The sequence below is a fragment of the Ranitomeya variabilis genome, chromosome 3, assembly GCF_051348905.1.
Source record: "Ranitomeya variabilis isolate aRanVar5 chromosome 3, aRanVar5.hap1, whole genome shotgun sequence".
Taxonomy (NCBI): domain Eukaryota; kingdom Metazoa; phylum Chordata; class Amphibia; order Anura; family Dendrobatidae; genus Ranitomeya; species Ranitomeya variabilis.
The window spans coordinates 398413788-398557966 of record NC_135234.1 but is presented as its reverse complement, the minus strand read 5'-3'; the positions used below and the strand labels follow the sequence as shown (position 1 = coordinate 398557966).

Below are 144179 nucleotides of genomic sequence, written 5' to 3'. Positions count from 1 at the left end.
TTATCTGGGTTGTGTGTGACCGCTTTTCTAAGATGGTTCATTTGGTGCCCTTGCCTAAGTTGCCTTCCTCCTCTGAGTTGGTCCCTTTATTTTTTCAGAACGTGGTTCGTTTGCATGGGATTCCGGAGAATATCGTTTCTGACAGGGGATCCCAGTTTGTGTCTAGATTTTGGCGGACGTTTTGTGCCAAGATGGGCATTGATTTGTCTTTCTCGTCTGCATTCCATCCTCAGACGAATGGCCAGACGGAGCGAACTAATCAGACCTTGGAAACTTATTTGAGGTGTTTTGTTTCTGCTGATCAAGATGACTGGGTTGCTTTTTTGCCACTGGCCGAGTTTGCTCTTAATAATCGGGCTAGTTCTGCCACGTTGGTCTCTCCTTTTTTTTGTAATTCGGGGTTTCATCCTCGTTTTTCCTCTGGTCAGGTGGAGTCTTCGGATTGTCCTGGAGTGGACGTGGTGGTGGACAGGCTGCATCGGATTTGGAACCAGGTGGTGGACAATTTGAAGTTATCTCAGGAGAAGACTCAGCAGTTTGCTAATCGCCGTCGCCGCGTGGGTCCCCGACTTCTTGTTGGGGATTTGGTGTGGTTGTCTTCTCGTTTTGTCCCTATGAAGGTCTCTTCTCCTAAGTTCAAGCCTCGGTTCATCGGTCCTTATAGGATCTCGGAGAATCTTAACCCTGTATCTTTTCGTTTGGATCTCCCAGCATCGTTTGCTATTCATAATGTGTTCCATCGGTCGTTGTTGCGGAGGTATGAGGTGCCCGTTGTTCCTTCGGTTGAGCCTCCTGCTCCGGTGCTGGTGGAGGGAGAATTGGAGTATGTTGTTGAGAAGATCTTGGATTCTCGTGTTTCCAGACGCAAACTCCAGTATTTGGTTAAGTGGAAGGGTTATGGTCAGGAGGATAATTCCTGGGTGGTCGCCTCCGATGTTCATGCGACTGATTTGGTCCGCGCCTTCCATAGAGCTCACCCTGATCGCCCTGGGGGTTCTCGTGAGGGTTCGGTGACCCCTCCTCAAGGGGGGGGTACTGTTGTGGATTCTGTTTGTGGGCTCCCTCTGGTGGTTACTGCTGGTACTGGGTGACTTTGGTGGGTTGCGGCCTTTGGTTTCCACCTGTCCATCAGAGGCTGGGTGTTTCCTATTTTACCTGGCCTTTCTGTCATTCCCTTGCCGGCTATCAATGTATTCAGATGTGCTCTGTTTGGTTCCTGCCTACCTGCTCCCAGATCTTTCAGGATAAGCTAAGTGCTGATTTTCAGTTGTTTGGTTTTTTTGTCCAGCTTGCTTATTATGTCTCTATGCTAGCTGGTAGCTCTAGTGGACTGAGGTTCTCCCCATGTGCCATGAGTTGGCACATGGGTTCTTGTAATCTCAGGATGGTTTTTTGATTAGGGTTTTTTGCTGACCGCTCAGACCCCTTTTGTATCGTTCTTTCTAGTTTACAGCGGGCCTCAATTTGCTGAACCTATATATATCATCTCTATGTGTGTGCCTTCCTCTCATTTCACCGTCAATACATGTGGGGGGCAACTATACCTTTTGGGGTTCATTCCTCTGGAGGCAAGTGAGGTATTATTTTCTCTGCAGTACTAGTTAGCTCTTAGGCTGGTGCGTGGCGTCTAGAACCAACGTAGGCACGCTCCCTGGCTATCTCTAGTTGCGTTTGTCAGGCGTAGGGCAGCGGTCAGCCCAGGTTCCATCACCCTAGAGCTCGTCCGATATTTTGTATTACTTTGCTTGTCCCTTGCTATCCCTAGCCATTGGGATTCATGACACTCTGATGCAGGTGGCAATTTTATGGATATCGCATTTGCCAAGGAAAATGGTATTGAAATTCAGCAAAGAGCCTCTCCAATTACCATGGAAACAGTGGATAGGTCACCTTTAATCTCCGGGCTTGTGGATCACGAGACCACACCCCTTGAGATTTTGTTGGAGCCTAATCATCAAGAGCAACTCTCTTTCTTGTTAATTTCTTCTCCTCACAGGGTTAGGCTTGTGGTTAGGGTTATCGTTAGGGTTGGGATTAGGGTTAGGGGTGTGTTGAGGTTAGGGTTGTGGTTAGGGGTATGTTGGGGTTAGGGATGTGATTAGGGTTATGGCTAGAGTTGGGATTAGGGTAGGGGTGCGTTGGGGTTAGTGTTGGAGTTAGAATTGAGGGGTTTCCAATCAGGACCGGCTCCAGGTTTTCATGGGCCCTGGGCGAAAGAGTCTCGGTGGGCCCCTTTAACACATACCACAATTCATAATGCACCGATACGGCAGAGAAATATAGGTATAGCACAATGCCAAAGATTTCACTTAAGTCTTACATTACATGAGTGATATCTATTGTACATTCTACATTAGCTCAGAAACCGGACAGTATAGTCCTCTATACAGAATAATGAGCCCCATATATTGCTCCAAACAGAATAATGAGCCCCATATATTGCCCCATACAGTATAATGGCCCCATATAGTGCTCCATACAGTATAATTGGCACCACATAGTCCTCTATACAGAATAATGAGCCCCATATATTGCTCCAAACAGAATAATTAGTCCAATATTATGCTTCATACAGAATAATGAGCCTCATATAAGGCTCCATACAGTATAATGGGCACCACAGAGTGCTCCATACAGAATGAGCCGCATATATTGCTCCATACAGAATTGACCCCATATAATGTTCCATACAGTATAGTGAGCCCCATATAATTCTCCATACAGTATATGATGGGCCCCATACAGTATACTGAGTCCCATATATTGCTCCATACAGAATGAGCCCCATATGATGCTCCATACAGAATGGGCCCCATATAATACTCCTTACAGAATGGGTCCCATATAATGCTCCAAAAGTAATTGGCCCCATAAGATGCTCCATGTATAATGGGCCCCATATAATGCTCCATATATAATTGGCCATATAAAATGCTCCATATATAATTAGTCCCATAAGATGCTTCATATATTATTGGCCCCATATACTGCTCCATATTGAATTGGCCCCATAAGATACTCCATATTAAATTGGCCCCATATAATGCTCCCTATAGAATTGGCTTCATAAGATGCTCCCTATATTGTTGGCCCCATAAGATACTCCATATAGAATTAGCCCCATATAATGCTCCATATATGGGCCCCTTCTGATGGTCCCCATATATTGCTCCAAATATTAAAAAAACAAAATGAAATACTCACCTCTCGCTGCTTGACGCTGCTCTGCTCTGGACTCCTCACCGTTGGCGTCTTCCTGCTCTATGTGCTGCGACTGCTCAGGCAGAGGGCGTGAACTGGTGACGTCATCACGCCCTCTGACCTGAACATCACAGTCAGAGGATGAAAGACGCTGCAGCGCTGGAACCGGGAGAGGTAAGAATCGCAAGTGCCGGGGCCTGGAGCAGGCGGGGGGGCCCCCTGCCTGCTCAGGGCCCCGGCACTTGCCCGGGTGCGCCGGGTGCTGACGCCGGCCCTGTTTCCACTGTTTAGACACATCAGGGGTATCCAAACGCGACATGGTGCCACCATTGATTCCAGCCAATCTTGCGTTCAAAAAGTCAAATGGTGCTCCCTCCTTTTCGAGCTCTCCCATGCGCCCAAACAGTGGTTTACCCAAACATATTGGGAATAAGCATACTCAGGAAAAATTGCACAACAACTTTAGGGGTCTAATTTCTCCTGTTACCCTTGGGAAAATAAAAAATTGCAGGCTAAAAACTTATTTTTGTGGGAAAAAAAAAGGATTTTTTATTTTCACGGCTCTGCGTTATAAATTTTTGTGAAGCACTTGGGGGTTCAAAGTGCTCACCACACATCTAGATAAGTTCCTTGGGGGGTCTAGTTTCCAAAATGGGGTCACTTGTGGGGTGTTTCTACTGTTTAGGCACATAAGGGGCTCTGCAAACGCAACGTGACGCGCGCAGACCATTCCATCAAAGTCTGCATTTCAAAACGTCACTACTTCCCTTCCGAGCCCTGACTTGTACCCACATATGGGGTATCAGCGTACTCAGGACGAACTGGACAACAACTTTTGGGGTCCAATTGCTCCTGTTACCCTTGTGAAAATAAAAAATGACGGGCTAAAAAACTATTTTTGAGGAAAGAAAAATGATTTTCTATTTTCACGGCTGTGCGTTATAAACTTCTGTGAAAGCACTTGGGGGTTTAAAGCGGTCACCGCACATCTAGATTAGTTCCTTGGGAGGTCTAGTTTCCAAAATGGGGTCACTTGTGGGGGAGCTCCAATGTTTAGGCACACAGGGGCTCTCCAAACGCTACATGGTGTCCGCTAACGATTGGAGATATTTTTCATTCAAAAGTCAAATGGTGCTCCTTCCCTTCCGAGCCTTGCCGTGTGCCCAAACAGTGGTTTACCCCCACATGTGAGGATCGGTATACTCAGGAGAAATTGCCCAACAAATTTTAGGATCCATTTTATCCTGTTGCCCATGTGAAAATGAAAAAAAAAGGCTAAATTAAATTTTTTGTGAACAAAAAAATACTTTTTCATTTTTACGGATCAATTTGTGAAGCACCTGGGGGTTGAACGTGCTCACTATGCATCTAGATAAGTTCCTTGGGGGGTCTAGTTTCCAAAATGGGGTCACTTGTGGGGGAGTTCCAGTGTTTAGGCACACAGGGGCTCTCCAAACGCGACATGGTGTCCGCTAACGATTGGAGCTAATTTTTCATTCAAAAGTCAAATGGCGCTCGTTCCCTTCCGAGCCTTGCCGTGTGCCCAAACAGTGGTTTACCCCCACATGTGAGATATTGGTATACTCAGGAGAAATTGCCCAAGAAATTTTAGGATCTATTTTATCCCATTGCCCATGTGAAAATGAAAAAATTGAGGCTAAAATATTTTTTTTGTGAAAAAAAGTACTTTTTCATTTTTACGGATAAATTTGTGAAGCACCTGGGGGTTCAAAGTGCTCACTATGGATCTAGATAAGTTCCTTGGGGGGTCTAGTTTCCAAAATAGGGTCACTGGTGGGGGAGCTTCAATATTTAGGCACACAGGGGGTCTCTAAACGCGACATGGTGTCCGATAAAGATTGGAGCCAATATTTCATTCAAAAAGTCAAATGGCGCTCCTTCCCTTCCGAGCCCTGTCGTGCGCCCAAACAGTGGTTCCCCCCCACATATGGGGTATCGGCGTACTCAGGACAAATTGTACAGTTTCTCCTTTTACCCTTGGGAAAATAAAAAAATTGTTGCTAAAAGATCATTTTTGTGACTAAAAGGTGAAATGTTCATTTTTTCCTTCCATGTTTCTTCTGCTGCTGTGAAGCACCTGAAGGGTTAATAAACTTCTTATATGTGGTTTTGAACACCTTGAGGGGTGCAGTTTTTAAGAATGGTGTCACTTTTGGGTATTTTCAGCCATATAGACCCCTCAAGCTAACTTCAAATGTGAGGTGGTCCCTACAAAAATGCTTTTGTAAATTTTGTTGTAAAAATGAGAAATCGCTGGTCAAATTTTAACCCTTATAACTTCCTAGCAAAAAAAAATGTTGTTTCCAAAATTGTGCTGATGTAAAGTAGACATGTGGGTAATGTTATTTATTAACTATTTTGTGTCACATAACTCTCTGATTTAACAGAATAAAAATTCAAAATTTGAAAATTGCGAAATTTTCAAAATTTTCGCCAAATTTCTGATTTTTCACAAATAAACGCAAAAGTTATCGACCTAAATTCACTACTAACAAAAAGCCCAATATGTCACGAAAAAACAGTCTCAGCATCGCTAGGATCCGTTGAAGCGTTCCTGAGTTATTACCTCATAAAGGGACACTGGTCAGAATTGCAAAAAATGGCCAGGTCATTATTTATTATTATTATTATTATTATTTATTTATATAGCACCATTAATTCCATGGTGCTGTACATGAGAAAGGGGTTACATACAGAGTTATAGATATCATTTACAGTAAACAGGTTTACAGTGACACACTGGTACAGAGGGGAGAGGACCCTGTCCTTGCAGACTTACATTCTATGGGAATTAAGGTCAAAATAGGCTGGGTCATGAAGGGGTTAACAGTATAACTGTGACCGCAAAAAAAAAAGTCAGAGTCTCCATTTAATTTCTCTCTCATCTGATGTGATCGCACATTAGGGTTGGGATTAGGGTTAGGGGTGTGTTGGGATAGGATTGGGATTAGGGTTAGGGGTGTGTTTGGGTTGTAGTTAGGGTTGGGATTAGGGTTAGGGGTGTGTTGGTGTTAGGGTTGGGTTAGAATTGGGGAGTTTCCACTGTTAACCCCTTTCTGACATTAGACGTACTATCCTGTCGAGGTGGGGTGGGCCCGTATGACCGACGGGATAGTACGTCATATGCGATCGGCCACACTCACGGGAGGAGCGCGGTCGGGTGTCAGCTGACTATCGCCGCTGACATCCGGCACTATGTGCCAGGTGCGGTCACGGACCGCCCCGACACATTAACCCCCGATACACTGCGATCAAACATGATCGCAGTGTTCCGGCGGTATAGGGAAGCATCGCTCAGGGAGGGGGCTCCCTGCGTGCTTCCCTGAGACCCCCGGAGCAACGCGATGTGATCGCATTGCTCCGAGGGTCTCTTACCTCCTCCCTGCAGCAGGCCCGGATCCAAAATGGCCGCGGGGCTGCATCCGGGTCCTGGGAGGTGGCTTCACAGCGCCTGCTCAGAGCAAGCGCCGGGAAGCCTCCAGGAGTGCACGTCAGATCGCTAATCTGACACAGTGCACAGCAAAGTGTCAGATCAGCGATCTTACACCATAACATGATGCTCTCCCCTGGGGCAATGTTATAGTGTAAAAAAAAAATATTCACATGTGTAAAAAAATTTTTTAAAAAATTCCCCCCAAAAAAAATATATATATATATTGTTCCAATAAATACATTTCTTTATCTAAATAAAAAAAAACCAATAAAAGTACACATATTTAGTATCGCCACTTCTGTAATGACCCAACCTATAAAACTGTCCCACTAGTTAACCCCTTCAGTGAGCACGGTAAAAAAAAAACGAGGCAAAAAACGCTTTATTATCATACCGCCAAACAAAAAGTGGAATAACACGCGATCAAAAAGACATAAATAGATATATATAGATAGATATAAATAACCATGGTACCACTGAAAATGTCATCTTGACCCTCAAAAAACGAGCCGCCATACAGCGTCATCAAAGAAAAAATAAAAAAGCTATAGTCCTCAGAATAAAGCGATGCAAAAATAATTATTTTTTCTATAAAATACTTTTTATCGTATAAAAGCGCCAAAACCTAAAAAAATGATATAAATGAGGTATCGCTGTAATCGTACTGACCCGAAGAATAAAACTGCTCTATCCATTTTACCAAACGCAGAACGGTATAAATGCCCCCCCCCCAAAAAAAAAAGAAATTCATGAATAGCTGTTTCTTGGTCATTCTGCCTCACAAAAATCGGAATAAATAGCGATCAAAAAATGTCACTTTTATAGCGGGTTTTTTAGCGGATTTTTATGATTGGCAGCCGTCACACACTGAAAGACGCTTTTTATTGCAAAAAATATTTTTTGCGTTACCACATTTTGAGAGCTATAATTTTGCCATATTTTCGTCCACAGAGTCATGTGAGGTCTTGTTTTTTGTGGGACGAGTTGACATTTTTATTGGTAACATTTTCGGGCACGTGACATTTTTTGATCGCTTTTTATTCTGATTTTTTCTGAGGCAGAATGACCAAAAACCAGCTATTCATGAATTTCTTTTGGGGGGGGGGAGGCATTTATACCGTTCTGCGTTTGGTAAAATGGATAGAGCAGTTTCATTCTTCGGGTCAGTACGATTACAGTGATACCTCATTTATATAATTTTTTTAGGTTTTGGCGCTTTTATACGATAAAAACTATTTTATAGAAAAAATAATTATTTTTGCATCGCTTTATTCTGAGGACTATAGCTTTTTTATTTTTTCTTTGCTGGTCAACTTTTAACCCTTATAACTCCCTAACAAAAAAAAATGTTGGTTCCAAAATTGTGCTGATGTAAAGTAGACACGTGGGAAATGTTACTTATTAAGTATTTTGTGTGACATATCTCTGTAATTTTCCGTTTTTTTTCACAAATAAACTCAGGTAATATCAAAGAAATTTTACCACTATCATGAAGTACAATATGTCACGAGAAAACAGTCTCAGAATCACCGGGATCCGTTGAAGCGTTCCAGAGTTATAACCTCATAAAGGGACAGTGGTCAGAATTGTAAAAATTGGCCTGGTCATTAACGTGCAAACCACCCTTGGGGGTAAAGAGGTTAAGGTACATCAGGGGGTCTCCAAACGCGACATGGCACCACCATTGATTCCAGCCAATTTTGCGTTAAAAATGTCAAATGAAGCTCCCTCCCTTCTGAGCCCTGCCATGTGCCCAAACAGTGGCTTTCCCCCACATACAGGGTATTAGCGTACTCAGGAGAAATTGCACAACAAATTTTGTGGCTAATTTTCTCCCGATACCCTTGTGAAAATAAAAAAATTAGTTCCAAATTTAATTTTTTTTTTTTTAGGTAAATATATTTTTATTAAAGAGAAGAGAATTTTACAAGAAAAACAGTAGTTGAAAACTACGACAATGATCAAAGTACTTTTTCTTATAATATACAATTCGAGAAGAGTAACACAAAAAACACTCGTTCACAAACCTTGCATAAATCTTACATAAAAGAAAAAAATAAAAATTAGAGGGAGTAAACCCTCTAGAATGACTACGGTAAATTTAACATATAAGCAATAACTCCTTGCCCCCGCAACAGGCGAGGACTTTCATTACCGTGAATAAAAGAAAGCATACCTAAAATTAGTTCGCCCATGTCCCCTAGAGCGAGACATGCACGCAAATAGTATCATTATATAAGTAACTGGTAAATCATGGTACAGACCTATCACACCGAGCTGGTGGAAGGTGAACAGCTCACCCAGGGGGGAGATAGAAAGAGGAGGAAATAGAGGGGGGAGCCCAAGTAGGTGGGGCTCAAGAAAAGAAATATAAAATGAGAACACGAAAAGAAGAGTAGCTTAGTAATCGACTGTAGAATAGACAGGTGTATTCAGGTAAACAGGTCAGGGACAAATTAAATTTTTTGTGAAAAAAGTAAAATCATTTTTCCTTCCACATTGCTTTAGTTCTCGTGAAGCACCTGAAGGGTTAATAAACTTCTTGAGGCTGTGTGCCCACGTTGCGTTTTTTATGCGTTTCTGCCGCCTTTTTTGCCGCAGTGGAAACCCTTAAAAACGCATTCCCATGGAATCCTCATAGCGGTAAAATCCGCAGCATGTTCATGATTTCTGTGGAATCGCGGTGATTCCGCCGCCATAGGATTGCATTGAAACGCTCACTATGCCCACCATGCGTAAAGTGAGCGCTTCATGTGCGGATGGTACCCAGGATCTGGAGGAGTGGAGACTCTCCCCCAGGCCCTGGGTACCATATGCCTGTTAAAAAAAAAATTAAAATAAAAAATTAGGATATACTTACCTTCCGATGGCCCCCGGAGTCCTCCCGCCTCTCAGCGGTGCACGCGGCAGCTTAGGTTCCCAGGGATGCATTGCGTGAATCACCTGAGATGAGCTGTTGTGAATTCCGTTCTCGGGCTCCCTCCTGTGGTCATGAGTGGTACTGTGTGAGTTTGTTCTTGGGCTCCCTCTGGTGGCATTTAGCGATATGGCTGGGCTCAGCTGCTTCATTTCCTTCTATGCTGGGCCTATTTAACTCACCTGGACCTTCATTTGTTGCCTGCTGTCGGTGTATTCAGTCCTGTTTCTGAGAGCTCCTGAATATTCCTTGTGACCAGTCTCCTGCTGGAGAAGTTAAGTTTGTTTGTTCATTTTGCTCATTATTTCCTTGAAAACATTTCTCTGTGTATGATGAGTTCAGTCCAGCTTGCTTATATGTGATTTTTTGCTTGCTGGTTAGTTCTGGGGTGCAGAGTGCGCCCCTCACATCGTGAGTCGGTGTGGGGGTTCTTGTGTTCTCTGCGTGGTTTATTTTTGATAGTTTTGTACTGACCGCACAGACTCCTATCTATTTTCAGTCTATCTAGTGTTAGCGGGCCTCATTTGCTGAACCTGTTTCATTTCTACGTTTGTCTTTTCCCCTTAACTCACCGTTATTATTTGTGGGGGGCTGACTATAACTTTGGGGTTATTTCTCTGAGGCAAGTGAGGTCTTTGCTTTCTCTCTAGGGGTAGTCAGTTTCTCAGGCTGTGAACGAGGCGTCTAGGATTTTAGGAACGCTCCACAGCTGCCTTTAGTGTTTGTGGATAGGATCAGGATTGCGGTCAGTATAGCTTCCACATCCCCAGAACTTGTCCTATATTCTGGTCATATGTGTCAGGTCAGTTTTGAGATCCTACCACCGGATCATAACAGTACAGCAGGCCCAAAAGTGTTAATGCAGCAGAAGAGGGAGAAGAGAAATCCTGAAGTCATTTTTTTTTTTTTTCCTCTGCACTGTGTTTAGTTTCTCTCCTCCCCTTAATCTCTGGGTGGTTCTGAACTCAGCTGCAGATATGGACATTCAGAGTCTGTCTTCTAGTGTGGATCATCTCACTGCAAGGGTACAGGGCATTCAGGATTATGTAGTCCGTAGTCCTATGTCAGAGCCTAAAATACCAATTCCTGAGCTGTTTTCCGGAGATAGATCTAGGTTTTTGAACTTCAAGAATAATTGTAAGTTATTCCTTTCTCTGAGACCTCGCTCCTCTGGTGATTCTGTTCAGCAAGTTAAAATTGTTATTTCTTTGTTACGCGGTGACCCTCAAGATTGGGCATTCTCTCTGGCGCCAGGAGATCCTGCATTGCTAAATGTGGATGCGTTTTTTCTGGCGCTTGGAGTGCTTTATGAGGAACCTAATCTGGTAGACCAAGCAGAGGTTTTGCTGGCTCTCTCTCAGGGTCAAGATGAAGCAGAGGTTTACTGTCAGAAGTTTAGGAAGTGGTCTGTGCTCACTCAATGGAATGAGTGCGCCCTGGCGGCGATTTTCAGAAAGGGTCTTTCGGAAGCCCTTAAAGATGTTATGGTGGGGTTCCCCACGCCTGTGGGTCTGAGTGGGCCATTCAGATAGATCGGCGTCTGCGGGAGCGCAAACCTGTGCACCATCTGGCGGTATTTTCTGAGCAGAAACCTGAGCCTATGCAATGCGACAGGATTCTGACCAGAGTTGAACGGCAAAACCACAGACATCAGAATGGGTTGTGCTTTTACTGTGGTGATTCTACTCATGTTATCTCAGAGTGTTCTAAGCGCACAAAAAGGTTCGCCAAGTCTGTCACCATTGGTACTGTACAACCTAAATTCATTTTGTCTGTTACTTTGATTTGCTCTCTGTCATCCTACTCAGTTATGGCTTTTGTGGATTCAGGTGCCGCCCTGAATTTGATGGATTTGTCATTTGCCAGGCGCTGTGATTTTATCTTGGAGCCTTTACAGTTCCCTATCCCACTAAAGGGAATTGATGCTACGCCATTGGCCAAGAATAAGCCTCAGTACTGGACCCACGTGACCATGTGCATGGCTCCTGCACATCAGGAGGTGATTCGCTTTCTTGTGCTACATAATTTGCATGATGTTGTCGTGTTGGGTCTGCCATGGCTGCAGGCTCATAATCCAGTCCGGGATTGGAAAGCTATGTCTGTGTCAAGTTGGGGTTGCCAGGGAATTCATGGCGATGCTCCTTTGGTGTCAATTGCTTCTTCTACTCCTTCTGAAGTCCCTGAATTTTTGTCGGACTACCAGGATGTATTTGATGAGCCCAAATCTAGTGCTCTACCTCCTCATAGGGATTGTGATTGTGCTATAAATCTGATTCCTGGTAGTAAGTTCCCTAAGGGACGACTTTTAATTTATCTGTACCAGAACATGCCGCTATGCGGAGTTATATAAAGGAGTCCTTGGAGAAGGGGCATATTCGCCCGTCCTCGTCCCCTTTAGGTGCGGGGTTCTTTTTTGTGGCCAAGAAGGATGGTTCTCTGAGACCCTGTATAGATTATCGCCTTCTAAATAACATCACGGCCAAATTTCAGTACCCCTTGCCACTGTTGTCCGATCTGTTTGCCCGGATTAGGGGGGCCAGTTGGTTCACCAAGATAGATCTTCGAGGAGCGTATAATCTTGTGCGCATAAAGCAGGGCGATGAATGGAAAACAGCATTTAATACGCCCGAAGGCCATTTTGAGTACTTGGTGATGCCTTTTGGGCTTTCTAATGCCCCCTCTGTGTTTCAGTCCTTCATGCACGACATCTTCCGAGAGTATCTGGATAGATTTATGATTGTGTACCTGGATGATATTTTGGTCTTTTCTGATGATTGGGAGTCTCATGTGAAGCAGGTCAGGATGGTATTTCAGGTCCTGCGTGCCAATGCCTTGTTTGTGAAGGGCTCTAAATGTCTCTTCGGAGTCCAGAAAATTTCCTTTTTGGGCTTTATTTTTTCTCCTTCTACTATTGAGATGGATCCAGTTAAGGTCCAGGCTATTCATGACTGGACTCAACCTACATCTGTGAAGAGTCTTCAGAAGTTCTTGGGTTTTGCTAATTTTTACCGTCGCTTCATCAAAAATTTTTCTGGAGTGGTTAAGCCTTTGACGGATTTGACCAAGAAGGGTTCTGATGTGACGAATTGGTCTCCTGCGGCCGTGGAGGCCTTTCAGGAGCTGAAACGTCGGTTTTCTTCGGCTCCTGTCTTGCGCCAGCCCGATGTCTCTCTTCCCTTTCAGGTCGAGGTTGATGCTTCTGAGATTGGAGCAGGGGCTGTCTTGTCGCAGAGAAGCTCTGATGGCTCTGTGATGAGACCATGTGCTTTCTTTTCAAGAAAGTTTTCGCCTGCCGAGCGGAATTATGATGTCGGTAATCGTGAGTTGTTGGCAATGAAGTGGGCATTTGAGGAGTGGCGTCATTGGCTTGAGGGAGCCAAGCATCGTGTGGTGGTCTTGACTGATCACAAGAATTTGACTTATCTCGAGTCTGCCAAACGGTTGAATCCGAGACAGGCTCGATGGTCGCTGTTTTTCTCTCGTTTCGATTTCGTGGTTTCATATCTTCCGGGTTCGAAAAACGTGAAGGCTGATGCCCTTTCTAGGAGTTTTGTACCTGACTCCCCGGAGGTTTCTGAACCGACTGGTGTCCTCAAAGAGGGGGTGATTTTGTCTGCCATCTCTCCTGATCTGCGACGGGTGTTGCAGGAGTTTCAAGCCAATAGACCTGACCGTTGTCCTCTGGAGAGACTGTTTGTCCCGGACAGATGGACCAGTAGAGTTATTTCCGAGGTTCATTCTTCAGTGTTGGCGGGTCATCCTGGGATTTTTGGTACCAGGGATTTGGTGGTGAGGTCCTTTTGGTGGCCTTCCTTGTCGCGGGATGTGCGTTCCTTGGTGCAGTCCTGTGGGATTTGTGCTCGGGCTAAGCCTTGCTGTTCTCGTGCCAGTGGATTGCTTTTGCCTTTGCCTGTCCCGAAGATGCCTTGGACGCATATTTCCATGGATTTTATTTCGGATCTTCCTGTCTCTCAGAGGATGTCTGTCATCTGGGTGGTTTGTGATCGTTTTTCTAAAATGGTCCATTTGGTACCCTTGCCTAAGCTGCCTTCCTCTTCCGATTTGGTGCCACTGTTTTTTCAGAATGTGGTTCGTTTACATGGTATTCCGGAGAACATTGTGTCTGACAGAGGATCCCAGTTTGTGTCCAGATTTTGGCGGTCCTTTTGTGCTAAGATGGGCATTGAATTGTCTTTTTCATCGGCCTTCCATCCTCAGACGAATGGCCAAACCGAACGAACTAATCAGACCTTGGAAACTTATTTGAGATGTTTTGTTTCTGCTGGTCAGGATGATTGGGTGACTTTTCTGCCATTGGCTGAGTTCGCCCTCAATAATCGGGCTAGTTCTGCTACTTTGGTTTCACCGTTCTTTTGCAATTCTGGGTTTCATCCTCGTTTTTCCTCGGGTCAGGTTGAGCCCTCTGACTGTCCTGGGGTGGATTCTGCGGTGGATAGGTTGCAGCAGATTTGGAACCATGTGGTGGACAATTTGACGTTGTCCCAGGAGAAGGCTCAGCGCTTTTCTAACCGCCGTCGCTGTGTGGGTCCCCGACTTCGTGTGGGGGATTTGGTATGGTTGTCTTCTCGTTATGTCCCGATGAAGGTTTCCTCTCCTAAGTTCAAGCCTCGTTTCATCGGTCCTTATAAGATTTTGGAAATCCTCAACCCTGTGTCATTTCGGTTGGACCTCCCAACATCGTTTGCCATTCATAATGTGTTCCATAGGTCATTGTTGCGGAGATACGTGGTGCCTGTGGTCCCTTCTGTTGATCCTCCTGCTCCGGTCTTGGTCGAGGGGGAGTTGGAGTATGTGGTGGAGAAGATCTTGGATTCTCGTATTTCGAGACGGAAGCTTCAGTACTTAGTTAAATGGAAGGGCTATGGTCAGGAGGATAATTCCTGGGTTGTCGCCTCCGATGTCCATGCGGCCGATTTGGTTCGTGCCTTTCATTCGGCTCGTCCTGATCGGCCTGGGAGCTCTGGTGAGGGTTCGGTGACCCCTTCTCAAGGGGGGGGGGTACTGTTGTGAATTCCGTTCTCGGGCTCCCTCCTGTGGTCATGAGTGGTACTGTGTGAGTTTGTTCTTGGGCTCCCTCTGGTGGCCTTTAGCGATATGGCTGGGCTCAGCTGCTTCATTTCCTTCTATGCTGGGCCTATTTAACTCACCTGGACCTTCATTTGTTGCCTGCTGTCGGTGTATTCAGTCCTGTTTCTGAGAGCTCCTGAATATTCCTTGTGACCAGTCTCCTGCTGGAGAAGTTAAGTTTGTTTGTTAATTTTGCTCATTATTTCCTTGAAAACGTTTCTCTGTATATGATGAGTTCAGTCCAGCTTGCTTATATGTGATTTTTCGCTTGCTGGTTAGTTCTGGGGTGCAGAGTGCGCCCCTCACATCGTGAGTCGATGTACTGACCGCACAGACTCCTATCTATTTTCAGTCTATCTAGTGTTAGCGGGCCTCATTTGCTGAACCTGTTTCATTTCTACGTTTGTCTTTTCCCCTTAACTCACCGTTATTATTTGTGGGGGGCTGACTATAACTTTGGGGTTATTTCTCTGAGGCAAGTGAGGTCTTTGCTTTCTCTCTAGGGGTAGTCAGTTTCTCAGGCTGTGAACGAGGCGTCTAGGATTTTAGGAACGCTCCACAGCTGCCTTTAGTGTTTGTGGATAGGATCAGGATTGCGGTCAGTATAGCTTCCACATCCCCAGAACTTGTCCTATATTCTGGTCATATGTGTCAGGTCAGTTTTGAGATCCTACCATCGGATCATAACAATGAGCGCCGCTGAGGAGATCGGGGGCCATTGAAAGGTGAGAGTAAGCATATTTTTTATTTTTTCATTATTTTTAACATTATATCTTTTTACTATTGATGCTGCATAGGCAGCATCAATAGTAAAATGTTGGTCACACTTGTCAAACACTATGCTTGATAAGTGTGACCAACCTGTCAATCACTTTTCCAAGCGATGCTTCAAATCGGTTGGAAAAGCGCAAGCATTCTGCAAGCTAAAAATGCTTGCAACACGCTTGTGTTTTGCGGGAAAATGCATGTGAATTTTGCATGCGTTTTACCCGCGGCAGATAGTTGCCGCAGCATTTCTGCAACGTGGGCACATAGCCTGAATGTGGTTTTGAGCACCTTGAGGGGTGCAGTTTTTAGAATGGAGTCACTTTTGGGTAATTTTTGTTATATTGACTCCCCAAACTCACTTCAAATATGAGGAGGTCCCTAAAAAAAATGGTTTTGTAAATTTTGTTGGAAATATGAGAAATAGTTGGTCAACTTTTAACCCTTATACCTTCCTAACAAAAAAAAAATTTGTTTCCAAAATTGTGCTGATGTACAGTAGACATGTGGGAAATTTATTTATTAACTATTTTGTGTGACATAACTCTCTGATTTAAGGGCATAAAATTTCAAACTTTGAAAATTGCAAAATTTTCAAAATTTTCGCTACATTTCCGTTTTTCTTTTCATAAATAAACACAAGTCATATCGAAGAAATTGTACCACTAACATGAAGTACAATATGTCACGAAGAAACATTCTCAGAATCAGTGGGATCCGTTGAAGCGTTCCAGAGCTATAACCAGGGCCGGCGTTAGCAGCAGGCACACCAGGCAGCTACCTAGGGCTCCCGCTCCCCAAGGGGCCCACAGCCAGTGGCGTGCCGCTAATAAAGGCACATCACGCAGCCGCTATGGGGCCCGTGAGTCGGGGGGCCTGCCTGCCGACAGCACCGACTCCCCCCGCCGCCACATTGAACTATACCGGCGTCATGACGCCGGTAGAGTTCTAAGCAATGATGGAGGAGAGAGAGTCAGATGTCGCTCCCTCTCCCATCATTCCCCTCTGCCTCTGACACTGCGAGTGCGCGATGACGTCACATCATCGCGCACCTGCTGTGTGCCGGTCCCGGGCAGTGCAGCATCTGAGACCGGAGGAGAGCCTGGAGCAGTGCGGGGCACAAGGAGAGGTGAAGATTGTGGATTTTTTTAAATATATCATTGAGTACTGGACTGTGGGGCCATTCTGGGGGGGACGCTACATTATATTCTATGGGGAGGTGGGCTGTATTATATTCTATGGGGGGCTACATTATATTCTATGGGGAGGTGGGCTGTATTATATTCTATGAGGGGCTACATTATATTCTATGGGGAGGTGGGCTATTATATTCTATGGGGGCTACATTATATTTTATGGGGAGGTGGGCTGTATTATATTCCATGGGGGGCTACATTATATTCTATGTTGAGGTGGGCTGTATTATATTCTATGGGGAGGTGGGCTGTATTATATTATATGGGGGGGCTACATTATATTCTATGGGGAGGTGGGCTGTATTATATTCTATGGGGGGGCTACATTATATTCTATGGGGAGGTGGGCTGTATTATATTCTACGGGGGCTACATTATATTCTATGGGGAGGTGGGCTGTATTATATTCTATGGGGGGGCTACATTATATTCTATGGGGAGGTGGGCTGTATTATATTCTGCGGGGGCTACGTTATATTCTATGGGGAGGTGGGCTGTATTATATTCTATGGGGGCTACATTATATTCTATGTGGAGGTGGGCTGTATTATATTCTATGAGGGGCTACATTATATTCTATGGGGAGGTGGGCTATTATATTCTATGGGGGCTACATTATATTTTATGGGGAGGTGGGCTGTATTATATTCTATGGGGGGCTACATTATATTCTATGGGGAGGTGGGCTGTATTATATTCTATGGGGGGCTACATTATATTCTATGGGGGGCTGTATTATATTCTATGGGGGGCTAGATTATATTCTATGGGGGCTTCATTATACTCTATGAGGAGGCTACATTATATTCTATGAGGGGCGGCATTGTATTCTATGGAGGAGTTACATTATCTACTATATAATTGTCTAAGGGTACTTCCGTCTGTCTGTCCTTCTGTCTGTCTGTCGCGGTTATTCGTTCGCTGATTGGTCTCGCCAGCTGCCTGTCATGGCTGCCGCGACCAATCAGCGACGCGCACAGTCCGGTAAAAAATGGCCGCTCCTTACTCCCCGCACTCACTGCCCGGTGCCCGCATACACCCCTTCGGTCACCGCTCACACAGGGTTAATGCCGGTGGTAACGGACCGCGTTATGCCGTGGGTAACGCACTCCGTTACCGCCGCTATTAACTCTGTGTGTCCCCAACTTTGTACTATTGACGCTGCCTATGCGGCATCAATAGTACAAAATGTAATGTTAAAAATAATAAATAAAAAAAAACCTGCTATACTCACCCTCATACTACGTGGCTCTGTGCTGTATACTACGTGGCTCTGTGCTGTATACTACGTCACTGGGCAATATACTATGTGGCTGGGCAATATACTACGTCGCTCGGCAATATACTACGTGACTTGGCAAAATACTACGTGGCTGGGCAATATACTATGTGGCTGGGCAATATACTATGTGGACATGCATATTCTAGAATACCCAATGCCTTAGAATTGGGCCACCATCTAGTACTATATAAGGGTGCTACCATATATTCTATGGAGGGGCTGCATTATACTATGAGGGGGGTTGCATTACATTCTTTGGGGGCTACATTATATTCTATGGGGAGATGGGCTGTATTATATTCTATGGGGGGCTACATTGTATTCTGTGGAGTCTGCATTATATTCTATAGGGGGCTAGATTAGATTGTGTGGTGGCTTCATTATACTCTATGAGGAGGCTACATTATATTCTATGAGGGGCGGCATTGTATTCTATGGAGGAGTTACATTATACTCTATAAGGGGGCTACCATATATTCTATGGAGGGGCTGCATTATACTATGAGGGGGGGTTGCATTATATACTATGGGGGTTACATAATCATGTCTCATTTGCAGTGCAAGTTACAGAAGGGTGGGGATGCAGCATTTGTGAAAACAGCTGTTAGTCAAAGGCTATGTACATTTTTTTATTGTTGCGATAAATCTAAAATGAAAAATGCTGAAAATGTCCTGCAAGTATTATGTCTCCAGCGGCTATGCAGAGATATGCATCACCATGGTAACAGACCACTGTGTCGGCCGTTACCCTGCTTCCTGCTAACATGCCTGACCTCTGTAGGAGCCGGTGAGTGTGACAATGATATCACGTCTGTTCAGTCAGAATTCTAATGCACACCCAGTCAGCTGTGCTGCCCATAGCTACAAGTCTCTCCCAGCTCTCCGGTCAAGTCATTGAAGTCAACCTAAAACCTCTGTTTAGTGTGTGTACTACCGCCTCCAGCTTACTCACTGTACTGCGCATGACTGTGGAAAATCACGTGATCGGGGAACCTACGTAAGAGCGCGTCCAGGAGACGGCGGCGTCACTACCTCTCGCCGTATATAAGGAGAAAACGGAAGTCTCGCGATCTCTTCCAATCTCCCAACATGGCGGTGAGTGCGAGCTGAGGGCGCGATTCCTTGCTGATGAATCCCTAGCCATCCTCTCCATGTTGCGGTGTGGCGGGTGCGGGCTCTCGGCTGCGGGCAGCCCCCGCTGTGTGGCGGCCGTTAGAGCGGGTATGGAATGGTTGCACGTTGTGGAGCCGGCGGCCTGCTGTGTCCCTATGGCGGAGTGGAGGCTTCTCTGTCGGCTTCATGTGTATGGTGGCAGCGGTAGAGCCGTGTTATAGCGCCCCGCTCTATTAGTGGCTAGTGCCGCGGCTGTGCTGTATGTGGGCGGCTGTGCTGTATGTGGGCGGCTCTGTGCTCACATCCTGTGCTGGGCTGCAGGCTGAGCTGGTGCGGGGACATGACTGGGCATGCCCTATGGGGCAGCTGGTGAGTGGCCCAGTGGGGGCAGGCTGTAGCGGGATGGGGGGCCCGGTGTGGGATGGTGAGGGCAGACTGGCGTGGAAGGGCCCGGAGGGGGCAGGCTGTGAGTGGCTGGCTGTGGCCCTATGGGGGGCCTGGTGGGGGTAGGCTGATGTGGGTTGGGGCGGCCTGGTCGGGGGTAGTGTGTGTGTGTGTGTGTGTGTGTGTGTGTGTGTGTGTGTGTGTGTACATGAGACCCTAGAGGAAACCCATACAAACACGGGGAGAACATACAAACCCTTTGCAGATGTTGTCCTTCTTAGGTTTTTCGCCCTGGACACAATAGCTGGCAGGCTGTCCACTGAGCTGCTGTGCTGTTCCAGCCTGTGTGAGGAGTGCAGTGAATGGAGTGACTGTTCTGCTAAATGCTGAACTTCATCTTCCTGATCCTGCTATTCCCGGGTCCTGGAGAGATCTGTGCTTGGGGACAGTGGGGTTATACTGCCCAGTTAAGGGAGAGGATGACATGCTAGTTGGCAATACTGGTACTTCAGTAGCTACTTCTGTAAATGTACAGAGTTTGAGAAGCTTTTATGAAAGCTCACTGGTTTTGCGTTTGAGCTGTGTACTTTATAGCACTTTTTTCTAGTTAATAAACCATGCACTAAAATGCTTTTTCTCTTCTAGGACAAATCTGAGAAGGAAAACCCCATGCGTGAGCTGAGAATCCGCAAGCTCTGCCTCAATATCTGTGTTGGTGAGAGTGGTGACAGACTGACCCGAGCAGCCAAAGTGCTGGAGCAGCTCACTGGGCAGACCCCTGTGTTTTCTAAAGGTTAGTCTGGTGGACCGATTGAGCTGGAAGCATGTTTGCCCACTTTTGGTTGGTGGCACACTGCAAACATGCTGGCATCATGGGCTGTACTTGCTGGTATCTGCAATAACATGACGTTGGTTTGAGCTTGTGCTGCCTCTTGGCTGACCATTTTACATCTGTGATGGTGTTGCAGAGCCAAATGTGTCAACTAGTCTGTGTTGTCCCAATGCACAATACTTTAGTATGCTGAATGTCTAGTGTTATGCAGTAAGACTTCTTGCAATCTTTCCTTTTTTTAGCTCGCTACACCGTGCGGTCTTTTGGAATCAGGAGAAATGAAAAGATTGCAGTTCACTGTACAGTCCGTGGAGCTAAAGCAGAAGAAATTCTTGAGAAAGGCCTAAAGGTACATGGCATTACGGTCGTTGGCTCTACTAATGCTGAGCTCTAATTTTTCATGTTTCACTACAAACAGTACATCAAAAGTTAAAAGGTTTTAACCAAACCGGTAATCTGCATTGCTTTTTGTGATATATACCATAATGGGTGGTTTTGGCAGAAGCCTGATAACCATGGAGGTCTAATGCTAGGCAGCTGTCCCCATAAATGAGTACAGGATTGTCCGTTTCAAATCAGCAAGGCTGCAATTTCCTCCAGCGCACAGTACTTGTCTGGGGAAATCACAAATCTGCAGTCAGACTGTGGACTTACTGATTCGGACTGGACACCCCTTTAACCAATGCATATAGGGCTTTGTTATACCATTCTGAACCCAAGATTCCTAGAAACCAAAACTAGTGACATCTGCCTCAAGCTGTTGCCACACTACCATCTGTATGCGGGTATACTGTGATTAGTTGGTTTTGCATCATAAAGCTGTCATAGGGGTGTAGCCACTGCTTGGTTCCTAAAAAGTGAAAATTTTCGTGCTCGCCTACATTAACCCTGTGACTCCAGTGCAGTCTCCTTCAGGTGTAAGGGCCGGAAGAGATGTTGTCCATGATAGTGCAGTGGTCATCAGGTGCTAAAACCTGTAATGTGTACTGTGTATGCATATCCAAGTGTTTCCTCTGGCATCTTATCGCTACTGATGGAGGATGGCTGGAACGCTTTCTGTGAAGGCTAAATGAGCCCTTTTGACTATGGTGAATATTAAGGGAACTGCATTAGCTATTCAAAATGGCTGGTCGGTCTCCTTCACACACAGCACCAACAGGCTGACTCAAATGCTGTCCTGTACTGGAAGTAGCACTTCAACTAGTAGAAATGTGCGGATAATCAGTAAGCTGTATAACCTGCTCTTATAAACTTGCTAGCTGATAACTATATATATATTAGAGCTACAAAAATGCTCCTGAGCAATTAAGACTTGTATTATGTTTTAGAAGTGTTTAATAATGAAACATAATATCTGGAAATGGGTGCACAACAGAACAGGTCTTTCACTGGAGTTGGATATTAGACCTATGAATGTTTTTAACTTTAAATTTGTGTGGTATGTCAATGGTTTTGATGCAGTCTTCTCTGGTTCTAATCTAAGTGACGTCACTGCTCTTCAGACTATCTGGTTCACACTGACCTGATGCACTACAGCTTTTATGCCAGTATCCTAGGTGGTACAGGGGCATGGTGACCGCTGCTTGTTAAATTCAGGACAGGCGGTAGGATGCATTATGCCACAAAGGGGCTGGAGTAGAATTTGATGATTTCTTGGCCAGTGCTCCTGATGAATGAATATGCCCATTCATGAATTGGTATGTCTGACTCAACAACAATCTTGATAAAGATATGGGCTGAATGCTAGTCTTGATGAATTGGACCCTTGGTGTCACCCTGAACTCTCAACAATGTAAGCCAATGCAGCCTCGTTCTAACGTTCCATAGACTTGCACTGTAAGGCACGTCAGATCAGAGCGCATTGAGTAGAGTTGTGTGAATTTGATCAGGGCCCTGCTGATTCGGCAAGCTGTAGTGCCTGCTGAATAAGCTGCAGAGGGAACCCGGCTTCCTGGATCACGCTGGCTGTTCAGCTCCACAGCTGCATGTGTCGCGGCTGTTTCACTGTCACAGCACATGCATGGAGAGCCATGCTGTGACAGTAATGCAGCTGTGGCGCTGGACAGCTGATCAGCTGGTGCATTCTAGGTAGCCAGGTTCCCTCTACTGCTTATTCAGGAAGCGCTACAGCTTCCTGAATAATCAGGGCCCTGATCAAATTTGATCAACGCTGAATTGACTAGTCTAAAAAGCAGTAATCACTTGGAAGACCAGAACAGTGCAGAGTTTAACACTAGATACTGATTTAGATTAAAGTTCATGGGAGGGCTTTAAATTGCTTTTATGGTTAATGCCAATTCTGACTTATTTCTTCTTACCTTCTAGGTCAGAGAATATGAACTGAGGAAGAACAACTTTTCTGACACAGGAAACTTTGGTTTTGGTATCCAGGAGCACATTGATCTGGGAATTAAATATGACCCAAGCATTGGAATTTATGGGCTGGATTTTTATGTGGTATGTATATGAGAGGCAGCTTCCTCAATGTAGGCCTGGCATCAGATAATTGCCCCATCGGTAATTGAGGCAGGACTGTAGTACTGTCGTTTAGGAGCTTGTATTAAAGGGGACAGTTGCCAGCTGACTTATCTGCCCTGATCCCTTTTGCCTGGTAGGCCTCTCCCAAAGTACTTGCGGAGAGACCTGTTGGTCTACTGAGGCACAGGGAAGCTTTCAGGACATGCTTAATCAGTGTCTAGCTTTTCTGTCTCAAGGTACACTTGCTCTGAACCACTGCAGTACCTGTCTTCAGTCATGCAACCAGGTCAATTCATGTTGCCAATGGCTCAGGCATCCTTAAAGTGAATAGTTCCTGTTAAAGTTTCTGAATTGACTAATGTCAAAATCCTAACTTGTACAGTAGAACACAAAAGGTCCATGTCCTAAAACCTTTCTGTAGCATGTTTCAGGGGTGTTGAGCTTCTGCATGAGCATGTGTGCACAGCAGTACATGGACTCAATATGAAGTCTGAGCCTGTACAGAAAGGAGTTTGGGCCCATACACTGTTCAAAAACTCAAAACTCCCTCATCTGTATATGTGACAAATGGATTGGATGTTAATCACTTCGGTCATCCATAACGTCTCGGTGATACAATTAGTGATGGCAAACATGTAGATTGTGTGGTAAGAAACAATCTTGTTAAAAAAAAACTACTCGCTTATGATAGTAATACAGCCATTAGTATATTTCTTTTCCTCCCTTATATAGTGCCATTAATGCACTTCACATACATTATAATCCCTGTCCCCATTTGGGCTCACAATCTAGATTCTCAGTCTGTCTTTGAAGTGTGGGAGGACACCCGAGAACCCGGAGGAAACCTATGCAAACACGGGGAGAACATACAATCTCCTTGCAGATGTTGTCCTTGGTGGGATTTGAATTCAGGATCCCAGAGCTGCAAGGCTGCCATCTTAACCACTGAGCCACCGTGCTGCCCACTATAGATTGGTTAAATAAAACAATATCGTTTAAAGGGAACCTGTCGCCCCCAAAATCAAAGATTAACTAAGCCCACCAGCATCAGGGGCTTATCTACAGCATTCTGTAATGCTGTAGATAAGCCCCCGATGAAACCTGAAAGATGAGAAAGAGGTTAGATTATACTCACCCAGGGGCGGTCCCACTGCAGTTCGGGTCCGATCCGGGGCCTCCTATCTTCATAAAATGATGTCCTCATCTGCTGTAGATAAGCCCCTGATGCTGGTGGACTTGGCTCATCTTTGATTTTGGGGGTGACAGGTTCCCTTGAAATGTTCCCAACAAGTCCTAATTCACTTGGTGAGAGATACAGGCTAGATTAAATTCCTGATCAGTCCTTCTTTGAATTGTGAGCTTTAGTGTGGGAGGAATCCAGAGTACCTTGAGAACCCACACAGGAACATGCAGATGTTGTCCTTGGTGAGGCTTGAACCCCATGGTGGACTGCTATAGTGCAAACTGCTGATGCCATGAGGCTGAGAACAACCAAGGTTGCAATTAGGAGTTTGATTGGAGAAGCATTGTGCTTGTCTGTGTACAGACCTAATTGAACTGCAATAAAATGCTCATGCCATGATGGTTTACTAGATGTATCAGTCTGGAGTCGATGCTGTCTGGCTGTAGACTATCTAGACCAGTTCAACTCAAGCAAACTAGCTGTTGTACAAGAGGTCTGGATGATGTATGTGGTTTTCCACTTTAAAGCACTTATACCTAAGGCCTCATTCACAAGTCAATGTTGCATCTGTGAAAGAAACGGCTAGAACATGTAACTGGTACTATTCAGATGTCTGCAAAATTCAGGCTTGTCCATTTGGTGTTTAAAACAAGACAAAAAAAAACTGTGTTGACAATCTTCTGTGTGCCCCTGCTGTGTACTGTTTAATGGCTGTCTGATTGTTCATGGACCCCAAAATAAAGACTTGAGAAACTTCAAATCCCCTAGTAACACATTTGAGAAAATTAATTGAAATAAAATTTGTAAAATATACACCAGTTTGGCCAGTAAATGCAGCTTTTGTAAAACCAAAAGTGCATTAATTCCATGTCTGAAAACTCTTGAGTGGAAATTTATTGGTATAACTATGGGGTATGTGCACAAGGTCAGAAACTGCGTATATCAAACCTCACTTGTGCAATAGAGAACGGCCAAGGGGCTGCAGCATAGAAAACAAGTCCCAGCTGGGGCTATTACTTGTAGCAGGATGGCACAGTCTGTGGTGGTGTCACCACCACACCACAGACACCACAGACGGCGCCATCCTGCTACAATAGCCCCAGCTGGGACTTCTGTTTTCTATGCTGCAGCCCCTTGGCTGTTCTCTATTGCACAAGTGAGGTTTGATAAAGACCCGGATCAGGGTCGAAACATTACTGCATTTTTGTTCTGTGGTTTACTGTAAATAAATTTGAGCACTGTACTGCATATATTTATGCAGTGTCAAACCAGCAGTGGTCAGACGTTACAGCATAGTGAATGGGATATCAAGTAATCCCATGTCCAGATGCCTGCAGATCACCCACAAAGACAGATATGTGGAGTCGTTCCAGACTGCAGCATGTCAATTTCTCTCGCAGAGAAATTTCACCCGTGGAATGTACTGGATGTGGTGACTCTGCGCGGTTCAGTGAATACATGTGGATTCACCTGCGTTCAATAGACGGCAGCACTCTGGACACAGCAAACATGCACTGTGTAAAAAGCGCTGCTCCTTCAGATTGTGTGCACCCTGGCCTTTTGGAACTTCTGACAGACAAAAACCAAGTTCCTACACAGATCCTTCTATCACATATAGGGGCTTTCCACATTACTGTTATATCAAACCTCTGGAAGCACAAAATGGCTCACCCTCCCTCTCAAAATAAAATCTGAGCACCAAAATTCAGATTCAACCCATCCCTGCTGATCCCCAGTTGGCATCCACATGTGTGGCAATACTGTAGTGGGAACAACCCACTTTCTTGCAATGTATTGGGCACAAGCTGGGATCACCTAATACATTTTTATTAAATATACAACAAGCCAAATAAAGCCATGGGCTTTAATTGCTTTTAATCTAACACTTTTTTTTTTTTTTTTTTTTTTGGCTTGTATATCTAACAATTTCTGGTGAATCCCATTCTTGTGCATACTTTTTTTTTTTCCGGTTTAGATATCATTTTTTTAGTATGGAATAGGTAGATTCCTGTAATATAGGGTGGTGCCTGCCATTTTATTTCTATGGTTAGACACTAAGCTGGGACCAAAATGGACACTACATGCGTATGAATTCATTGAGGTGGGTGGTCTAGTTCCCAAATTGGCATTACCTTTGGCAGTTACGGTTCTGGCACTTCGGTGGTTCTGCAAAGTATTCCAAAAATATAATGGTACACTCAGCCAAACTATTTTCCAACGTAATCACTGTGGAGTAATACAACATGGACCAGTTGTGAAAATTAGACATTTTCAACTAGTATAATATCTTGGTTGTAAAAATGCTTACATTCAATCTTATAAAAGTGAGCATGGTGGCTCAGTGGTTAGCACTGTTGCTCTCCGGCGCTGGAGTCTTGGGTTTAAATCTCACAAATGACAACATTTGCGAGGAGTTTGTATGTTCTCCCTGAGTTTGCGTGAGTTTCCTCCCACACTCCAAAGACCTACTAATAGGGAATTTAGAATGAGCCCCAATGGGGGACAGTGATGTATGTAAAGTTCTGTGGAATTAATGTTGCTATACAAGTAAAATAAACAAATATTAAGGCAAATAGAACACTTTGTTGGACGGAGGGGTGTAACTTTTATCACTTGTATAAAGTGGAGAATCTACTATATAATTGTCTAAGGGTCACTTCCGTCTGTCTGTCCTTCTGTCACGGATATTCATTGGTCACGGCCTCTGTCTGTCATGGAATCCAAGTCGCTGATTGGTCGTGGCAAAATGCCCACGACCATGCCCACGACCATTGCCACGACCAATCAGCAACGCGCACAGTCCAGAAGAAAATGGCCGCTCCTTACTCCCCGCACTCACTGCCCGGCGCCCGCATATGCTGTTCAGTCATCGCTCACACAGGGTTAATGCTGGCGGTAACGGACCGCGTTATGCTGCGGGTACCGCACCCGTAACCGCTGCATTAACCCTGTGTCCCCAATTTTTTACTATTGATGCAGCCTATGCGGCATCAATAGTAAAAAAAAAAAAAAAAATGTAATGTTAAAAATAATAAAAAAAAAACCCCTGCTATACTCACCCTCCGTAGTTCGCTGAACCGCTGGCACCGGCCGCCATCTTCCGTTCCCAGTGATGTATTGCAAAATTACCCAGAAGACTTGGTGGTCTCGCGAGACCGCGAAGTCATCTGGGTAATTTCGCAATGCATCCTGGGAAAGGAAGATGGCGGCCGGGGCAAGTGGCTCGGCGGAGCTTCGGTGGATTCCAAGCGTCAGTAACCGCTTCCTGGATCCAGGTGCCAACGGAAGGTGAGTACCATATATACTCGAGTATAAGCCGAGATTTTCAGCACATTTTTTGGGGGGCTGGAAGTCCCCCTCTCGGCTTATACTCGAGTCATACCTGAGGGTCGGCAGGTGAGGGGGGGGCGGGGGCTGTGTAATTATACTTGCCTACTGCTGGCGCGGTCCCTGCTTCTTCCAGCGCTGCAGCTTCTTCCGGTACTGAGCGGTCACATGGTCCCGCTCATTACAGAAATGAATATGCGGCTCCACCTCCCATAGAGGTGGAGCCGCATATTCATTAATGTATGAGCGGTAACGGTGACCGCTCAATACAGGAAGAAGATGCAGGGACACAGCACCAGGAGCAGGTAAGTATACGGGGAGGGGGAGCGCAGCGCGATATTTACCCCTCCTCGTTCCAGTGCGGCTCTGTCTTCATCGTCCTCTGGCAGTGACGCTTAGGTCAGAGGGCGCGGTGACGTAGTCAGTGCGCGCCCTCTGCTGAACGTCAGTGCCGAAGACGGAGCCGCACGAGGAGCAGGTAAAAGTGCCAGGGTCCTGAGCGACGGAGAGGTGAGTATGTGATTTTTTTTTTTTTTTTTTTTTTTTTTTTTTTATGGCAGCAAAAGCAAATGGGGCACGTGGCTGTGCGGAGCATCTGTATGGGGCCATAACACTTGTGCAGCACTATATGGGGCAAGTGGCTGTGCAGAGCATCTGTATGGGGCCATAACACTTGTGCAGCACTATATGGGGCAAGTGGCTGTGCGGAGCATTTTATGGGGCCATAACGCTTGTGCAACACTATTAAGGAGCAACAAAGAGAATACTTACAAAAACGGTCAGCATGGCAAAAATGTCAATATAAAGATGATAATTCAACTATCAACTATAATAAATGGCCAGCTGCATGAGAAGGACTACTTAATATGGACTGGTCGCTATATAGAACACAGAAAAAACACATGGCTAACAAGCCAAAAGACGACCAAAACAGTCCGTGTACATATAAGTGAAAATACTTTATTGATGCATAATAAAGACAAACGGTAATCTGGCCAAGAAATGGCATGCAATAAAGGTAACCAAAAATAACAACGGTAAACAGGTGTGCGGTGTGCACACATACCGGAACCACTCAAAAAATAAGGAAATAATACCAATTAATCTCCCCGTCAAAATATGGCGGTGTAGGAGAAAGTGCCTATACAAATCAGCTCACAAAGTGAATGGTGCTCTGAGGCTGTATGGAGCATCTTATGGGGCCATAACGCTTGTGCAGCACTATAAGGGGCAAGTGGCTGTATGGAGCATCTTATGGGGCCCTTATTACCCTTTATGCAGGATTATATGGGGCATATTTTAATATGGAGCATCTAATCGGGCCCATCAAACTTTATGGAGCATTATATGGGCCTCCTGATTCAATATGGATATTCAAAAACACTTAACCTACTGATGTCTCAATTAATTTTACTTTTATTGGTATCTATTTTTACTTTTGAAATTTACCAGTAGCTGCTGCATTTTTCACCCTAGACTTGTACTCGAGTCATTAAGTTTTTCCAGTTTTTTGTGGCAAAATTAGGGGGACGGCTTATACTCGGGTCAGCTTATACTCGAGTATATACTGTATATAACTATTTTTTATTTTAATTCTTTTTTTTTTTTTTTTTAACAGGGATATCATGCCCACATTGCTATATGCGTGGGCTGCGCGATGTACTGCGTGGGCTGCGCTATACACTACGCATACATATTCTAGAATACCCGATGCGTTAGAATCGGGCCACCATCTAGTAGTGACATATAAACTTGACCACTTTCTACTCTAGCTTCACTGATTTGGCAAAACCAGAATAGGCAGTATGACATTGCATGCCCTGCTGTAGCTGGGTAAAGTGGCACCACATCTAACCTCAAGTGTTGGAATCCAAAATTAGCTTTGAACGTGTCAGATATCTAGTAAATAGGTTTGTGTTAAGCTTATCTCAAAAAGTAGGCCTGCTTTAGACACCCAAACACTTACCAATATATTTTAGCCAAAGTGTCAAGTTATCCAGTAGTGATACACTTATTCTTGATCTATTTTGCTCTACCAAAAACAGTCCTTTTTATAAGTGGTATAACTTCCCTACAGGTTCTTGGGCGCCCTGGATTCAGCATTGCTGACAAAAAGCATAAGGCTGCAACCATTGGTGCCAAGCACCGAATTGGCAAAGAGGAGGCCATGCGCTGGTTCCAACAGAAGGTGAGCATGAATGCATTTAGGTCCACCTGGGCTATATGCTGATGTTCTTGGTAATGTTATCACATGAGTTATTTTTTTTTTTTTTTGGATCATGAAAAGCAATATGCCATCTTAAGAGGTTAAATGTGACTTCATGAAAACATGTCTAAGTGTTTAGACGGATTTGTAGGTTTTCCCTTATCATTTTTCAGGCTCCCCATAGAAACCTATTGGGTCTAAATGTAGTATTTCTGCATGAAACACTTTAAAAGCTACACCCCAAAAAAATAATGCAGCAAGAACCGTTTGCTATTGCATATTTTTGTGCAGAAAAGCATATTTGCATATGGGATCATGCCCTAATAAAAGTATTAAAGAATGGTATTGCAAACATTTACCTAAAGATATATTAATAATCTGCAGGTAAATGTTTAAGTTCTGTTGGGCCAGTTAACCGGATCAGCAGATGCTGAACAAATGAAATTGTATCTTCTCTGCAGCTGCTTGCTTCCAGTCATGGGGGTGGAGCAGGAAGTGATTAAGTCACGGTATAGTGGGAGTATGAAGTGCTCCACAGCATGTGATGTGAAGGCTAGAGTTCTGGGGAATGATCAGTGCCACTGACGGTACCTGCTCCCTGCACAGCCCTGACTGGAAGTGACCAGCTGCAGGGATAGTAAAGCTTCTCTAGTAAGCTAGCCAAACATACTGTAACCTTGAATGCAATATATCTGCAGCTAAATGGCATTTCTGGACATGACCAGTTCAAATTTTAAGACTGGGTATTATAAACCAATTACTTGGATAATCTAGCAGGCCTGTGTAGCCTAGCTCTCCCAAACGGTTTAGATCTTTCTAGCTTGTCAAACATCCCCAACAATCGTGAACAAACACAAAGCAAACTAGTTGCAGAAATTGATTGAATATTTGCTCAATGCATAGAAATGGGATTTCTGCAAATTCCTTTTAGATGGTAAAATTGCAGGTTTCTGCAGTGATTCTCACCATGTAAAACTACCCTAGTCAAGCCCACAGGTATTAAACTGCACTCTTACACTGTACAGAACTAATAGAATAAAGTGCAGTATGCTGTGGTACTGGTAAGGCTGCTTTCACACATCAGTTTTTTGCCGTCGGGCTAAATCCAGTGAATTTTGAGAAGTATCCTGCAAAATTTGCTGCTGAAACGTGTTTTTTTTTTTTCTCATAGACTTGTATTAGCGACTGATTGCCTTTCATCCATTTTTTGCCGGATCCGTCAAATTTGTTTCCCGGCGGCCGGAGAAAACTGACCTAGTAACACTTTTTTTTTTTTTTTTTTTTTTTTTTTTTTTCCCCCTCTGTTGGAAAAACATAAAGCTAAGGATTCGGCAGCATCTGGCATTTGCTATAATGGAAGCCTATGGTGCCAGATCTGTAAATTGACTGAATCCGGCAACACTGTTTTTTTTTTTTAAACTGTGCATGGGTTAAAACCCTCTCCCTCCCCCCAGATATCAGCTAGTTGGATCTGGCAAAAAAAGGATCCATCGCATCTGTTTATTAAAAAAAAAAAAAAAGCCAGTTTTTGCCTGACAGCAAAAAACAGATTTGTGAAAGCAGCCTAACTATATTTTGATATTGGGCAAGGTTACATGGAAAGGTGGCCATGCAAGGGCAATATACTATATAGTTCTTCTGGATTTCCATAGCTATTCTGTTGCCTGTAAGGTTAATGGCATGGCTAATCTGTTGCCTTGACCTACATGGATTTATAGCCTTTCTAAGCACAGGACTTGTGTTGTGGTATCTCATTACATTATCAGTCTTACAATGTTGCAGAGCTGTTAGCATTTTTTTTTCCTGCACCTGGAAATTAATACCAGTTTACTTTTGATTGTTGACAGTACTGACTGCATCTGTGGTAGTGGCAGACTATAGGCAATTCCTTGTAGGTAAACAGTGGGGTTAATGGTTCCTAATAGGAAAAGTGTATAAATACAGCATTGTCTGATACTGTCGTACTGCTAAAATACATGGTATGATTTATAAACTTGACATAAAGGATGAATATTTCCTAAAGTGTTTGCAACATTTCAAGGTGCACTAAGCCTTAAAGTGAGACAGTGAGCCTGTCAGCAGGGTTTTTCTCAGTAAATTTAGCAGTTACATTGATTAAAATGATACCCTTATGTGGTGGTCTGATTTATATATTAATCCTTATGGGCTTATGATGGGTCACTGATCCTTGGTGACATGCCCCCTATTTTACATCTACATATACTATTGTGGGCATAGAAGAAAGTCTTCATCAAAATGGTGTCTACCATGGATGGATGCTACTGCACAAGCGCTGGCACCATTTTGCTCGAGAAGAAAATTTGGCTCCATGAAAATGGTGGTGGTGCCTTTTTGCTAGACAACTTTTTTTTTTCTTTCTCTCTAGCGAAATAGCAGTGGCTGTGTTTGCACATTAGCATCTATCAGAATGCGGTTGATGCTACTGCCATTTTGATGAAGAGGATTTTTTTTTTGTAACTCCACAATAGTATATGCAGCATGTACAATAGGGGGCAGGTCACAGATCAGTAACCTGTCATACTGATGGATACCTAAGCAGAGAACCACATGAGGACCTATCCCAGAGCACCATAATCTCATTACCTTTAAACTGCAATTACAGATTAAACAACCACAAGACTACTTCACCAACCAGGGTATCATTGTAATCAGTGTAACAGCACCAACCTGACTCTGTAGGCTACTGAGCACAATCCTGCTGACAGGCTCCCTCTAAACTCTCCTAATATTGGCACGTTAGACTGCTCTAAAACTTCCAACAAACTGGGGAGTGCTGCAACAGATACATGGAAACTGCTGCTTGTCAAATTCATGAGCTGCGCTTTTTCTTGTACTACAAATACTACTCTCTTGTCAACGACAGACTTGCAGCATGGTGCATGCCACTGTACTGACTTCTGATTCATGAAGAGCTGTGCACCTCAATGAATCAGGAGTGTCTGATACCAGCACTCAAGACAAGTGTGTTTAAAAAAAAATATATATATATATATATATATATATATAAAAAATATGCTGGTCTTAATGGGGCCTGAATACATATTGCATGTGTGTTCTGCTGTCAACATGTACAGTGGGGTTTGGATTTTTTTTTTAGCCCTGGTGTTAATTCTATTTTGTGACATACTTTCTTTTCTCTTTCAGTATGATGGAATCATCCTCCCTGGAAAATGAGCTGCTTCAGTTTATACTACACCAATAAAATTTCCACTGAAACCCCCTTGTATTTTGTCTTTATTTTTTTACTTGTCATAAAGCAATGGTTAACATCATGCCAAAAGTCAGTCTTATGAAAACCTGGCCGGGCCTGGGTGTGGATCACAGCACCAGTACTAAATGGCTAACTGCCTGGACATCTACTCCACACTGAAGGACTTGGTTTATGGCCCTAGACTGAGATATACATCCTCACCCATACCGGTGATATTGACTTTGTCCATGCCAATGAATCGGTGAAGGCTGGCATTCTGTAAGATGGGAAGACGTGCAGACATGTAAACATTCATAAGTTACTGAATGGCAGCATCGCCCACAGTATACACCAGCAGACCTGTCTCTGCCACGCCATGTGTTTGGAGACTTTGCACCACTGCCCTCTCCCAGTGGGTGGGCTTCATACTCTAGGTGTTGTATACTATGCACATAGGCTAATAAACAGCTGTTATATGCGTTAAAGGGAACCTGTCGCTTTGTACATGCTGTGATCTGCAAATGTCGTATAATGGGGAAGCGCAGCAGCATGATATGTTTGTTATAGGTTCAGATGACCTGTAGGTGCTGGCATCGTGCCCAGTGGGCAATGGCTGGCATACATGGGGCTGCCTGCTGCACTCCGGTATATACAGACAGCAGGGATCTCTATGAATAAAGGCAAGGCTGAGAGAGCGGCTGCCCAGCTTCTGCTGTCACATCATACACTGGCAGGTTCTGGTTACAAGACATTACACTGGTGGCAGCTTAGAGGGTCGCACTGGTGGTCTCATCCAGCACTGTACACAAGGGCTGTGGCCGTCTGCTCCGCTGCCTTCCTCTAGTGCTTCATTCTGACCTGTGCCTGGGGAGCGGTACCGCACGCTCAGCTGCTCCCGCCATAGTAACCCCCTTCCCTGCAGGGGCTCTGGGAGCCGGTAATTGCGGGGCTCGCTGCCGGCTGCTGTCACTAGGGCAGGCAGCCTGTGTACTGGGAGCCAGCGCAGCTGAGCAGCAGCCACCACCGTGCAGCAGGGGCTTGGTGACGTGCGTAGGGGTTTGCCAATACTTAACATGGCGGCGTGGGCACGTCACTCTCAGTATCCGCTTCCTGCAGCCCGGATTAGCCATGGCGAGCGCTCTGTAAGGAATGTAAAGAAACGAGTCTTCCGGTCTCGCTCTTGCCAGTGCTAAAGATGGCAGACCCCGTGGTGGTGGAAGTTGTGGAGAAGCTGCAATCGAGACTGTCGCCTAGGGCCGAGCCCAAGAAGGTAAGGTGGCGGCCGGCAGCCTGTGAACCGGGGGCTCGGGCCGGTACGGGCCGTCCTGCTGGACGCTCCCTGCGCCGTGGTGCGGCACGTAGGCGACCTCCGCCATATGCCTGCTGCAGGCTCGCCATGGCTGCCCTGTCCTGGCTGCGTCTCCTGCTCACACTGGGGGCTGCAAGCAGAGGCACAGCCTGTGCCCACGTAGCGCTGGCGTCACCCTCCCGGGATGGGCACTTCTCACCACTTGGTGGTCTCTGTACAGGGGGCCGCCACATCAGAGCTCCACAGATGGAGGAGAGGAACTGTACAGACTTCCATCTCCAGAGCTGAGGTTTTCCACCTGTTAAGAGACATTTTTATTTTCTAAAATACATCTAAATGGGACTAAAAATCATTTTTGCAATTGTTTTTCATAAAAAGGTTTCCCCATTGACCTTCTCCAGCCGCTGTGCTGCACTGTCTATGGCTGGCTGCAGAATGAGGTAACTGAGAATCTGTTAGCGAGCCCGCTGTGCCTATCTGACGGAAACTCTGTCACTGCTGTTTTCTGGGCTCCGAGACCACTGATGACGAGTGCAGAACAGCCTTAGGCCAGGACGTACTGCATGGGCCGGATACTGACGAGCGCACGTACCGGCCTCTGCTCCCCTGACCCGAACTTACGGCCTCATAGGCGAAAATTGGGCTGTAAGTGTGGCCGGTCCCTACATTGCCATCTGTATGCAGGCCGTGAAATACGGGGCCTGGCCTAAAGCTGGATGAGGACATAGGATAGTAGATGGATCCTAACCAACCATTATGGGGTACTCGTCCCAGCAATCCATTGTGTGGGAGAAGTGACTGGTGCCCCCGAGTCTCCTGGCAAGCCGCAGCCAGCTTGAATTTACCTCTATTTAGCTCTGTTCATGGGTGGAAGGGGTCCATGTAATATTCAGTCTAAGGCCGGGGTCAGACCGAGCGTATCAAAATATGGTCCATTTTTTACGGCCGAAATACACAGAAAATTTCCGGAACAGTGATCCGTATTCAATCCAGAAAGTATCCGTGTGTCATCCGCATGGCATCCTTATGGCATCAGCACGGTGAGATTTTCTCGCCGGTTTGCAAAATGGACATAGAATGGATCCATGGGCTCAAATATTCGTGAAAACATATATACAGTGTATATATATATCAGTGAGAGACATATATATTTATATATAATAAGGGGTTACTGTCACCTTGCTATTGTAAGGTGACATTAAGCCTTGTTAATAATGGAGAGATATCAATAAGGCACCTATCCATTATTAATCCAATATTAATAAAGGGTTAAAAAAAACACATTATGAATAAAGTATTTTAATGAAATAAACACATGGGGTTTTAATATCTTTATTGTACACTCAATCCAACTGACGACCCTCGTTCTGAAAAAAAAAGGAAAAATAAAAAAACAACAATATCCCATACCTGTCAGCCGTACAGTCATGTCCAACGATATAAATCCATCTGAAGTCACTAGTTCGACCACACTTAGAATACTGTGCACAGTTCTGGTCTCCGGTGTATAAGAAAGACATAGCTGAACTGGAGCGGGTGCAGAGAAGAGCGACCAAGGTTATTAGAGGACTGGGGGGTCTGCAATACCAAGATAGGTTATTACACTTGGGGCTATTTAGTTTGGAAAAACGAAGGCTAAGGGGTGATCTTATGTTAATGTATAAATATATGAGGGGACAGTACAAAGACCTTTCTGATGAGCTTTTTAATCATAGACAGGGACAAGGGGGCATCCGCTACGTCTGGAGGAAAGAAGGTTTAAGCATAATAACAGACGCGGATTCTTTACTGTAAGAGCAGTGAGACTATGGAACTCTCTGCCGTATGATGTTGTAATGAGTGACTCATTGCTTCAATTTAAGAGGGGACTGGATACCTTTCTGGAAAAGTATAATGTTACAGGGTATATACACTAGATTCCTTGATAAGGCGTTGATCCAGGGAACTAGTCTGATTGCCGTATGTGGGGTCGGGAAGGAATTTTTTCCCCCAATGTGGAGCTTACTCTTTGCCACATGGGGTTTTTTTTGCCTTCCTCTGGATCAACATGTTAGGGCATGTTAGGTTAGGATATGGGTTGAACTAGATGGACTTAAAGTCTTCCTTCAACCTTAATAACTATGTAAATAAATTTACAACCAGGAGCTCTGCTAATGCTGCCGCTCCCAGCTGTAAAAACTGGGGAATGAACAACAATATGGGATATTGTTGTTTTTTTATTTTCCTTTTTTTTTTTCAGAAGACAAGGGTTGTCAGTTGGGTTGAGCGTACAATAAGGCTACTTTCACACTAGCGTTTTTTTGCATACGTCGCAATACGTCGTTTGGCGAAAAAACGCATCCTGCAAAGTAGTTTGCAGGATGCGTTTTTTCCCCATAGACTAACATTAGCGACGCATTGCGACGTATTGACACACGTCGCAATCGTCGTGCGACGGTTGCGTCGTGTTGTGGCGGACCGCCGGCAGCAAAAAACGCATGTAACTTTTTTTGTGCCGACGGTCCGCCATTTCCGACCGCGCATGCGCGGCCGGAACTCCGCCCCCACACCTCACAATGGGGCAGCGGATGCGTGGAAAAACAGCATCCGCTGCCCCCGTTGTGCAGCGCTTGCACAGTATGCGTCGGTACGTCGGGCCGACGCAGCGCGACGGCCCCGTACCGACGCTAGTGTGAAAGTAGCCTAAAGATATTAAAACCCCATGTGTTTATTTCATTAAAATACTTTATTCATAATATGTGTGTGGTTTTTTTTTTAACCCTTTATTAATATTGGATTAATAATGGATAGGTGTCTTATTGACATCTCTCCATTATTAACCAGGCTTAATGTCACCTTACATTAGCAAGGTGACAGTAACCCCTTATTATCCCATATCCCACCGCTACAGGGGAGTGGGAAGAAAGAGGCTAAGTGCCAGAATAGGTGCATCTTATGCTACGTTCACATTTGCGTTGTGCAGCGCGGCACAACGCATACACAACGCATGCAAAACACATGCATAACGCTGCATTTTGCGACGCATGCGTTGTAAATTTGGACGCCAAAAAAATGCAACTTGCTGCGTCCTCTGCGCCCTGACGCTTGCGTCAAAAAACGCAAGACAACGCATGTCCATGCGCCCCCATGTTAAATATAGGGGCGCATGACGCATGCGTCGCCGCAGCTGCGCCCGACGCTGCGCTGCAAAACGCAAATGTGAACGTAGCATTACAGATGTGCCTTTTCTGGGGTGGCTGGGGGCAGATGTTTTTAGCCAGGGGGGGCCAATAACCATGGACCCTCTCTAGGCTATTAATATCTGCCCTCAGTCACTGGCTTTCCCACTCTGGCGGAGAAAATTACGCGGGAGCCCACTCCAGTTTTTTTCCGTGATTTAACCCTTTATTTTAACACCTAGAGCTCCAAAATTTTGCACACAGACACTACTAACATTATTAGTGAGGAACATGTAAAAAATATAACGGATATGAAATGGTTTACTGTATGTAACCATGTCTCATATCCTGTCGGGTTTGGGAAGGAGAGAGCAAAAGCCGGCAATTGAATTACCAGCTTTTCTGCTATCTAGCTCTGTATGAAATGTACATATATATGTGTTTGTGTGTGTCAATGACATATATATATATATATATATATATATATATATATATATATATATATATATATATATATATATATATATATATATATATATATATATATATATGTATGTGTGTGTGTGTGTATATATATATATATATACCTATTCTATGTGTACGCATTTATTCTACCTATTCTATTCTATTCTGTCAGTGTGATTTTACTGTACACCGCACTGAATTCCCGGCTTTTCTATAGAACACTGGTGCATATTTCTCGCAAGTCACACTGATGGTCCGTGTGCAATCCGTATTTTTTTCGCCCCCATAGACTTTCATTGGCGTTTTTGTTTTGCTCAATACGCTGACAATCTCAGCATGCTGCGATTTTCTCAGCCCGTAAAATACGGCCGAGAAATATACGGCAGATAGGAGCTGCCCCATAGAGAATCATTGGTCCGTGTGCAATGCGTTGATTTTGCGCCTATCTCTTGTCTGTATTCCTCTCTAGTGTGACCCTGGCCTCAGGGCCATACATTTTTGTTTTCTATTTTTCTTATTGCGTATAAGGGCTTCTTGTTGCTTATTTATTTTTTTAATAGGTTATAATTTTTAATTTGCTATAAAAAATGTCACCATTTTTTGGGGGGTTTCATTTTACGGGGTTCACGGTACAGTAAAAGTGACGCTACTTTATTCCTTCTTCAGGTGTAAGGAGAGAGCTCAGGAGCTGGCGCCAATGAATTCCTGGCATATGCCGGCTGTGTTACATAGTCTGCATCTGTATCTAACAGCAGCAGCTGCCAGAGCTACGGCCAATCCCTACCGTTAACCGGTCAGATGTTACTGTCAATCATTGGCACGACATGTAAATGGCTATCACATGGAGCTGCTGTATTAGTTTTCCTGAGTCTTACAGGAGAACCACAATCTATACTATATACTGCAATACTGTAGTATTAGGCTGCCGTCACACTAGCAGTATTTGGTCAGTATTTTCCATCAGTATTTGTAAGCCAAAACCAGGAGTGGCTGATAAATGCAGAAGTGGTGCATATGTTTCTATTAGACTTTTCCTCTATTTGTTCCACTCCTGGTTTTACCTTACAAATACTGATGTAAAATACTGACCAAATACTGCTAGTGTGACGGCAGCATAAGAGGGACTAGAAACTAGAGTAACAAAAAAATGTTCCTAAACATATATGGGGTGTGTATGTACAGTATGTATGTATATATATATATCACTTTGACTCGCCTTCCTTTTCCACATTAAAAAGTTAAATAATAAAGAATAATCAGAGTTGCTACTGTTGTGTTTGAAAAAGTCTGATCTATCAAACTATAAAATGATTTAAATCATATGTTAAACACCAGAAGGAAAATCGAAACAGAGGAATTGTCATTTCTTGGTTCCCACAATATATTTCCCTAATTATAATAATAAACGATGAAAACAAGTCCTCCCACGTTTCCATAAAGAGTATAATAAAAATGATATGGGTTTAAGAACATTTGTTTAAAGAAGCATTTTTTTTAAATTTTAAGCAAGGTTCCTAATTTTTTTTTTTAAAGAGAACTTGTCAGGTCCCCCATGCCCTTCAACCCACCTATGTGTGAGTAAACCAGCCCTGTATAACCTCCGTTTCCTATGCTATTGAGGGCTTTGACCAGTCGATGGGGCGTTCGTTCCTCAGCCCTCTTTCCACATTATCACGCTCCTGTGAGCATGATAACATAAGTTGCACAAGGGGCGTCATCGCCACTCATGCAAGTCTAGTGAATGGGCGCCTCTCATTCCGTCAGCATCATAGCGTCTGAGGTCAGGTGTGCGCTTCCCGGCTTTAGAGGTGTGCTGCACATGCCCGGAAGCCATCTTCTAAACTTCCGGACACGCGCAGTTTGTGTCTCTGAAGCCGGGAAGCGCACACTTGACCTCAGAGACGCAGTGACACTACCGGAATGAGCGGCTCACGCGTGCAGATTTGCATTACGCCCAGCGTCAGAGGTGTGCACCTCGCATATCCGGAAGTCCCCCCCAAAAAAAAAAACAAAACAAAACAAAAAAAACAAACAAAACAATGTTGCATTTTTTTTTATTCTGCGCAGTTTCACTGCACTGCTAGTCTGTTTCCCAATTTTCCAGTACATTGTACAGTGACATTACTGGTGTCATTCATAACTACAGTGTATCCAGCAAGACGAACAAGCATTCATACGGCTATGTCAATGGAAAAATATTTATTTTTATTTAGTCTCCGCAACAGAAATGACATCAATAGAATGTATTGGATGCTGTAAATCCGCACGGTTTAGTGATCACATGCGGATTCACCTGTGCTCAATAGATGGCTGCACTCTGAACATACAGTGCATCCAAAGTGCTGCTAGTTCTGGATCATGGGCACCTTGAGTCCTCACACGGCAGCCATGGTCGTCTTCAGTAGGCCTTTCTGGCATCTCAGTAGTTAAACAGCAGCAACTGCTTCTGGCTCTGGTCAATGCTGTTACTGCCAGATGTCAGCCATGAAACATTACAGTACAGACGAAGCTCGGTTCCTGAGCCTCATCATTAACACTCCGATGCCAATATGACGTAAATTTATATTATATGATCGCATATATATATATACTAGATGGTGGCGCGATTCTAACGCATCGGGTATTCTAGAATATGTATGCGTAGTGTATAGCACAGCCCACGTAGTATATTGCGCAGCCCACGTTGTATACGCAGCCCACGTAGTACATTGCGCAGCCCACGTTGTACATTGCGCAGCCCACGTTGTACAATGCGCAGCCCACGTAGTACATTGCGCAGCCCACGTTGTACATTGCGCAGCCCACGTAGTATATTGCGCAGCCCACGTAGTATATTGCGCAGCCCACGTAGTAGTTTGCGCAGCCCACGTTGTACATTGCGCGGCCCACATAGTATATTGCGCAGCCCACGTAGTATATTGCGCAACCTATGTAGTATATTGCGCAGCCCACGTTGTACATTGCGCAGCCCGCGTTGTATATTGCGCAGCCCACGTTGTGTATTGCGCAGCCCACGTTGTATATTGCGCAGCCCACGTTGTATATTGCGCAGCCCACGTAGTATATTGCCCAGCCACGTAGTATATAGCACAGCCCATGTAGTATATTGCCCATCCCATGTAGTATATTGCCCAGCCACGTAGTATATATAGCACAGCCCATGTAGTATATTGCGCAGCCCAAGTAGTATATTGCGCAGCCCACGTAGTATATTGCGCAGCCCACGTTGTATGCGCAGCCCACATTGTATATTGCGCAGCCCACGTAGTATATTGCGCAGCCCACGTAGTATATTGCGCAGCCCACGTAGTATATTGCGCAGCCCACGTAGTATATTGCGCAGCCCACGTAGTATATTGCGCAGCCCACGTAGTATATTGCGCAGCCCACGTAGTATATTACACAGCCCACATTGTACATTGCGCAGCCCACATTGTATATTGCGCAGCCCACGTTGTGTATTGCGCAGCCCACGTTGTATATTGCGCAGCCCACGTAGTATATTGCCCAGCCACGTAGTATATAGCACAGCCCATGTAGTATATTGCCCAGCCCATGTAGTATATTGCCCAGCCACGTAGTATATATAGCACAGCCCATGTAGCATATTGCCCAGCCACGTAGTATATTGCCCAGCCACGTAGTATATTGCCCAGCCCATGTAGTTTATTGCCCAGCCCATGTAGTATATTGCACAGCCACGTAGTATATTGCACAGCCCATGTAGTATATTGCCCAGCCACGTAGTATATTGCCCAGCCATGTAGTATATTGCCCAGCCACGTAGTATATAGCACAGCCCATGTAGTATATTGCCCAGCCCATGTAGTATATTGCACAGCCCACGTAGTATATAGATATGTGGGCATCATATCCCTGTTAAAAAAAAGAAATAAAATAAAAAATAGTTATATACTCACTTTCCGGAGCCCCCGGATCCAAGCGAAGCGGTTACCGACGCTGCTCGTGCGCTCCGGTCTCAAGAGTGCATTGTGGTCCCGCGAGATGATGACGTAGCGGTCTCACGAGACCGCTACGTCATCATCTCGCGAGATTGCAGCATGGACCGGTTACCGGAGCGTCGCGAGCGGGAAAGGCCTGTTGTCGATCTGGGGCCGACGGACGGTGAGTATATAACGATTTTTTATTTTTTTTATTATTTTTAACATTAGATCGTTTTACTATTCATGCTGCATAGGCAGCATGAATAGTAAAAAGTTGGTCACACAGGGTTAATAGCAGCGGTAACGGAGTGCATTACACCGCGGCATAACGCGGTCTGTTACCGCTGCCATTAACCCTGTGCGAGGGCAGACTGGAGGGGAGTACGGAGTGGGCACTGACTGCTGGGAGGAAGGAGCGGCCATTTTTCTGCCGGACTGTGCCCGTCGCTGATTGGTCGTGGCTGTTTTGCCACGACCAATCAGCGATTTGGGTTCTATGACAGACAGAGGCCGCAACCAATGAATATCCGTGACAGAAAGAAAGACAGAAGGACAACTATATAGTAGATATATATATATAGATATATATAGATATATATAGATATATGTGTGTATGTATATATATATATATATATGCACTGCTCCAAAAAATAAAGGCAACAGATATCACTGAATGAAATATTCCAGTTGTAAATCTTTATTCATTGCATACTGGAATGTGTTGAGAACAATAAAACCTAAAAATGATCAACGTAAATCACAACTAATATTCCCACGGAGGTCTGGAGTTGGAATGATGCTCAAAATCAAAGTAGGAAATGAAGTTACAGGCTGATCCAACTTCAGTGGAAATGCTTCAAGACAAGGAAATGATGCTCAGTAGTGTGTGTGGCCTCCACGTGCCTGTATGACCTCCCTACTGTACAACGCCTGGGCATGCTCCTGATGAGGCGGCGGATGGTCTCCTGAGGGATCTCCTCCCAGACCTAGACTAAAGCATCCGTCAACTCCTGGACAGTCTGGTGCAACGTGACGTTGGTGGATGGTGCGAGATATGATGTCCCAGATTTGTTCAATCGGATTCAGTTCAGGGGAACAGGCGGGCCAGTCCATAGCTTCAATGCCTTCATCTTGCAGGAACTGCTGACACACTCCAGCCACATGAGGTCTGGCATTGTCCTGCATTAGGAGGAACCCAGGGCCAACCGCACCAGCATATGGTCTCACAAGGGGTCTGAGGATCTCATCTCGGTACCTAATGGCAGTCAGGCTACCTCTGGCGAGCACATGGAGGGCTATGCGGCCTTCCAAAGAAATCCACCCCACACCATTACTGACCCACTGCCAAACCGGTCATACTGAAGGATGTTGCAGGCAGCAGATCGCTCTCCACGGCGTCTCAAGACTCTGTCACCTCTGTCACATGTGCTCAGTGTGAACCTGCTTTCCTCTGAAGAGCACAGGGTGCCAGTGGCAAATTTGCCAATCCTGGTGTTCTGTGGAAAATGCCAAGCGTCCTGCACTGTGTTTGGCTGTGAGCACAACCCCCATCGGTGGACGTCGGGCACTGAGACCATCCTCATGGAGTCGGTTTCTAACCTATTGTGCAGACACATGCACATTTGTGGCCTGCTGGAGGTAATTTTGCAGGGCTCTGGCAGTGCTCCTCCTGTTTCTCCTTGTGCAAAGGCTGAGGTAGTGGTCTTGCTGCTGGGTTGTTGGCCTCCTCCACGTCTCCTGGTGTACTGGCCTGTCTCCTGGTAGCGCCTCCAACCTCTGGACACTATGCTGACAGACACAGCAAACCTTCTTGCCTCAGCTCGCATTGATGTACCATCCAGGATGAGCTGCACTACCTGAGCCACTTTTGTGGGTTGTAGAGTCCCTCTCATGCTACCACGAGTGTGAAAGCACAACCAACATTCAAAAGTGACCAAAACATCAGCCAGAAAGCATTGGTACTGAGATGTGGTCTGTGGTCCCCACCTGCAGAACCACTCCTTTATTGAGTGTGTCTTGATAATTGCCAATAATCTCCATCTGTTGTCTATTCCATTTGCTGCACAACAGCATGTGAAATTGATTGTCAAACAGAGTTGCTTCCTAAGTGGACAGTTTGATTTCACAGAAGTTTGATTTACTTGGAGTTATATTCTGTTGTTTAAGTGTTCCCTTTATTTTTTAAGCAGTATATATATATATATATATATATATATATATATATATATATATATATATATATATATATATATATATATATATATACACACATATCCATATTGAGAAAGATTCACACTGTCAACCGAAACGTTATCAAAACAGCCTATTAAACTCCACTATTTTACATATTTTTTGGTGTGCTGCATCCAACTACTTTTTGTATGTTGATGGTTTCGTCGCTGCCTGTGAGGCTTGGTACCCATACTATTCTCTGGTGCCGCTCCAGTTTTTCTGACATATATATTATAAGTTATATATAGCATGGATACCTAAGCTGCTGCAATGCCTTAACCATGGGGTAAGTGACATAGCGAATCAGAAAAACTATACTACATTTCTAATTGGAGGTAATATTATTATTATTACACCTACTACATTTTATGATTGGATCTTGGAGATGGGAATACCCCTATGTTTCTGACAAGGGATTCTGCACCAGACACAGGATGCAGTAGAGGAAACCCCCTTCTTTCCCTGTGTGTAGGATGCCTGCTATTATATTCTCTTACACAACCTGCAGATATGCCCCCATAATGGCCCCCATATATGAGTATATGTGTAACCAGTGTATCAATTTTTTTTTATAAAAGTCTTCATATTAAGATATTACATAGTGAGACCTATAGCCATACAATGTGATTGATGACCCTAGCTAAGGGTACTGTCACACAGTGCAACTTTCCAACGATCACGACCAGCGATACGACCTGGCCGTGATCGTTGGAAAGTCGTTGTGTGGTCGCTGGGGAGCTGTCACACAGACCGCTCTCCAGCGACCAACGATGCCGAAGTCCCCGGGTAACCAGGGTAAACATCGGGTTACTAAGCGCAGGGCCGCGCTTAGTAACCCGATGCGGGAAGCAGACTGCAAGGGACCAGAAGGACACCGGAATGTAAGTATGTACTGTTTGTTTTTTTTAACTTTTACGCTGGTAACCAGGGTAAACATCGGGTTACTAAGCGCGGCCCTGCGCTTAGTAACCCAATGTTTACCCTGGTTACAAGCGAACGCATCGTTGGATCGGTGTCACACACAACGATCCAGCGATGACAGCGGGAGATCCAGCGACGAAAGAAAGTTCCAAACGATCTACTACGACGTACGATTCTCAGCAGGGTCCCTGATCGCTGCTGCGTGTCAGACACAGCGATATCGTATGGATATCGCTGGAACGTCACAGATCGTACCGTCGTAGCGACAAAAGTGCCACTGTGTGACAGTACCCTAAGTGTTATATCTTTTTTTCTTTTACAGCTTTTGAAGACATTGAAGAGATTGGCTGATTTGCCCATTACTGTTGACATCTTGGTGGTAAGTTTCTGATTTCCTATCACATTACACCTAATAAAAGGTAGTCTAGATAAGGTCCCCCTACACATAAGACTAATATTGGCCAAACCCGGCAATATCAGGGGACTTACAGTCTAATATATGGAGCCCCTGATATTATGGGGGATAAGGATCTGGCATCCTGCTGCTAGCAGCTCTCTCATAGAGAACGCTCGGCAGAGGAGTCGGGCTATTGTTTTATGACAACTGTGTAAAGTGAATGTGGGGGCATTAGGCTCCTTTCACATTTGCCCCTCTAGATCTGTTGCACGATGGATTAAAACAGCACTGATTGAACCTCAATGTCTAATAACGGATTTGTCCAGGATTAACGTATTTATGATCTATTGATAGGATAGTCATTAATATACGATTGGTGGGGGTTCGACACCTGGCACTGCCACCAGTCATCTGATATCTGCTCTGTCAGTGGCCACATCTGAGCAATGTATGAATAAAGAGATTGTATCTGCATACATTGTTTAGTAGCTGATCACTATAGGCCCCGTCACACATAGCGAGATCGCTGCTGAGTCACTAGTTTTTTTGACGTAACAGCGACCTCAGTAGCGATCTCGCTATGTGTGACACGTACCAGCGACCAGGCCCCTGCTGTGAGATCTCTGGTCGTGTCGGAATGGCCTGGACCTTTTTTTGATCGTTGAGGTCCCGCTGACATCGCTGAATCGGTGTGTGTGACACGGATTCAGCGATGTCTTCACTGGTAACCAGGGCCGCGCTTAGTAACCCGATGTTTACCCTGGTTACCATCGTAAATGTAAAAAAAAAACAAACACTACATACTCACATTCCGGTGTCCGTCAGATCCCTTGCCGTCTGCTTCCCGCACTGACTGACTGCCGGCCGTAAAGTGAAAGCACAGCACAGCGGTGACGTCACCGCTCTGCTGTTAGGGCCGGCGCTCAGTCAGTGCAGGGAAGCGGACGCCGGGGGACGCGAAGGTGAGTATGTACTGTTTGTTATTTTACATTTTACACTGGTAACCAGGGTAAACATCGGGTTACTAAGCGCGGCCCTGCGCTTAGCAACCCGATGTTTACCCTGGTTACCCGGGGACCTCGGCATCGTTGGTCGCTGGAGAGCTGTCTGTGTGACAGCTCTCCAGCGACCACACAGCGACTAAACAGCGACGCTGCAGCGATCGGCATCGTTGTCTGTATCGCTGCGTCGCTAAGTGTGACGGGGCCTTATGGGTGCAGGTTACCAGACCCCCACCGATTTTGTGATCTATAGATACGTCATCAATATCAAATTAGTGGACAACCCTACATTGTTTTGGATTACATTACGCAGCCCCTTTAATCCATGAATATTACAAAAAAAAAAAGTTTGTATATTTGTAGAAAGTGAAAGTAATGTGTATATCTGGTTACTTAACTGGAAATTCTATGGTGCCTTATATAGGACACTAGGGTCGGAAAGACTGTCAATGGACTACGAAAGCATGAACTAGTGGGAGATCTTGCCAGGAACTTGGTAGCCCAGTGGAAAAAACTTGTACCACAGGAGATTCCAAGGTAAAAGTTGTTTTGCAATGATTTACTTAGTTAATCCTAACCCTATGAGGGCTTGTTTTTTCAAGGCGAGGTGTTTTGAATGCCACGATCCACTTTTACTATATAATGTATTGAACAACAGAAATAAATCCAAGTGCGGTGAAATGGTGACAGACAGGAAATTCCTCTATGAATTTTTGGGTTCTGTTTTTACGGCATCCGGATTTGGTAAAAATGACCTGGCAAAATGATTCTCCAGATCGGTATTATTATGACAATACCAAACTTATAAGGTTTTTTTTTTGTTTTTTTTCTTCATATTTTAGTGGTTAAAAAAATTCACACTTCTGTAGAAAACAAAAATTGGTTAATTTCACCATTTTCTGAGACCTATGACGTTTTCATTTTTCCGTCGACGGAGTTGTATAAGGAGCTGAAGTTTTCATTGATACTATTATAGAGTGTTTTGATAGCTTTTTACAATGTTTTGTTCCCTTTTTCTTTAATATTTTTTTGGGGTGGGTTAATAAGGTGTTATTAAGGGGTTAATATCTTAAAGACTCTTTATGTACAAATCTGTTTATTTAATATACTCTTTAATCTAAAAACCCTTATGTAGAACTGCAGAACATGAAGAACGTGAACACAGTAAAAGCAGCTCACGAAAGAGGCCACGATCTCCATCACCTGTAGAAGAAGATGAGGAGTATGAGGAGGAAAATGATGAAAGTTATATCTCTCTCAGTGGATCAGGAAAGGATGACCCATGGCAACAGTATTCAGACCATGAAGATTTTGACGATGGTAGGGGATATTCCCCTGAACTCACCTACAGTCCTCCAAGTATGTCCAGAGACAAAACCTTCCACAAGGAAAATCAAGAGCACAGATCTCACAAAGAAAAATACAGACCAGAGGTGAAGACTCTTCACCCAGAAAAAAAGAAGGAGAAATTGGCCTCAAAAGAGCCACAAAGGGACTTTCCATCCCATGCTGGAAGTAGTCGGGAGAAGTTGCCATCTCCAGAGAGCAAAGATCGTACTCCTAAAAAGGAAAAGAACAGGCAGAGTGTATCAAAGAGTCAAACTGATGATGTATTAAATGCTAAAATAATGAAACATTCGGAGAAATCAAAGTCTGATAAACATAAAATAGGCTTGGATCCTGTTGAGAAGGGAAAGGTATCTGAAAAAAATCTGGTAACCAAGGACAAATCAGAAAAAGTCAAGAGCAAAACTCATTCAAATGACTCAGGAACACAAGATAAGAAATCTATTAAGATCTCTCTGCCACCTCCAGAACCTGATGAAGATGACTTTGAGCAGCCAACAATGTCTTTTGAATCCTATCTCAGCTATGACCAGCCCCAGAACCATAAGAAAAAGAAGAAACCTACTGTAAAGCCGACATCTACATCAACTTTTACACCAGAAAAGAGCAACAAGAAACAGAGTGAGAGTAAAATAGATCGTAAAGAGAAAAGCAAATCGAAACAGCAAATGCCGGAAAAAAAGGAAAAGAAAGAGTCCAAGGTCAGACATTAACATTAAATACTTCCCACTGTTTTACTCCTTGGTTTAATGTAAGGTTCCATTTACACCAATGTTTTGCCAAGTTTTCAGGTACTTTTGATGCCAAAAATAATACAAAATGTGTATGAGTCATACCAGGTCCTACTACAGTGTATAGTCGGTCTTTGTCCATTAGGATTCATCATAAAATTGATCAATATTTCACTTGTTTAAGCTCTACAGGTTTTTTCACTGTATATAGCTGGCTGCAGGATTAGTTAGTGTTCACAATATTTTTTATTTTAACCCCAGAGCTTTTTTCGGTTTTGCATTTTCGTTTTTCGCTCCCCTCCTTCCCAGAGCCATAACGTTTTTATTTTTCCGTCAATATGGCCATGTGAGGGCTTGGTTTTTGCGGGACGAGTCGTACTTTTGAATGACAACATTGGTTTTACCATGTCATGTACTAGAAAATGGGGAAAAAAATTCCAAGTGCTGTGAAATTGCAAAAAAAAAGTGCAATCCTACACTGTTTTTTGGTTTGGCTTTTTTGCTAGGTTCACTAAATGCTAAAACTGACTTGCCACTATGATTCTCCAGGTCACTACACGTTTATAGACACCAAATATGACTAGGCTATTTTTTATCTAAGTGGTGAAAAAAATTCCTAACTTTGAAAAAAAAAAATTGCACAATTTTCCAAGACCCATAGCGTCTCCATTTTTCGGGATCTCTGGTCGGGTGAGGGCTAATTTTTTGCGTGCCGAGCTGACATTTTTAATTATACCATTTTGGTGCAGATACGTTCTTTTGATAGCCCGTTACTGCATTTTAATGCAATGTCGCGGCATCCAAAAATAAGTAATTCTGGCGTTTTGATTTTTTTTTCTCGCTACGCCGTTTAGCGATCATGTTAATTCTTTTTTTTTTATTGATAAATCGGGCGATTCTGAACACGGCGATACCAAATATGTGTAGGTTTGAAAAAAATTTTATTGATTTATTTTGAATGGGGCGAAAGGGGGGTGATTTGAACTTTTATATATTTTTTATCTTTTTCATATTTTTAAAACATTTTTTTTTAACTTTTGCCATGCTTCATAAGCCTCCATGGGAGGCTAGAAGCTGGCATAGCCTGATCGGCTCTGCTACATAGGAGCAATGCTCAGATCGTGAATTATAGCATTGCTATGAGCGCCGACCACAGGGTGGCGCTCACATCAATCTGGCATCAACAACCATAGAGGTCTCAAGGAGACCTGTGGTTGTCATGCCAACGCACCACTGACCCCCCCGTGTCGGGGGTCAGCGGTGCGCGCATTTCCGGCCCGATGGCCGGAAGCGCTTGTTAAATGCCGCTGTCAGAGATTCCGCCCGCGCCTATTGCAGGCACATGTCAGCTGTTCAAAACAGCTGACATGTTGCAGCTTTGAGGTGGGCTCACCTCCGGAGCCCACCTCAAAGCGGGGGTACTGACCTCGGACGTACTATTCCGTCCAAGGTCAGTAAGGGGTTAAACTCTTTATATCACTAAGTAGAAGCAATGGGACTGATTACAGTTATGAGATTCCGAAGTTTAGGGCACCCAATGTGCAATTTTCCTCTTCAACTAAGGGAGCGTTAACAGAGATTGTTCTCTGGCAGCGTTTACTTTTCCCTCTCTATGATAGTGCCAAATCATAAGAAGCAAGAGTCATATAAGGCAGGGCTCCCCAACCTGTAGCTCGGGAGCTACATGTGGCTCGTGGCCCCATGAATTGTGGCTTGCGACTGTCTGCCAACTTGTTGGATTAGGTCCAGGTCTAGCAAACAGGTATGAAGAGTACATCTCAAAATGGTGAATTTTGTGAGTAGCCCTGCACAGGAGTACAAATCTGGATGCATATTTACTGGTCTTTGGGGTTTAAAGATGTTTTAGGTATGGTATGCTGGAGTATGGTACTACCTGTTAGAGGAGGTGCTCAAAGCTGGATGTGACAGTGTGTTGAGAGTCCTTGCTGGGAAAATACTGAATGGGGGCATTGTGGGAACCCCTGGATCTCAGTCTACTGCTTTGGAGTGATTTCTGTGAAAAAGCTTTGGTTGTCATTATACCTGTTATCATTATACCTGTAATCGGGGCTTTGGTTGACCCTACTTTGAAGGGGGTGGGAGCTGGATGTGGCTCACGACCCTCTCTCAGTGCTGAATGTGGCTCGCGACCCTCTTACTAAGCTGAATGTCGCTCTCAAGGTCAGAAAGGTTGGGGACCACTGATATAAGGGATAATGATGAGCATTAGGGTGCTTGGGTACGCTCGATATTCGATCGAGTATGGCGGATGCACGAGTCCCAGCCCTGCTATCAAACAGCCAATAAACATGTGGGGATTGCCTTCCATACATGGTAATGCCGTAGCCATGTCTATCTAAACAAATAATAAAACAAAATGGCTTGGGGACTCTCAATTTTTTTTATAACCAGCCATGGTAAAGCAGACAGCTGGAAGCTGATATTATCAGGCTTTGAAGGTTCATGGTTATTTGGCCCTTCCCAGCCTAAAAATACAAGCCTAAAAACTTTTTTTTATTTCAAAATACTTTGAAAGTGCATTTAATCTTAACATGAAACAAATGCCCCACCCCCACCCCCTTGAGGTTTTTTTCCTCAACCAGTGTTTATGTACTTTTCCTTAATGTTCTGAATCCAGTTATCTGTTCCCACCAATTACATTGACCACCTCCCCTTAAGGCCCCGTCTCACTAAGCGACGCTAAAGCGATCCCGACAACGATACGACCTGTCAGGGATCGTTGCTGCGTCGCTATGTGGTCGCTGGTGAGATGTCAAACAGTGAGATCTTCCAACGATCGCAGCTGCGATCTCACTGTTTGACATCTCACCAGCGACCTGTAGCGACCTGTACAACGATGTCACATGGGAGTTATTATGACGATTCAGTGTCTGAGTCGTCAACGAGGTCGTTGGTAAGGTGTCAAACACAGCGATGTGTGCTACCCAGCGGGACCTCAACGATCAAAAAAAGGTCCAGACCATTCCGACACGACCAGCGATCTCACAGCAGGGGCCTGGTCGCTGCTACGTGTCACACATAGCGAGATCGCTACTGAGGTCGCTGTTGCGTCACAAAACTTGTGACTCAGCAGCGATCTCGCTAGCGATCTCGCTTAGTGAGACGGGGCCTTTAGTTCCTCCAGCTCTTCCTCCATCTCCAGGGGAATGGGCAGTGACCCTGAGATAAAGGACACAAGACTGGTCTGATGGTATAAAGTTTATTGTGATGCCCTATATACTTTTGTGGAATCTGATTGGTATAAAGATCGTGAACCATATTGTCGTGTAAAAGGTTGATTAGCTGGCTGACTCCAAGCACGAAGGAGACCTCGCTCTGGCCGGCTGAGTCATTCAGCGTAGCAGTACTATTTGCCTTGCCTGGTTTGTAGACAGACTACTTCTTACCACGCATGCTAACATCAGCATCTGGAACTTACCATCCACCTACCGCTGTTGTTCTGTACCCACACTGCACATGAAGCTGGTGTTCTGGAGCGCAGTGTACTGAATGTTGACCGAAACGGTCATCTTCAAAATAGAGCCACATTGAAAAATTAAGATCCTGATTCATCAAGACCAATGATATTCTCACCTGTCTTGATGAGGGGGCATGGTGGAGTCAGACACTCCTGATTCATTGAGCGTTAAACACCTCTTCATGATCCTGGAGTGTCTGTCCAGTGGCATGCACCTATGTCAGCTACTCCAGAAAGATATCTGCCCTGCAGAACGCCAAAGCGTGTCATGAATTTGATGAGGTAGAGCGTCTTGCCACCATCCTACCTCGGCTCTGACCATTTCGGCGAGCTGGAAGAAACTGGCGTTAAAATCTGCAAAAATTGCCAAATTTTTGCGACCTTTGAAAGCATTTCTGACTTTTTTTTTCTGTATAAAAGCTTTGTTGAATCTGGGCCAGAGGGTATTGTTAAGTTGTTTTAAATCAGAATGACTATTCATGCAAGTGTGCTCACCATTAGTAATGTACCTTAACTATATAATGTTGTGTATGTATTATACCACTTTATCTGGTCACTCGACGTGACTCTATTCGATCGCCCATTGCTGTCCTGCGCTCATGACATTACCTCCATTTGTAAACGGTAGCAAATCAAGTAGTAGTCACTTATTACAAATGGCTGCTGGTGCAGTTCTCTGCATTGTCATATTTTTACCTGTAATCGTAACTGGTATTTTTGTGTCACTGTTGTGCAGATAGACCAAGTTCCTGTTCTACCTGATATACCATTGCCAACTATCCAGCCAAATTATCGACCTCTTCCATCTATTGACACTGTTCCCTCCATGCCTCATAAGAGGAAAGGTAATATACCATGACAATTGAGTTGGTTAGACTCGGTTTGCCGGACAGATCAGTAATCTCTGGCGACCTAATGGGAATATTTTTTTTTTTAATTGATCCCTAGCTCCACTTTACTCTCAAGAGGAGGATGAAGGTAACGGATTTACTGGACGCAGATTAAACTCCAAGATGCAGGTGTATTCTGGATCTAAATCCGCTTACTTGCCAAAGATGATGTCTCTCTACGAGCAGTGCATCCGAGTCCTGGCTAACAACATAGACTGTGAGTACAATGTGTCCTGTGGAGTCAAGTGCTTGCTCATATTTGTGCTTAGAAATATTGAAATATTCATTCACTTAGGGTATGTCTAACAGATGTGGTATAAAAAAAACACTCAAAATTCTCACAAAAAACGGAAAAAAGCACCATTTACACCATTGGGGTGTGTGCACACCGATTGCTTTAGACACAGGCGTACCCCCATGGTTTTTGAAGCAGAAGACTCTTCAGGAAAACCCCAGTGGAGTTTTTCTTGAAGCCTCCTCTTTGGCCATGTCTCCAAAGCACCTGAGGGATGTCCATGTCACTTTTTTCAGCTGCTTCTTGGCATTGAAAGCCTATAGCAGCAAAAAGAAGTAAAAAAACGATGGAACATGTGCACCACAAGTCTTCTTGATATTGGTGTTCATTATTTTTAAAGTGTATTGAGCGCTTTATCAGGCATGTTCCAGGTGGAATCCGCTTGAAAACAACGGCAGGTGCATATACCCTAAGGGCTCATTCCCACTTGCGATGAAACGGACGAATGCAATCCTATAAAAAATCTGATTGAATTCGGACCAATGTTATTCTATGATTGTGTCTTCATCTGCATTTTGTTTTCCAGATCGGATCACGATCGGACTGGAAAAAAAGTTGCAGCATGCTGTGATTGTAATTGGAATTCGGATCGCATCCTGCAATAGAAGTCAAAGACTGTGAGAAAAAAATCACACAGCACTCAAATCATGCGAGTGCTGTCTGATTTTTACACACCGATCTCCTTGTAAAAGCCTGTAATTCATATGCGGGCACAGTAAAATCACACTGACAGGGTAGACTAGAATAGATATATAGACACAGAATATATATGTGTGTATATATATGTATATATATAGATGTCAGTGACAAACACATGTATATATATATGTACACTGCTCAAAAAAATAAAGGAAACACTAAAATACCACACTATGAATACCAGGAAGACAAAAGCAGACAGCACTGCCAAAAACTACTGGGCTACTCAATGTGATCACAGGTGTATAATACAACCTAAATGGTTGTTTGCCATATTTCTCAATCTTGGGTGCTCTTCCAGAAAAAAACGTAATGGCCCACTTATGCATGTAAGAAAAAGGAGAAGGCACTCACCGATCTGAAATTCCTTGCTTTATTTAATCTTCATTTAAAAATTCATGGCCGGGAGAGTGAGGAACGGAGCTGTGTGTGAGCTGGAACAGACGACGGCCGTTTTGCACTGTGCTTGACCCGTAGAAGCACAAGCACAGCGCGAAATGGCTGTCGTCTGTTCCTGCTCACACACAGCTCCGTTCCTCACTCTCCCGGCCATGAATTTTTAAATGAAGATTAAATAAAGCAAGGAATTTCAGATCGGTGAGTGCCTTCTCCTTTTTCTTACATGCATAACTAAAATACCACATCCTAGTTATCTCTGAATGAAATTTTCCGGTTGAAAATTTTTATTCATTGCATAGTGGAATGTGTTCAGAACAATGAAACATAGAAATTATCAATGTAAATCAAAATGAATATCCCATGGAGGTTTGGATTTGGAATGATACTCAAAATCAAAGTGGAAAATCAAATTACAGGCTGATCCAACTTCAGTGGAAATGCCTCATGACAAGGAAAAGATGCTCAGTATTGTGTGTGGCCTCCACGTTCCTGTATGACCTCCCTACTGTACAATGCCTGGGCATGCTCCTGATGAGGCGGTGGATGGTCTCCTGTAGGATCTCCTCCCAGGCCTGGACTAAAGCATCCACCAACTCCTAGACAGTCTGTGGTGCAACGTGACGTTGGTGGATGGAGCGAGACATGATGTCCCAGATGTGCTCAGTCGGATTTAGGTCTGGGGAACGGGCGGACCAGTCCATAGCTTCAATGCCTTCATCTTGCAGGAACTGCTGACACACTCCAGCCACATGAGGTCTGGCATTGTTCTGCATTAAGAGGAACCCAGAGCCAACCGCACCAGCATATGGTCTCAAAAGGGGTCTGAGGATCTCAACTCGGTACCTAATGGCAGTCAGGCTACCTCTGGCGATGCGGCCCTCCAAAGAAATGCCACCCCACACCATTACTGACCCGCTGCCAAACCGGTCATGCTGAAGGAGGTTGCAGGCAGCAGATCGCTCTCGACGGCATCTCCAGACTCTGTCACATGTGCTCAGTGTGAACCTGCTTTCATCTGTGAAGAGCATAGGGCGCCAGTGGCGAATATGCCAATCCTGGTATTCTGTGGCAAATGCCAAGTGTCCTGTACGGTGTTGGGCTGTGAGCACAACCCCCATAGGTGGATGTCGGGCACTCAGACAATCCTCATGGAGTCGGTTTCTAACCGTTTGTGCAGACACATGCACATTTGTGGCCTGCTGGAGGTCATTTTGCAGGGCTCTGGCAGTGCTCTGTTGTGAACTCTGTTTTCAGGCTCCCTCTTGTGGTCACTGGTTGTATGGTGTGACTTTTGCTTTGGGCTCCCCCTGGTGGCTTTGTTTGTTATCCTGCTGGTCTCTGGCTATCAGCTGGTTCGTTATCCTCTGGGAGGTTCCTATATAGCTCTGTTTTACTTCCATTTGTTGCCGGCTGTCGATGTAATCAGTGCTACTCAGATTCCTTCTGACTACCTTGCTCCCAGTCCATCCAGGACAAGCTAAGTTTTCTTTGCTCATTTTTTGATCAGCAGTGTTTATCATGTTTTCTTGTCCAGCTTGCTAAAATGTGATTCCCTCGCTTGCTGGATGCTCTAGTGGACTGAGTTTCTCCCCACACACCATTAGTTGGTGCGTGGGTTCTTGAAATCTCAGGATGGATATTTTGTAAGGGTTTTTTATTGATCGCATAGACCCCTGCTCTATTTTCTGCTTTCTAGTACTAGTGGGCCTCTTTTGCTGAATCTGATTTCATCCCTACGTATGTGCCTTCTTCTTACTTCACCGTTAATATTTGTTGGGGGCTTCTATATCTTTGGGGATTATTTCTCTGGAGGCAAGCGAGGTCTTTCTTTCTCTTTAGGGGTAGCTAGTTCCTCAGGCTGGCTCGAGACGTCCAGGAATTTTTTAGGCACGTTCACCGGCTACCTCTAGTTGTGTTGGATAGGTTCAGATTTGCGATCAGTCCAGTTACCATCTCCCTAGAGCTTGTCCTTAGTTTATTCACTTGCTGGTCTATTCGTGATCCTCAGCCACTAAGGATCATAACAGTACAGCCGGCCCATAAAGTGTTAATTGCATGGCAGAAGCAGGAGAAAAGAAGCCTTGAGAATTTTTTTTTTTATTGTTGTTGTTGCCGTGTGTCTAGCTGCTGTGGCTAGCTTCTCTCCTCCTCTTAATCTTGGTGTGGCTCTGAGTTCAGCTGCTGACATGGATGTCCAGAGCTTGGCTTCCAGTCTGGATCATCTTGCTGCTAAGGTTCAAAGTATTCAGGATTTTGTTGTTCACAGTCCTATGTCAGAGCCTAGAATACCTATTCCAGAGTTGTTTTCTGGAGATAGATCTAGGTTCCTGAATTTTAGGAACAATTGTAAGTTGTTTCTTTCTTTGAAACCTCGTTCCTCTGGTGATGCCGTTCAGCAAGTTAAGATTATCATTTCCTTTTTGCGCGGTGACCCTCAAGATTGGGCCTTCGCATTGGCGCCTGTTATGGTTCTCAATGGCAAGAGAACATAGCCCAGAAAACATAAGTACTAGCTCTTGGAAGGATGGAAACTAAACTGACCATGAACTAAACCTGCCGCACAACTAACAGTAGCCGGGTAGCGTTGCCTACGTTTTTTATCCCTAGACGCCCAGCGCCGGCCGGAGGACTAACTAATCCTGACAGAGGAAAATATAGTCCTGGCTCACCTCTAGAGAAGTTTCCCCGATAGGCAGACAGAGGCCCCCACATATATTGGCGGTGATCTTAGATGAAATGACAAACGTAGTATGAAAATAGGTTTAGCAAAATTGAGGTCCGCTTACTAGATAGCAGGAAGACAGAAAGGGCACTTTCATGGTCAGCTGAAAACCCTATCAAAATACCATCCTGAAATTACTTTAAGACTCTAGTATTAACTCATAACATCAGAGTGGCAATTTCAGATCACAAGAGCTTTCCAGACACAGAAACGAAACTACAGCAGTGAACTGGAACAAAATGCAAAAACAAACGAGGACTAAAGTCCAACTTAGCTGGGAGTTGTCTAGCAGCAGGAACATGCACAGAAAGGCTTCTGATTACAATGTTGACCGGCATGGAAGTGACAGAGGAGCAAGGTTAAATAGCGACTCCCACATCCTGATGGAAACAGGTGAACAGAGGGGATGATGCACACCAGTTCAATTCCACCAGTGGCCACCGGGGGAGCCCAAAATCCAATTTCACAACAGTACCCCCCCCTCAAGGAGGGGGCACCGAACCCTCACCAGAACCACCAGGGCGATCAGGATGAGCCCTATGAAAGGCACGGACCAGATCGGAGGCATGAACATCAGAGGCAGTCACCCAAGAATTATCCTCCTGACCGTATCCCTTCCATTTGACCAGATACTGGAGTTTCCGTCTGGAAACACGGGAGTCCAAGATTTTTTCCACAACGTACTCCAACTCGCCCTCAACCAACACCGGAGCAGGAGGCTCAACGGAAGGCACAACCGGTACCTCATACCTGCGCAACAATGACCGATGAAAAACATTATGAATAGAAAAAGATGCAGGGAGGTCCAAACGGAAGGACACAGGGTTAAGAATCTCCAATATCTTGTACGGGCCGATGAACCGAGGCTTAAACTTAGGAGAAGAAACCCTCATAGGGACAAAACGAGAAGACAACCACACCAAGTCCCCAACACAAAGCCGAGGACCAACCCGACGCCGGCGGTTGGCAAAAAGCTGAGTCTTCTCCTGGGACAACTTCAAATTGTCCACTACCTGCCCCCAAATCTGATGCAACCTCTCCACCACAGCATCCACTCCAGGACAATCCGAAGATTCCACCTGACCAGAAGAAAATCGAGGATGAAACCCCGAATTACAGAAAAAAGGAGACACCAAGGTGGCAGAGCTGGCCCGATTATTGAGGGCAAACTCCGCTAAAGGCAAAAAAGCAACCCAATCATCCTGATCTGCAGACACTAAACACCTCAAATATGTCTCCAAGGTCTGATTCGTCCGCTCGGTCTGGCCATTAGTCTGAGGATGGAAAGCAGACGAGAAAGACAAATCTATGCCCATCCTAGCACAGAATGCTCGCCAAAATCTAGACACGAATTGGGTTCCTCTGTCAGAAACGATATTCTCCGGAATACCATGCAAACGGACCACATTTTGAAAAAACAGAGGAACCAACTCGGAAGAAGAAGGCAACTTAGGCAGGGGAACCAAATGGACCATCTTAGAGAAACGGTCACACACCACCCAGATGACAGACATCTTCTGAGAAACAGGAAGATCCGAAATAAAATCCATCGAGATGTGCGTCCAGGGCCTCTTCGGGATAGGCAAGGGCAACAACAATCCACTAGCCCGAGAACAACAAGGCTTGGCCCGAGCACAAACGTCACAAGACTGCACAAAGCCTCGCACATCTCGAGACAGGGAAGGCCACCAGAAGGACCTTGCCACCAAATCCCTGGTACCAAAGATTCCAGGATGACCTGTCAACGCAGAAGAATGAACCTCAGAAATGACTTTACTGGTCCAATCATCAGGAACAAACAGTCTACCAGGTGGGCAACGATCAGGTCTATCCGCCTGAAACTCCTGCAAGACCCGCCGCAGGTCTGGAGAAACGGCAGACAATATCACTCCATCCTTAAGGATACCTGTAGGTTCAGAGTTACCAGGGGAGTCAGGCTCAAAACTCCTAGAAAGGGCATCCGCCTTAACATTCTTAGAACCCGGCAGGTAGGACACCACAAAATTAAACCGAGAGAAAAACAACGACCAGCGCGCCTGTCTAGGATTCAGGCGTCTGGCGGACTCAAGATAAATTAGATTTTTGTGGTCAGTCAATACCACCACCTGATGTCTAGCCCCCTCAAGCCAATGACGCCACTCCTCAAAAGCCCACTTCATGGCCAAAAGCTCCCGATTCCCAACATCATAATTCCGCTCGGTGGGCGAAAATTTACGCGAGAAAAAGGCACAAGGTCTCATCACGGAACAATCGGAACTTCTCTGCGACAAAACTGCCCCAGCTCCGATTTCAGAAGCGTCGACCTCAACCTGAAAAGGAAGAGCAACATCAGGCTGACGCAACACAGGGGCGGAAGAAAAGCGGTGCTTAAGCTCCCGAAAGGCCTCCACAGCAGCAGGGGACCAATCAGCAACATCAGCACCCTTCTTAGTCAAATCAGTCAATGGTTTAACAACATCAGAAAAACCAGCAATAAATCGACGATAAAAGTTAGCAAAGCCCAAAAATTTCTGAAGACTCTTAAGAGAAGAGGGTTGCGTCCAATCACAAATAGCCTGAACCTTGACAGGATCCATCTCGATGGAAACCACAGGTACGTCCCCATGCTTCCCCTTACATCCCCAGCTTAACACAGACATAGCTTTCCAGTCAAGGACTGGGTTATGAGATTGCAGCCATGGCAATCCAAGCACCAACACATCATGTAGGTTATACAGCACAAGAAAGCGAATAATCTCCTGATGATCCGGATTAATCCGCATAGTTACTTGTGTCCAGTATTGTGGTTTATTACTAGCCAATGGGGTGGAGTCAATCCCCTTCAGGGGTATAGGAGTTTCAAGAGGCTCCAAATCATACCCACAGCGTTTGGCAAAGGACCAATCCATAAGACTCAAAGCGGCGCCAGAGTCGACATAGGCATCCGCGGTAATAGATGATAAAGAACAAATCAGGGTCACAGATAGAATAAACTTAGACTGTAAAGTGCCAATTGAAACAGACTTATCAAGCTTCTTAGTACGCTTAGAGCATGCTGATATAACATGAGTTGAATCACCGCAATAGAAGCACAACCCATTTTTTCGTCTTAAATTCTGCCGTTCACTTCTGGACAGAATTCTATCACATTGCATATTCTCTGGCGTCTTCTCAGTAGACACCGCCAAATGGTGCACAGGTTTGCGCTCCCGCAGACGCCTATCGATCTGGATAGCCATTGTCATGGACTCATTCAGACCCGCAGGCACAGGGAACCCCACCATAACATCCTTAATGGCATCAGAGAGACCCTCTCTGAAATTCGCCGCCAGGGCGCACTCATTCCACTGAGTAAGCACAGCCCATTTACGGAATTTCTGGCAGTATATTTCAGCTTCGTCTTGCCCCTGAGATAGGGACATCAAGGCCTTTTCCGCCTGAAGCTCTAACTGAGGTTCCTCATAAAGCAACCCCAAGGCCAGAAAAAACGCATCCACATTGAGCAACGCAGGATCCCCTGGAGCCAATGCAAAAGCCCAATCCTGAGGGTCGCCCCGGAGCAAAGAAATCACAATCCTGACCTGCTGAGCAGGATCTCCAGCAAAGCGAGATTTCAGGGACAAAAACAACTTGCAATTATTTTTGAAATTTTGAAAGCAAGATCTATTCCCCGAGAAAAATTCAGGCAAAGGAATTCTAGGTTCAGATATAGGAACATGAACAACAAAATCTTGTAAATTTTGAACTTTCGTGGTGAGATTATTCAAACCTGCAGCTAAACTCTGAATATCCATTTTAAACAGGTGAACACAGAGCCATTCCAGGATTAGAAGGAGAGAGAGAGAGAGAGAAAGGCTGCAATATAGGCAGACTTGCAAGAGATTCAATACAAGCACACTCAGAACTGAAGGGAAGGGGGAAAAAAAAAAAAAAAAAAAATCTTCAGCAGACTTCTCTTTTCTCTCCTTTCTCTGTCAATTAATTTAACCCTTTTTTGGGCCGGTCAAACTGTTATGGTTCTCAATGGCAAGAGAACATAGCCCAGAAAACATAAGTACTAGCTCTTGGAAGGATGGAAACTAAACTGACCATGAACTAAACCTGCCGCACAACTAACAGTAGCCGGGTAGCGTTGCCTACGTTTTTTATCCCTAGACGCCCAGCGCCGGCCGGAGGACTAACTAATCCTGACAGAGGAAAATATAGTCCTGGCTCACCTCTAGAGAAGTTTCCCCGATAGGCAGACAGAGGCCCCCACATATATTGGCGGTGATCTTAGATGAAATGACAAACGTAGTATGAAAATAGGTTTAGCAAAATTGAGGTCCGCTTACTAGATAGCAGGAAGACAGAAAGGGCACTTTCATGGTCAGCTGAAAACCCTATCAAAATACCATCCTGAAATTACTTTAAGACTCTAGTATTAACTCATAACATCAGAGTGGCAATTTCAGATCACAAGAGCTTTCCAGACACAGAAACGAAACTACAGCAGTGAACTGGAACAAAATGCAAAAACAAACGAGGACTAAAGTCCAACTTAGCTGGGAGTTGTCTAGCAGCAGGAACATGCACAGAAACCCTTCTGATTACAATGTTGACCGGCATGGAAGTGACAGAGGAGCAAGGTTAAATAGCGACTCCCACATCCTGATGGAAACAGGTGAACAGAGGGGATGATGCACACCAGTTCAATTCCACCAGTGGCCACCGGGGGAGCCCAAAATCCAATTTCACAACAGGCGCCAGGGGATCCTGCATTGCTTAGTGTAGATGCGTTTTTTCTAGCCCTTGGATTGCTCTATGAGGAACCTAATCTTGAGAACCAGGCTGAAAAAACGTTATTGGCCCTCTCGCAGGGGCAAGATGAAGCAGAGGTGTACTGCCAGAAATTTCGGAAATGGTCGGTGCTTACTCAGTGGAATGAGTGTGCCCTGGCTGCAAATTTCAGAGAAGGTCTTTCTGAAGTCATTAAGAATGTCATGGTGGGGTTCCCTACGCCTGCAGGTCTGAATGAGTCAATGACTCTGGCCATTCAGATTGATCGGCGTTTGCGGGAGCGCAAACCTGTGCACCATTTGGCGGTGTCTTCTGAACAGACACCTGAATCTATGCAATGTGACAGAATTCTGACCAGAAGTGAACGGCAAAATTATAGACGGCAAAATGGGTTGTGCTTTTACTGTGGTGACTCAGCTCATGTTATCTCAGCATGCTCTAAGCGCAAAAAAAAGGTTGATAAATCTGTCACCATTGGTACTTTACAGCCTAAGTTCATTTTGTCTGTTACCCTGATTTGTTCCCTGTCATCTTACCCGGTTAATGCTTTTGTAGATTCAGGTGCCGCCCTGAGTCTGATGGATTGGTCATTTGCCAGGCGCTGTGGTTTTGATTTGGAGCCTTTAAAATTCCCTATTCCACTAAGGGGAATTGATTCTACACCATTGGCTCCGAATAGACCTCAGTACTGGACACAAGTGACCATGTGCATGACTCCTGTTCATCAGGAGGTGATTCGCTTTCTTGTACTGCATAATTTGCATGATGTCGTCGTGTTGGGTCTACCATGGTTGCAGACTCATAATCCAGTCCTGGATTGGAAAGCTATGTCGGTGTCAAGTTGGGGTTGTCAGGGAATTCATGGTGACGCTCCTGTGGTGTCAATTGCTTCGTCCACTCCTTCTGAAATCCCTACGTTTTTGTCAGACTACCAGGATGTATTTGAGGAGCCTAAACTCAATTCTCTACCTCCTCATAGGGACTGTGATTGTGCTATAAATTTGATTCCTGGTAGTAAGTTTCCTAAGGGACGACTTTTCAATTTATCTGTGCCGGAGCATGCTGCCATGCGGAGTTATATAAAGGAGTCTTTAGAAAAGGGACATATTCGCCCGTCCTCATCCCCTCTTGGTGCAGGATTCTTTTTTGTGGCTAAAAAGGATGGTTCCCTGAGACCCTGTATTGATTATCGCCTTTTGAATAAAATCACGGTCAAATTTCAGTATCCTTTGCCATTGTTAACTGATGTGTTTGCTCGCATTAGGGGGTCTAGTTGGTTCACCAAGATAGATCTTCGTGGTGCGTATAACCTTGTGCGTATAAAACAGGGTGATGAATGGAAAACTGCATTTAATACGCCTGAAGGCCATTTTGAGTACTTGGTGATGCCTTTTGGACTTTCTAATGCTCCTTCAGTCTTTCAGTCCTTTATTCATGACATCTTCCGTGAATATCTGGATAAGTTTATGATTGTGTATCTGGATGATATTCTGTTTTTTTCGGATGATTGGGAGTCTCATGTTAAGCAGGTCAGGATGGTCTTTCAGGTCCTGCGTGACAATGCTTTATTTGTGAAGGGCTCAAAATGTCTTTTTGGAGTCCAGAAGATTTCTTTTTTGGGTTTCATTTTTTCTCCTTCTACTATTGAGATGGACCCAGTCAAGGTTCAGGCTATTCATGACTGGACGCAGCCTACATCTGTTAAGAGTCTTCAGAAGTTCTTGGGTTTTGCTAATTTTTACCGTCGCTTCATAGCTAATTTTTCTGGCGTTGTTAAGCCTTTGACGGATTTGACCAAGAAGGGTTCTGATGTGACTAATTGGTCTTCTGCGGCTGTGGAGGCCTTTCGGGAGCTGAAGCGTCGGTTTTCTTCGGCTCCGGTCTTATGTCAGCCAGATGTCTCACTTCCCTTCCAGGTGGAGGTTGATGCTTCCGAGATTGGAGCGGGGGCTGTTTTGTCGCAGAGAAGCCCCGATGGCTCTGTGATGAAGCCATGTGCTTTCTTTTCAAGAAAGTTTTCGCCTGCCGAGCGGAATTATGATGTCGGTAATCGGGAGCTGTTGGCTATGAAGTGGGCATTTGAGGAGTGGCGACATTGGCTCGAGGGAGCTAAACATCGTGTGGTGGTCTTGACTGATCACAAGAATTTGATTTATCTCGAGTCGGCAAAGCGGCTGAATCCCAGACAGGCTCGTTGGTCGTTGTTTTTCTCTCGTTTTGATTTCATGGTCTCGTACCTGCCGGGTTCGAAGAATGTGAAGGCTGATGCTCTTTCTAGGAGTTTTGTGCCTGACTCTCCTGGAGATTCAGAGCCGGCTGGTATCCTTAGAGAAGGGGTGATTTTGTCTGCCATCTCCCCAGATTTGCGACGTGTGCTGCAAAAGTTTCAGGCGGATAGACCTGACCGCTGTCCACCGGAGAGACTGTTTGTCCCGGATAGATGGACCAACAGAGTCATCTCCGAGGTTCATTCTTCGGTGTTGGCGGGCCATCCTGGAATATTTGGTACCAGAGACTTGGTGGCCAGGTCTTTTTGGTGGCCTTCCTTGTCGCGGGATGTGCGTTCCTTTGTGCAGTCTTGTGGAATTTGTGCTCGGGCGAAGCCTTGCTGTTCTCGTGCCAGTGGTTTGCTGTTACCTTTGCCTGTCCCGAAGAGGCCTTGGACGCACATTTCCATTGATTTTATTTCAGATCTCCCTGTCTCTCAGAGAATGTCTGTCATCTGGGTGGTGTGTGATCGTTTTTCTAAGATGGTCCATTTGGTGCCCTTGCCTAAGTTGCCTTCCTCCTCCGAGTTGGTTCCACTGTTTTTTCAAAATGTGGTTCGTTTGCACGGGATTCCTGAGAACATTGTTTCTGACAGAGGATCCCAGTTTGTGTCTAGATTTTGGCGGACCTTTTGTGCTAAGTTGGGCATTGAATTGTCTTTTTCGTCGGCCTTCCATCCTCAGACGAATGGCCAAACCGAGCGGACTAATCAGACCTTGGAGACTTATTTAAGATGTTTTGTTTCTGCTGACCAGGACGACTGGGTTACTTTTTTGCCGTTGGCCGAGTTTGCCCTTAATAATCGGGCTAGTTCTGCTACTTTGGTTTCTCCTTTTTTTTGTAATTCGGGGTTTCATCCTCGTTTTTCCTCGGGTCAGGTGGAGCCTTCCGACTGTCCTGGAATGGATGTTGTGGTGGATAGGTTGCATCAGATTTGGAATCATGTGGTGGACAATTTGAAGTTGTCACAAGAGAAGGCTCAGCTCTTTGCCAACCGCCGTCGCTGTGTGGGTCCCCGACTTCGCGTTGGGGACTTGGTGTGGTTGTCTTCTCGCTTCGTTCCTATGAAGGTCTCCTCTCCTAAGTTTAAGCCTCGGTTTATCGGTCCTTATAAGATTCTGGAAGTCCTTGGCCCTGTGTCATTCTGTCTGGACCTCCCGGCATCATTTGCTATTCATAATGTGTTCCATCGCTCGTTGTTGTGGAGGTATGTGGTACCTGTGGTTCCTCCGGTTGAGCCTCCTGCCCCGGTGCTGGTTGAGGGAGAATTGGAATACGTGGTGGAGAAGATCTTGGATTCTCGTGTTTCTAGACGGAGGCTCCAGTATTTGGTCAAGTGGAAGGGCTATGGTCAGAAGGATAATTCTTGGGTTGTCGCCTCTGATGTTCATGCGGCCGATTTGGTTCGTGCCTTCCATGTGGCTCATCCTGATCGCCCTGGGGGTTTTCATGAGGGTTCGGTGACCCCTCCTTAAGGGGGGGGGGTACTGTTGTGAACTCTGTTTTCAGGCTCCCTCTTGTGGTCACTGGTTGTATGATGTGACTTTTGCTTTGGGCTCCCCCTGGTGGCTTTGTTTGTTATCCTGCTGGTCTCTGGCTATCAGCTGGTTCGTTATCCTCTGGGAGGTTCCTATATAGCTCTGTTTTACTTCCATTTGTTGCCGGCTGTCGATGTAATCAGTGCTACTCAGATTCCTTCTGACTACCTTGCTCCCAGTCCATCCAGGACAAGCTAAGTTTTCTTTGCTCATTTTTTGATCAGCAGTGTTTATCATGTTTTCTTGTCCAGCTTGCTAAAATGTGATTCCCTCGCTTGCTGGATGCTCTAGTGGACTGAGTTTCTCCCCACACACCATTAGTTGGTGCGTGGGTTCTTGAAATCTCAGGATGGATATTTTGTAAGGGTTTTTTATTGATCGCATAGACCCCTGCTCTATTTTCTGCTTTCTAGTACTAGTGGGCCTCTTTTGCTGAATCTGATTTCATCCCTACGTATGTGCCTTCTTCTTACTTCACCGTTAATATTTGTTGGGGGCTTCTATATCTTTGGGGATTATTTCTCTGGAGGCAAGCGAGGTCTTTCTTTCTCTTTAGGGGTAGCTAGTTCCTCAGGCTGGCTCGAGACGTCCAGGAATTTTTTAGGCACGTTCACCGGCTACCTCTAGTTGTGTTGGATAGGTTCAGATTTGCGATCAGTCCAGTTACCATCTCCCAAGAGCTTGTCCTTAGTTTATTCACTTGCTGGTCTATTCGTGATCCTCAGCCACTAAGGATCATAACAGTGCTCCTCCTGTTCCTCCTTGCACAAAGGCTGAGGTAGCGGTCCTGCTGCTGGGTTGTTGCCCTCCTACAGCACCCTCCACGTCTCCTGGTGTACTAGCCTGTCTCCTGGTAGCGCCTCCAGCCTCTGGACACTACGCTGACAGACACAGCAAACCTTCTTGCCACAGCTTGCATTAATGTTCCATCCTGGATGAGCTGCACTACCTGAGCCACTTGTGTGGGTTGTAGAGTCCGTCTCATGCTACCACGAGTGTGAAAGCACAACCAACATTCAGAAGTGACCAAAACATCAGCCAGAAAACATTGGTACTGAGATGTGGTCTGTGGTCCCTACCTGCAGAACCACTGCTTTATTGAGTGTGTCTTGATAATTGCCAATAATTTCCATCTGTTGCCTATTCCATTTGCACAACAGCATGTGAAACTGATTGTCAAACAGTGTTGCTTCCTAAGTGGACAGTTTAATTTCACAGAAGTTTGATTTACTTGGAGTTATGTTCTGTTGTTTAAGTGTTCCCTTTATATTTTATTAAGCAGTGTATTTATATTACATATATAGATAGATAATGTGAGATAGCGCTCCCTGAGTGCGTTGGGGGACACTCGCTTGGCAGAGAGATTAAAGCACTCAGGCATGGTTTCTCACAAAAACAGTCTATTCCGGTTTATTTAGACTCATGAACCGCATCACAAACAGTTCATTATATACATCAACGGAACACAACAACCACTGGCAGATACTTCTCTGCCCTTTAACCCCCTTTATCTGGAGTTACCTTACAGGAGCTCCTGCTCCACACACTGACCCCTGTCAGTCCTGGTTCCCAGGGGAAAGCTGCCTTACTGGGATCACCGTTCTTGTGACCATGGCACCTCAGATAGTCCAGATCCGCAGAAGGAACTGTAGCTTCCCCAACACAGTATCCGTCCCAGGCTCTGCAGATACGGCCTCTCTGTGCGCTATTCAGGAAGTGCAGACCCAGGCACTTCCAACACACAGGCCATCAGTCCATGGCCTCACCATGTGCTTCCAGAAATCCAGTCCACTCCAGGACATTCCAACACACAGGCCATCAGTCCATGGCCTCACCATGTGCTTCCAGGAATCCAGTCCACTCCAGGACATTCCAACACACAGGCCATACAGGACCTCACACTCTGACCACTCAGGTCCATACACTCTGAACATGTGACCCAAACCCTGGTCACATTATGTAGCTGTAGCCACCCCCATAGATGGGAGGTGTGTGTGGTTAGTCAGACCTGCCCAGCTCTCCATCTAACCCTGCAAGCCTCCCTTTTAAACTATGCAAATACTTGTGGGACTACAGGTCCCAGAACAACAACATTACGGGCTTACAGCGCAGACTCCCTTTGTGACACATACCGGCCATTTACAATCATGCCGGACACTGATTCATTATCACAATTACAGATACGCCTCCATGCGTATCCTGAGGAGCACCTACCGCGCCCCCTGGCTGTAACATGGGTCACTGCATCACATACCCTCTCCCTCTGTTCAAACTTCCGGGGTTGAACACTTGACATAAATCAGGTGTCCGGAGACCGGGTACCCATGTCACCTTGCCCTCCCAGTCGAGAGGACAGTCTCAGTCGGTTTTGGGCGTCATTCAGCATCACACCTTTGTTAGGCCCCCCCAGCAGTCAGTTTGTCGGCCTTGGGCTTCAACCCTTGAGTCACCATCTGTCTGTGTCACCAGACCCTTTTTAGTCAATCCACTTTCCAAATGTGCCCCTTCTCGTGACCTTTCTTTCCATGGCTGCCACCCACGGTTGTTGCGGTCATGAGTCTTACTTACAGTCGAGCCTACTGTCTTGTCTGAATCTGACCCATCTAGTATGCTACCGGGTCTCCCGCCTGGGTCACTCAGCATTGAGCTAACAGAGGAGGCACTACTTTGAACTCTTCTATTTTTTAGGGTATCTCTCTTTCTGCAGATCCTGGGTTGAAAGTGGTCACCATCTTATATTCTGCAGCTGTTTATTAATCTGCAGCTGGTCCAGTCTTAACTGCTCTATCTCCCTCAGGTATGTCACCCAGTATTCACGAAGCATTCAAATGTTCCTAAGGCTTTCTACAGAGCCAGTTATGACAAATGGGACCATCCCAACTTCACCAGCTACCTGGACTTCACCATTATCTGGAATCCTCACTCTCGCCACATCGGATCTATTCACCATGTATTGAATCACTTTTTCAAATCTTCCAACGACTTTCCCCACCAGATTTCTGGGTACTTGAACGATGTCTTCCACAAAGCCCAGCCGACTTTGCGCTTTCCTGGCATGCTCCAAACGTCGAGCGGCTTCCTTATTCCTCAACAGGATCATCTGTTTCGTGCGGATACATTGTAGGTGCATATCCTTCAGGATAGCCACTCGCTTCACTGTGACTTCCCTAGTCGACAGTATCACCAACTGTTTCGTCTCTGGTGCCCAGTTCACACTACATGCTTCTATTGCCTTTTTAAAGGCCTCATGCATATCCACACTGGTATATGCTTCTTGCACGTCTTCTGGTACATCTATCATGGACTTGAAGAGCAGAGCCTCATTTTCTTCATGGACAGACGGCTCCTGCTTTGCCATGGACCTTTCCATCAAGACACCTGCCACGACCGGGTGACTGTCTTGTTCAGCTCTTAGCTCAAACTCTTCCTTCGCTTTATCTTCTGCACGAGCCTTCACCAAGATGGGCATTGGCAGCTCCGCCTCATTACCACTCTGGCACTGCTGCGATAAGTCTGCGACCACCACCTCTTTCTCTTGTAGAGGGCCTCTTAATGCTTCTCTGAGCACTTCCACATCTTTCCTTAGGGCCTTGGTCTCAGTTTGCCACATTGACAGGGGACCTCTGAGCTCAGATACTTCTTTCTCCAAGGCACCCACTCGGCACTCAGCAGCCTGTCTCCGAAGCTCCTCTTGCTTCAAAGAGGCTTCTACTACTGCCTCCTGGATCCTCCTTAACTCGCTTCTCCCATCCTCTGGTTTGGTTGAGTTTCCATCACTCGAGAAGGTATCTGCTTCAGGCCCCACACCTTTGGTGGCTTCCTCCACCTCTGCACCCTTGGACTCAGCATGGTCATCTTCAGTCCTCTCTTGGGTTTCAGCGGTGACATCCTTAGCTTCGTCCCGGTTCTCTGGGACTTTAGAGTACTTCACACACTCCAGGTCCTCAGCATCAGGTTTTCTGGAGCCTTCACCATCTTCCGTCACCTCACCTTTATTCAAATCTTCACAAGGTGCAAATGGTTAAACCACTTTGCGCTTTTTACATCTCCGACGACGGGAAGAAGACTTGCCATGTGTTCCCGGGTCAATGTTATTGTACTCCCCTTCCATGACGTTAGAGTCACCGTCTGAATGGGAGTCACCACTACTCACCCTGTCAACATGTCCCCACTTAAACAGGTGTCACACACTCTAAGGCTATGGATTCTTTTAGAGCATACAAGGTTCCAACTTATTAAAGTATAAAGCTTTAATAGAAAAGGTACAGTGCTTACAATAAAGGATATCAAATATGGAAATAAAAAGTGAGATACAAAAATATGCAAAACAGTTATAAAAATAAAGGGAGAAAACTTACAGAAATATCTAAACTTTGCAGTCCGGCATTCTACTCCCTGGGGGAAGTTGAATATGGAATGGCTCACATCAGCTTGGCTGCCCCTCAATCTGTGAACAGGTTTCTAAGTGCAAAGGCCTAATTTATTGAGTTAACCTAGAGGTCAAATTTCTAGACCAGCCTCTCAGGTTAACCCCTTTATGACCTTGGGATTTTCCATTTTTCCGTGTTCGTTTTTCGCTCCCCTCCTTCCCAGAGCCATAACTTTTTTATTTTTCCGTCAATATGGCCATGTGAGGGCTTATATTTTGCGGAACGAGTTGTACTTTTGAACGACATCACTGGTTTTAGCATGTCGTGTACTAGAAACCGAGAAAAAAATTCCAAGTGCGGTGAAATTGCAAAAAAAGTGCAGTCCCACACTTGTTTTTTGTTTGGCTTTTTTGCTAGGTTCACTAAGTGCTAAAACTGACCTGCCATTATGATTCTCCAGGTCATTACGAGTTCATAGACACCTAACATGACTAGGTTCTTTTTTATCTAAGCGGTGAAAAAAAAATCCAAACTTTGCTAAAAAAAAATTAAAAAAAATTGCGCAATTTTACGATACCTGTAGCGTCTCCATTTTTCATGATCTGGGGTCGGTTGAGGGCTTATTTTTTGCGAGCCGAGCTGGCGTTTTTAATGATACCATTTCGGTGCAGATATGTTCTTTTGATCGCCCGTTATTGCATTTTAATGCAATGTCGCGGTGACCAAAAAAACGTAATTCTAAACGCTGTTTAGCGATCAGGTTAATGCATTTTTTTTATTGATAGATCGGGCGATTGTGAACGCGGCGATACCAAATATGTGTAGGTTTGATTTTTTGTTATTGATTTATTTTGAATGGGGCGAAAGGGGGGTGATTTAAACTTTTATATTTTTATTTATTTTTTTCACATTTTTTTTTACTTTTTTTTTTTTTACTTTTGCCATGCTTCAATAGCCTCCATAGGAGGCTAGAAGCTGGCACAACGCGATCGGCTCTGCTACATAGCAGCGATCATCAGATCGCTGCTATCCAGCAGAAATGCAGGTGTGCTATGAGCGCCGACCACAGGGTGGCGCTCACAGCTACCGGCGATCAGTAACCATACAGATCTCAAGGACCTCTATGGTTACTATTCAGAAGCATCGCTGACCCCCGATCATGTGACGGGGGTCGGCGATGCGCTCATTTCCGGCCGCCCGGCCGGAAGCGCCGGTTAAATGCTGCTGTCTGCGTTTGACAGCGGCATTTAACTAGTTAATAGCAGCGGGTGAATCGCGATTTCACCCGCCGCTATTGCGGGCACATGTCAGCTGTTCAAAACAGCTGACATGTCCCAGCTTTGATGCGGGCTCACCGCCGGAGCCATGCATCAAAGCGGGGTATCTGACCTCGGACGTACTATCCCGCCCGAGGTCATATCCCGCCCGAGGTCATATCCCGCCCGAGGTCAGAAAGGGGTTAATATTCTAATCCTTGGTTTTGGTTTGTGACTGGATCCTGGCTATTTTACCAATGAATACAATATTTTTCTTTGAACACTATTTGTGTGACCTTTCTCATAGTAAATAGTGTCATGCTGCAATTGGCATGTCTGTTCAAAAGAGTCAGAAGGTGTGAAATATTTCCACTTGTGTGTGTTCAGACCATACCCCTGGGGTGACTGGAGACCAGGAGACTGCCTTCTCAGGATAACATAGGTCATGACCTTTGTGAGAGCTGCAGTCTCAGGACAGATGTTCATTTACTGATGGTCATACATCCATACATATACATATTTCACTACAGGCTCAAAATGTACAAAATACATTTCTGACATTTAAAAAAAAAAATATCAATGACCGATACATCAAACCTCTTTTCAATAACAGACATAAGCCTTCCATCCATGAATCCTGTCAGTTTCTTAAAGGGAATCTGTCACCAGATTTTTGCTATATAATGCACCATGCCCTACCACAAGAGCTAGTAATGGCAAACACCATATAACAGCTTTTAAAAAAAGGATGGATGATTTCCTCAGTACACTTAACATTGTGGGTTATAGTTAAATTAATGGAGAAAGGTTGAACTTGATGGACCTAGGTTTTTTCAACCTATGTAACTATGTATTCATCATGGTGTAGTGGAAGAAAGCCTGAGTCCAGTAATGTGTCACTTACTAGGCCATATTTTGCTGTTTTATCAGCAGCAATTGTCACTTCAGGACAATTGGTGTCTCGTGGTCCAACCTCGCCCCCAGCAGTGGTTAGCAGCTCTCTGCCACTATATATTGTACACATAAGCTGTAGTTTGTACAGCTCAACAATTGAGCTTTGCTAGATCTGCAGCAGACAAAACTGATTCTATCATAAGTGCTGCACCTAGTAAACTAAGTGATACATCGCTGGAATCAGGGTCTCTGAGAATTAAGCAAGGGGAGTCTGATATAGTGTGCAGACTGTCACTTGGACTATATCTTCAGAGTGTATATTTTGACATATGTTCTTTTTTTTTAGCGATCTATGAGGTAGGCGGTGTACCTTATTCAATGCTTGAGCCAGTTTTGGAGAAGTGCACACCAGAGCAGTTGTACCGGATAGAAGATTGTAATAATGTAAGTTTATCATTCTTGCTAATATGCCAAGAATGACATGTGCTATTTTCTTAATACATGTTGATGTACTGTAAATTATATTGTGGTACCATGTTAGCCAGAAAAATTTATGTACCTTAAATACTTTTATGCCCAAAAATGACTAAAGTATTCTAGGATTGATACCTTTATTGGCTAACTAGAAAAAATATATTTACAAGCTTTCAGAGCACAGAGGCTCTTTCTTTAAGCAGGGTTACAAATGAATTACTGTTACAAGAGTACAACATTTAAGAGATATTACAACAGGACATTTGTGAATAGGGTGAAACAGTGTTGAAGTGTGTGCGGGAGCTCAAAATCTAAGATGGCAGCTGTGCCTGTTTTGGCGCCACCCCCTCTACTAAGTACTGGCTGCGTTCTTTGTCGAGAGTGAACAGTGCAGTGAATGCAGTCAGCCAGCACAAGTGGTGAACACCGTGATCACAGTCAGCCAGCACAAACAATGAAGGCAGTAATCTCTGTCAGCATGCACAAACAGTGATCGCAGTCAGCCAGCACAAACGGTGAAGGCAGTGATCGCAGTCAGCCCACACAGTGAACGCAGTCAGCCAGCCCAAACGTTGAACGCAGTCAGCCAGCCCAAACGGTGAACGCAGTCAGCCAGCCCAAACGGTGAAGGCAGTGATCACAGTCAGCCAGCCCAAACAGTAAAGGCAGTGATCGCAGTCAGCCAGCCCAAACAGTGAGCGCAGTCAGCCAGCCCAAACGGTGAGCGCAGTCAGCCAGCCCAAACGGTGAGCGCAGTCAGCCAGCCCAATCGGTGAGCGCTGTCAGCCAGCCCAAACGGTGAGCGCTGTCAGCCAGCTCAAACGGTGAGCGCAGTCAGCCAGCCCAAACGGTGAGCGCAGTCAGCCAGCCCAAGCGGTGAACGCAGTCAGCCAGCCCAAAGGGTGAGCACAATCAGCCAGCCCAAGCGGTGAACGCAGTCAGCTAGCTCTTTTTTGTGGTTCCATCTTTGAATCAGAGCAGATGCAGTCTGTACTTGGCATAGGGAGTTATCCATCTTTGACTCTGAGGTCTTGCACAGCTCTCTTTGCTCTATTATCCAGGAATAGCACTCCTTGCCATACTACCCAGGAACAGGTCTTTTAGAACTACTATTCAGGAACAGTATTTTAGCTCTACTACCCAGGAACAGCTGTCTTAACCCTGCTGCCTAGACAGAGCTCTCTTTGCCCCTACTACACAGGGATATCTCTCCTAGCCATACTACCCAGGGACAGCTCTCTTAGCCCTACTATCTAGGGACAGCTCTCTTAGCCCTAATACCCAGGAACAGCTGTCTTAACTCTACTACCCAGAGACATTTCTCTTAGCCCTACTGTCTAGGGACAGCCCTTTTATAGCCCGTGGCCATTGTATACATTGCAGTCTATGCTTGTACCGTGTTGCACGGATGTCTGCATGAGCCCTTACAATGTCAATTGGCCCTTTGAACGCAACCATAATGCTGATGTGGCCCTCGGTGAAAATTACTTTGAAACCCCTGATATACAGCAATACTGCGGGTCAATACATTTACACTGATACACAATTTATAACTTTTTATGTTTTAATACTTTTTCACAAGAAAAGTAACTAGTTTTAGTTGTCACACTGTAAATCTCTAATATTTTTTTCAGCATTCACTGTATTGGATGAAGTTTGATACATTTTTATAGTTTGGGTTGTTACGAATGCGGCAATACCGAATTTATGTTTTTACAAGGGATGGGTTTTGTTCAGGTAATCTGTTTTTTTTATTATTCAAGCAATCATTTCAGATTTTTTAGAGCACTTAAAACATTTTTTTCTCTTTTTACAATACCTACTAGTCCCATAAGGGGACCTGTGCTGCTTTGATCACATTGATAATACACTCTAGTACTTGTACTAGAGTGCATTATCTTCACTGTCACTCTTTGACTGACAGTTAGCCAATCATTTCCAGCCCTGGACGTGATATGATTGAGGAATATGACAGACAGGGAAGATTTTATGAGGCCTTCCTGTTGCCATAGCAACCATCAGCTGCCCGTTTCATAGAGATCAGCACTATATCTGGTCTCGGCACTTAAAGCAAGAACCTGGCTGCGTTTAACGGCTGGCTCCTGCTACGGATGGCATGGGCACAACTCCTTTGCCCGTGTCATTCTTAAGTGTAACTGTACACCCAATTGAATGAAATCACCTGCAATCTGGACATCTGGATTGTGGGGATTACGCAATGAAGAAAACGCTAGTATTTTTCTGTGGCAGGACTGCTAACAACACATAAAAAATGACTAAAGTACTACAGGGTCACTTCTGTTAAACGCTTGCCATTTTTTGAAAGCCTAAAGTGTTTAAAGAGGATCTTTCACCAGTGGAGCATGTTAAACTGACCACTTCATGGAATAGTGGTGGAAAAGCTGAATAAAATGTAGTTTCTTTTATCGCTTCATTGGGGGACACAGGACAACCATGGGTGTATGCTGCTGCTGCTAGGAGGCTGACACTATGCAAAAAAGGAAAAAGGCGTAGCTCCTCCCCGGCAGTATACACCCACCGACAGGCACCAAATACCTCAGTTTGTGCTTAGTGTCTGTAGGAGGCGGACCTGGATCTTCAGATCCGCTGCTAATCTTGATTCCTTTACAGGTTTTGTTGTTTTTATTAACATTTTGGCTTTTCTTTTTCAGATACAGCATTCAGGGATTCAGGGTGCAATCTCCCACCCTGCCTCCCCAGGAGGGCGGCTGAGCGAGCAGTGTGGTGTCGTCCGCATCGCAGCTCTCAGACCGCCGGCAGGACATTATCCCCTGTCACCCTCCCAGGTGCTCCAGGGTCTTTATGGTGGCGGTCCTTGCCAAACAGTCCCCCTCACCCCTCTCCTCGGAGTGGGCTGAGAGGAAGATGGTGGTCACCAGCGGTGACCCTCCCCCTTGTTTTGGGGTTGAGGCCGTCTTCTGGACGAAGGATTCTGTTCCAGCGACCCCTCTCTCCTCGGGCCCCTGGTCGATCCTCTCTCCCTCTACCTGTGGAACCGGAACATGCAGGTACCAGCGCTTCAGCAGCCACTCCCCCGCAGCAGTATTTCCCTGTCTAAATGTACAGTACTTTCACACAGAGTCACTGCCGTTTTTTACTTTCACTTTCATTTTCACCACTGCGGCAGGCCACGCCCCCTCCTTTTTCGGCGCTCTTTTCCTCCTCCACTTAGAGGGGTTTTTACATCCCGGGCACACCCTTCCCTTTCGGTGCGGCCGTATCAGGAGCCTTGGCTTATTCCTCTCAGTACAGCACCGCCCCTTCTTCTCTGCTGGCACTTCTTGCTTCAGCAGCTCCGTGCACAGGAGACATCGTGTGTTGGGGGACACAGACAACTCTGCTCTGCGGTGCGGTAGGATTGCGACGCTATATTGGCCCCTCCCTGGTATTATCCATACCACTGTAGGCCCTTTAGCCTTTTCTGTAGTATAGTGCTGCAGAATATCCTTATGTCCAACTCTTCTGTAGCCTCCCTTGCCAAACCTACCATAACTTACTACGCCTGTGCTCGTTGTAAGATAAAGTGGTCAGTAGGCCAATCGTCGCCTCTCTGCCAGTCCTGCAGTCCTCCTGCCATTTGTGCCCCGCAGGAAGCTTCTGACTCTCGGGATGGGGGCGCTCCCCCTCCCCCTGAGTGGGCTGTTGCTATCTCGCAGTCGGTCTCTGATTTGACTAAGGTATCTCAGTCCCTGGTCCAGGCGCTTGAACGTCTTCCATAGCCTTCAGCCACCAGCTCTCCGACCGTCTTCCATGGCGAGTCGGCCGCACCTGACCCTGAACCACAGGGAGACAAATCAGCCAGCCGCTCTAGAAAGAGGACTCTGTCTGGCTCTTCGTCTGGTTCTCCAGGTCCCTCCGCAGCGCTCAAGCTGCTCTCCTCCTCCCAATTCCCCTCTTCGGAGGAGGACATTGGGTCTGATGTGGATTCCCAGTCCGGTTCTGACTCCGATTCAGACCAGGCTTCTAGCATGCAGGCTGTCGTAGATAGTCTTATTTCGGCAATCTCGCAAACCCTCAAACTAAAACAAGACGAGGCTTCTCCCCAGGATTCCTCTGTCTCCTTTAAGCAGGTGAAGCGTCCCTCTCGCTCCTTTCCTACCCATGAGGAGTTTGAGTCTACCCTGTCTAAACACTGGGAACATCCTGAAAAACGTTTTTCGGGTAGAAAACATCTGGATGTGCTCTATCCCTTTAGCGCCGATCTTCTCTCCAAGTGGGCTGAATCTCCCAAGGTCGATCCACCGATCTCCCGTCTTTCCTCCAAGACTGTTCTCTCCTTACCGGACGGCGCGTCGCTTAAGGACGCATCGGACAGACAAATTGAGGCGCTGGCCAAATCAGCTTTTGAGGCAACAGGTGCTTCTCTCTGCCCCAGCTTTGCTTCCACATGGGTGGCTAAGGCCATATCTGCCTGGGCCAAGATTCTCCGCCGAGGCATTTTGGCTTCGGCCTCCCCTACCGAGCTGGCTGACCTCGCCGACCACATTAACGATGCAGGGAAATACCTTCTCACTGCCTCCTTAGATGCAGCAGCCTGTTCAGCCAGGGCAAGCAGCAACATTGTCGCTATGCGCCGCATTATTTGGCTCAAAGCATGGAATGCAGATGCTACTTGCAAAAAAACTCTCACCAACTTGGCGTTTCAAGGTTCCAGGCTTTTTGGCGCTCGTCTGGATCAAATTATCTCAGACGCGACTGGGGGCAAGAGTACCTCTCTCCCCCAGTCCAAGCCAAAACGCTTCTTTAACCCAAAGGCTCCTCGAACATTTCGCCCCTTTCGTCCGTTTGCAGCCTCAGATTCCTCTTCGCAACAAGAGCGACCCGCTACCACGGGTGAACGTAGAAAACCCTCTTACAAGCCAGCTCCCATGTGGAGATCCAGGGCTCCACCTCCCAGGTCTTCCGGACCTCGTTCCAACAGATACCGTTCCAAGTGACGGGTCGCCCCCACCTGGGAGTCTTTCCAGGGTGGGAGGCAGGCTTCTTCTCTTCAAAGACACCTGGCTGTCAGTGATCAGCGACGCCTGGGTCAGAGAGATTATCACCTCCGGGTACAAGATCGAATTTTCTACCCTCCCAGAAAATCGCTTCTTTCTCTCTCGCCCCCCCCAAAGCAACCGTCCCATTTACCCGACTTGCTTCAAGCCGTAACGTCTCTGGTCGCCGCCGGAGTCGTAATTCCCGTTCCTTCCGAAGACCATTTTTGCGGGTTCTACTCGAACCTTTTTGTAGTTCCAAAGAAGGACGGGTCTCTTCGCCCTATCCTGGATTTGAAGCTTTTGAACCGCCACATCCGACCTCGCCACTTCAGAATGGAATCCCTGCGGTGAGTGATCCCCGCCATGGAACACGGGGAGTTCCTCTGCTCGGTCGACATCCAAGATGCGTACCTTCATGTCCCCATCTGCGTACGGCATCAGAGATTCCTTCGGTTTGCTGTCGGAGACAATCACTACCAGTTCACGGCTCTCCCCTTCGGTTTAGCGTCTGCCCCCAGGGTCTTCACCAAAATCATGGCGGCGGTCATGGCCCTCCTTCGTTCCAGGGGGATCCTCGTTATCCCCTACCTGGACGATCTGTTGATCAAGGGGTCCTCTCGTCTAGACTGTGCCCACAGTCTCCAGGTCTCCCTGGACACCCTGACCCGTCTTGGCTGGATTATCAACTGGACCAAGTCCTCTCTGATTCCATCCCAACGACTGTCCTTCCTGGGCATGGTGTTCGACACGAACTTAGCTCGGGTCTTCTTCCCAGAGGACAAGTTCTCAGTACTCCTCAAGGCGGTCCGCCTTCTCAAACGCCCAGCCCCTCAGTCACTTCGTTTCTGCATTGGAGTCCTGGGAAAGATGGTGGCCTCCATGGAGGCTGTTTCTTTCGCCCAGTTCCACACCTGCCCCCTCCAACTATTCCTCCTATCCACCTGGAACAGGTCCTTGGACTCCCTGGACCGTCCCGTCCACCTTCCTCTCCAGGTCCGTCAGTCCCTAACCTGGTGGATGTTGTCCTCCTCTCTCCTGAGAGGAAGATCATTTCTTCCCCTTCAGTGGCAGGTCATCACCACCGATGCCAGCCTTCTCGGGTGGGGAGCAGTCTTCCGAAAACACACGGCTCAGGGCCGTTGGACCACCCAGGAAGCTCTCCTTCCCATCAACCTTCTGGAGATCAGGGCAATCTTCCTTGCGTTAATCCGCTGGCAGTCTCTTCTGTCGAATCTTCCCGTCCGCATCCACTCGGACAACGCCACGGCCGTGGCGTACTTAAACCACCAGGGCGGGACTCGCAACGGCCAAGTAATGGCAGAAGTGGCAAAGATTCTTCGGTGGGCGGAACGCCACGTTCCGGCCATATCAGCCGTTCATATCCCCGGGGTCGAAAACTGGGCAGCCGACTTTCTCAGTCGCCAGGGCCTAGCAGCGGGCGAGTGGTCTCTCCACCCCGCAGTCTTCAATCAAATTTGCCTCCGCTGGGGTATGCCAGACGGCGATCTTATGGCGTCCCGGATGAACCACAAGGTCCCTCAGTTTGTCGCCAGGTCCCGGGATCCTCTTGCCGTCGGCCACGACGCCCTGGTAATTCCTTGGTCCCAGTTTCAGTTTCCCTACCTGTTCCCACCCCTCCCCTTGATTCCAATGGTGGTAAAGAAGATCAAGTTGGAAGGGATTCCAGTCATACTGATAGCGCCGGACTGGCCAAGGCGGCCGTGGTACGCCGAGCTCGTAAACATGCTCGCGGACACTCCTTGGAGACTCCCGGATCGGCCAGATCTCTCGCAGGGACCTCTCTACCACCAGAGTTCTCAGTCGCTGAGTTTAATGGCATGGCCGTTGAGGCCGCAGTCTTGAAAAACTCTGGTCTCTCCTCCCAGGTCATACAGACCATGATCAGAGCCAGAAAACCGGCTTCTTGCCGTATCTACCATAGGTACTGGAAAGCGTTCTTTCGCTGGTGCGAAACCAATGAAGTTTTTCCAATGTCCTTTTCTCTTCCGGATCTTCTCGGTTTCCTCCAGTCTGGTCTCGATTCGGGCTTATCCCTCAGCACACTCAAGGGACAAGTGTCCGCTCTGTCGATTCTCTTCCAGAGTGACCTTTCCTCCATTCACCAGGTTCGGACTTTTCTACAGGGAGTTGCGCATATCGCCCCTCCTTTCCGTCCTCCCTTGGAACCTTGGGACCTTAACCTGGTCCTTGGCGCTCTTCAGGCTGCTCCCTTTGAGCCTCTTCATGACGTGCCCTTTTCCCTTCTCTCTTGGAAGGTCGCCTTCCTCATTGCCATTACATCCATCAGGAGGGTCTCCGAGTTGGCAGCCCTGTCATGTCGTTCCCCTTTCCTGATTCTTCATCAGGATAAGGTCGTTCTTCGACCGGTTCCCGAATTCCTTCCCAAGGTGGTCTCGGCTTTCCACATCAATGAAGACATTGTCCTTCCATCATTTTGCCCTTCTCCGGCTCATCCTTTGGAGAAGTCCCTTCACAAGCTTGACATGGTCAGGGCCATTCGGGTCTATCTTTCTAGAACCGCTCCTTTCCGTCAATCCGATTCTCTCCTTGTTGTTTCTGAGGGTCGTCGGAAGGGCTTTCAAGCGTCTAAATCCACCATTTTGCGCTGGATTCGCTCGGCAATTTCAGAATCGTACCGTGTTCATGAGGCACGTCCTCCTCCAGGGGTGCGAGCTTACTCCACCAGAGCTGTCGGAGCTTCTTGGGCTGTTCGCCACCAGGCCTCCGCCTTACAAGTTTGCAAGGCCGCAACCTGGTCGTCTTTGCACACGTTTACGAGGTTCTATCGGGTTCATACCCAAGCCTCGTCCGATGCAGGTCTTGGTAGGAAGGTACTGCAGGCGGCGGTCGCACACCGGCCGACCTGAGACCTTTTCTCATTTCCTTTCTACCCACCCTTTTCCGGGACTGCTTTTGGACGTCCCATGGTTGTCCTGTGTCCCCCAATGAAGCGATAAAGAAAGAGGGATTTTTGGTACTTACCGTAAAATCTCTTTCTTGGAGCCTTCATTGGGGGACACAGCACCCTCCCTACTGGTTTGTTCTGGTACCGTGTTTGGGGCCTGGAGACCCTAGTTGAGTTGGTACTTTTACTGTTATGAGTTCTGTCGCTTCTCTTACTGCTTTTTGCACTAACTGAGGTGCTTGGTGCCTGTCGGTGGGTGTATACTGCCGGGGAGGAGCTACGCCTTTTTCCTTTTTTGCATAGTGTCAGCCTCCTAGCAGCAGCAGCATACACCCATGGTTGTCCTGTGTCCCCCAATGAAGGCTCCAAGAAAGAGATTTTACGGTAAGTACCAAAAATCCCTCTTTTTCATTTTTGATTTCTCTTCTCAGTTGCGGAGATATTAGCTTGTTAAATTTAGATTATAGTTTGCGATAATTCCATAAGGGCATAATTACAGATTTTTCACTGGGAGTGTGTGCTACTTCCAATGTATGAGGTTGACCAATCATAAGCACACAAAAACAGACATTGAAACAAAGATCACACACCTATAATAGCTTAGAGAAGCTTCTCAGTGTGAGACATGTAATGACAGTCTGCTCTCCTCGCTGATCTCAGTGCAGAGCTGTGTGTGATTAAATTTAGTTTTCAGCTCAGAGCAGCCAGTGTGGGGGAAGGTGGACTCAGCAAAGCTGAGTGTGATTACCTTCAGCTTTTATCTCACAGCAGTCCATGTGGTGGGAGGAGCATTACAACCTAGCTGAGCTTTGTCTCATGGCAAACACTTCTGCAGCTCTTCTCTCACAGTCCTGTATCATCCTCCCCCACATTGATTGCTGTGAGAGGAAAGCTGAAGGTGTAATCACGCTCATGTCTTCTGTATTCCCAGAACTTTGTAATCACTTTGCAGTGAGAGCAGACTGTCATTACATGAAAATCAAGAAGAACAGCGTCCAATCCAGGTGAAAAAACAAAAATACCTCTTTATTTTGCCATAATGCGACATTTCGACCAATTGTAGGTCACAAAAATACCTCTTTATTTTGCCATAATGCGACGTTTCGACCAATTGTAGGTCACAAAAATACTTCTTTATTTTGCCATAATGCAACGTTTCTACCAATTGTAGTTCTTTTTCAAAAAAGACCTACAATTGGTAGAAACATCGTATTATGGTAAAATAAAGAGGTATTTTTGTTTTTTCACCCGGATTGGATGCTGTTCTTCTTGATTTTCTGGTATACATTTTTCCTATTGGGTCCCATGGATTTTGAACGTGCATCCTGATATCTGAAGTGCTGTCGGCTGTTGCTATTGTATTTTGTGAACTGTAATTACATGTCTCACAATGAGTAACCTGTCTTAATCTATTTTAGGGGGCGTGTTCTTTTCTCCCCTATATGTTGATGCCTGCTTATGATTGGTAGACCTCATAAAGAGGAAGAAGTGACTATCTGTCACGCTCCACCAGGGAGCCAGACAGCGCATGGTGAGATGGATGGAAAGGGGAGCACTGCCTCTAGGGAAAAATTAGAGGGACAACCCCTGAAACTTGCCTTGCCATCCCTGAGCTTCCTGACTTCCCTAGACGGATTCTTTCCCCGTGCAGCAGTTTTTGTCCTATCCCTGTCTTGCCCTAAGCACGGCCCTGACTAGTGCATGGGGCAGCAGGTACGCCAGTCCTGCTCTTTAGATACAAAGGGAAACAGACAAGGGTAAAAGAAAATGGCAATCACTCTAAGCACAACCAAACTATGGATTTGTATATAAAGGGAAAGGAAGGGAGAGGCAAACCAAAAGGGAGATAAGGAAAAGGAAGACACCAGACAAACTTCCAAATAGCAAACTCCGGAGACATCTCCTAAACGACTTCTCTTTCCACGGCTCACAGCTCCAAACCATTTCCAAGATATAGCAAGCTATCACTGGCAATTACCCAAGCTAAGAGGTGAGTACTTATACCAGAGGTGAATGAAGAAATCAGAACAGCTGAGATAACTCAGGACATAAATCTTTAGGAGACAAGAAGGAGGAGTGTTTAACCCTTGCAACAACGAACAAGAGAAATCTGCATAGCTAACTGTAAAGCAAAGCAGATCCAACCAGTGCAGGCATGTGTGTAGCCAATCGCTGCGATCTTCTGACCCATGAAATAGAGGAAACCACTCTGTCGCGGTATCCCAGTGACAATATCTCCACAACGGAGAAAATAAATTAAAAAATAAAAGCTATATTTTACTGTGCTGTGCAACCACTATTAAATGATGTGGCCAGTTTAACATGCTCAAACTGGTGAAAGGTCCTGTTCTAATGAAGCTCAGGCTGAACATATGAATAGCAAATCATTGTTACATAGAAATTAATGTTTTTGTGTGATTCTTTAGAATTTTTGCTGTTTTCCTTTAAAAAAAATGGCAGAAAAAAGACTCAGTGTGAACATACCCTTGAGCTTTATTGTGGAGTGAAGGCTATGGTTCCAATAAAATACATCTGAGAAAAAAAAATCCGTGACAGATAGGTTTTGCTTGGCATTCTAAAAAGCGATGCATGTCCTTCTGCTTTGATTTTTCTTTCCCAACACATGTGGGCTTTGTTTGGTAAACCCATTCACGTACGTTATATCGAACTTGCACATTTTTAATATAGAACCCATACCAAAAAATCTGCTGCTAATTCTTATGAGAATATAGCTAAACTGGTGCTGTGATGGAAAATACTGGACAATTATAGTATCCATTTGCCAGTTTTGCAACATGTACAAGACCAAAAGTCAAGTGGGACAGTGTATACACATTGATTTAGAATAGTCAAATCAACATACAGTTAGGTCCATATATATTTGGACAGAGACAACATTATTCTAATTTTGGTTATAGACATTACCACAATACATTTTAAACAAAACGATTCAGATGCAGTTGAAGTTCAGACTTTCAGCTTTCATTTGAGGGTATCCACATTAAAATTGGATGAAGGGTTTAGGAGTTTCAGCTCCTTAATATGTGCCACCCTGTTTTTAAAGGGACCAAAAGTAATTGGACAGATTAAATAATTGTAAATAAAATGTTCATTTCTAGTACTTGGTTGAAAATCCTTTGTTGGCAATGACTGCCTGAAGTCTTGAACTCATGGACATCACCAGACGCTGTGTTTCCTCCTTTTTGATGCTCTGCCAGGCCTTCACTGCAGTGGTTTTCAGTTGCTGTTTGTTTATGGGCCTTTCTGTCTGAAGTTTAGTCTTTAACAAGTGAAATGCATGCTCAATTGGGTTGAGATCAGGTGACTGACTTGGCCATTCAAGAATATTCCACTTCTTTGCTTTAATAAACTCCTGGGTTGCTTTGGCTTCATGTTTTGGGTCATTATCTGTAGGATGAAACGACGACCAACCAGTTTGGCTGCATTTGGCTGGATCTGAGCACACAGTATGGCTCTGAATACCTCAGAATTCATTCGGCTGCTTCTGTCCTGTGTCACATCATCAATAAACACTAGTGACCCAGTGCCACTGGCAGCCATGCATGCCCAAGCCATCACATTGCCTCTGCAGTGTTTTACAGATGATGTGGTATGCTTTGGATCATGAGCTGTACCATGCCTTCGCCATACTTTTCTCTTTCCATCATTCTGGTAGAGGTTGATCTTGGTTTCATCTGTCCAAAGAATGTTCTTCCAGAACTGTGCTGGCTTTTTTAGATGTTTTTTAGCAAAGTCCAGTATAGCCTTTTTATTCTTGATGCTCATGAGTGGCTTGCACCGTGCAGTGAACCCTCTGTATTTACTTTCATGCAGTCTTCTCTTTATGGTAGATTTGGATATTGATACGCCGACCTCCTGGAGAGTGCTGTTCACTTGGTTGGCTGTTGTGAAGGGGTTTCTCTTCACCATGGAGATTATTCTGCGATCATCCACCGCTGTTGTCTTCCGTGGGCACCCAGGTCTTTTTGCATTGATGAGTTCACCAGTGCTTTCTTTCTTTCTCAGGATGTACCAAACTGTAGATTTTGCCACTCCTAATATTGTAGCAATTTTTCAGATGGGTTTTTTTCTGTTTTCGCAGCTTAAGGATGGCTTGTTTCACCTGCATGGAGAGCTCCTTTGACCGCATGTTTACTTCACAGCAAAACCTTCCAAATGCAAGCACCACACCTCAAATCAACTCCAGGCCTTTTATCTGCTTAATTCAGAATGACATAATGAAGGGATTGCCCACACCTGTCCATGAAATAGCCTTGGAGTCAATTGTCCAATTACTTTTGGTCCCTTTAAAAACAGAGTGGCACATGTTAAGGAGCGGAAGCTCCTAAACCCTTCATCCAATTTTAATGTGGATACCCTCAAATGAAAGCTGAAAGTCTGCACTTCAACTGCATCTGAATTGTTTTGTTTCAAATTCATTGTGGTAATGTCTATAACCAAAATTAGAAAAATGTTGTCTCTGTCCAAATATATATGGACCTAACTGTACATACATCTGTGGTACCTTTTGGGAGAATAAGAAAAATAATGGGTAGAAGGCTCCTGTTGTTTTACCGATCTCAACATTTCAGTAAGCACAATTTCATTATTAATTCAGGTACTGATTGAGGACACAGATCAACTCTGGAGAAATCACTGTCAAAGAGATTTCAAAAAAGAGGTTCCAGATGAGTATGAGAGCTGGAGAGAATTATATCTCCGTCTCCACGAAGCTCGAGAGCACAGGCTGGTCATGCTAACTCAGAATATCCGCTCTTCACATGCAAACAAGCCTAAAGGTAAGATTTATAAAGAATCAATATACAGCTAGGGTATATACAGTGAGAGAAGGTCACGGTAAAACTACTGGAGGGGAGATACGTGTTACTGAGGATGTTGGCCTTAGTGATATGAACCTGGAAAAATGCTCCAGCACACTATGTGCTGAGAGCGGTTAATCGGCCATGTTAAGGGTTCGGTTTTTGAGTACAGCTGAAGAGTGGGTAGGAGACTATGCACCATATCTCCATCCCAGGGTCTGGTCCAGAAAGTAAATGTGGAGCCTTTGGACTCATTCAGTGTTTGTGTCTGGAGATGGGATCTCCAGAGCTGTGCTCATGTTAAAGAGAACTAAACCTTTTTTTTTTCCTGAGCGGGAAAACCCCACTGCCACACAGACTGTACTGTATGCTATTTTGTTGGGTGAAGGCATCCATAAGCCAGCAAGCAGTGTCAGACAGCATGGAGGACCTGATTAAACACGTGATGCAAGCCCGGCAACAGTTGGCACAACAGGAAACAAGTAAGCTGCTTATGCAACAGATCCAGCAACAGCAGCAACAAGTCCAGTACCAACAACAGCAGATTTAATTGCTCACAGAGGCGGCTTGTGGCACGGCGGCAGCTCCGACTCCAAGGTCAGCTAATCAGTTTTCCATCTGAAAGGCGGTAAGGCGAACCCTAGAGGAAATGCCCCCTGGTGAAGAAGTAGAGGCTTTTTTGACCGGTTTTGAAAGGGTCGCAGAGAGGGAGAAACTCACGCTAGAGCAATGACAGGAAGTGCTGGTGCCATACTTAACGGAGGAGCCCCAGAAAGCCTACTATGACTTAGCCTTACAAGATGCTAAAGAATATGTTAAACTGAAAAGTGAAATTTTGGCGAGCTTGGGGATGAAAATGATTGTCAGAGCACAATGGCTCCACCACTGGACGTATCAGTGTGACAACCCCCCTCACTCCCAAATGTTTGATCTGCTGCACCTCATCCTAAAATTGTTGCATTCAGAGTCCTCTACCCCTGTGCATATGGTAGAGCCAGCGGTGATGGACCGGTTTGTACACTCCCTTCCGAGGCCAATGTGGACTTGGGTTGCCCAGGGTAATCCCCAAAACACTGGTGACCCATTTGGACTTGTTGAAAGGTATCAGTGGGTCAAGGGTTCCTTGGGGAGACAACCCACTCCATACTGGGGGTCCCAACAGGGAGTGGAGGCCCAAAAGGGAGTAGGGAATCCAAGGTCCAAAGGGGCGTGGGAAGTAATGTCGAAGGTCCCAGCTGGCGATATTAAATGCTGAAAATGTCACAGTCCAGGCCATATAGTCATCTGGTGCCCCCTGACCTCTAAGCGAATGGACTATAGCCTGGGACACCGCTGTTCATACTATGCGTATCCAGCCTGCAGTGTCAACTGTCCCCCAGTGAGAGGCCACATGCTTTTTCCCATAAAGGTGAATGGTTGGCAAATGATTGGACTGCTAGGCTCAGGTAGTTTGGTCACCCTCTTGAGGGTCACACTTCCTCTCCAGCTGATCCCTGGGAAAAAGGTTTGCGTCCGCTGAATTCACTTGCTAAAAACTATCCAGTGGCCAGAGTGGACATTGAAACAGCCCAAGGTTCAGAGTCCCATGTGGTCAGCATGGTCCAAAACTTTTTTAACCCGATTATCATAAGCCGGGACTTTTATTTGTTTTGGGACTTGAGGGGGAAAGGGCTTGGTTGCTTGGATAAGAAATGTGTCGCCCGTAAAGAAATATCACCACACCCTCACGGGTTTCTTTTCTGTGTCCCTGTGAGGGATAAGGAGGATGTGTCCCCTGAAGCCGACATTCCAGAGTTAGTGTTGACAAGCAACAATTTTAGAGACTTAACGCTAAAGGAGGCGTTCAATAATGTCATAATTAAAAACGGCATAGCGTAGAAGCTGGGAGCTGACACCAGGTTTCCCTATTTTATGTTGAGTAGATATTATTATACCAGGTTGCTAAGGTGAGGGAGGAGACAGTGGAACAATTGTTGATACCGGAACCCTATAGCTGAGGGACCTGACCCATTCACATGTCTTGGGTGGCCTTCTGGGGGTGGACAAAACTCAAGAATGGGTCATGCAGAGGTTCTATTGGCCCAAATGTAAACAGGAAATCTTAAAGTATTGCAGGTCTTGTCCCACGTGCAAGATAACCGCCCCACCTCTCACTTTCGTAGTCCCCCGTGCCATTATCCATCATAGAAGTGCTGTTTGAACAAATTGCCCTGGACTTGGTCGGTCCTGTAGTTAAATCTCCTTTGGGCATTAATATATATTGGTCATCCTAGACTATGCGACGCGGTACCCTGAGAAACTCCTCTGTGAAAAGTATACCCCTGGGGACCTCATACTAATTCCCATATCCCAAAGTGCCAAGGGGAGGACAGCCTTCTCTACACCTGACGTTTGCTTCCAACTCATCAGAATGCCTCTTTGACTGCAGGGAGCACCAGCCACCTTTCAGAGGGCCATGGACTGGATCCTAGCCCCTCATAAGAAATATACTGCAGATTACCTGGACTATATTGTGATTTTCAGCCCAGATTGGGGAAATCATCTTTAGAAGATCCAGATGGTACTGGATGCGCTGAGGAAGGTGAAGTTTACCGTAAACTCAAATAAATGCACCATGGGGAAGGACGAGGCAAAATACTTAGGCTATATCATCAGGAGGGGTAAAATAAAGCCGCAAGTGAACAAAATAGAGGTAATTCAAAATTGCCGTAACCAGTCCCCAAGAAACAGGTTATGGTGTTTCTGGGAATTGTGAGATACTATAGTCGGTTTATTCCGAATTTCGCCATGATAGCTGCACCCCTGACTGAACTTCTTAAGGGCATAAAGACGGCGATGGCCAAGTGGTCTTCTGAAGTGGAGACTGTTTTCCAAGAGTTGAAGCTTGCTGTGTGTAAACCGCCGGTCTTGGTCACACCTGACTTCAATAAGGAATTCGTGGTCCAGACAGACGCTTCCGAGGTCGGGTTGGGAGCCATGTTGTCCCAGGAAATAAATGGTGAGGAACATCCAATCCTACATCTGTGAAAATAACTATTCTATCATGGAAAAAGAAAGCTTGGCCTTCAAATGGGCAATTGACACTCTGAGGTACTACCTGCTAGGCCGAAAGTTTAGGCTAGTATCAGACAATGCACCACCGAGATGGATGAGGGAAAGGAAAGAATTCCGGGTGACTAGGTGGTTTATAGCGCTCCAGGAATTCAGCCTTCATGTGGAGCACAGGCCCAGGAAACTGTCAAGACTTCCATGTTTATTTACTGGAGGTGCCAAAACCCCAACTTTTGGCAGAGGCGGGGTAGGGGGAATATGTGAAAAGGTCACAGGTAAAATACTGAAGGGGAGATATGTGTCACTACGTGGTAAGAGGGGTTAATCAGCCATATTAATGGCTGGGTTTTTGTGGACAGCTGAAGAGTGGGTGGGATGTTGATCACCATATCTCCACCCTAGTGTGTGATCCAGAAGGTAAATGTGGAGCCTTTGGACTCATTCAGTGTCCGGTGAGATCTCCAGTCCTGTGCCCGTGTTAAAGAAAACGGAACCTTGTTTTTGTTCCCTGAGCTGGCGGATTCCTGCAGCCACACAGAGTGTACGGTATGCCATTTTGTTTTTCCCATTATACCAGAAGGACTGTTTACCAGAAGGGTTTGTTTACCTGATTTTGCACTGGTTTAAGCAGTTCATGTTAATCAACCAGTTGAAATCTTAAACGGAAATTGTTCGTGTGCCTACCTGTTTGAGCAGTGGAGTGAACTGATCTACCACAACGGCTTCAGTCATGTGGCCATATATTTATACAACAAAATTCCCTCTAGTAGCGGGGAAAATAAAGGCATAGACAAGAAATAAAATAGAGATACTTTATTAATTATTGTACAATAAAAACCATGAAAACAAACAAGGAAAATCTCAATAAAAACAAACAGACACAAGGCAAAAACCAATATGTAATTTAACCATTTGTGAATGTAAATGGTATGTGTTGTAGATACTACGGAATGTACATCAGCAGATATATAGTATAGACTAATGAACTAAATAATGAGTATTCAACATCACCCCAGGGGCATGCCTGAAAGAGTGTGTATGCTGCAATGATGAGAACGTGCTTAAAGCAAGCAATACTACGTGGGCAGTTATAATGAAAATTGCTAAATATATAAATATGTATACAAGGTAAGTAACCAAATGCAAAAGTGCTAATAGCCCATAGCTGAATTACAAACTAATAGGCAAAAAGGTACTCTACCTATAAGTATCTATAAGCATTCAATATATAGCAGCTACCATCATGTATCCATGAATACCCAAACACTGAAACAACACCTATCCCAAAAGGTTAATGCACAAATGGACTAAATGAACTTACATGAGAGTTGTGAGGAATGTGGTATGCCTGTGCTGTAACCCCGACAGCACTGTTTCGCCAATCAGGCTTCTTCCATAAGGGGGCAAGTGTGCTATGTGTGAGGAGGTGCTCATTATAAATGGCAAAAAATTAGCCTCAAGGATGTAAACAGCTGATGTTGTGTAGCTGCGTGCCGGATGTTATACGGCGCATGCGCCGGCTTTTGGACGCTCGTGCGAAAACAGTGGCTTACAGACCTCCGCTGCCTGGCCCGCAAGCGTGGAACGCTCGCGTCACCTAATGGGCGGGGCTGTAAGTCACCGAGCGGCCAAATCCAGGGCATGCGCACTAATCCTCGCCCGCAGTTTGTAAGAGCAAATATCGCTGATGGAGTGGAACGCAGCTAATGGGGGGCGTGGTAAAACCTAACAACATCCGGTAGACGGGACAAATCAAGGGCATATGGACTAATCCACGCCCGCTATTTGTAAGAGAAAATAACGCTGATAGAATGGAACACAGCTAATAGGGGGCGTGATGAAAGCTAACAACACCCAATGGGCGAGACAAATCAAGGGCATATGCAATAATCCACGTCCACTGTTTATAAGAAAAAATATCGCTGATAGAGTGGAACGCAGCTAGTGAGGGGCGTGGTGAAGACTAACAACACCCAATGGGCGGGACAAGAAAGGCACTAAGCAGCCGATTACTTAGCCTGCATGCCACTACAGACAAATAACTAATCAGAACGAATGAAACATAACTAATGGGAGGCATAATTAGAGCCGATTATAAAAATAGCACAAAAGAAATATGCATAGGTTACAAAATGATGTCACAATAAACAAGGTTACATTAGATCATGCCCAATAGCAATACGCGATATCGATAATTAGGCTATACCATATTGTAACCCTAACATGCAAAATTTGCATAAACCCTAAATAACAATATGTTCTAACTAATATATCTAAACTCTATAATAATATTAATGCCAAACAAATGAGCAACAATCTTGTAATATTTATCAAAATGGACAGTAAATAATTTATACTAAACTCTATATTACATAATATGTACTTATATTAAACACCTAAAATATGCAATATAAATGGCAAGGTGAGTTTTGATTGGAGATGCTCAGCATAACTGTAAAGTTCATTTCCGTTAAATGCTATCCAAACTCAACCTTAGGATGAAATAGGATCCAATTATAGTACACAATCCTAGAACCAATATGAACAAAACAATAATTAGAAATCTAAAAACACACTAAAAAACACACATTTTAAAAAAAGGCTACACAGGATTATTGCACAAAAAGCCGAGGTTATGCGTAACAATAAAATTGGAAATTAGAAAAGCGGCTATAAATATATAATTAGGTATCATAAAAATGAACTAAAGCCTATTGTCTCATTTAGCCCTTGTGGAGCAAGTGTACCCAACTGGTATATCCACCTGCTCTCTTTACGTGCCAACACCCTACCCAAGTTACCCCCTCTGTCATTAAGGATGACCTGATCAATGGCTTGTATCTTCAGGCCAATAGGGTTAGAATTATGATACAGCCTAAAATGTTTAGGTAGGGTTTTAAGCTACCGGATGTTGTTAGGTTTTACCACGCCCCCCATTGGCTGCGTTCCACTCCATCAGCGATATTTGCTCTTACAAACTGCGGGCGAGGATTAGTGCGCATGCCCTGGATTTGGCCGCTCGGTGACTTACAGCCCCGCCCATTAGGTGACGCGAGCGTTCCACGCTTGCGGGCCAGGCAGCGGAGGTCTGTAAGCCACTGTTTTCGCACGAGCGTCCAAAAGCCGGCGCATGCGCCGTATAACATCCGGCACGCAGCTACACAACATCAGCTGTTTACAACCTTGAGGCTAATTTTTTGCCATTTATAATGAGCACCTCCGCACACATAGCACACTTGCCCCCTTATGGAAGAAGCCTGATTGGCGAAACAGTGCTGTCGGGGTTACAGCACAGGCATACCACATTCCTCACAACTCTCATGTAAGTTCATTTAGTCCATTTGTGCATTAACCTTTTGGGATAGGTGTTGTTTCAGTGTTTGGGTATTCATGGATACATGATGGTAGCTGCTATATATTGAATGCTTATAGATACTTATAGGTAGAGTACCTTTTTGCCTATTAGTTTGTAATTCAGCTATGGGCTATTAGCACTTTTGCATTTGGTTACTTACCTTGTATACATATTTATATATTTAGCAATTTTCATTATAACTGCCCACGTAGTATTGCTTGCTTTAAGCACGTTCTCATCATTGCAGCATACACACTCTTTCAGGCATGCCCCTGGGGTGATGTTGAATACTCATTATTTAGTTCATTAGTCTATACTATATATCTGCTGATGTACATTCCGTAGTATCTACAACACATACCATTTACATTCACAAATGGTTAAATTACATATTGGTTTTTGCCTTGTGTCTGTTTGTTTTTATTGAGATTTTCCTTGTTTGTTTTCATGGTTTTTATTGTACAATAATTAATAAAGTATCTCTATTTTATTTCTTGTCTATGCCTTTATTTTCCCCGCTACTAGAGGGAATTTTGTTGTATAAATATTTGTTTAAGGTATTGAATACATTTGGGACTTTGTTACTTATTTATGTGGCCATATATGTATAGAAGAAAATATTTCAGCTCACCCACTGGAAATCAAATCTCTGAATCCGAGCTCGGAGATAGCGACACTGCCAGGACGCTGAAGACTTGAAGACACTGAGGACTAAGAACACAGAGGTTGTTCGAAACGCGTTCAGTGGTTTATGGCTGTTCCTTAATGTTTTGCCGGTCATCTGTAAGCACATGTTCAATTTTTAAAATGTTCAAATAAAGAATTTTTGCTATTTTATATCCTGGAGCCGGATTTCTCCATTTTTTCTTCATGTGGCCATATATACCCTGTGAAAACTGTATGCCCTTGTGCAAAAGGCAGGAATCAGGTCTGTCACAGGAAATCAGGTAATCCTGGACCAAGCAACGGTTCATGCACCCTTCTGTTTATACACGTAATCGGCAGCAAATATCCAGGGTCATTGGCTGCTGTAATGACTCCATTTACATTTCACTTCCGCTTCTGTAGAAATGTTAAAATAATTTATACCATAAGGTGATTCATGGAAACCAATCAAAAAGGCAAAAATGCTCTCTTTTGTCATTTCACCCGCTCCCAAAAAAATGAAATAAAAAAAAACACCATATAACCCTATTGTTTGAAAAAAAGACAAAAAAACTAAAGCACTGTGCTTCTTTTAATCTCCTTAACCATACTGACCTGAAGAACAAAGGTAACATGTAGTTTTACCGCAAAGTGCTGTTTGTTTTTTTTTGCGGGGGTTGGTTTTGTGTTTTACTTCTACCTCTCTTAGGCCGGGATCACACATGCGAGAAATACGGCGGAGTCTCGCATGGTAATACCCGGCATTGCCGCCTTCTCTCTGGAGCGGAGCGTGCGGCTCCATGTATTGCTATGCGGCCGCACTCTCCGCTCCTGAGTGACGGCGGCAATGCCGGGTATTACCATGCGAGACTCCGCCGTATTTCTCGCATGTGTGATCCCGGCCTTAGAGCCTTTTCCCATTTCTCATTATATATGGTAAAATGAATCATATCGTTCAAAACTTCAACTCACTCCGTAACAAAATCCCTAAAACAGCTACGTCAACAGAAAAAAATAAAAAAGTTATCTCTCTTGGAATGTGAGGAGAAAAAAATAAATAAGGCTGGGTGCACACGATCCAGAACTAGCAGCTGACTTCTATTGAAATCAGGTGAATCCGCATGTGTTCACTGAGCCGTGCGGATTCACAGCGTTCAATACATTCTATTGGTGAAATTTCTCTTGTGGAGACTTGCGTCTCCGCAAGAAAAAATTAACATGCTGCGGTCTGGAGAGACGCGCTGCATGTCAGTCTCCGCGGATGAGCCACGGGTGTCTGTGGACGCATAGTGGGCATGGGATTTTTTGAAATCCCATCCACTATGCTGTAACAGCTGGCCGTTGCGGGTTCGATGCTGCATAAGTACACAGCGTCCAACCCGCAGTGATTACTAATCGTCTGCACATACCCCAATAGCTGTGTCTTCACTGGGATGTGATATCTGTATTGAAAAATAAAATAGACAATAGTGTTTTTTGGATTGCTACGTTCTTTATTTTTTAAACACAGTTTACTCTAGGTATGATTCTGCAACACCGCAGAAGAAATGCTAGCACAGGCTTCCACTTTCCAGGAAACTGTTCAGTTATGCACTGAAGATGGCACGTTCTCTGAGTTTTTCTAGCAAGATGGTGCACCACCACAGTATGGCTACTTTCACACTAGCATCGTGCACTGCACGTCGCAATGCGTCGTTGTGGAGAAAAAAACGCATCCTGCAAAGTTGCCCCCAGGATGCGTTTTTTCCCCATAGACTTTTATTAGCGACGCATTGCGATGCAGTGCCACACGTCGCAACCGTCGTGCGACGGTTGCGTCGTGTTTTGGCGGACCGCCACCACAAAAAAAGTTACATGTAACTTTTTTGTGCGTCAAGACCGCCATTTTTGACCGCGCATGCGCGGCCGAAATTCCGCCCCCTCCTCCCCGGACCTTGCAATGGGGCAGCGGAAGCGTCGTAAGACTGCTTTCGCTGCCCACGTCGGGCATTTTTTTCACAGTATGCGTCGGTATGTCGGGCCGACGCAGCGCGACGGCCCCGTACCGACGCTAGTGTGAAAGCAGCCTATGGGTGTCGGGTCCCAGCATTCCTACAGTTTCATGGACAACTTGAAAATAACCCTTTAAGCTAAATTTGTGGAAAGGTGAGGGTGGACACATCTATAAATATGCCCCAGAGTAACCGCTTGCAGGAAAATGAGAAGATTGTGACATCCCTCAGCAAAATCATCTGTACAGCTCTCATCTTAAAGGGATTATTATTATTATTATTATTATTATTATTAATTTTTTTAGCGCCATTTATTCCATGGCGCTTTACATGTGAAAAAAGGGGCATACATAGACAAGTACAATCAACCCTTTAAAAAAAACCTTTAACGTAGCTGTAAAGACTGCAGCATATTCTTAGTAAATGGTACAATATTTACTTGTAAGGATTGGTGTGAGATATATGACTAATCTACAAATCTTTGTTAATACAGTCTTGTTTGCATAGCTCGGGACAATATTGGTAATGAGTAGTGATGAGCGAGTGTACTCATTGCTCGGGTGGTCTCCGAGCATTTGTTAGTGTTCGGAGATTTAGTTTTCATCCCGGCAGCTGAATGATTTACAGCTATTAGCCAGCATAAGTACATGTGGGGGTTGCCTGGTTGCTAGGGAGTCCCCACATGTAATCAAGCTGTCTAGTAGCCGCAAATCATCCAGCTGCGGCAAGGAAAACTAAATCTCCGAGCAGTCATAAATACTCGGAGACCACCCGAGCATGCTCGGGAAAACCCGAGCAACGAGTATACTCGCTCATCACTAGTAATGAGGACTTTATGGAGTCCAGGTCAGTCATCCAGTCTGCAAGTACTTTTATCTATTACCCCTCGTATTTCAATCAATTTTATGGCATTTATTGCAGTATAATTAGTATCTTCTCCTGTTTATTCTTTACATTTTTACATTTTATTATTTCTGGACAGTTCGACAAGCCAAGATGGCGTTTGTGAATACAGAAGTTAAACCCCCACGTGATGTACGTAGAAGACAAGAAAAGTTTGGAACAGGAGCAGCAGTTGTCAGTGAAAAAGCAAGGTAAAAAACAAAGGGCAGTTGGACATGTTTAATGTAATTTGTGCTTTAACTGTTTGCAGTGGAATTGCAGACACTGACATGTCTCTCTTATGGCAGGATTAAACCCTTCTTGCCAGTCACTAGCAGTTACAGCAGTGTGCCATCTGAGGAACCCCACTCATTTGACAGACCAAGTACTAGCAGTACAGTGTCCACACCAAGCAGTGTTGTCCAGTCCGGACATGATCCACGTAAACCACAAATGAAAAGTAAGTAATGGTACTACTGTACAGAGCATTCAATGCCATTCAGTCTGTGTGGTGTCAAGCAGAGTGGTGTACGTGTGTCAATAGGGTGGGCAGAGACTTGTTTCCCCTCTATGTATAAAATCTGCTCGTGGCTGGTCTTCCGTACAAAGGCGTATCTGTTATCGATACCACTTACGCCAACCATCTCTTTACTTTGCATGTACAATTGTAGCCATTCGTTTGTTAGAGTTTTAGGTTATTATTTGTTGTCCCTTTTGATTCAGAACATGAGTTACCCAAATGAACTGTGCTGTATGTACTTGTGCCTGCGGTATACTTCCACTGACCATCAGGCTTTGAAGCTTAGAGAAGTCAGTCTGTAAAGGCAGCAATACACATCAGACAGAAGTAGGACGGTGGTTGAATGAGCAATCGCCTGGTTATCTATCATCTATCTTTATGCTGGCATAGCCACGCTTTCTAGTCCACATCGGCCGCTTCAGTCATTCCAAAGGGCCATACATGTTCAGTGACACTGACCGAAGAACTGACAATCTTTCTAAGAATGTTATGGACTATTCTGCATATTTTTTTCCCCAGAATGTTGACTAGAAACCATAGGTCAAAAATTTAAGAAATAGAAAAGGCATCTTGTTAGGAGTATTCATTTAACGCATACGTCCTGGAACTTTTACAAACATAAGCATGATGTTAAATTTGTCTTAAATATACATGTAGATCAGAGACTCCTGCCTCTGAATATTTGCAGCTGTTTTGTTAGGCCTCTTTCACACTGGCGTCGTGCACTGCACTTCGCAATGCGTCGTTGTGGATAAAAAACGCATCCTGCAAAGTTGTCTGCAGGATGCATTTTTTCTCCATAGACTTTTATTTGCGACGCAGTGCCACACGTCGCAACTGTCGTGCGACGGTTGCGCCGTGTTCTGGCGCACCGCCGCCACAAAAAAACGTTACATGTAACGTTTTTTTGTGCGTCGGGACCGCCACTTTCGACCGCGCGTGCGCAGCCGAAACTCCGCCCCCTCCTCCCCGTACCTTACAATGGAGCAGCGGAAGTGTCTTAAGACTGCTTCCGCTGCCAACGTCGGGCATTTTCTTCACAGTATGCGTCGGTACGTCGGGCCGACGCAGCGTGACGGCCCCGTACCGACGCTAGTGTGAAAGTAGCCTTAGTTGCATTAAGCAATTTTAAATGGCCACGTTATATCGACAATCATGTGAACAGCCCGATAGGATGCACAGGTCTTGATATATGAATATATGAATGCTATATGGTAAACAGACATATTCATCATTATTACAAATAACATTGGTCAAAACTGAAATATCTTGATATTCCTCATTTTAAAAAGAAACTCATGCCCCCCCTCCCAAAGAAATAAAATAAAATAAACCTCCGCAGGTTTCTAAACAGGTAAAGAAATACAAATAGAACCAGCACCAGTAATGACATGGTCCCCCGCGGCGTCCTATCTACATCCTGAATGCAGGGTATACAAAATCTAACCACAATAGCCAATGTGGCTAGTGATGAGTGACCATTGCCAGCCATAATTAGGGGGGAAAAATCATGCCAGACTGCTTCACGTGATCCAACATATGTGTCAAAGTTAGATCTGTCCTACTGTTAGGGTATGTGTCCACGGTCAGTAGACGCTGCGTGTTTGACGCTGCAGCGTCAAACACGCAGCGTCCAGATGTTCCAGCATAGTGGAGGGGATTTTTTGAAATCCCGTGTCCACTATGCGTGGAAACCCGCACGCGGCGGCCCTGCGACTCCGGACATGCTGCGCGTCTTTTCAGATCGCAGCATGTCCGTGCTACCTGCGTCGCCGCTGCGTCGCCGCAAGTAATATCACAGGACCCTATGTCGAGGGGTGCGATGATCCCGGATGTGTACAGTACACATCCGGCATCATCGCGTCCCAGAAAGGGGGCAGGGCTTAGCGCCGAGCGGCTTCGCCGCTCCGGCGATACCGCCGGCCATCCTGATCATGGACACGCAGCCTTATTGTACTGATGGTTAACGAGGGCAACATAAATTCATCTCACCTAACAGCATAGATCACTAATGACAAACTTTTTAGAGACCAAGTGCCTAAATTGCAATCCAAAACCCACTTATTTATCGCAAAGTGCCAACGCGGCAGTTAAACCTGAATAATGAGGTTTTAGATTAGAAAAACAACACCTACATTAGTGTGCTATAGAGTATATACCAAAGAGCTTGTAAGCGCTGCACTCCAAGCCTAAGATACTAGCCACCGATTGCAGTGGAGATCTGTTCTTGAGGATGGAGACGATTTTTTATCAAAAGTAAAATTGCAAAGTTGTTTGTTTTTACAACCTCTTTGCAGTTTTATTCCTTTTCATGATGAGAATAACCCTTTAAGGCAAGAGATGTCAAACTCAAATACACAGGGGACCAAAGTAGCTGGCCAACTTTGATATTTGTTAAAAAAAAAAAAAGTCTGCAACTGAGGAAGTTTTTCCCTTATCAAATAAAACGATTAACTTTTGGAATTATAGTGGAATAATATACCGTATATACTCAAGTATAAGCCGAGAATTTCAGCCCATTTTTTTAGGCTGAAATTGCCCCTTTCGGCTTATACTCGAGTCATTTCCAGGGGTCGGCAGGGGAGGGGGAGCGGCAGCTGTCTAATAATACTCACCTGCTCCTGGCGCGGTCCCTGGTTCTCCGGGCGCTGACAGCTTCTTCCTGTATTGAGCGGTCACATGGTACCGCTCATTACAGTAATGAATATGCACCCGACTCCACTCCCATAGGGGTGGAGCCGCATATTCATTACTGTAATGAGCGGTACCATGTGACCGCTCAATACAGGAAGAAGCTGCTGGCGCCCGGAGAACCAGGGACCTGCAGAGACTGCGTCAGGAGCAGGTGAGTATAACGGGGGCATATTCAACTGTCCCCCATTCCACCGTCGGCGCCGCTCCGTCTTCCGCGTCATCTGCAGTGACGCTCAGGTCAGAGGGCGCGATGACGCAATTAGTGTGCGTGCCGCCCTCTGCCTGAACGTCAGTGCAGAGGAGGCGGAAGACACAGCGGCGCCGACGGTGGAACGGGAAAGGTGAGTATAGCAAGTGCCGGGGACCTGAGCGACGAGAGGTGAGTATGTGATTTTTTTATCGCAGCAACAGCATATGGGACAAATATCTATGGAGCATCTTATGGGGCCATGTGCAGCGTTATATGGGGCAAATATTTCTATGGAGCATCTTATGGGGCCGTGTGCAGCATTATATGGGGCAAATATCTCTATTGAGCATCTTATGGGGCCATGTGCAGCGTTATATGGGGCAAATATTTCTATGGAGCATCTTATGGGGCCATGTGCAGCGTTATATGGGGGCAAATATCTCTATGGAGCATCTTATGGGGCCATAATCAGCATTTGTGCAGCATTATATGGGGGCAAATATCTCTATGGAGCATCTTATGGGGCCATAAGCAGCATTTGTGCAGCATTGTATGGGGCAAATGTCTGTATGGAGCATCTTATGGGGCCATAATCAGCATTTGTGCAGCATTATATGGGGCAAATGTGTCTATGGAGCATCTTATGGGGCCATAATCAGCATTTGTGCAGCATTATATGGGGCAAATGTGTCTATAGAGCATCTTATGGGGCCATATTCAGCATTTGTGCAGCATTATATGGGGCAAATGTGTCTGGAGCGTCTTATGGGGCCATAATCAGCATTTGTGCAGCATTATATGGGGCAAATGTCTCTATGAAGCATCTTATGGGGTCATAATCAACATTTGTGCAGCATTATATGGGGCATATTTTAATATGGAGCATCTTATGGGGCCCATCATAAACTGTATGGAGCATTATATGGGGTGTATTTTGTATGGAGCATTATATGGGGCCCATCATGAACTGTTTGGAGCATTATATGGGGCTCCTCATTCAATATGGATATTCAAAAACACTTAAAGGGAACCTGTCACCCCCCTCAGGCGTTTGTAACTAAAAGAGCCACCTTGTGCAGCACAAATGCTGCATTCTGACAAGGTGACTCTTTTAGTTATGATGCCTGCACACGCTGAAATAATCATTTATAAAATGGGCCCCCTCTTACCCTGAATCCGCCAGGGAGGCGGGTCTTGCCTTCCTAATCAGACGCAGCACAGCCGTCACTCCGGGCCTGTGCGCGCCGGGCGCCGCCTCCTCTTGCTTCATTATCATCCCCGGCGCCTGCGCTGTAAGTACAAAGGGCAGTGCAACTGCGCACGCCCGAAAAAAAAACTTAATGCGCAGGCGCCGGGGACGATACTGAAGCAAGAGGAGGCGGCGCCCGGCGCGCACAGGCCCGGAGTGACGGCTGTGCTGCGTCTGATTAGGAAGGCAAGACCCGCCTCCCTGGCGGATTCAGGGTAAGAGGGGGCTCATTTTATAAGTGATTATTTCAGCGTGTGCAGGCATCATAACTAAAAGAGTCACCTTGTCAGAATGCAGCATTTGTGCTGCACAAGGTGGCTCTTTTAGTTACAAATGCCTGAGGGGGGTGACAGGTTTCCTTTAACCTACTGATGTCTCAATTAATTTTACTTTTATTGGTACCTATTTTTATTCTTGACATTTACCGGTAGCTGCATTTTCCACAATAGGCTTATATTCGAGTCATTACGTTTTCCCAGTTTTTTGTGGCAAAATTAGGGGTCTCTGCTTATACTCGGGTCGGCTTATACTCGAGTATTTACGGTAATATGTTATGTAACAGCAGTAAAAAGCATATGGCCCAATGGTTTAATTTACATATTTAATAACAAAGGATAAAAAAAAATATTGAATAAAACAAATGATAAAGTATGATGCAAACAAAAGTGCTCCCAAACACAGTGTGATACCCCCACAGTGAATTCCTCCACACAGTATGATGAACCTACTCTAACCCCCTCCCTCAATTCTCCCAACAAATAATGGAGACCCCATCACAGTATGATTCTCAACTGTAATCCTCACACAGCTCTCCATACGGTATAATGGGCTCAAAAAGTCCTCCATACAGTACAATGACTCCACATAGTCCTCCATACAGTATAATGGCTCCACATAGTCCTACATACAGTGTAAAGGGCTCTACATAGTGCTCCATATAGTATAATGGGCCCCACACAGTCCTGCAACATAGAGCTCCATATAGTATAATGGCCCTACATAGTGCTCCATACTATTACTATATAATGGCCCCACATGATGTTCCATACTGTATTATGGTCCCACATACTGCTCCTTACTGTATAATGGCCCCTCATACTGCTCCATAGTGTATAATGGTCCCACATACTGTTCTTACTGTGTAATGGCCCCTCATACTGCTCCATACTGTATAATGGCCCCACATAATGCTCCATAGTGTATAATGGCCCCTCATACTGCTCCATACTGTATAATGGCCCCACATACTGCTCCTTACTGTATAATGGCCCTACATAATCTGCCATACTGTATAATTGCCCCACATAATGCTCCATACTGTATAATGGCCCCAGAGGAGAGTGGCCGCGGCGCTACTGATTAGGGAGATGGCGAACGGGCCGAGGAGAGTCGTGGCGGTGGTAGTGCTGAGGAGGTGGCGCTCGTGCCCACCGGGAGGGCCCTGCGTGCAATAGGTTTGCCACCACTGGCCTAGATCCTTAGATCAGGTATAGAACAGACATTTCTAGGACATTTCATAACTTTCCCAAATTCTTATGAAAAACTCTACAGCACATCCTTCATTGTACTACTGTACCCAATCTAATATATAAAGCTGAATGTGTGTGTGTGTATGTATGTGTGCATGTCCGGGATCGGCATCTGCACCGTCGCAGCTACAGCCACAAAATTTTCACAGTCACACGTCTGGACCCCGAGAGCGTCATAGGCTATGTTGTGAGGCAAAATTTTAACCCCGCGCTTTCCAATTCACCAAACAATTTTGCCCCTATCTACATAATGGGGAAAAAGTGAAAGGAAAAGTGTTGGAGGCAAATTGACAGCTGCCAGATGTGAACAAGGGGGACTTAAAGAATGAGAGCGATGGCGCCAAAGAGTATATACCATAAAGTTGCTAAGGTGGGGCCCCGGCATGGGATACTCACCACACACGGGGATATGAACACACACACAAAATGCGCCACACACTACCAAGTGCGTGAACACATATACCACCCTTAGCACACATTTCACCACAGATACACCAACGTCACCACAGAAAAGTCGAAACACAAAAGTCACCGCTCAAAACTCGCCACGCGCAAAATTCGCCACATGCAAAACTAGGCTCACGCAAAACTAGCCACACGTGCAAAACTCACCTCATGGAAAACTCGCCACATGCAAAACTTGCACACGCGGAAAAATTGCCACATGCACAAAAGTTGCAACACATGCAAAAGTTGCCTCACACAAAACTTGCACATATTCAAAACGCACCACACATAAAACTCGCCACGCGCAATACTCGCCATGCGCAAAACTTGCTGCACACAACTTGCTACACTAACCTGTCACATGCAACTCGACACACAAAAAGTTGCTACAAGCATGTCGCCACACAAAACTCATCTCACAAAAGTCGCTACATGCATGTCGCCACACGCAACTCAACACACACAACTTGACTCTTGAAACTCACCCTAAATCACACACAAAGTCTGGTATTATCTTTCAAAAATAAAAATCTGATTAATAAGCAGACAAACTACAAGAGCAACATATGTACCATATAGGAAATACGGCAGCTGTCGGTCACATGACCTGTCTATTATGTGTATGTGTGAGCTAATATATACTGCCGGGGGGAGGGCTTCCTGTTGGCTGGGGATTTATCAGGCTGCCAATTTAGCTTACAAATACTGAGGTAAAAATACTGACCAAATAACTTGTGAACGAGGTCTAATACAGGAGGAGATGACATACAGGTACATACTATATACAGGGGAGATGACACACAGGTATATACTATATACAGGAGCAGATGACACACAGGTATATACTATATACAGGAGGAGATGACTTACAGGTATATATTATATACAGGAGGAGATGACATACAGGTATATACTATATATAGGAGATGACATACAGGTATACTATATACAGGAGGAGATGACACACGTATATACTATATACAGGAGGAGATGACATACAGGTATATACTATATAAAAGAGGAAATGACAGGTATATAGAGGAGGAGATGACATACAGCAGGAATATACTATATACAGGGGAGATGACATACAGGTATAAACTATATACAGGAGATGACATACAGGTATATAATATATATAGGAGGAGATGACATACAGGTATATACTATATACAGAAGAGATGACATACAGGTATATACTATATACAGGAGGAGATGACACATAGGTATATACAATATACAGGAGGAGATGACATACAGCTGGTATATACTATTTACAGGGGAGATGACATACAGGTATATACTATATACAGGTGAGATAGGTATATACTATATACAGGAGATGACATAGAGGTGTATACTATATATAAGGGAGATGACAAACATGTATATACTGAGGGGAAAATGAGAGTTGTGAGGTGAAAATGAGAGGTGTGAGGTGAAAATGAAAAGGTGTGAGTGCAAAATGAGAGGAGTGAGGGAAAATAGTGGAGTGATCGGAAAATGACAGATGTGAGGTCGAAATGACAATTGTTAGGGGGAATAAGAGGAGTGGGGGGGGAAAATGAGAGGTGTGAGGGAGAAAATGAGAAATGTGAGGGGGAAAATGAAAGATGTGAGGGGGGAAATGAGTGGTGTGATGGGAAAATAAGAGAAGTGAGGTGCTATAACTAACCACAGATATTTACTATGCCCAGGCAACGCCGGGCTCTTCAGCTAGTTTATAATATATATTTTAGGAGTTGGAGTTGGTCCATTTTATATCAACTCCGACTCCACCAAAATAGACACTGACTCCACAGCCGTGATTAACAGTGGTTCTCTTTTAACAAGGATGACGTCAATGGCTTCATTATATGTAAAAGTGCCTATTCTATAACGCAGGTGCGTCTGCTGTCCTCCAGATGGTGCTAGTGCTTGTGGGACTGTCATTCCATCAGTGCACGTGTTATGCAGACTTGTTTTTATGTCCCTAATTTATAGCAAGTTCTTATGGCCTTATTGTTCTATTCTATGTGTTGTCTACTTTCTATATTGCAGCTATCTTTTACATAAACATGCCTCACAAGACAATCCTTATGCTTATGTTTTTCAGAGGTCGCTCCCATGATGGCCAAAACAATAAAAGCTTTCAAGAACCGTTTTTCTCGGCGATAAAATAAGGAAGAGAATGGACTTCTTTTGTGATGAGGGGATTATTGCACTGGAAATCATTGATAAAATGGCAGAAAGGACCCACTAGTTCCTGAAACAGTGTTGCCCTTCACCTTACCGTTTCCTTTTGCCCAACATCCTAATACACTCATGTTTTAAATATATGTTTCTTTTATCTGTCAATCCCCTGGCTCTGCAGGATTCCCATTAATTTGTTGATTTATGTCCCTGGGGCCTTAGAGTCATGGTGTCATTTTACGTCACAAATATGGATCCTGACTGTTGGGGAATAATCAGTCTACCACACGAAGGTGCTCTCATAACCTAGCGGAGTCCTCATTTACAAATCAGTTTTTTACTGATTGAAGACAAATTACAGATAGGAAACTATTTTTGTGCAATTTCCTATGACCGAATTAGGTACATTGTTACATTTTTTTGGCAAAGTTGAAAGAAACCAAGAAAGGAATTTTGCAGTTCTCTGGATGCCTCATTTACTAATATGTACTTAGCAGTTCTGATTTGATGTTTTCCTGTTGCAGTGTCATGTAATATTTGTTGTGAATTATTTTGCAGAATTGTTCTGTGACATAAAAATTAGTGTCTCTGACCTCCACACACACACACGTTTCTTCATAACCGGAATATCTACATTTAATCTCAATATTCCAATGTGTTTGAAGCTGTAATCTGGACTCTCAAAATTCTTTTAGGGACACAGTTAATGTAATTTATTTTTGTTGAATTTTCCATCACTGTAGATGCAAATTTTTGGTCTGCATGGTATTTTCATACATTGCAGTCTCAGACAGTTCTGTATTTTTATTATTTAGGCTGCCAGGTAACCTAGTAGCCCAAATGAAAAAAAAAAAAAGTGATAATGTGGCAGCTGTCAGTATTTTTGACCATTGCAGATGCTGTTTCTACTCCTTAAGAATTAAATGGCAATGTCAGACACTTGCTCTTTAGTGTAGGTCATTTGTGAAATGAGTATATTGTGGATTTTGCAGATTACACTTTACCTGTAGCTACTGGGCAGGGGGATATAAACTTTAGGCCTTTATGTGAGTTTTTTGCTTTATGTAAATAAATTCCTTTTTGTGGTTTCAAGAAGATTAAACATTTTAACTTAGACTTATATATGCAAATGATTTTATCTGGCTCTTAATAAAATGTGAATAATGGTTATCTTGTGTGCCTTCTATGGTTGAAAGAATGGAGCGTGAAATTTATATTATTCCATAGTGGTCTATAATTTACATCGAATGTACTTGTCAGGTTCATGCTTTTAGCTTTTTGTCTCTGAAGTTGCAATATTATATTGTTCCGTGACAACAATTGTTTAAACTCTTGTAAATTAAAACACCACTCTATTTTTTATTTCACCCCCCAGAGTGGTATCACTAATGTCTGTTCCCTGATCCTAACACGATACTTACCAGCCACTGTCTTCTGTTCTTCCTGGCGCCGCTCTGGTCCCGCTCCACCATCTTATAACTGCAAGATCTGACTTACCAGAAGTCAGAGGTAACGGTCATTAGGTCACAATGTAAATCTAAGAGAGACTCGTTCCGGCTTTCATAGACTTACATTGAAGACTGACTTCTGGTCCGCCCAGCAATCAATGGAGTGATCTGGCAAGTCACAACCTTCATAAGGCCGACCTGAGCAGCACCGATAACAAAAGGAGACGGCGGCTGGTAAGTATTTTACTACAAGCGAGGGAATATACATAGGTGATACTATTCCGGGGGGTGAAATAAAAAAAAAAAACGGTATGGTGCTTTAACACTAGAAGTCTATGGAAAATTAGTAACTGGTTCCAAAGTTATTCAAATGTCAACCTGAAAGGAAAGCAAAACTAACAAATGAAGCAAAAAAGCTACTGGAAGTCGGTAAATTAGTCTCAATGTTTAGGACAGAAAAATATTTAGAATTGAGAGTCCTCAGTGGTTGTAACAAATTCCAAGCTTTCGAGACTACTCAGGTCTCTTCATCAGGCATAGACTATTAGAAATTCTGAAGACTCACATATTTATGCACAACACAGCACAGAAAAATGCCATAGATAAGACAGGTGACATGAAGCAGAATTACCATTATGTGAGTGATAAACAGTTATGTCCATAAATATTGGGACAGTTCATAGATAAGGAGTGTGAATGTTTTATTGTCCTCTGATTGGGGTCTCTGTTATGATGACCCCACATGGTCTGAGGAGCAAATTCCTTAGTTGATGTAAAAAGACATAAATCCATGCGACACATTCATTCCTGCACTGAAAGTGTCAAAGGTCATCATCAGCTTATATTCCCAGACTCTTCTGTCTCTCTGAGGTTTGAAGTTACCTTTTGATACAAGTAATTTCATGTCCATAGTGCTATGATCGGGGAGACAAAAATGTATTGCCACATTGCTCCTCAGAAGCACACTAATACATCATCGCGCCCTCAGACCTGAACAGTCACTGCAGAGGACGCGGAAGACGGGGCGGTGGTGGAACGAGGAAAGGTGAATATGAAATACTCACCTGCTCCCAGCGTGGTCCCTGGCAGCTTCTCCCGGCGCCGGCAGCTTCTTCCCCTGTTCAGCGGTCACTGGTACCGCTCATTACAGTAATGAATATGCGGCTCCACCCCTATGGGAGTGGAGTCCATATTCATTACTTTAATGACGACCCCCGCCAACCATGACTCAAGTATAAGCCAAGAGGGGCACTTTGAGCCCATTTTTTTTGGGCTGAAAGTCTCAGCTTATACTCGAGTATATACGGTAGTCCATATAGCCTAGATCAGAATTGGATTAGCCTGAGATATGACCATCAAATATGTAACATTACTTTACTCTCTGCTTCCTAGGATTTGACCAGTATAGTACTGTAGGAGAAAAGCCTCGGCTATTTGAGCAGCACTGATTAAGTGTTAATGGGAACCTGTCAGCAGGATTGTGCTCAGTAACCTACAGACAGTATAAGTTCGGCGCCGTTATACTGATTAAAATGATACCTTGGCTGATGAAATCCGTTTTGTGGTTGTTGTTTAATCTTTATTTTCAGTTAATGACATGCTCGTACTTCGGTGCGGCCTGTGGGGGAGTCTTCATGTGGTGCTCTGCTTAGATATTCATCTGTATGGCTTATGACAAGTCACTTATCCCTCACTGGCCTGTCTGCTATTTTACAGACTGCTTATCTATGGTTTGAAAAAATATTACAGTCATGAGGCAGGGGTTGGTGCCTGCGCTGTAGCATGATACATGCAATAATATGCATATTTTCATTTTATTTAGACATATAGTTTTTGTGAGGGACGAGGGAGACTCCATTTTGGATTTATGAATTCAGGATCCCCATAGATTATCCAGAGATCTCTCTCCACTCATGAATTGTGGCCCCCACCTTTGGGAAAAGTACACAATTCCTAAAAGAGCTGAGCTTCTCCATTTGGCCAGAGAATTGGAGGCCACGTGCTAATGAAGGCAGGGAGGAGCAGAGCTGAGACCCTCTACTGCCCTTTGTGCAAGTCTGCCTACATCAAGGGAAAAGTCTAGATACTTAGGCACCGACATCTAGAGATGAATTATGAATGCAACGTGCATCTCAGGGTTAAGTCCAATATACCACCAGAACCATGGGAGACCCCTGCACGCACCCCTGCGTCTCATTTCTCTAGCTGTCCCAGATACCGAGCTATCGAGACTGGCTCTCCAGAACCACTTAGCCGACCCATGTTTGGACTCTTCAGACCCAATGAACCCGTTGAGATGTCAGTTGTCCCTATTGGACCTCCCGCTAGGAAGTTATGACCCATCCTAGATATTGGGAATTATTTCAGCTAGGAGATCAAGGGAGGAAAATTTAGTACAACCCCGAGGGGCGGTAGCAAATATGGGAGGGGGCGAGCTAGGGGTTAAAAGCCAGCTACACATCGCGTCGCATGTGGAGAAAAACCAGGAACTAAGAAGGTGCCTGTGGATATGAGAGATTCCCTCATCTGCAAGAGACAAGAACCGATAACGTGACATATACAACTTTGGCAAAACTAAGAGACAACCACATACAAACCCTGTCATGGGCAGCCCAATCTCCAGACCTCAACACCATTGAAAATCTCTGGAATGTAATCAAGAGGATGATGGATAGTCACAAGCCATCAAACAAGGAACTGCTTAAATTTTTGCACCAGAAGCAGTGTGAAAGACTGGTGGAAAGCATGCCAAGATGCATGAAAGCTGTGATGAAAAATCATGGTTATTCTACAAAATATTGATTTCTGAACTCTTCATGAGTTAAAACATTAGTATTGTTGTTTTTAACTGATTATGAACTTGTTTTCTTTGCATTATTTTAGGTCTGAAAGCACTGTTTTGTTTGTTTTTTTATTTTGGCCATTTTTCAAACATGATCGCAGCGTTCCGGCGGCATAGGTAAGCATCACGCAGGGAGGGGGCTCCCTGCGTGCTTCCCTGAGACCCTCGGAGCAACGCGATGTGATCGCGTTGCTCCGAGGGTCCCCTACCTCCTCCCTGTAGGCCCCGGATCCAAAATGGCCGCAGGGGGCCTTCCGGGTCCTGCAGGGAGGTGGCTTGCCTCCATGCAGTGCCGGTCAGATCGCTGATCTGACACAGTTCACTGCAAAGTGTCAGATCAGCGATCTGACACTATATAGTCATGTCCCCCCCTGGGACAAAGTAAACAAGTTTAAAAAAAATATTTACATGTGTAAAAAAAAAAAAAAAATCCTAAATAAAGAAAAAAAAATATTGTTCCAATAAATACATTTCTAAATTTAAAAAAAAACAATAAAAGTACACATATTTAGTATCACCGCGTCTGTAACGACCCGACCTATTAAACTGTCCCACTAGTTAACCCCTTCAGTGAACACCGTAAAAAAAAAATACGAGGCAAAAAACAACGCTTTATTATCATACCGCCGAACAAAATGTGGAATAACACACGATCAAAAAGAGGGATATAAAAAAAACATGGTACCGCTGAAAACGTCATCTTGTCTCGCAAAAAAACCGACATACAGCCTCATCGGCGAAAAAATAAAATAGTTATAGTCCTTAGAATAAAGCGATGCAAAAATAATTATTTGTTATATAAAATAATTTTTATCGTATAAGAGCGCCAAAACATAAAAAAATTATATAAATGAGGTATTGCTGTAATCGTTCTGACCCGAAAAATAAAACTGCTTTATCAATTTTACCAAACGTGGAACGGTATAAACGCCCCCCCCCCCCAAAAAAAAAAAAAGAATTTCATGAATTGCTGGTTTTTGGTCATTCTGCCTCACAAAAATCAGAATAAAAAGCGATCAAAAAATGTCACATGCACGAAAATGGTATCAATAAAAACATCAACTCGTCCTGCAAAAAACAAGACCTCACATGACTCTGTGGACCAAAATATGGAAAAATAGCTCTCAAAATGTGGAGACACAAAAACAATTTTTTGCAATAAAAAGCGTCTTATAGTGTGTGACAGCTGCCAATCATAAAAATCCGCTAAAAAAACCGCTATAAATAGTAAATCAAACCCCCGTTCATCACCCCCTTAGTTAGGGAAAAATAATAAAATAAAATAAATGTATTTATTTCCATTTTTCCATTAGGGTTAGGGTTGGGGCTAAAGTTAGGGTTAGGGTTGGAGCTAAAATTAGGGTTAGGGCTAAAGTTAGGGTTAGGGTTGGGGCTAAAGTTAGGGATGGGGCTAAAGTTAGGGATAGGGTTTGGATTACATTTACGGTTGGGATTAGGGGTGTGTCAGGGTTAGGGGTGTGGTTAGGGTTATGGTTGGGATTAGGGTTAGGGGTGTGTTGGAGTTAGGGGTGTGGTTAGGGTTGGGATTAGGGTTAGGGGTGTGTTGGGGTTAGGAGTATGGTTGGGATTAGGGTTAGGGGCGTGTTCGGGTTAGGGGTGTGGTTAGGGTTATGGTTAGGATTAGGGGTGTGTTTGGGTTAGGGTTTCAGTTAGAATTGGGGTGTTTCCACTGTTTAGGCACATCAGGGGCTCTCCAAACGCGACATGGCGTCCGATATCAATTCCAGCCAATTTTGCATTGAAAAGTCAAACGGCACTCCTTCCCTTCCGAGCTCTGCCATGCGCCCAAACAGTGGTTTACCCCCACATATAGGGTATCAGCGTACTCAGGACAAATTGCACAACAACTTTTGGCATCCAATTTCTCCTGTTACCCTTGGTAAAATAAAACAAATTGGAGCTGAAGTAAATTTGATTTTTTATTTTTACGGCTCTACATTATAAACTTCTGTAAAGCACTTGGTGGGTCAAAGTGCTCACCACACATCTAGATAACTTCCGTAAGGGGGTCTACTTTCCAAAATGGTGTCATTTCTGGGGGGTTTCAATGTTTAGGCACATCAGGGGCTCTCCAAACGCAACATGGTGTCCTATCTCAATTCCAGTCAATTTTGCATTGAAAAGTCAAATGGCGCTCCTTCCCTTCTGAGCTCTGCCATGTGCCCAAACAGTGGTTTACCCCCACATATAGGGTATCAGCGTATTCAGGACAAATTGCACAACAACTTTTGGCATCCAATTTCTCCTGTTACCCTTGGAAAAATAAAACAAATTGGAGCTGAAGTAAATTTTTTGTGAAGAAAAGTTAACTTCATTTTTTGTTAAACATTCCAAAAATTCCTGTGAAACACATAAAGGGTTAATAAACTTCTTGAATGTGGTTTTGAGCAGCTTGAGGGGTGCAGTTTTTAGAATGGTGTCACACTTGGGTACTTTCTATCATATAGACCCCTCAAAGTGACTTCAAATGTGATGTGGTCCCTAAAAAAAAATGGTGTTGTAAAAATGAGAAATTGCTGGGCAACTTTTAACCCTTAACTACCTAACAAAAAAAATTTGGGGTTCCAAAGTTGTGTTGATGTAAAGTAGACATGTGGGAAATGTTACTTATTAAGTATTTTGTGTGATATATCTCAGTGATTTAAGGGCATAAAAATTCAAATTTGGAAAATTGCGAAATTTTCAAAATTTTTGCCAAATTTTCAATTTTTTCACAAATAAACGCAGGTAATATCAAATAAATTTTACCACTATCATAAAGTACAATATGGCTCGAGAAAACTGTCAGAATCATCAGGATCCGTTGAAGCGTTCCAGAGTTATAACCTCATAAAGGGACAGTGGTCAGAATTGTAAAAATTGGCCCGGTCATTAACGTGCAAACCACCCTTGGGGGTAAAGGGGCTATACAGCTGAACGCTCTGGTCCCGAATGCTGGTGGCAGTGCCAGGTATTGAGGCGAGAGAGTCGCATGAGTTTCTCGCATTGCACTCGCAAGTGTGACCCAGGCCCAAGAAAAAAAATCTTCAGTTACTTAGTTAAAGAGAATCTGACAGCTGTTGTGAATTAGACTTTTTTGGCTCCCTCTTGTGGTCACTAGTGATATGACTCTGGGATTGTCTTTCCTCAGTTTGGCACCACCTGGGTCGTTAGTCCAGGGGTGTTGCTATATGAACTTCCTGAATTCTCAGTCTGGTGCCTGGCATCGTTGTAATCAGTTCTTTCTGCTTGCTCCTGTCTGCTGGTCTTGGTTCTTGCAAAATTAAGCTAAGTCCTGCTTCCTTGTTTTTTGGTTATTTGTATTGCTCTTATTTTTTGTCCAGCTTGTACTAAATGTGATTTCTGATTTTGCTGGAAGCTCTAGGGGGCTGGTGTTCTCCCCCCGGGCCGTTAGACGGTTCGGGAGTTCTTGAATATCCAGCGTGGATATTTTTGATAGGGTTTTTGCTGACCGTATAAGTCATCTTACTATATTCTGCTATTAGTCAGTGGGCCTCTCTTTGCTAAATACCTAGTTCATTCTTACGTTTGTCTTTTCTTCTTACCTCACCGTTATTATTTGTTGGGGGCTTGTATCCAACTTTTGGGGTCTTATCTCTGGAGGCAAGAAAGGTCTGTCTTTTCCCTTCTAGGGTTAGTTAGTTCTCCGGCTGGCGCGAGACGTCTAGAACCAACGTAGGCACGTTCCCCGGCTGCTGCTATTTGTGGTGCTAGGATTAGATATACGGTCAGCCCAGTTACCACTGCCCTATGAGCTGGTTTTTTGTGTTTGCAGACTTGGTATTTATTTCTGAGACCCCCTGCCATTGGGGTCATAACAGTATGCCAGGCCAAAGTTGAATGTTTAATGCATTGCAGAAGTGGGATTATAAGAAAGGAAATTCTGAGTTTTTTTTTTTTTTTTTTCCTCTTTCTTCCTCCCCTTTACCTCTGAGTGGCTTGAGCTTGCTGCAGACATGAATGTCCAGACCTTGATTACAAGTGTGGACCAGCTTGCTGCTCGTGTGCAGGGCATACAAGATTTTGTTACCAGTAGTCCTATGTCTGAACCTAAAATACCTATTCCTGAACTGTTCTCTGGAGACCGATTTAAGTTTAGGAATTTCAGGAATAATTGTAAATTGTTTCTATCTCTGAGACCCCGTTCGTCTGGAGACTCAGCTCAGCAAGTTAAAATTGTTATCTCTTTCTTACGGGGCGACCCTCAGGATTGGGCCTTCTCGCTAGCGCCAGGAGATCCGGCATTGGCAAATATTGATGCGTTTTTTCTGGCGCTCGGATTGCTTTACGAGGAACCCAATCTTGAAACTCAGGCAGAAAAAGCCTTGCTGGCTATTTCTCAGGGCCAGGATGAAGCTGAAGTGTATTGCCAAAAATTTCGGAAATGGTCCGTGCTTACTCAGTGGAATGAGTGTGCTCTGGCCGCAAATTTCAGAAATGGCCTTTCTGAAGCTATTAAGAATGTGATGGTGGGTTTCTCCATTCCTACAAGTCTGAATGATTCCATGGCGCTGGCTATTCAAATTGACCGGCGTTTGCGGGAGCGCAAAGCCGCTAATCCTCTTGTGGTGTTGTCTGAACGAACACCTGATTTAATGCAATGTGGTAGAATTCAGACTAGAAATTAACGGAAAAATCATAGACGTCAGAATGGGTTGTGTTTTTACTGTGGTGAATCTACACATGTTATATCAGCATGCTCTAAACGCCTAACAAGGGTTGATAGTCCTGTCGCCATTGGTAATTTGCAACCTAAATTTATTTTGTCTGTGACTTTAATTTGCTCATTGTCTTCCTACCCTGTTATGGCGTTTGTGGATTCAGGTGCAGCCCTGAGTCTTATGGATCTGTCATTTGCCAAGCGCTGTGGTTTTGTTCTTGAGCCGTTGGTAAATCCTATCCCTCTTAGAGGTATTGATGCTACGCCATTGGCGGAAAATAAACCGCAGTTTTGGACACAGGTAACCATGTGCATGACTCCTGAACATCGGGAGGTGATTCGTTTTCTTGTTCTGCATAAAATGCATGATTTGGTCGTTTTGGGTCTGCCATGGTTACAGACCCATAATCCAGTCTTGGATTGGAAGGCAATGTCTGTGTCAAGTTGGGGCTGTCAGGGAATTCATGGTGATTCCCCGCCGGTGTCTATTGCTTCCTCTATTCCTTCGGAAGTTCCTGAGTATTTGTCTGATTTTCAGGATGTATTCAGCGAGTCCAGGTCCAGTGCTCTGCCTCCTCATAGGGACTGTGACTGCGCTATAGATTTGATTCCAGGTAGTAAATTTCCTAAGGGAAGACTATTTAATCTGTCTGTACCTGAGCATACCGCAATGCGTTCGTATATCAAGGAATCTCTGGAGAAGGGGCATATCCGTCCATCCTCTTCCCCTCTTGGTGCGGGATTCTTTTTTGTGGCCAAGAAGGACGGATCTTTGAGACCTTGTATTGACTATCGGCTTCTGAATAAAATCACTGTTAAATTTCAGTATCCTTTGCCTCTGTTGTCGGACTTGTTTGCCTGGATTAAAGGTGCCAAGTGGTTCACCAAGATAGATCTTCGTGGTGCGTACAACCTTGTGCGCATTAAGCAAGGAGATGAATGGAAAACTGCATTTAATACGCCCGAAGGTCATTTTGAGTACTTGGTGATGCCTTTTGGGCTCTCTAATGCTCCTTCAGTGTTTCAGTCCTTTATGCATGATATTTTCCGGAAATATCTGGATAAATTTATGATTGTTTATCTGGATGATATTCTGTTTTTTTCTGATGATTGGGACTCGCATGTAGAGCAGGTCAGGATGGTGTTTCAGGTTTTGCGTGAGAATGCTTTATTTGTTAAGGGCTCAAAGTGTCTCTTTGGAGTACAGAAGGTTCCCTTTTTGGGTTTTATTTTTTCCCCTTCTGCGGTGGAGAAGGACCCAGTCAAGGTCCGAGCTATTCATGATTGGTATGTGCAAAAAGAAAAAAAAGGAGCATGAACCGCACATCCCAAAATCACACTTTGATCTAAAGCCGCTAGGCAAAAATTTAAATACTGAACATGAGGTTTTCAGTTTAACATTCTGATCAGACTGTATGAAGCCCACTGCCCCTTCACGGCAAACCTCGTAGTGGGTCCTAACGCCCTAACGGAGCGGAGCCGTGCGGCGACCACCGCCGCAGCGGCCATGCACCAGCAGGGCGGACGGCCTGTTGCCCCACAGCACCCATGCTGCGAGACTGGGTCCCCAAGACTCCAGACCGCGCCGCCCCACCAGCACAAAGCCAAAGCAACAATGGCCGCCACACAGCACCAGCACCAAAATGAAGGGAGCATTTAAACTCACCTTCCTCCAGCTCTTCAGTGAGAGCCAAAATGGGCTAGACCCCTTACTTTGCAGTCTCCTGCTAATTAAAATCACCTGAGCCAAATGGGAGGAGTGCTGGTCCAAAAAAAGAGACAAGTACATGCTATGTGCAAAAAGAAAAAAAAAGAGCATGAACCGCACATCCCAAAATCACACGTTGATCTAAAGCCGCTAGGCAAAAATTTAAATACTGAACATGAGGTTTTCAGTTTAACATTCTGATCAGACTGTATGAAGCCCACTGCCCCTTCACGGCAAACCTCGTAGTGGGTCCTAACGCCCTAACGGAGCGGAGCCGTGCGGCGACCACCGCCGCAGCGGCCATGCACCAGCAGGGCGGACGGCCTGTTGCCCCACAGCACCCATGCTGCGAGACTGAGTCCCCAAGACTCCAGACCGCGCCGCCCCACCAGCACAAAGCCAAAGCAACAATGGCCGCCACACAGCACCAGCACCAAAATGAAGGGAGCATTTAAACTCACCTTCCTCCAGCTCTTCAGTGAGAGCCAAAATGGGCTAGACACCTTACTTTGCAGTCTCCTGCTAATTAAAATCACCTGAGCCAAATGGGAGGAGTGCTGGTCCAAAAAAAGAGACAAGTACATGCTATGTGCAAAAAGAAAAAAAAAAGAGCATGAACCGCACATCCCAAAATCACACGTTGATCTAAAGCCGCTAGGCAAAAATTTAAATACTGAACATGAGGTTTTCAGTTTAACATTCTGATCAAGCATATACTTGTCTCTTTTTTTGGACCAGCACTCCTCCCATTTGGCTCAGGTGATTTTAATTAGCAGGAGACTGCAAAGTAAGGGGTCTAGCCCATTTTGGCTCTCACTGAAGAGCTGGAGGAAGGTGAGTTGAAATGCTCCCTTCATTTTGGTGCTGGTGCTGTGTGGCGGCCATTGTTGCTGTGGCTTTGTGCTGGTGGGGCGGCGCGGTCTGGAGTCTTGGGGACTCAGTCTCACAGCATGGGTGCTGTGGGGCAACAGGCCGTCCGCCCTGCTGGTGCATGGCTGCTGCGGCGGTGGTCGCCGCACGGCTCCGCTCCGTTAGGGCGTTAGGACCCACTACGAGGTTTGCCGTGAAGGGGCAGTGGGCTTCATACAGTCTGATCAGAATGTTAAACTGAAAACCTCATGTTCAGTATTTAAATTTTTGCTTAGCGGCTTTAGATCAACGTATGATTTTGGGATGTGCGGTTCATGCTCTTTTTTTTTTTTTTTTTTTCTTTTTGCACTATTCATGATTGGACTCAACCCACGTCAGTTAAGAGTCTTCAGAAGTTCTTGGGCTTTGCTAACTTCTACCGTCGTTTTATCGCTAATTTTTCTAGCGTTGTTAAACCTTTGACGGATATGACCAAGAAAGGTTCTGATGTTGCTAACTGGGCTCCTACAGCCGTGGAGGCTTTCCAAGAGTTGAAGCGCCGGTTTACTTCAGCGCCTGTTTTGTGCCAGCCTGATGTTTCACTTCCCTTTCAGGTTGAAGTGGATGCTTCTGAGATTGGGGCAGGGGCCGTTTTGTCGCAGAGAGGCCCTGGTTGCTCTGTAATGAGACCATGTGCTTTTTTCTCTAGGAAGTTTTCGCCTGCTGAGCAGAATTATGATGTTGGCAATCGGGAGTTGCTGGCCATGAAGTGGGCATTTGAGGAGTGGCGTCACTGGCTCGAGGGTGCTAAGCATCGTGTGGTGGTCTTGACTGATCACAAAAATCTGATGTATCTCGAGTCTGCTAAACGCCTGAATCCTAGACAGGCCCGTTGGTCATTGTTTTTCTCCCGTTTTGACTTTGTGGTCTCGTATTTACCAGGTTCAAAGAATGTGAAGGCTGATGCTCTTTCAAGGAGCTTTGTGCCTGACTCTCCTGGAGTCGCAGAACCAGTTGGTATTCTTAAAGAGGGAGTAATCTTGTCAGCCATTTCTCCGGATTTGCGACGTGTGTTGCAGAGATTTCAGGCTGGTAGACCTGACTCTTGTCCACCTGACAGACTGTTTGTTCCTGATAAGTGGACCAGCAGAGTCATTTCCGAGGTTCATTCCTCGGTGTTGGCAGGGCATCCGGGAATTTTTGGCACCAGAGATTTGGTGGCTAGGTCCTTTTGGTGGCCTTCCTTGTCACGGGATGTGCGGTCATTTGTGCAGTCCTGTGGGACTTGTGCTCGAGCTAAGCCTTGCTGTTCTCGTGCCAGCGGGTTGCTCTTGCCCTTGCCTGTCCCGAAGAGGCCTTGGACGCACATTTCCATGGATTTCATTTCAGATCTTTCGGTGTCTCAGGGCATGTCTGTCATCTGGGTGGTATGTGATCGCTTTTCCAAGATGGTCCATTTGGTATCTTTGCCTAAGCTGCCTTCCTCTTCCGATCTGGTTCCTTTGTTCTTTCAGAATGTGGTTCATTTGCACGGCATTCCTGAGAATATCGTGTCTGACAGAGGATCCCAGTTTGTTTCCAGGTTCTGGCGATCCTTTTGTGCTAAGATGGGCATTGATTTGTCGTTTTCGTCTGCCTTTCATCCTCAGACTAATGGACAAACGGAGCGAACTAATCAGACTCTGGAGGCTTATTTGAGGTGTTTTGTTTCTGCAGATCAGGATGATTGGGTGACCTTCTTGCCGTTGGCTGAGTTTGCCCTTAATAATCGGGCTAGTTCCGCTACTTTGGTTTCGCCATTTTTCTGCAACTCTGGTTTCCATCCTCGTTTTTCCTCAGGACATGTGGAGCCTTCTGACTGTCCTGGGGTAGATTCTGTGGTGGATAGGTTGCAGCAGATTTGGAATCATGTGGTGGACAACTTAAAGTTGTCACAGGAGAAGGCTCAGCGTTTTGCCAACCGCCGCTGCGGTGTGGGTCCCCGACTTCGTGTTGGGGATTTGGTATGGCTGTCTTCTCGATTTGTTCCTATGAAGGTCTCCTCTCCTAAATTTAAGCCTCGCTTCATCGGTCCTTACAAGATATTGGAAATCCTTAATCCTGTGTCCTTTCGCTTGGATCTTCCGGTGTCGTTTGCCATTCACAACGTGTTCCACAGGTCTTTGTTGCGGTGGTACGTTGTACCTGTGGTTCCTTCTGTTGAGCCTCCTGCTCCGGTGTTGGTTGAGGGCGAGTTGGAGTACGTGGTGGAGAAGATCTTGGATTCTCGTCTCTCCAGGCGGAGGCTTCAGTATCTGGTCAAGTGGAAGGGCTATGGTCAGGAGGATAATTCCTGGGTGGTTGCCTCTGATATGCATGCGGCCGATTTAGTTCGGGCCTTTCACGCTGCTCATCCTGATCGCCCTGGTGGTCTTGGTGAGGGTTCGGTGACCCCTCCTTAAAGGGGGGGTACTGTTGTGAATTAGACTTTTTTGGCTCCCTCTTGTGGTCACTAGTGATATGACTCTGGGATTGTCTTTCCTCAGTTTGGCACCACCTGGGTCGTTAGTCCAGGGGTGTTGCTATATGAACTTCCTGAATTCTCAGTCTGGTGCCTGGCATCGTTGTAATCAGTTCTTTCTGCTTGCTCCTGTCTGCTGGTCTTGGTTCTTGCAAAATTAAGCTAAGTCCTGCTTAATTTGTATTGCTCTTATTTTTTGTCCAGCTTGTACTAAATGTGATTTCTGATTTTGCTGGAAGCTCTAGGGGGCTGGTGTTCTCCCCCCGGGCCGTTAGACGGTTCGGGAGTTCTTGAATATCCAGCGTGGATATTTTTGATAGGGTTTTTGCTGACCGTATAAGTCATCTTACTATATTCTGCTATTAGTCAGTGGGCCTCTCTTTGCTAAATACCTAGTTCATTCTTACGTTTGTCTTTTCTTCTTACCTCACCGTTATTATTTGTTGGGGGCTTGTATCCAACTTTTGGGGTCTTATCTCTGGAGGCAAGAAAGGTCTATCTTTTCCCTTCTAGGGTTAGTTAGTTCTCCGGCTGGCGCGAGACGTCTAGAACCAACGTAGGCACGTTCCCCGGCTGCTGCTATTTGTGGTGCTAGGATTAGATATACGGTCAGCCCAGTTACCACTGCCCTATGAGCTGGTTTTTTGTGTTTGCAGACTTGGTATTTATTTCTGAGACCCCCTGCCATTGGGGTCATAACAGACAGCACATTTTTGCTATACATAAATTTGGTATAGCTGTAATTGTATTGACCTGGAGAATAATTTTTCCAGGTAATTTTTACAGCACAATGGCGATCACCACATAATAAGAGAAAAAAGAATGGATCTACGTGTGGCCAAACATTTTTGTCTCCCTGATCACAACACCATGGGCATTAAATTACTTGTACTAAGCCGGGGTCACACTTGCGAGTTGCAATGCGAGAAACTCGCACGAGTCTCTCACATCAATACCCAGCACAGCCACCTGCTCTCGGGAACGGAGCGTTCAGCTGCATAGAAGTAAATGCAGCTGCACCCTCCGGTCTCGAGTGCTAGCAGCTGTGCTGAGTATTGATGAGAGAGACTCGTGCGAGTTTCTCGCATTGCACTGTCAAGTGTGACCCCGGCCTTAAAAGGTAACTTCAAATCCCAGAGAGACAGAACGGTCTGGGAGTATAAACTCATGACAACCTTCGACACACTCAGTGCAGAAATGAATGTGTCGCATGGATTTATGTCTTTTTACATCAATTAAAGGGAACCTATCACCCCGTTTTTTAAAGATTAGATAAAAATAGTGTGAAATAGGGGCAGAGCTGGGCTTTACATTAGTGCCTTTTTGGTGCCTTTACACCCCCGTTAGGCTGCCGAAATACCTTTGTGAAGTGGCCGTTTTGTCCTGTCACTCAAGTTGGTCAGGTCGGATGGGCGTGGTCACAGCGCTGTTTCTCCCCCAGACCAGGCTCATCATTACGTTGGTGGCGTAGTGGTGTGCGCATGTCCAAAGAGAAGATCCACTGCCCAGGAGATTCAAAACAGCGCGGTCTACGCTATTCGCCGTTTACCGGTGGGCGCGGCCATCCTTCCTGTGGCCGCGCGTGCGCAGATGGAGCGCTCTGCTGCCCGGGGCTTCAGGAAAATGGCTGCGGGATTCCGCGCGTGCGCAGATGGAGATCGCGGCGGCCATTTTCCTGAAGCCCTGGGCAGCAGAGCGCTCCATCTGCGCACGCGCGGCCACAGGAAAGATGGCTGCGCCCACCGGTAAACGGCGAATAGCGTAGACCGCGCTGTTTTGAATCTCCTGGGCAGTGGATCTTCTCTTTGGACATGCGCACACCACTACGCCACCAACGTAATGATGAGCCTGGTCTGGGGGAGACACAGCGCTGTGATCACGCCCATCCGACCTGACCAACTTGAGTGACAGGACAAAACGGCCACTTCACAAAGGTATTTCGGCAGCCTAATGGGGGTGTAAAGGCACCAAAAAGGCACTAATGTAAAGCCCAGCTCTGCCCCTATTTCACACTATTTTTATCTAATTTTTAAAAAACGGGGTGATAGGTTCCCTTTAAGGAATTTGCTCCTCAGACCTTGTGGGGGCATCACAACACAGAACCAGACCCCAATCAGAGGACAATAAAACTTTTACACTCCTTATCTATGAACTGTTCCCATATTTATGAACACAACTGTTTATCACTCTCCCATAATGATAGTCACTTGTCTCATCTACTGCATTATTTCAGTGCTGTGTTGTGTATAAATATGTGATTCTTCAGATTTTGTATTAGTCTATGCTTGATGAAGAGACCTGTATAGTCTCAAAAGCTTGCAATTACCATCTTTTCAGTTAGCCATTAAAAGGTATTAACCATTGAAGACTCTCAATTCTAATCATTTTTCTATCTACTTGCTAACACGGTACAAAGATATTTATCTTTCATACAGCACAATGAACACCGTACTAACCAAACCCCCCAAAAATGCTATTTATTCATTTTATCCGCTTATACCTGTATAGAGCTATTAAATTCCACCGAGCTTTTCAGACATCTTCATCACAGTACCCATCAGAGCTCATTCTAATTTCCTTATCAGTATGGCTATGGAGCGTGGTCCCGGGTCAAACTATATATACAGGTGGGGCCAGAAGATAATTGCACATACCCTCCAATGTATCCAAAACCGCCGTCAGCTGTGTATGCGGTCGCGCAGCGCCGGAAGTACATGGGCCCATGTAATCCAGTGGAGACGACACCGCAATTGCCGAAACCGGAAATGGTCATGGAGGGTATAGTAAAACAGGCACTAGAGTACCGGCATGTGCAGAAAATCCTCTGCGGCCATTTTATTGTAGCCAAATTGCATATTGTCGCGCCGCCATGCTATTGAAGACTAACGGTATGGAAATAGATATACACACCTAGCTATGCCTTAAATAATGTACACCACAACAGTATTGTTGTACAGCAGAATGGCAATACTAACGGTATGAAAATAGATATATACACCTGGCTATGCCTTTAAAAAATGTACACCACGACAGTATTGTCGTACAACAGAATGGCAGTAATACAGGCCAATGTATAGATCTTATCACAGACTACTAAACAATTATCCCAGTATATAAACACAAGATTACAAAATAAGCAAAAATAATACAATATAATAAACAATTAATTAGAAGGGAGCCATATAGATATCCAAAAAAACCACGACATAGCAAATATCAATATACATATGCATATACATCTAAAAAGAATCACATATTGCGGAGCATATTCATGGATATAAGCAATCGACATATATACACGCAATATCTCCAAAAGAAGTACATCTAAAGTATTATGGTTACAACTATCACAATAATATGTGACTACCAATAATTCTAGTTAGACAACATACGGCTATATAAACAATGTAAACACCCCACCACACAACATTATGTACCCACAGTTCACAATATCAAGATTGTGTACCTATGATGTACACAATAGGCCCATCATTATAGATATTTCAAAATTACAGATGTTAGATATATAACCGAATAACAATAGGCACATATATAATGCACAGAAGGATGGTTTTTTTAAAAAAAAAAAAAAAAAAAAAAAAAATACATGAGATGATCAATTAGTCAAAGCATATCCCATATAGCTCGCATGTCGTCTTTAACCAAAGTCAATGTCGTCTTCTAGAGATCCTTGTAGTGATCCGTGGAACTTCATAACTTCCCTTCGTATTATAGCCATTCACCCACCTAAACGTGCTAAAAACACTAGAAAAAATATAAAAAACCCATTAAAATCAAATAAAAAATTATTATGTGCGGAGATATGCACAGAGGATAGGATAGTAGCAAACAGCGGACTACAAAAATGGGGCAAAGGACAGGTTTTCATTCAAGCCGTCAGGCTGGACAGTCTGAAGACGCCATATCCATTGTGTTTCGAGTTTACCTAGTCTATTAGATAATTGGCCACCCCTAATATTGATTTTAAGAGCCTCTATCCCCCTGACCCTCAGAAGTTCTGCATTAGATCCATGGAACTCCCAAAAATGCCTGGGTAGAGTTTTTAACATAGACCCATCCGTGTGACCTGCGGCCGCCTGTATCCCCAACACGTGCTCCCTAATGCGGACCTTAAGCTGGCGGGTGGTAAGGCCTACATAGATAAGTCCACAGGGGCATGTGGCATAATAGACAACATACCGTGTGGTACATGTAATATGTTGTCTGATAGAAAATAGCCTAGTGCCCGTGGAGTTGGAAAAGGAACTACATCTATCTACGTTTGGGCAGGCGACACAACGGCCACACGGACTACACCCAGGGCCGGGTACAAATCTATCCAAGAAGGTCGAGGGATGTTGAATAACGTGGTGACTATGGACCAAATGGTCCCTTAAGTTCTTAGCACGCCTAAATGTCATGGACGGTCGATCCGGAAGAAATTTCTTGATGGTGGAATCCACCATCAAGATAGGCCATGCTTTTTCTAATATCTGACGCACCTGACCAGATTTTGAACTAAAGGTGGTGATAAACCTTGTTTTATTGCTACCATCACCTCTAGTATTATCCGGGGTCCCATACAGTAAACTCATACGTGGGGTATGTTTTGCTCTTAAATATGCTCTTTTAATAGACCTCCCACTGTATCCCCGCTCTCTGAAGCGTGCACGTAACTCCACAGATCTTTTTTCGAAGTCCACGTCGGTGGAGCAGATCCGTCTAAGACCTCGACCTCGACCTTCTTGGATAGATTTGTACCCGGCCCTGGGTGTAGTCCGTGTGGCCGTTGTGTCGCCTGCCCAAACGTAGATAGATGTAGTTCCTTTTCCAACTCCACGGGCACTAGGCTATTTTCTATCAGACAACATATTACATGTACCACACGGTATGTTGTCTATTATGCCACATGCCCCTGTGGACTTATCTATGTAGGCCTTACCACCCGCCAGCTTAAGGTCCGCATTAGGGAGCACGTGTTGGGGATACAGGCGGCCGCAGGTCACACGGATGGGTCTATGTTAAAAACTCTACCCAGGCATTTTTGGGAGTTCCATGGATCTAATGCAGAACTTCTGAGGGTCAGGGGGATAGAGGCTCTTAAAATCAATATTAGGGGTGGCCAATTATCTAAGAGACTAGGTAAACTCGAAACACAATGGATATGGCGTCTTCAGACTGTCCAGCCTGACGGCTTGAATGAAAACCTGTCCTTTGCCCCATTTTTGTAGTCCGCTGTTTGCTACTATCCTATCCTCTGTGCATATCTCCGCACATAATAATTTTTTATTTGATTTTAATGGGTTTTTTATATTTTTTCTAGTGTTTTTAGCACGTTTAGGTGGGTGAATGGCTATAATACGAAGGGAAGTTATGAAGTTCCACGGATCACTACAAGGATCTCTAGAAGACGACATTGACTTTGGTTAAAGACGACATGCGAGCTATATGGGATATGCTTTGACTAATTGATCATCTCATGTATTTTTTTTTTTTTTTTTAAAAACCATCCTTCTGTGCATTATATATGTGCCTATTGTTATTCGGTTATATATCTAACATCTGTAATTTTGAAATATCTATAATGATGGGCCTATTGTGTACATCATAGGTACACAATCTTGATATTGTGAACTGTGGGTACATAATGTTGTGTGGTGGGGTGTTTACATTGTTTATATAGCCGTATGTTGTCTAACTAGAATTATTGGTAGTCACATATTATTGTGATAGTTGTAACCATAATACTTTAGATGTACTTCTTTTGGAGATATTGCGTGTATATATGTCGATTGCTTATATCCATGAATATGCTCCGCAATATGTGATTCTTTTTAGATGTATATGCATATGTATATTGATATTTGCTATGTCGTGGTTTTTTTGGATATCTATATGGCTCCCTTCTAATTAATTGTTTATTATATTGTATTATTTTTGCTTATTTTGTAATCTTGTGTTTATATACTGGGATAATTGTTTAGTAGTCTGTGATAAGATCTATACATTGGCCTGTATTACTGCCATTCTGTTGTACGACAATACTGTCGTGGTGTACATTTTTTAAAGGCATAGCCAGGTGTATATATCTATTTTCATACCGTTAGTATTGCCATTCTGCTGTACAACAATACTGTTGTGGTGTACATTATTTAAGGCATAGCTAGGTGTGTATATCTATTTCCATACCGTTAGTCTTCAATAGCATGGCGGCGCGACAATATGCAATTTGGCTACAATAAAATGGCCGCAGAGGATTTTCTGCACATGCCGGTACTCTAGTGCCTGTTTTACTATACCCTCCATGACCATTTCCGGTTTCGGCAATTGCGGTGTCGTCTCCACTGGATTACATGGGCCCATGTACTTCCGGCGCTGCGCGACCGCATACACAGCTGACGGCGGTTTTGGATACATTGGAGGGTATGTGCAATTATCTTCTGGCCCCACCTGTATATATAGTTTGACCCGGGATCACATCTCCACACCCCTTGAGGAAGGCAATAGCCGAAACGCGCGTCGGGGTTGGACGGAGGCGCGACATCTGTACACTGGTATATATTGTTCTTGGTATGTATATCCTTTATACCTGTATTGTTTATGATGATATGACCAGGTTGACTAAATAGTAAATGATGATACTTACCTATCGATGTGCACTTTATATGGTCTCTGGTTATATACGTATTTGTTTTTGTCATCTGATATGCATACTGCTATCCGCCTCCGTCCTAGGCTTATGTGCTGAGGGTGACATGGGGAACATCCCTATTTGCTGTTTTTTTACCTGATATGTTTAATAAAGATTCTTTGTAAATTATATATATTTGGACGTATGACTGCGTTTGTCTAAGTGGGCTGTTCTCTATGAGTATGCAGTTTTGTCCATGATGATCCTATCCAGTACCTATATCTCTTTTTATATACTAAGTGAATAAATCCCTATTGGGAACAATAATAATATTACCCTTTTAGTGACTGGTATGTATTCCATGAAGTTTTTCTGGCTAATTCTATTTACTGTGTTATGCACAGGTTCCGTGGATACTATTATGGATTATAGAGCCAAGGAACGGACTTGGCTTGATCAGGTCGATCAGGTGTTTGGCAGCAGTGGGATGGATGTGCAGCAATCAGCGGACTCAAAATGGGATGAGAAACTTCAGTCTATTAAGAGCATGCTACTTAAGCGTTCACGCTTATGGTGGAACAGGCTATTTCTGGAAAAATATATAAAAAATAAAATGGTCCCTAGGGGGCTCAGGGTTAGGGTCATTCCATCCTTCCCAATAGACGATATATCATTTATTACACAATGGGAGGAGGCCTGTACCCTCTGTTCCATGTCTCTTATGCAACTATTAATTAATTCCAACACCAGTGGCATAACGGAGTTAGATAAAAATATTGACTCTGTACAGGATGAGGTAAAAGCGGGTTGTCCACCCGATAAATTACGTCTGTTTGAAGGTGATTTGGATAAATCAATGGACTCTCTAGCCAAGAAGATACAGGATTCTCAGGTCTCTAAATTCAGTAGGGATACAAAGGACTATCAGAGTAAAAGGGTCTATTTGTGGAAAACTAAGGTTAATCAACAATTGGAGAGAGCATCATCCAATGCCTCCCTATCATCCTTGAGTGGACGGTCGGACCTTTCCTCTGCATCTACTTCCCTGACCGGTGGTGGTGACAATAGACTACGGGATCACTCCTATCATCCATACAGGAGGGGGAATCCATCAGTGGATACATCTAGGCGTGATAATAAGGTGATTAACCTCAGTAATCACATACTATCTGACACGGACCTTCTCCTATTGGAGAGGGGTCTTTCTTTCTCACCCACGTCCAATTTTGATTTATTTTCTACTATTAAGGATCTTCATTTATTTGCTCGGTCGTTGCTATTCAGGAGATATCATTTTAACAACGAACTGCACTTATTATTTCCAACAGAGGAGGAACAAAATGCGTTGAGGATCCTGGAAGAGCTGGCAGTGGAACACAGTCATACTGGAGGTAAGATTCCTCCATCTATCCGCCCTCGCTCCAGTAAGTTCCCTCCCCTGTCATCATGTACAAACATTGATTTGTTTGTCCGGGTGGTGACTGAGGACCTTGGTAAAATCTGTAATTCATTCTCTCGGGACAATCTATCTAGGGCTGAAAGGGAAAGGCTACAATCACTCAGAAATCTTTCTGATGTGGTCATAAAGCCAGCGGATAAAGGTGGTAACGTCGTCCTGTGGCCCGTGGATATGTATGAGAGGGAGGCATTTAGGCAATTGGACAATAATATCTGTTACAAAAAATTAACCTATAATCCTCTCTCCACTTTTTCTGTACAACTTGAATCCATTATCCAGCGGGCCTTACGGGACGACGTTATCACCAAGGATTTGGCAACAGCTTTAATAGTAAAAGAACCAACAATACCAACACTATATTTGCTTCCCAAGATCCACAAGGGCCTCCAGTCTCCACCGGGCAGGCCAATTATATCCGGGAGGGGGAACTTACTGGAGAATGTCAACAGGTGGATAGATTTTCACCTCCAGCCACTGGTAACCAGCCTTCCGTCGTTCCTAAAGGATACGGGGGATCTTCTCCGCAGGGTCGACGGATTGTGTTTGGAGGGTGGTTCTCTATTGGTTTCAGCAGACGTTGAATCTCTCTACACCAATATTAGACACAGAGACGGCCTTAGTGCCGTTAAATTTTTTCTTGAAACATCATCACTCTCTTTGGGTATGAGAGCACTTCTGCTGGAACTTCTAGAGTTCACCCTCACTCATAATTTTTTCACATTTAAGGGGTCCTTCTTCTTACAGCTCCAGGGGACCGCCATGGGGGCCGCTTTTGCGCCCGCCTATGCCGGTCTCTTCCTGGGGCTGTGGGAGAGGGATATCCTCCTGTCAGATGAACAGGGATCAATTGACCGTGTCCCCCTATGGACACGGTATATTGATGACATCTTCTTCATCTGGCAGGGCACATCCGTCGACCTTGGGCAGTTTATGTCTCTCCTGAATAGCAACAACCTAAATATTCATCTTACTTTTTGTTTTGATACTGAATCTATTGATTTTTTGGACGTAACGATCAAGAGGGACACCTTGGGTACCTTGAATACTGATATCTTCCGCAAAAAGACATCTACTAATACTCTGTTGCATGCTACCTCGGGGCACCCAAAACACATGATTGGATCCATCCCGGTGGGGCAGTTTCTCCGTCTTAGACGGATCTGCTCCACCGACGTGGACTTCGAAAAAAGATCTGTGGAGTTACGTGCACGCTTCAGAGAGCGGGGATACAGTGGGAGGTCTATTAAAAGAGCATATTTAAGAGCAAAACATACCCCACGTATGAGTTTACTGTATGGGACCCCGGATAATACTAGAGGTGATGGTAGCAATAAAACAAGGTTTATCACCACCTTTAGTTCAAAATCTGGTCAGGTGCGTCAGATATTAGAAAAAGCATGGCCTATCTTGATGGTGGATTCCACCATCAAGAAATTTCTTCCGGATCGACCGTCCATGACATTTAGGCGTGCTAAGAACTTAAGGGACCATTTGGTCCATAGTCACCACGTTATTCAACATCCCTCGACCTTCTTGGATAGATTTGTACCCGGCCCTGGGTGTAGTCCGTGTGGCCGTTGTGTCGCCTGCCCAAACGTAGATAGATGTAGTTCCTTTTCCAACTCCACGGGCACTAGGCTATTTTCTATCAGACAACATATTACATGTACCACACGGTATGTTGTCTATTATGCCACATGCCCCTGTGGACTTATCTATGTAGGCCTTACCACCCGCCAGCTTAAGGTCCGCATTAGGGAGCACGTGTTGGGGATACAGGCGGCCGCAGGTCACACGGATGGGTCTATGTTAAAAACTCTACCCAGGCATTTTTGGGAGTTCCATGGATCTAATGCAGAACTTCTGAGGGTCAGGGGGATAGAGGCTCTTAAAATCAATATTAGGGGTGGCCAATTATCTAAGAGACTAGGTAAACTCGAAACACAATGGATATGGCGTCTTCAGACTGTCCAGCCTGACGGCTTGAATGAAAACCTGTCCTTTGCCCCATTTTTGTAGTCCGCTGTTTGCTACTATCCTATCCTCTGTGCATATCTCCGCACATAATAATTTTTTATTTGATTTTAATGGGTTTTTTATATTTTTTCTAGTGTTTTTAGCACGTTTAGGTGGGTGAATGGCTATAATACGAAGGGAAGTTATGAAGTTCCACGGATCACTACAAGGATCTCTAGAAGACGACATTGACTTTGGTTAAAGACGACATGCGAGCTATATGGGATATGCTTTGACTAATTGATCATCTCATGTATTTTTTTTTTTTTTTTTAAAAACCATCCTTCTGTGCATTATATATGTGCCTATTGTTATTCGGTTATATATCTAACATCTGTAATTTTGAAATATCTATAATGATGGGCCTATTGTGTACATCATAGGTACACAATCTTGATATTGTGAACTGTGGGTACATAATGTTGTGTGGTGGGGTGTTTACATTGTTTATATAGCCGTATGTTGTCTAACTAGAATTATTGGTAGTCACATATTATTGTGATAGTTGTAACCATAATACTTTAGATGTACTTCTTTTGGAGATATTGCGTGTATATATGTCGATTGCTTATATCCATGAATATGCTCCGCAATATGTGATTCTTTTTAGATGTATATGCATATGTATATTGATATTTGCTATGTCGTGGTTTTTTTGGATATCTATATGGCTCCCTTCTAATTAATTGTTTATTATATTGTATTATTTTTGCTTATTTTGTAATCTTGTGTTTATATACTGGGATAATTGTTTAGTAGTCTGTGATAAGATCTATACATTGGCCTGTATTACTGCCATTCTGTTGTACGACAATACTGTCGTGGTGTACATTTTTTAAAGGCATAGCCAGGTGTATATATCTATTTTCATACCGTTAGTATTGCCATTCTGCTGTACAACAATACTGTTGTGGTGTACATTATTTAAGGCATAGCTAGGTGTGTATATCTATTTCCATACCGTTAGTCTTCAATAGCATGGCGGCGCGACAATATGCAATTTGGCTACAATAAAATGGCCGCAGAGGATTTTCTGCACATGCCGGTACTCTAGTGCCTGTTTTACTATACCCTCCATGACCATTTCCGGTTTCGGCAATTGCGGTGTCGTCTCCACTGGATTACATGGGCCCATGTACTTCCGGCGCTGCGCGACCGCATACACAGCTGACGGCGGTTTTGGATACATTGGAGGGTATGTGCAATTATCTTCTGGCCCCACCTGTATATATAGTTTGACCCGGGATCACATCTCCACACCCCTTGAGGAAGGCAATAGCCGAAACGCGCGTCGGGGTTGGACGGAGGCGCGACATCTGTACACTGGTATATATTGTTCTTGGTATGTATATCCTTTATACCTGTATTGTTTATGATGATATGACCAGGTTGACTAAATAGTAAATGATGATACTTACCTATCGATGTGCACTTTATATGGTCTCTGGTTATATACGTATTTGTTTTTTGTCATCTGATATGCATACTGCTATCCGCCTCCGTCCTAGGCTTATGTGCTGAGGGTGACATGGGGAACATCCCTATTTGCTGTTTTTTTACCTGATATGTTTAATAAAGATTCTTTGTAAATTATATATATTTGGACGTATGACTGCGTTTTTCTAAGTGGGCTGTTCTCTATGAGTATGCAGTTTTGTCCATGATGATCCTATCCAGTACCTATATCTCTTTTTATATACTAAGTGAATAAATCCCTATTGGGAACAATAATAATATTACCCTTTTAGTGACTGGTATGTATTCCATGAAGTTTTTCTATGGAGCGTGGGTGGAAACGGGAGTACTCGTTTTTTTTTAAATCTGATCACCCCACAATGAATTTTGTTTTCAGTATATTATAAAGTAAAAATGAATGAGGACAAAAAATAAGCCCTCATAAAGCTATTTGAAGGAAAATAAAGTTATGGCTCTGGAAAAAAAACCAAGAAGATATTGCCAGGTCTTGAAAAGTTTGTTGTATAAAGAGGCTTTCCACTAACTTCGTTTGATGCAGGAGGGTGAAATAATACAAAAAAAATGAAGGGAACGAGTCCTCAGTTCTCGTAACTCTGTCCCCTGAGTACAGGCTCAGGCATCACCGCCTACCCAGATGCTGGCCAAGTGTGTGCAGTATCTACTGTACATTTCAGGAGAGGGGTTATTGCCTAATATCCCATTCAGCTCTATCCAGACCATTACATGCTATGCAGCAGATAGCTGCTCACCTCCTCCCCCTCTTTCTCAACTCCTGACAAGCTACTGTTATAACTCTAAGGCCAGAGTCACACTACAGTGAGATACGGCCGAGTCTCGCAGGTTAAAAACAAGCTCTGGCACCGGCACTTCGGAGCGGAGCGTGCAGCCGCATAGCAATACATGGAGCCGCACGCTCCGCTTCGGAGTGCCGATGCCAGAACTTGTTTTTAACCTGCGAGACTCGGCCGTACCTCGCTGTAGTGTGACTCCGGCCTTACAAAACCACTAGCCCACATCATTTTTCTCCCCAGCTGGTCTCCTAATCACAGTTCTTGCTGTACGGAGCTGAGTGCTTGTTTAAATAACCTGATCATGATCTGGCTATAAGAATTTTTTTTCCTTGCACATGATATTACAATATACAGTACAGACCAAAAGTTTGGACACACCTTCTCATTTAAAGATTTTTCTGTATTTTCATGACTATGAAAATTGTAAATTCACACTGAAGGCATCAAAAGTATGAATTAACACATGTGGAATTATATACTTAACAAAAAAGTGTGAAACAACTGAAAATATGCCTTATATTCTAGGTTCTTCAAAGTAGCCACCTTTTGCTTTGATGACTGCTTTGTACACTCTTGCCATTCTCTTGATGAGCTTCAAGAGGTAGTCACCGGAAATGGTCTTCCAACAATCTTGAAGGAGTTCCCAGAGATGCTTAGCACTTGTTGGCCCTTTTGCCTTCACTCTGCGGTCCAGCTCACCCCACACCATCTCGATTGGGTTCAGGCCTGGTGACTGTGGATGCCAGGTCATCTGGCGTAGCACCCCATCACTCTCCTTCTTGGTCAAATAGCCCTTACACAGCCTGGAGGTGTGTTTGGGGTCATTGTCCTGTTGAAAAATAAATGATGATCCAACTAAACGCAAACTGGATGGAATAGCATGCAAGATGCTCTGGTAGCCATGCTGGTTCAGTATGCCTTCAATTTTGAATAAATCCCAAACAGTGTCACCAGCAAAGCACCCCCACACCATCACACCTCCTCATCCATGCTTCATGGTGGGAACCAGGCATGTAGAGTCCATCTGTTCACCTTTTCTGCGTCGCACAAAGACACGGTGGTTGGAACCAAAGATCTCAAATTTGGACTCATCAGACCAAAGCACAGATTTCCTCTGGTCTAATGTCCATTCCTTGTGTTCTTTAGTCCAAACAAGTCTCTTCTGCTTGTTGCCTGTCTTTAGCAGTGGTTTCCTAGCAGCTATTTTACCATGAAGGCCTGCTGCACAAAGTCTCCTCTTAACAGTTGTTGTAGAGATTCGTCTACTGCTAGAACTCTGTGTGGCATTGACCTGGTCTCTAATCTGAGCTGCTGTTAACCTGCAATTTCTGAGGCTGGTGACTCGGATAAACTTATCCTCAGAAGCAGAGGAGACTCTTGGTCTTCCTTTCCTGGGGCGGTCCTCATGTGAGCCAGTTTCTTTGTAGCGCTTGATGGTTTTTGCAACTGCACTTGGGGACACTTTAAAAGTTTTCCCAATATTTCAGACTGACTGACCTTCATTTATTAAAGTAATGATGGCCACTCGTTTTTCTTTACTTAGCTGCTTTTTTCTTGCCATAATACAAATTCTAATGGTCTATTCAGTAGGACTATCAGCTGTGTATCCACCAGACTTCTTCTCAAGACAACTGATGGTCCCAACCCCATTTATAAGGCAAGAAATCCCACTTATTAATCCTGACAGGACACACCTGTGAAGTGAAAACCATTTCCGGTGACTACCTTTTGAAGCTCATCAAGAGAATGCCAAGAGTGTGCAAAGCAGTCATCAAAGCAAAAGGTGGCTACTTTGAAGAACCTTGAATATAAGACATATTTTCAGTTGTTTCACACTTTTTTGTTAAGTATATAATTCCACATGTGTTAATTCATAGTTCTGATGCCTTCAGTGTGAATTTACAATTTTCATGGTCATGAAAATACAGAAAAATCTTTAAATGAGAAGGTGTGTCCAAACTTTTGGTCTGTACTGTATGTTGTGTTTTATTTGGGTTATATTAAATATTACACAAAATATTATGAATGAAAGCTATATCTGGTCATTTATAATGTAATTTCTGAAAGCCAGTTGGCTGCAATAAGGCCTCATTAATAAGTCAGCGATTTATCTGGTTTGCAAAAGCTGACTGATTTTTATCAGTGTTTTGAATTGAAATTTTCATCAGAGCTTGGTCAGAATTTCATCAGTTTTTCTCCTATGCAAAAAATACTGAAAACAAAACACACAAAAAAATACTGAAGGTTTCTCATACTCACTGAAAAACGGAGAGCACACGCATGGAATCCAAGTGTTGTGCAATTCTTTTTCACGAACCCATAAACTTGCATTGGCGAGTTTGATCCAACATTGGACATGCCAAACCATTTGGTCCACAAAAATACACAACCAACTGAACATATCCATAAACTGTAATTATTGTACGTTTGATCCATGAAAAACAAGCATAGAACTTGTACTTGAAAAACTGACAAATGAGCCCTAAAGAGGTCACCTGACCAGCATATGTGGCAGAGATTAGTTGCAATGAATGTTATGGTCTAAACTGGTTGTTAACTAGTTTTGATTTGGTTTTAACTAGTTGGTGGACCTGTCCTGGTGATTTAAGTTGGACTGACTTTTCTAGCAGCTCGTGATTTTAGAGGAGGCACATTTTTAAATTTATTTCCTATCACAGGTACTGTTTTTTGCCGGCATAGGTCTCCTGCATGTTACAGAACACCTATTAGTATGTGCTATTATTTCCACACTACACACAAGAGAATATAATCACATCACACTAGAAATAAACAAAAAAATTAGCACTATAGTGGTCCAGCATCCACTTCGGTGTTCCCTGACAGCCGCAATGGCAGTACGAGCTTCTTCGGGCGGCACTCAAAACACCAGCATTCTAGGAACTTAATGCAATTACTAGGCCCCAGGATGTTATGCCATCATGTTAGAAGTAGCCATGTTAACACTACCCTGATCAAGCTGCCAACGAGTGCCAAACTGGACACTGGACCAGGGTAGCGTGAATCTTTTTGTCATCTCTATATCATACAGTGTAGACGGAGTGGGAGCAAAGTGGTCTTATTAATGATCTGTGTAGCCAACTGTCCATAATAAGACAGATGCAAATGTGACATGGATAACAATTCTGAATTAGATGAGTCTATGTCAACATGCCCTGTCCCACCCCGACTCCGCCCATTTTGGCAACATTAAAGGGAACCTGTCACCTGAATTTGGCGGGACCAGTTTTGGGTCATATGGGCGGGGTTTTTGGGTGTTTGATTCACCCTTTCCTTACCCGCTGGCTGCATGCTGGCTGCAATATTGGATTGAAATTCATTTTCTGTCCTCCGTAGTACATGCCTGCACAAGGCAATCTTGCCTTACGCAGGCGTGTACTATGGAGGACAGAGAATGAACTTCAATCCAATATTGCAGCCAGCGGGTAAGGAAAGGGTGAAACAAACACCCGAAAACCCCGCCCATATGACCCAAAACTGGTCCCTCCAAATTCAGGTGACAGGTTCCCTTTAAGTTTCTCAAAATTTTGCGACTTTTCAAATTATTGAACCAGTTTTCTGGCATAAACACTTTGATGAACCTAAGCCTTTGTGCCAGATATAACTGCTACACTGCAGATCACAATAGTGACTGCCTTACAGAAGATGCAGGAGCAGATTTATATGCATGAGGAACAACGGTGTTATGTTCCCTCGTGAAATCGTCTTAATGGCGTTGCCCATGTGGTTTTGTCAGATGCAAAGAATGACGCATAGGGATTCATTCTGTACTACAAGTGAAATAACAGGATAATGATTAGTGTGCACACTCTCAGGGGAGTGAGGTGCTGGTGGAATTGGCAGAAGATCCCTAAAGCACATAGAACCAAATTCACCGCAACACTCATCAGTATATTTGTGCAAAAAAGTTTTTTTTCAAGTCTGATTATACAAAATTCAAAAAATAGGGAGCAGGTCAAGTTGATATTAGAAATAGGCAACTATGAAATATGCTAGATGTTTCGACCCATCCATTCTACGCCAGCACCTAAGCAAGGTGTGGGAGCGACGATTACCACAGCACCTGGAACTGGAAGTTTCCCAGTAATCTTCCTATCAACCTTCCCTCTTCCCTCTGCAGCCAAGTATGTGCAAGATTGTACCTATAAGGAAACTCTTCTCTCCACTTCAAATAAAAATGATTTCCCACTTTTCTCTGACTGAAGCAGTGTCATGACTAAGACCCGGGATGGGTCAAAACGTCTAGCATATTTTATAGTCGCCTATTTCTAATATCAAGTTGACCTGCTCCCTATTTTTTTAATTTTGTATCAGACTTGAATAAAAAATTTTCTTGCACAATTATACTGATGAGTGTGCAGTGAATTCGGTTCTACCAGTGAAATAAGACGTCACAAGCCTAAGGAGTCAAACATTCTGTGCACAAGCTATCAGAAGGCATTTGCGTAACATTGGGCTATGAGCCAGATGTTCAGCTACAGGTGTTCCTCATGCCACAGCTCTAAAGTCTATCGCTGTCACAACTTATTTTTGGAGTCGTGACAGCTCTGGTTCTGCTTTAATTTAAATGTGGTTTTTACTTTTAGGCCAGCAATGCTTCAGATCAGTTTTCTTGCTGGCAGCTGCTGCATTGCTGGTCAGCTGATGTGGGAGTTGACCACTCCCACCATCCTTTAAATAGTCACATGATGCATCAGCTGACTGTTGGTAATAGTTATTCTATGCAGACCAGCCTTGGAGTTTCTGGCTAGATCCTATTCCTGTTTCTGCCACTGCTGTTCCTTGATTTTAATTGGTTTTACTTTTAGTTTTTTATATATCGTTGCTTATCGCTTTTATATTTCTTCTTTTTCTTTAGTGAATATATATAACTTATACGTTGCAACATCTATGATGTGTCCGTTTTAAGATGTATCCTTGGTTCCGGTGGACAATCTATGTTCTAAAGCTATACAAAAAAGCTATTTACAAACCTTGTCTCAACATCTAATGAAGACATGCAGGATTTGGAGAAAGACTGTGATCATATGACATAAATGCAATTCCTTTACGTTTCGGCAACACATCTTATGTTTTTGTTGGTTGATGTTTGTTTTATGCATGGTATGAATATTGTACAATTGTTAATTATTGGCACAATATGCGCAGAGTGCCCTTGAAATTTTGACTTAAATACTGTACGAGCATATGATATATGTACATGCTCGTGCGGTTTTCGGTCTCTGCGGCTTAGTATGCTCCTGCTACTGTTTGTCTGTGTGGCCTGGGTTGCGGTGACGGCTAGGCGCCGGCCGTGTGCTGTGAACCTGGTTACAGGACATCGGTGTGCTGGTGCGTCTTTCTGTGGGTTCTGCTTGCCGTGCGCCTGCACAATGTATTTGCACACTATGCATGATTTGGGCGTTTGTGCAATATCATTCATGATTTTCCCATGCAATGTTCTTATGTTACTTTCTGATGCCTAATTACATATAATATAATATAATGATATATTACCTGTTATCTGCCGCGATGGTGTCCCTATGCGCGTGCGCGCTGGCTATGTTCGCTATTCGCTCTGGTCCATCACCCCCTCTCTGTTCTGTTTGGCTGCGTGGTGTGGGCTGGCGCCGGCCGCCCCATGTGACCGCATTGCGCGGCGGGGATGGGGATGGGAGCGCTCTGGCGGACATTGACCTATGCGATTGCGCGGACGGGTTACCCTCATTGGTGTCCTCATACCAGGTGACTTGTTACATCTGACATATAAGGAGGGACAGTCTATTGGTAAAACCACGCCCCCTGAAGAAGGTGATCTCGCACCGAAACGTGCGTTGGGGAGTGAGTTCGGTGACGCCTGCCTTTGCACTAATATGGGTAAATACTATTCTTATATTTTCTGTGCTTTCTGTGGCCAATATGTTAAACACTAAGAGGTTGATCAAGCAAGCTACTATGGGTTGTTTGGAGTCTTCGGACCATGCTTAGTGGCTGAGGCCGGTATAGGTGTTATGTGTTATATATCCACAGGGATTTGCATGACCCAGATGCTCTCTATCAGGTTGAGCATAGCCCAACATTGAGCAATTCATTATCCCACCGTAGCTCCCTCTATACAAGTGGTGTTAAACATTAGATTTACTTATGCCACAGTAAGCTGCTTGCACTATGGCCCGTATGCACTGACAAGGCGCACCGTTACTCATTTTTCTTGGAATCTTATATCACTTACCTCATATTGTTATATTATTTACTAATTGCTGAAAACTGATTTTATTGTTTGTACATGTGATTTAATAAAGTTTCAGTATGTTTTGCAATCACTGGCATTTTGACTCTAGTTTCTCTGGTAGTTTAATTATACTCTTGAGTCGTTTTTTGCTCTTTGTCTGAATTTGCAATTTAGCATATGCATGCAATTATATGCATGGTAAAACCTTTTGATAATAATGTTTTGGGGACTATTTGTTCAATTCAGCCTTGGAGTTTGCAGCTCTTTGGTGTCAGCACTGAATCTGATACTTCTGTGGAGTTTGGGGTCCTGTTTCCGTATTCTCTGAGGTGAGAGATTGGCAGTGGAGCATGCAGCTAAATAACTGGTTTTGCTACCTTGTCTGTCTCGTGCTTGTCACTATCCCCTGTGTTTGTACCATCTGCAGTGGTGAGGCTAGCGTCCTTGCCGGCCTGACCTCCTGGTAACTCCAGCTAAGGCTGCCGGAATGGCGGGATTCCGCCAGCCTTAGCTGGGGTCACCAGGAGGTCAGATCCATTACGGATCCCCTCCTGGCGGACCCCAGCACTAGTTGGAATGCATCCTTACCTTGCAATTGTAAAATAAATTTTGAAAAGTATTTTTATTTGAGTTATTCCGTGTTATTTGCACACAGGCCTAAAAGGCCCCAGGTGCTTGAATATGGGGTAGTCCCAAAAAAAGGTTGTTATACCGAAATGTCTGTAACATAAAAATATATGAATAACTGGAAATTACTAACAACTATATACCTGAGGATTACCTAGATTTTCAAAATTCTAACTAAAGTACTTTTACAGAAAATAGAAAACAAGTAACCTGGCAGGCCTGCGAGGCCCCAGGTATGCGTTCTAGGGTTAACCTGCATATAGGGACTATTCATGAAGAGTCCCTGTCGTGCTAGGTCTTGGAGGGTATGCCAACTCCCAGCGTCTTAGGCCTTCCCTGGCTGAAGAGACATAATCCGGTCATAGATTGGCAGTGCGGGGAAGTAGTGAGTTGGGAGCAGTCTTGTAAAGATGGTTGCCTGGGTGCTATGGACTCTGCTGTCCTTCCTGAACTTACCCCTTCTTCTCAGGTGGAAGCAGCTAAGGTGCTACCAGGGAATACGGGCAGGATTCAACCCTCACAACTAAACCCTGAGTCTCGGGGTCCTCTCAGGAAGAGGGATCAGGGAAGGGTGGTGGTTTCCCCTGAATGTAGTGAGGGTATGAGTTTGGTGACATGGGGGAAACCTCTGTTGTCTGTTCCTCAAGGAAATTACCATCTGTTGGCGAACGTATGCGTGGAAATAAATGTTTAGGTCCGGTCCTGCGTGTGAATGAGTACGTGTGAGTTTCCACTAAAAACATCAAGTGGAAGTACGCATCTGGGACCTGGAGTTCTAGAGTGAGCGGGTCGGCCATTCTCAGCCCATGGACCTTCCAGTTGGAGTTACCCCTGTAATACTGGTACATAACGTATTCCACTGGTCGTCGCTCTGGAGATTTGTTGCACCTCTGAAGCCTACATTATTTCCATCACAGTCGGACTGCGTTTGCTGTAAACCTGAGGATCAGGTGACTGCGGAGGCGAATCCTAGTGGGTTGAGGCGTTCTCTCTGTACGTCATTTCAGGTGTAGTCTGGGGTTAAGGGCCCAGAGGCCACTCATTGAAAAGGGGGTACTGTCACGACTCACTTTTGGAATCGTGACAGCTCTGGTTCTGCTTTAATTTAAAAGTGGTTTTTACTTTTGGGCCAGCAAGGGTTAATGTGTTTCCTTGCTGGCAGCTGCTGTGTTGCTAGTCAGCTGATGTGGGTGGTGACCATTCCCACCATCCTTTAAATAGTCACATGTTGCATCAGCTGACTGTTGATAATAGTTATTCTATGCAGACCAGCCTTGAAGTTTGCAGCTCTCTGGTGTGAATCTACTTCTGTGTTTAGGGACCTGTTTCCGTATTCTATGCGGTGTGGAGATTGGCAGCAGAGCCTGGAGCTAAGTTACTTGTTTTGTTACCTTGTCTGACCGGTGCTTGCACGATCCCTTGTGCTTGTACCATCTGCAGTGGTGAGGCTAGCGTCCTTGCTGGCCAATGCACTAGCCAGGGTATTGTGAGGTGACAGCTAGGGAATAGGCATGTGACAACTGCGGGGGAAGTGTCAAGGTGAAAATATATTTTCTTATATACCTTTTGTACTTTTATATATCTTATATTGTGAAACAATAAGTTTTTCCTATCTGCTAGCAAATGCAAATGTAATTGTATCTAAAGATGGCTGCCAGTGTTCATTCTTCACTTAAGTTTAGAATCTGAAGGGTTAAGTTTCATTTCTCCTGAAAAGATAACTCTGGAATGTGAAGAAAGAAGTGACCACCGGGAGACGTTCTGACGAATCAGAGAGAGAGACTGAGCACTAGATGTATGCTGCTTAAACCCCGCCTATTGCATTCCTTTTTAGTACCGTGTATTTGGAAAATAAAGTTCAGTTGCTGTGACCGTTACACACATGTGTGTGGATGCACGAGCATGCACTGAGATTGAACCAGCTACCTGTCTGACTCATTCTTACCCGGTACCACATGCTTATAGTTTAATTTGGAATGACTGGTGAATGAGGGTATATTGTCGTTACGACCCCGACAATTTGGAGCCCAACGGGGGGCGTGGACGGCGATCCGAGACCCTCTGGACCCATGCCTGGATGTCCGTGGATGACACCCGTAGTGGCTGACCTCGAGGACTGATCACCCTCCGCACACGGTAAGTGGCGATCATATACACTGTATGTGTCACACTTGCTAGTGTCTCAGCCGTTATTGGTTTGTCTGTGGTCTCCTTGGGTCCGGGAGGTGACCGGTCGAGTGGTGAGATCGAATGCGATCCTGTGCCACGCTCTGAACCAGCAACTGAGAGACGTCGCATCCGGCGCGTCCTCATGTACACCACACCTCCTCCACCGGTCATTGTACTCCGTTCAACCACCCTACCCGTGACTATTGTCTAGTAGTGAAGTGGAGTGATAGATTGAGCTAGTTGTAGATTGTGGGGCAGCTTAGAGGAAGGGATAGGAGACGCAGCCTCTGTGATATTGTACCAGCTAGGTAATTAAGACGTCCCGAGAAGGGACCACCTGTATTTCTGTGTAGGGCTCTCACTAGGAGACCGCCTCCCGACTGTTTAGAATATCGTGGCAGGATAGCCTGTTAATCACTGGTGTTCAGGTTAGGGACAGAAAATATTGAGCGCGAGGCTCTTTTTCTAATATGTTGAGCGAGATTCCGTATTGTAGAATACCAGTGTTGAGATCGCTGCCAGTGGTTTACTGCAGGAAATCATAGTATTCTGTAAGTCATGCTACGTCTCTTAAAGCAGAAGAAGTCTGTGCCCCACAAGTTAGATGAGGATGCCGTGGAAGTCAGGGCAATAGTGGAGTCACGGGAGGGAAAGAAGGCAGTCAAGAATGTTGAAGAGATTGTATAAGCATGTAGGATTGCCCTCGTCAGGGGGATTGCAGCCGGCTATGTAGCCCAATCTCATAGAAAATAAAAGGGGCATGTTGAAAGATAAAGGATTGTTAGAACAAGCGCAAGCTCATCTGTGAGTTGCGCAAAGCTTGAAGAATGAAGGATGAAAATAGGTTGATGGAGAGGGAGGATCAGACAATGTAGAACCCGTGTTTGGTTATAAAATGCCTTTGAACTGTGATTTTACAGATTGTAAAATGGCCGCCATGCCACTGATGATGAAAATGCAGTCCCAGCCACCGCCCTGTAATGGCGGCGGGATGAGCTTTCCAGAAGCGTAGGTGTGTCCTGTTTGTGTTGTGCAGAATCCAACCTGGGTGGAGACCTGCCGCGTGTGCGTGTACGGGCCGTCCTTGGGGCTCCGCACAGACCACGGAGGATCATAGGAAAGTTTTGTAGAAATTAAGTCTGAAAACTGCTGCAATTTGTTACTTTGTAGAAGATACGGAGCCTTGTATCAGTGCTGTGTAGGAGAGGGGAGGAGGGAGCGGACCGCTGTGAGATTTCTCCTCTTTCCTCATCTGTGCTACGAACTTAGAGAAAGGGGGGCAAAGAGCTGGGCTTTTGTATTCTCCCTTGTGCGCTGTGGAATGCAGTGATTTTTCTTATCTCCGTGTTACTAGATGGGAGGGGGTGAGTGAATCCCTGCGCGACCTGCTTGAAATTTCTCCCCTCGGTGCTGTGGGCTAGAGGGAAGGGGGGCCATGTATTGCATTCTAAGTTTTCTCTGTCCTTGGTTTAGTACACGCTGAGAGATTTATGTTTAAAGCAATAAGTACTGTATGAAATTGGAAGTTAAATAGACCTGTGCCTAGTCTTAGAGGAAAACTTGTAAGTAATTGAAAGATTGGTAAAAGATTTACCTGCTTATATATAGCAAATTGAAGATTAACAGGGGGGCTCCCTGTTGGATAATATGGTCCCTCCCTAGCTTCGTTATGTCAATTTTCAGATTAAGAGTTTGTTTTAATCGGTGTAAATGGCAGACCCCCCAGCCCGGAAAGGCCCCTACATCTCCTCTTCCCGTGAAACCTTCACACTTACAAGGCCAGACTTTCCAGGAATCTGAAGTTTGGTTCCCCTGTCATTCACGCTACTACATCACACCTCAGGAATCCCAGGTTCTTTTCTCAGTAGGGTATGGGGACATAATTACCCACCAGGTAGGAGCCATAGTGAACCCAGCTAACTCTACCCTGTCACATAGAGGTTGTTTGGCCCAACAGATAGCTATAAAAGGGAAGCCCAGCCATAGTCCAAGAGTGTCAGGCCTACCTTGTCGTTTATGGCCCCTTGCATCCAGGAGACGCTATGTCCACCCAAAGAGGGAATTTGCCCTGTGATATAGTGTTACACACTGCAGGCCCCATATATGATTACAAGACACCCGAGCACTGCTGTACAGTATTGCAGACTGCCTTGCAGACAGAGCTCACCTGCAGGGCATGCTACAGGTATGCTGATTCAGTTTTATGGAGACAAACAGAGACCTGTTGCTTATTACAGTGGCCACCTGGATACGGTGGCAAGAGGAAGTTCCTCCTGTGTTTGGACTGTGTTGTATTACCCACTGATGGTCCACACCCCACACGATGTATATAGTATCCTTAACCAGGTACAACCTAGCCACATGTCCATGGCTGGACAGCTGCGACTTTGGTGTGCTATTCTCATGCCTACTAATGTGACTTTGAAAAGGTGCACTGTCCTGAACCCCGCTACTTTTCTCCTAGTTCCCCTGGATCCAAAGGGGGGAGGAGTAGGTGACATGAGCAAGGACACTCTTTTTCTTTCTAGAATGGATCCAGAGGAACAAGATTAGGTTTCCAAACCACATGATTGTCTAGAATTGATGTCTCAGGAAACGGCTGGTCTCTAGTGTGCCTATTCTAATGCTGATTTTGAGCTTTTTGTAGATGGATCCCGTCACCAAGATGACCAAGGACGCTACTGTACCAGATATGCTGTGGTCTCAGAACATGAGGTAATCAAGGCAGAGTCAATGCCAGCTCATATGTCTGCACAAGAAGCAGAGCTCAAGGCGCTTACAGAAGCGTGCAAACTAGCAGAAGGTAAGACTGTAAATATCTACACTGATTCCAGGCATGCTTTTGGCATTGCACACGATTATGGGCCTATCTGGAGAGCCAGGGCTTTCCTGACAGCAAATGGCCACCCCTTTAAACATGCTGAGGCAGTCCAGCAACTTATCAATGCACTACAGTTTCCCACCCAAGCAGGCATCATAAAGGTAAAGGCACATACCAAAGGCACTGATGGACGGACAAAGGGTAACGCACTGGCAGACCAGGCTGCCAAGAAAGCAGCAAGCACTCCTGTAGCCTCTCAAGTACATCACCTAGACACCCCACCATCTCCACTTGTGTTGAAAGACATCTTAGCCCGGTTACAAGAACAGGCAAGTAAGGAGGAGAAAAATAGGTGGTAAAAGATAGGGGCTTGCTCTGATACCGTCACTGGATTATGGGGGAGGGGTGAAAAGGTCTGCCTACCACAGGTACTGTACCCAATGATGGCACAGGTTCTGCACGGGAATGTGCACCACTCGAAGACGGTCATGTGTGACACCCTACAGAAACAATGGATTGCCCCCGGGGTTTTCCACCTGCGCAGAAAGGCAGGTACAGAGCTGCATGATATGTGCCACACATAATCAGAGTAGGACAGTGAAAACCCCATCCAAGCACACTCCCCGGCCCTTTAACCAATTCCAGAGACTGCAGAATGATTATATTCAGTTACCCAGGGTAGGGACGTATGAGTATGTGTTGGTCTGCATTGATTTATTTTCAGGTTGGCCAGAAGCCTACCCAGTTGCCAAAGCTACGGCTAAGACAACGGCGAAGAAACTGATGGCTGAGATCATATGCAGGTATGGAGTTCCTGAAGTCATTGAAAGCGATCGGAGTTCCCATTTTACTGGAGAGATCATGTCAGAGGTAATGGCAGCACTGGGGGTAAGTCAAGCATTGCATACTCCATCCGCAGAGTAGTGGAAGAGTGGAGAGACCAAATGGAATTTTTAAGCTTAAAATCCAGAAGGCAATGGCAGAGACTGGTAAACCATGGACAGAATGCCTTCCTCTAGCTTTGTTTTCAGTAAGATATACCCCAAACAGGAAGACAGGACTGTCACCGTATGAGATTCTGTTTGGCAGGAGCCCCAATCTTGAATGTTGCTTTCCATAACAGTTGCAGCTCAAGTACCAGGACTTGACTAGCTATGTGCAGGCCTTACATGGATACCTTGCTAAAGTGCATTTAACTGTCTTCAGTTCTCTTCCAGACTCAGACAAGGTTCCTGGACACCATCCCTTTGTGCCAGGAGACCTGGTGTATGTGAAAAAGTTTGTGTGCAGAGATTGTCTTTGAAGGACCCCACACGGTGATCCCGGTCACCCCCACTGCAGTAAAACTTGAAGGAAAGAGCACCTGGATCCACGCCTCACACTGTAAAAGAGACCGAACCAGTGTTTAGTCACAGTAGTGACTGAAGGGAAATGTTGCTGTTGTTTTTGACCTTGGGACTGGGGGCCATCCTCGCCCCTACCTCTTCGGCCTCTATTGTAAATAAGAATCCTGGTACCACTATTCTCTGTGTAAACCTGACAGCCCCGGTGAATATCTGGCGATTTGATTTCTGTGATGTAGTCAAGTGCCTTGAGACGGAACGGGTGGTAGAGGGGATCATCCAGTTTTATATATGTGTTACCAGAAATGACAACAATAACCGTTATTATTGGTCAGATGCTGCCTGGAGTACGGGAGATGATTGGGGATATAAACCTAGCGAAGCCACGTTCCCTAAGGATAGGACGGGTAGGAGTTTTCGTGGGAGAATGCATCTAACAGCTTTTCCGCAACCACTTAGGGGCTGTAAATGGGGTAGAAGCTGTCACCCCCTCCTCCTGAATCTTGAAAACCCCCAATCTGCTGATCTGCAGACGTTTGTACTAGGAAGGCATTTTAATTATGTATTTAGTAGTGGATATTATGGGAATTTAGGCCATATACAGCTCCAGGATATTAGTTTCAGACCAACCAAGGCCCCTGTTACCAGTACAGTTAAAGCAGGCCCAGGTGAGCGTTTGCGAAATGTAGTTAATGAAGTGATACCCATTCCAGGTCTCAGTTGGCAAGAAGTTTTCTCCATAGAAACACAAACAGCCCCAAGGAAAAACCTATGGTTAGAATGGGTGAGATACAATGTAAGAGTCCAGAATATCTCTGTAGGATGTATTGCTTGTGCTGCTGCGAATACACATCTCTACACACATGCATTGCTTTTTCCTGATGACAACACTAGGGTTGAGCGAAATGGGTCGATCATTTTCAAAAGTCGCCGAC

General features: G+C 44.8%; 2 protein-coding genes across 5 annotated transcripts; both read left to right on the top strand.

Annotated features, from left to right (window-relative positions):
• Positions 1–18855: 18855 nt before the first annotated feature.
• Positions 18856–32663, top strand: RPL11 (ribosomal protein L11). Of its 4 annotated transcripts, none has more exons than XM_077296153.1 (6): positions 18856–18998; positions 20046–20193; positions 20475–20581; positions 22558–22689; positions 29298–29408; positions 32592–32663. In XM_077296153.1, the coding sequence occupies exons 1-6, from the start codon at positions 18993–18995 to the stop codon at positions 32619–32621; spliced, it is 534 nt and encodes a 177-aa protein (XP_077152268.1). In that variant the 5' UTR covers positions 18856–18992; the 3' UTR covers positions 32622–32663. The 4 variants fall into 4 exon arrangements, with proteins under 4 accessions (XP_077152268.1, XP_077152269.1, XP_077152267.1 ...); XM_077296154.1 differs by having other exon boundaries at positions 18998–19124; XM_077296152.1 differs by lacking the exon at positions 18856–18998 and adding an exon at positions 19108–19206.
• A 1026-nt stretch (positions 32664–33689) lies between these two features.
• Positions 33690–104824, top strand: ELOA (elongin A). Its single transcript, XM_077296150.1, has 11 exons — positions 33690–33907; positions 44989–45045; positions 46489–46601; positions 47200–48112; positions 52357–52465; positions 52569–52727; positions 72056–72153; positions 84728–84908; positions 94954–95065; positions 95162–95313; positions 103578–104824. The coding sequence occupies exons 1-11, from the start codon at positions 33833–33835 to the stop codon at positions 103637–103639; spliced, it is 2031 nt and encodes a 676-aa protein (XP_077152265.1). The 5' UTR covers positions 33690–33832; the 3' UTR covers positions 103640–104824.
• Positions 104825–144179: the final 39355 nt, after the last annotated feature.

What these genes read in the sequence shown, in the direction of transcription:
- RPL11 (XM_077296152.1), top strand. Translation starts at nt 19,132, where the DNA reads ATGGTTGCACGTTGTGGAGCCGGCGGCCTGCTGTGTCCCTATGGCGGA. An exon ending in CTTCTCTGTCGGCTTCATGT is followed by an intron (nt 19,207 to 20,045) that starts GTATGGTGGCAG and finishes TTTCTCTTCTAG; the next exon opens with GACAAATCTGAGAAGGAAAA. An exon ending in TTCTTGAGAAAGGCCTAAAG is followed by an intron (nt 20,582 to 22,557) that starts GTACATGGCATT and finishes CTTACCTTCTAG; the next exon opens with GTCAGAGAATATGAACTGAG.
- ELOA (XM_077296150.1), top strand. Translation starts at nt 33,833, where the DNA reads ATGGCAGACCCCGTGGTGGTGGAAGTTGTGGAGAAGCTGCAATCGAGA. An exon ending in TTACTGTTGACATCTTGGTG is followed by an intron (nt 45,046 to 46,488) that starts GTAAGTTTCTGA and finishes TGCCTTATATAG; the next exon opens with GACACTAGGGTCGGAAAGAC. An exon ending in GTACCACAGGAGATTCCAAG is followed by an intron (nt 46,602 to 47,199) that starts GTAAAAGTTGTT and finishes ACCCTTATGTAG; the next exon opens with AACTGCAGAACATGAAGAAC.